Below are 131799 nucleotides of genomic sequence, written 5' to 3' on the forward strand. Positions count from 1 at the left end.
GAAGAAAAATGTTCCTATCTATTTTTTGTCTGTCTGCCTTTCTGTGTTTGTGGCATGTACTATCTGTTACATGATAAACAGCCCCCCCAAAATTGTACAAATCTGATTAAATACAGCCCCAATTCACTTAAACAAGTGTGCCAAAATGAAATTATGACTTGCTAAAGAGGAAGTGTTCATCTCTATTTATATTTAAATAAAAATGTAGCAGTTTTTTTCATTCTTAGTAATTACTTGTCCTGGTTTGTGTTCTTTTACACTGTGAGGTTCCCATCCCAACCTGAGGCCTGATTTGACCCAATTAGCACACTAACACACAGAGAGGAAGAACAGGAAAACACTGTTTGGACTCAGATTTAAGGTTCTGCAGGTTTCTATGTCTAATCCTAAATCGGTCTAATGCAAGTCTGTGGTACCAAGTGATTAATAGGATTGTGTGTCGAGCTGTTAAGGCTTGATTGTATAAATCACTGGACGATGAAGGCCTTCTCTTCTTTTGGCTGTATGTTTCAGGAAAGCCGTGATGACAGCAGACTTAATATTGAGTGTATTCTGATCTTGAGTACATTTGGAGTGATCACTCATAATAACAGCAACAGTCCAGTGATGATGGTTTCAGCACTGGACAGTTCCAGCTACAGGTGCAGAGTTTTTCTAGGACAGGATGGAGCTCACGGGTTCCTTCACGTACATATGCATTCTCTGTTTGTTGCTTACTCCTGTGATAATCCCGGTCAGCTCTTGACCTGGTAATACCCGCCTGGATCAAGTCACGCGACAGGATGCAACCACAATCTGGGCATTGCAGGATTTGCTCCATGGATGAAGTACCAGCCGTGGGATTAAAAGATCCACATCTCCAGTCAGTGACAACAGATCAGACTGAAACTGGGACACAGGACCCAACATGTGCAAACTCAGAAATAAGACTTTCTCCCACATAAAAGGTGTTTAGCCTCTGCACAGCATTTTTCAGTATGGCACCTTATTGACAGTCATTTTTGTAATGCCATCATGGAAAGAAGCAGGTGGTTGAGAGAAATAAGGCCGGAGTGTGCAGGGCTGCTGCCTACCTGGAGGTACTGAGCACGAACTTCTGCTGATGACGGGTCACACTTTTGGTCTTCTGTCCATCAAACAGTGATGCAGGTCTGTGTCGGTGTGCAGAGCTGTCAGTCTGTCTGCAGGCCACTCTGCAGGGGCTCCTCTTTTTAACGTGCACGCAAAGCTCCTCCTCCTCCTCCTCCTCCTCCTCCTCCTCCTCCCACTCGCCGCACAGCCCTGTGGATGGACGCGGGCGAGCTCGCGCGTGGCCGGCCCGTGGCTGTGGGGGTGTGTGGGGTGGTGTGAGGTCACACTGGGGCTCCGGGCCTTTGTTGGTTTGCGGGGGCGGCGGGCGCGCTGACTGCTGGGAGACGCGCTCAGCCTAACTGCGTGTGACAGCTTCAAGTTGCGTGTGAGCAGGTGTTCGCGGAGTTTAGCTGCTGATCACTGCCCCAGACAGAACAGAAGGCTTTCGGTTCGTTCTCCATATGCCTACCTGCGCGGAAGGTGCAAACAGCGCTAAGTCGTTTTCTTTAAAGTCGTTTCTTTGTCAGTGTTTTGCACTCGGCTTCTGATCGGCGATCGGTATGCAAAAAATAAAATAAAATAAATAAATTAATTGACATTAATTTTAGGGTAGGGGTGCGGGGCACAAATTTAAAACGAAAATGATTGTTTGAAACGTGTCTTTTTGAACTGTCTACTAATGCAGAAAAACTCCTAAAACTACAACTCAAACCCACCTGCACTTAAATTACAAGTTGCATAAAAAATTCCTCCAAAGTGTTTGCAGACACAGAGAACACAAACAAATATGATCTACATCACATGCAACAATGGTTATTTTGACATCTGTTGCAAGGTAACACCCCACAAGCACTGTGAAAATACAGATGCACTGCAGATAGCCACAACACAAGGGCAGTACCAGCACAAAAAAGAGGTTTCTTATTGAAACTTTGACTGGCAGCCCATTAAGTGCTTTGACATGCTGTATTAACTTGAATTCTATTATAGATCCTTATGATTTGATTGACAGCCATTCTCACTAGGGAGGGGGTTATTTTCAAAAAATGGAAATCTATAACATGTTTGCATGGAATATGGAATATACACGGAATAAACCATAGCAGGATAAATTTTGGGTCATTTGGTTCCAAAAAACCCATATGGACGGAGCCGTGACGAGTAATCGGGTTCAAAAAATCGCCAACCAATATCAACGAAAATGTCATATCTTGAGAACCGCTGCCACTAGAGACTTGAAATATTGGCTCCAAATGTGTGCTTGACTCCAAGTAGTTATATTCAGCATCTATAGTAACAATAAGCCTATCTGGTGTTTTTTAAGAGTAATTGACAAGACAACCCTATTTCAGTACATATGTTACAATCAATTGTAACAAACAAAAGTTTTATTCTTGAACATCAGTTGAGTATAATCATTACATGTAAAGATGACATGGCCACAATGAACTAATTATAAGCAACAGAGTGGTTTCTTACGTCAACAGCACATATACGACACAACGCGTACTTCAAATTTCTAAACGCTCCGTCCATATGGTGTTTTGGGAACCAAATGACCCAAAATTTATCCTGCTATGGTTTATTCCATGTATATTTTCATATTCCATGCAAACATTTATAGATTTCCACATTTTTTGAAATAACACCCCTCCCTAATCTCACAGATATTTTGTGATGCCTTCACGAAAAATGATTTAGTCTATTAGTTCATGACACCATAATGAAATGTAGGAGTAGATTTTTGTGATGAGATCAAAAGATCACAAACGGGTGGGGGGGGTTGTGGACCTGTCGTGTGTTTGGGTTATGGTTATTAGTGGAGCAGATATGCACAATATTTGAGGTGAATCTTGACTTTGATGATAAAAGCATGAAATTTGGCACACAGTTAGAGCATACCAACCAGATCATTTTTGGCTATAGTGGCATCGCAGAAGCGGCCATTTTCCAAAATGGCTGCCAATTGCTCAGGCTCTAGACTCACACTCTCACGAGCGCCACTAGCTTAGCTTATGGCAAACTAAAAATGGGCGCTCTCGTTTTGGCCAAATTTTTAGCCAGTTTCTCGGTTATTCGTGTCTCCTACGTGGCCGCAGCCGACGTGCTGATGAATGCCTGCGCAAAAAGTAGTTCCTGTGAGGATAAGAGTATATCTCAGCCTAAATTAATTCTAAAATTTACCAGTAATAAAATTATAAGATAACTGAAGTTTTAAGAGTGACCATAATAAATATATCAGAAACTTAAAGTTTAACGTTTACGAGCAACTTCACCTGGCTCAAGCACATTGTAAACATTGACACGATTGCAGTTTTGATGCGGAAGAGTTCAGAAAGGATAAATCGATTGGAATGGTTTGATGACCCGTTACAGTTGGTAATGAAAGACTTGGGTCTTAACTTCATCTTAAAGTCAGAACAAGTAGCTGCACTGAAAGAGATCTATCTGGGAAGAGACACATTCTGTGTTGTCGCCCAATTGAGAGCGCTGCTCTGAGCAGGGTGTGAAAGAAGTCAGGCGACCGCTCAATCGTGGGCGAGGCTATCCCACAAGTCCAAAATAGCAGAGATGTCGGTCCAATGAGAGCGGGCACTCTGAGCAGGGTGGCTCTAGACCTTCACGGTCTTGATTTCAGTGGCTAATCTACATATCAAGTCTGAGGAATGTCACGTATATACTATTTACAACATGCTAGCACTACCATAACAACCTATGGATAGCATTCAGGAATTAAATAAATGTAAAACCACTTGAAATATGCAATATTGGTGACTATTATACAGTCTGTGAGTACAACGTTTCATTAATTGCTGTTACAAGCAATTATCCAGTAGAGGGAGCTCTAAATATAGTCTGACCTGCAGGGCTTTTGGTCATCCACCGTTCTCTGCAGTAAGGACTTGTTGGAACAGATTTGACTGCTGCAAGAAATGTATAAGCAGTTTTTCTCAATACTCCAACAATGAACTGTTAAAGTTTTTTAATTGAATACATTCATACGAGCACTATGTTTATTAATCCTCATTATTAAGCAAGATAGCTAGCTAACATATTTGGCTAATATCAGCAAGCTAGCTGAGTAGCACAACATTTGTGAAGGGCTGTGAGTACATATGCACCATATTTCAAACTGATATGAAAATGTTATTTCATTGGTCAACAACATCGGTATTCAGTTGGTTTGGGTCTAATGCCTATATCAGTTTTTTGGACTAATCTGTATGTACATGTGTATGCTTTCAGCTGACCTTGACTGGCCTGTTTGCAGCTAAGGTGCCCTAGCTGATACTTGCACGACTTTGATCCGCGCACTTGCACGCACTTCGTGGACGATCCCACCCGCTGTGTCCCAGCTGGATGCTATGCTTGTACCACTGGACGCTGCGCTTTAGTATGCTGGATGCTGCTTATATAAAATAATTATTTCGTAGCAGATTAATACATTTTCTGTCAGAGCTGGCTGTTGAAAACACCTCTAATTGCTTCCGGAATCACAGAGGACTGTTGCAGCTGGATCTTTTTTTCTCTCCTCTCTCTCTCACTCTTGCCCACTCCATGAGGTGGAGAATGTATTGGAACCATCTAAAAGGTATTTGTAATAATTCTACACAGTGGCAGTAAACAAAAAAACCATAATATCACTCCCTGACTCATTATTTGGGGATATAAATAGTGCATTCCTCATCTTTAAAAATGTAGAATTAGGCAAGGGGATCAAGACCCTTGGTGGTCTAGATCCTGAGCTGCTAATAAAACAACAATGCATGGTGGCCATCTTGGAAAATGGCTGCCTCTGTGATACAGACAGCTGCCCAGTTGCGGATCACCTTTTTTAAAGTCCCGCTATATAGAGCCATAATGCAACTGAATGTCCTTTAATTGTGTATTGTTGTATTGGGTATTTGGATGTTATTTAGCTGAAAATGTCTGGGTGGAGTAGCGCTTCTACTTAAAGTGTGAAGCCACATTGTGTGTTGCGCAAACATTTGCCAGAAATGGATCACTTTTGCCTGTTCCAAATCACGACACTCTGCGTCACTTTGGACTACTTTTTCATGCAGTTGTTCACAAAGTGGTGATCCTCGCCCCATCTTTGCTTGTGAATGGCTGAGCCTTTTGGGGATGCTGCTTTTATACCCCAATCATGACACTCACCTGCTTCCAATTAACCTGTTCACATGTGGATAGTTTCCAACAGGTGTTCTTTGAGCATTCATCAACTTTCCCAGTCTTTGTTGCCCCTGTCCCAGCTTTTTTGAAATGTGTTGCAGGCATCCCTTTCACAAATGAGCAATATTGCACACAAACAATAAAGTTTATCAGTTTTGACATTAAATATCTTGTCTTTGTGGTGTATATAAAATGAATATAGGTTGCAGAGGATTTGTAATCATTGTATTATGCTTTTATTTACATTTCACACAATGTCCCAACTTCAATGGGAATTGGGGTTGTACTAGATGTCATATAAAAGAAATCATAAATCTTTTCCATTCATGCAATGGACCAAATACTTTGAATGGAAAATACCATTCAATTTGGCTGATGCCTCATTGAATGGTATGTTCCATCTTTCAATCTTACCATAGACAAAACTGAGTAAGTTGCTTATTTATATTATAATGACCAAGTGGTGTGTGTGTTGGTGTGTGTGTGTGTGTGTGTGTGTTGTGTGTGTGTGTGTGTGTGTGTGTGTGTGTGTGTGTTGTGTGTGTGTGTGTTGTGTGTGTGTGTGTGTGGTGTGTGTGTGTGTGTGTGTGTGTGTGTGTGTGAGTATGGCTTCTATCACATAAAATTCGAGGAGAGCTGACCATTTGCTGTTTGGTATGCTTATGTATTTTAGGTCAAGGATGAACACTGCAAAAATAGAGAGTTGATAGGACTAATATTTTTAATATTTAGCTAACCACTAAACAATGGATGTTGTGTTGCAATGCACCAAGGGAGTTTGGGGTTTACATGTTGTATTGTGGTTCATGTTAGTTTAACAGTGTTGTTAGTGTTATTGATTTATTGTGATTTTGTAGTTCAATTGGTTTAGTCACTTTAGTTCATTTATATTGCTGTTACCATGAGTGAGTTTCATTCTCATGTTGCTGACACCATGAGTGAAATGTGTATTGTGTTTGATCTCCACCCTGTTTGGTGTCTAAAAGTAGAAGCACCAACATGACTAAAGACAAACAGACGTGCGTGCAACTTTGATCAGGGACAAACAGAGCATAGCTGACATTTGCAGTTTGGTGTGCTTCTGTATTTTGGGTGGATGAATGCCACCAAAACGGAATGCTGGTAGGACTAAAAGTTTGGAGAAGCTATGAATATTAGTTAACATTGCTAATTAAATTTTGGACTTACCCCGCCTTTCCAGCAGGGAGCAGTAAATCATCTTTATAAGTGCCTTGTAATTGTAATATGTTAACAATGAATGGATGACACAAGAAGTGAAAATGCTTATTTCCATTGTGGGGCCATTTAAAAAATCAAATGGCAAAATAGAAGTAATAATAAAAATAAAATAATACAAGTGGTATATGATAACAACAACAACCTACAATTTATGAACCAACAATTTATGAATACATTAAGACAAAAAAATGAATATTAAAAATTATATAATTAACAGGAAATATAAGGGTTGAGTTCCTCTTCTAAAAATTGTTGAGGGTTGAGATTCTAAAACCATTCTGGACTGACATGCCATTCCAACACATTGCTTAATTTATTACCACCCTTGAAAAATGTCACCTACCTATTTTATAAACTCTACCCAATCTAGAACCCATGGATCCCTGTGGACAACACGCTAGTTTACTTTATTGATGAATTTCCTCTATGTTAGGTACTATATGTTCACATTTTAGTATTTTATTTGCAATGCACTGAACATGCCTGTATATAGAGGGGGTTCAGGGGGTTCAACCGAACCCCCCCGAGAATTCTGAGTTTTTCCTGCTGATTTTTTTCTGATCTGGATATCAACGTTATGTATTTTCTTTTCATTGATAATAAGCAACAAGCACTAACTGTTACACAGCTATTATCACACACCCTCAAGATTCAATTTCCTCTGCCAGAGTAATGCCTTAAGTGATGAAAGGGGAAACTGCTAGATAAACTTTTCCCATGGGGGTTGAGAATTTTTGCTCCCTGGTCCCTATCCTCCTCTGATATCAAACAGATTAGTAGGCTTGTAAATACCCATGTAGACACACAATTACACTTGTCTGGTTTGTAAAAACATGTTTGTATGTATAAGCTGAGAAATAAAGGGAGCTTCTCCTTCCTGTTGCAAATACTGTAAAGGTGCAAATATTCGCGTGGGATTTATTATGCGAATTTCACGAGTTAAACAAGGTCGCCAAATTAAATACCGCTATTTTAATACATAACGTACATATACGTACATATTCATAATGTAAACGTGAATATTAATACCGCCAAATACGAGTTCTGTTAGAAAACTATCCAACCTTTTTATTTTTTGCAAAAACTATATGGATTTGAATCATGTGCACTTGCATCAGCCAAGCTTGAACCTTTGTGCGCATGCGTGAGTTTTTTCACGCCTGTCGGTTGCGTCATTCGCAACCGACAGGCAGGTATAAAGTTTGCATTAATGTTATCTTGGTTCTTCCTGGGTGGTTCTTATGGCAACTGATCCAATCCCAAGCAAGGACTATTTGTATATAAAAATGTATTTCCTAAAATGATACATTTTGGGTTTCAAATGAAATTTATGTAGCTTTTTACCCCTTGAAATTCTCAAAAAGCTTCTGCTTCGGGGGGCTTTGCCCCCTGAGCCCCCCACGAAGGCATTGCCCCTCGGCCCCACCAGGGGCTCTGCGGCCCACTGGACCCCCAACTCAAGAATTTGAACCCCCCCCCTTTCACATTCCTATATACGGCCCTGCTGAAGTCAGTTTAGGTCATCTGGGTAGATACCTCTTTTTGTGTTGTTCATATATCCGTTGTCTTGTGAAGCATGTGTAATTTTGAGGGCATTGTGTGAATTTGCTGCAGACACATTTTTACTGTAAATGTGCCGGACGTTGTATTTGTTTGTGTTCCGTGTGTCTTCAAGAGTTTTTTCAATTTGAAAGACGGTTTTTGATGTAACTACTTGTTGATTTGACACAGGTGGTTTTTATATTTGTGTTGTCTGCATTTGTTCGTGTTGTCTTAGCTTCGATGTGCAGTGGCCTGTATAGACCATTGCAGTACAGTGGTCAATACAGGACAGAACATTTCAAAATAAAGACAACGCTAGCAAAAACATAGTAGAGAAGCTTGAATCTTCGACTGGACTGGGTTGCTTGATGTGAGGACGTTTCGCTTCAAATCGCAGAAGCTTCCTCAGCTAAAATTCTTGCTCTGGTAGTCTGACTTCTGTCTTGACTCTTGTAGAGAAGAATAAACCAGAAGCCAACAAAAGCTGGAGTTTTTAACCTAACCAGACCCCTCCTACCGAGAGGCCGACTGCTATAGGCTAGTGACTAAACAATAGCTCTAATTAGCACCTATTGTGCTGTAGTTAGCACTCTCCTAATGATGGGATGGAAGCCTCCATGTACAGACTGGCCACAATGGGGGATAGCGGAGACCCCATCACACAACCATGGATCTGCCTGTAGTAATTCCCCCTAAACAGGAAATACGTGGTGTTAAGACAGATCTACAAGAGTTGGCAGATGTAGCAAAAACATAAACAATTTATGAATACAAAAAACACCTGTATCATCTCAGAATCAGGAAAGTGCATCAAAACACTGGAAAAAATAAGCCAACTTGTAAACACAGAGAATACAAACACAAACAACAGCATTACAGTTCAACTTGATAACATGTCTACTGCAAATTACCACATCAAACACACACCAACAAACAACGACTTTCACAACACAATGAAAATACTAACGACAATTTCTGACTCAAACTCTGTCCCATAGATCTGAGGACAACTGCATCATTTGACTTTGTTACATTCTCAGGATACATTTCAACAATATGCAGCCTGCACACATTAAATTCATTTTTATATCATGATATGTTGTTTTTATTATAGATAATATTTTAAATTTTTGATTAAAAATGCTTTTGGATCCCCTAGGAAGAGTTAGAGGACTTGGCTGAAGATAGGGATGTGTGGGATGAACTGCTTGTTCGGCTGCCACTGTGACCCGGTGTTGCCGACTGAACGGTCCCTACTAAAAATCGGTCTGCCCTGCCTTCACTGTGCATGCATCATTAGCCGCGGTTCACCGATTATCACCTTTCTGCTTCAAACTGCACTCCAGTCGTCATCAATCTCAGCGACAGATTTTCTGAAGCTTTTGTACAACAATCATTTCCACATAAATTCAGCATTATTTCATCATAAAAGATGGAGGAAGCGATCAGCTGCTAGCTGTTGTGTTCACTGTGCATCAGTCATTTCAAAGCGTCACCAAGTACTGCCTTGTTTCTGCTTAAAACTGACTTTAGAATGGTTTAAGAGGTTTGACCTTGTCATCTGATGGTTAATAATCCCATTAATCCATTTGATTGCTTTGGGTGAAAAGACTAAGAGCTCCAAAATGAAGCATGCGCAGTGGAGGCAGGATGGACCAATTTTTAGTGGCACTGGACACAGAGAATCTGCAGGAAATGAATGAATGGATGCTTTAAAAAAAAAAAAACTACTTTTCTTATTTTCAAATTTGTAACTGCATTTATATAGCACTTTTCCATCTGGTGCAGATGAGCAATCTCAACAGGATTTTCCTCAGTTTGTGGAACACATAGTTTGGTCTGACCCTGTTCAAATGAAGCCATTATGTGGTGTTACACCAGGGAGGAAAGCCACAAATAATGTTCACTGAAGTTTGTGAAAAATCCATGCTGAGTGTTTCACCACTGAATGAGACAGAAAATGACAGTGATTTATCAACAGAAACCCTCGTGTCCTACAGGGAGGTGTCACAGTGATGTGTCTTTTTCCCACTTCAGTCCCAGATTGACTCTCTGACCCACTCCTTCTCACGGTCGGTCTCTGCTCTTCCTATTCCACACCTGCACACAGAAGTGGGAATAACAGAGTTGAGCCTTTTCATCCCCAGAGTGGAACTAATATGGGAATATAAAACTGAAGTCTGGTGTCCCTACTGCATACTCTACTTCAGAGATCACAATAAAACACTCTGAGCTGAGTAAGTTGCAGACAGCCTATATTATTACAGTTTCTGCATTTTATCTTTTATTTTTCAGTTTGATCTAATGTTATTGTCCTGCTTTCACATGTAGTGCTGAAGTGTAAACAGTAGTGAAAGTCCCTGAGTACTGACCACGCATGATGACTTCCTGCATGCAGATGGTCTTCTCTCTAACTGACTGTGGCTCAGATGCTCATCTATTCTCCACTGCCCACTCAACATGTTGTCATTGCTCAGAGGACACCTTTGCATGTTTGTCAGACAAGAATTTACTTATTAGAATAAATGAAGGGCAAATTCAACTTCACTGCATACGCAAACACATGACCTTCCCCTGAATCCCCAGTGCTGGGGGGAAGGGGATGGGAGGGCGCTTTGTCCATCTGTCATAGTGGAAGTCCTAAGAGAGATGCAGAAAAGCACAGAATAATGTGTGTGTGTGTGTGTGTGTGTGTGTGTGTGTGTGTGTGTGTGTGTGTGTGTGTGTGTGTGTGTGTGTGTGTGTGTGTGTGTGTGTGTGTGTGTGTGTGTGTGTGTGTGTAACAGTCAAACATTTCCCCCTGCATCATCAGTAGTACTGAATATACATATATACTGATTATACATAAATTGAAGACCACTCCATAGTGCACATATCTCTGCCAAGGCTCAACATTCCCATTAAAGTTAACAAAATCCAAACTCTTAGTCCATGCTAATGAACCACCCGTGACTGAAAATATATATTTTCCATGCATCTAGCAGGGCTTGTATGCAAAAAACAAAAACAAACAAATCAAAACCTGAGTGAGTGAGTCACTGCATGTATCTGCATTCTTTCAAACACATAACTCCAAAACTAAAAATGCCAGCATCTTGTCAATTACCACACCACATTTTACTATGTAAGAAATGATGTGATTAACTTTTGATCAATATAGGTATTGGGCAACATTTTCAAATATTGATTGACAGATTTTAAAAGCAAACCTGACTGGCTGGCTTGCACTTACAATCCTAGGCAACCAATCTTTGATCTGCCCTTGTGACTGCCTGCCAAATGCGCTCAAACATCTGCTGCTAGCCTGGTGTATACTAGAGCCCAACCAATATGAATTTTTTGAGGCCGATGCCAATAACGATATATGGATGAAAAAAATGCCAATAATCAATAAATCGGCTGACTTGCCGATAGCCGATAAATCAGCTGATATTTTTTTTTTTAATGAATAAAATGTTCTTTTTTGGACCCTTAACAAAAAAGGTATGAGCTAAAAGCTGAAGCTTTGTCCTCATATTGATTAACTTTATAACAGAGAAGAGTTTTCAAGTTCACTCCTGAAAACGATCTTTGCCTCTTTGCCATATCATGTGAGGTAAATCTGCCCTACGATTGGATTTTTTGGAAAACCATGTGACGGAGAACCAATTCCGATTGGACACTCACATTGCGCACACATCTTCTATGAGGAGTACCAAGATGGCCGACGTTGGATCGAAAGTCTGCGGAGTTAATTTTTGCCAGCAAAAAAGTAAGCTTCTATCTCATATCATTAAAAAGGTATTTACAATTTAGTAAAGCTTGGTCCCAGCCATTGTATACGATGGTGTTGGCCCCAGAGGGTTAATGGCAAATGGCAGTAATTCTCAGAACCCTTCCGGACGACCAGTGAATCTGAATGTTTCAACCTCTTAGCAGTAAACTAATGTTTTTCATGATAGAAAGGTCTACACAATGTGGGCTTAATAAAAAGTGTGACCAACGCACTGAAGCACATTTGACACATTACTACATAAACTGAATTAATCAAACTGAGTTGAACTGAAATGGGAGAAATGTGGGGTGAATGTAATCGCAAAGTTATTACAAATAACATCCTTATAAACGTACTTGTATGCTTTTGTCAGCCGATCAGTGCAGTGTGACGGCGAACTACGGGGGCCGGTGATGAACACATTTAAGCAGGGGTGTAAGCAGCTCTCAGATGAATGGCGTCAGAGCTCCATTTACTGGAAAAACGGTGCAAGGACATTTTACATTGCTGACACAAACATTATTTCAGTAACTGTTCTGTTTATGAGAAATTATCGGCGCTCTATCGGCAGAATTTCGGCCGATAGTGAGTACTTTGAAAAGGGCTTATATCGGCCTGCCGATATATCGGTTGGGCTCTAGTGCATACCTGACTGCCAACTAAACATGCTCATGTTACTTAATGACCCTGTAGTTCCAAAGAAAAAAGATGCATAATCCGTACAGCTGATAGGTGTGCATATTACTTGTCTCCACCTGATCCAGACCGTTACCACTGACCTTTGATTGTAATCAGAGAGCTTAGATCCTGTTTGCTGATATTTGATCTTGATCAGTTATCTGTAATCATGTTCATGATCTTTAATTGTGTCTGCTCAAATTAGATCCTGATTGATCATTGCTTTGATCTTCTAATCAATATCTGATCAGCAAAAATGATCAAAGTCTGGATCTGTCTGTTGATCCAAATTCTTAACAAAATTTGAGTTTTTCCTTGTGTGTACACGCTGAGCACAAGAATGAATATTGGCAGTATTTCTGTGCAGGCTATGCTGGGGTTTTTTTTTACAAAGCTTTTGGTGCAGTTGACCAGGATGCTACCTGGGACATTCTGAGAATTCATGGGATCCCCAAGATGTTGCTGAACATCATAATTCCTATAGGGAGGCAATGTGAGTGTTGTGCAGAAACACTGACTTTTCCCCAGTGAATATTGGCCTCCATCAGCGAAGTTTTTTGGTTCCTAGACTGTTCAGTGCTTTCACAGACTTGATATTGAGAAGGGATGTGCAAACCAGCATCGTAGGAGCCTTTGCTGACTGGGAAAGGTTTACTAACAATGGCTTTGTAGACAATGCTGTGTTCTATGCAGAAACGGTTTCACTTGACAAGCTGAGTGAAGAATCAGCGTGCATGGGTTTGCATTGATTCTAGATCATGATTAAGATCCAAGCTTACAGTGATTTCTTGGAGTCAGCCAACTGAAGTGTATCTGTATGTGGTGAAACTGTTGAATGTGGAGAGACATTCATTTACAGTATCTTAGCAGTGACATTCATGTCTCTGAGTTCTTGGCCTTTAAGATCAAGAAATGCCTGGTTAGAATTTATGGAGTCATGAGGTCAATAAACAGAGGTGTTTGGCAATACCGATACCTTTCCAGGAGAATGAAGGTCCAAATCTTCTGGGTCCTGGTACTACCTGTCCTACTGTGGGGTTGCAAGACTTTGATGCTAACCATTGAACTAAAAGGACGATTAGATTACATTAGATTAGATGTCTTTGGTACTGGGTCTCTTTGCGGGATCCTTGGGTACCAATGGAATGACTTTGTGTCAAGGGAATAGTTACTTTGGGAGACAAAGGTAAGTTTAATTTGCATTATCAAGGAATGTTGTCTATGACATTTTGGCCATGGGGGAGTTTCTCTTGGTATGATCCAGCACACATGGGTCTCATTGATGAAGACCCCACTGGCTGGAGGCCAAAAGGATGTTTATGTTTCACGTGGATGCAGCATATAGAGGGACCGGTTGTCTGCCTGAATGCTTGATATCAGGGATTAGGGTAGTTTCGTTGTGTGATGATGCACCAATGTGCACTAGCAGTGCATGCTCCAAGACCTGAACTGACCGTTCTTGGCCTGTGCCCTGCCATCAAGTTTCATTAAGAATGGGTTTGTTGGGTTTTGCAAAATCTTGCTGACAAATAATAACTTTAAAAGATGCTGACAATCATCTAGCTATTTTGAATGACTACTAGCTACCAAGACTACTCCTGCACATCTGTGTATCCACTATAATAACAGAGATGGCAACACAATCATCAGATTGCTCAGAAAACCTGTAAAAAACTAAATTTACCTCCAGAGAATGAACGTTACTCTGAATTTCATGCTCTGCCATCAATTTTACAAATGGCCGGCCTCTAAATCAAAGTTGAACCTCCCTCGGGCCAGGGCTTGGCCTGAGGGAACCAGAGGTGATGCTGACCATGTGTCCTCCGACTCACCACATCATTGATGGACCAAGCTACAGGGTAAAGCCCCCCCACCCCACATATGCATCAACCCCAAAACCCCCTTAACTCTTCCCTAAACCCTCGGTTCACCCCCTGTTGTGAGTGCTCATTGGCTGACCGCCTTCAGGCGTCCCTTTTCCACGGGCCCATTGTCTGGGCTCATAAGCAGCTTTGTTTCTGGATGTGCAGCTGGGCTAGCCCGCGCAGCCATTAGCCACAACACGCTAAAGGGAGAGCGCGATAATATAATTACAAAACAAAAGTCAGGTGGCTCACGAGATCTGCCAGGAGAAGCCCATTCGGGGGGAGATGCAAGGACACGCTGGCGGGTGGCCAGCTATAATTCGATTATGAAGTTGTGTGAGTGACAAAAGAAACAATTGAATCTTTTTCCCCTTTTATTTGCCCCACTGTGATTAAATTTGATTCCATTGGGGCTTTTAAAAAGAGGGCAGTGTGAAAAGAGAGAAGATTTACTCTTCTAATTTCTAGAGCTTCAGAAAATGTAATATGGGCTGACAAAGCAGTAAGAGAAATCCTTCCCCGAGTTTATTGTCATTTTGTCTGAGCCGTTTGACTGCACGTGAGGCCCCGATGATCCGATGATTCACTGAAGGCCGTAGTTTTCCTGCAGTAGTTTTATGTTCTTGTTTTGCATGAATGCTCACAGACTGGTGGACAATGGGATCAGTGGCAGATCCATCTCCTGTAATTCTTTCTTTAAACAGGGCTGCAAGTGTGTCCCCCTGTTGTGTCGGCAGACCAGGATTTATCCTGTTAGTCACCCTGGATGAGTGAAAGAGTAAAAGCAACCCCCATCCCAGCTGGACACATGACACACACATGGACTCGCATGCACGGCTTCATGGGCAGCTGATAAGAACAGGTTTAGCTGGTGGCTACTGTTTGGAGCAGGTCAAGCAGAACAGGATCTGTTCATATCTTTTTGTTCATCTCGCAAAAGACTGGATTTTCGTTTTTTGTTTTGCTCTTTTCATAAGACAATAAGCAATTGTGTCGTACGCGCCCATGCTGTTACGACTGATGGCTGGTATCAGTATTGTGCCCACTCGGGTGTGTAAACGACCAATTTTTTTGGCCCCATTAGGCACAGTTTGATCGTGCCCTTGGGACAGAGACACATTCTCATGGTCTGTGAGGGACTCCTCAGTCTTTCCTGCAGAACAGTCAAGTGTCCTTTTTTAAGTTTTTTTGTTGTTGTTGTTGTTGATATTGGGGGTTTTTTGTTTGTTTTTTTGTTTGGTTTTTTTTGGCAGTATCTTGGATTGGGAAACTTCCAAAGCATTTCATAAAGGGAGCAAAATGACAAATATCTTTTTCTGTTCATCCTCTTTCTTGATTGTCCTCCAGAATTGACTATTGGAATGAATTGTTTTCTGGTTTGCCACATAAGAGGACAAGATGTCTGCAGATGATTGACATAAAGTCTGATCAAATTATGCGTTGAATTTGGAGATTTGTTCATATTACCTCACTGCTGATTTCTCTCCAGTGGCTGCCTGTTCAACTGTCTGAGAAGCTCCTGTAGCATGACTGCTCAGAATTCAAGAGTTGAAGGAGCAGCAAACTTCCTTCATGGACAAGTGCTGAGCAGTGGACTGCACTGCTGCACTGCTGGCATTTGTCAGCTCACCTGCTGATGTAAGTGGGCTAGAATGACCAGGGATTGACTAATCACCATTTTATGGATGAACTACTGGGTATTGAGATGAGTGTCAACACTGACGGAATTGGGGAGTGTAGATGGGGGTAGGATGAACTCATGATGCATCATGTCTTTTTGGGATTTTGCTGCATCGGGATGTGCACAGTCTTTCTTGCAACATTTATTGGAGCTTGTGTGCCAGATGGCAACATCGTATTGGGAGGGCTTAAATATATCAAGTTTGGGGTTAGAACTTGGAAATGAGCTATTCAATGACTGATCTAGCAGCAGTACAATCATCAACTTACTAATGCAGTCTGTTTTACTGGAGGTGAGGGGAGGTGATGGTCTAGTGGTTAAGCAGTGGGCTTGAGACCAGAGGATCCTCGGTTCAAATCCCAGCCTGACTGGAAAATCACTAAGGGCCCTTGGACAAGGTCCTTAATCCGCTAGTTGCTCACAGTGTGTAGTGAGTACCTTCTATGGCAGCACCCTCACAATGGGGGTAAATGTGAAGCATTATTTTTAAAGCGCTTTGATCGTCTGATGCAGATGGAAATGCGCTATATAAATGCAGTCCATTTACCATTTTACTGGGACTCTAATATTCTCCTGGTTGTCTTTTCATGCATCTGTGATTTGTGAGCACTGGAGTTCATACGATTGGCGAGCTACATCCATTGCCACTGCATGTTTATAAGGCCCAGTACTATGCTTTTGTTCTTTTTTGTTAGTATGACTGTAGCAGATGGTCACCCCACTGAGTCTGGTCTGCTTCAGGTTCTTTTTTGTAATAAAAAAAATGGTGAAGAAGTTTTTCCTTACAGCTGTCGCCAGTGTGCTTGCACATGAGGTGGGTAAGGTCTTGACCTTCATGGTGTGTGTCACATTGAGAGAACTTATGCTGTTGTTGTTTTTGTTATGCTGCATAAATAAATTGAATTGTAAAATTTTAACTGAAATATGTGCCAGCTCATGCCCTGTGGGTAAAAGGAGTTTGGCCTGCTGTGTGTACAAAATATAAAAATAAAAAAGGACAGCAGGTCACAGGGCATTTTCAGTCTGTGCACCAACATTATGGAGTAGTTTATCAAATGCTCAGTTGAAATTTATAAAACTAGACTTAAAATATTTCTGTTCTTGATGGTCTACAATCCAAGATGGTTGGTACCATTTTAAATCCATAATGTTTGAAAACTGTTTTTAATGTAATTTTTATTGCTTACATTTTGATTGATTTGATTTGGTCAACGTTTTGTTGTATTTTTTCTGTACTATAATAATAAAAAATCACTTTATTGTGACAGGTTACATGGAATAAGCAGACAACATACCTTTTCAAATTGTTTAATATAACCGGTAATTTGTGGATTTGCAGCACGGAATTCAACACAATTTTCTCAGTTGGGAACAGTACAGGAGCTTGATCTTGAACATTTTAAAAATGAAAAACACCTCTCCTGAGATAAGTGCCTCTGTTAGGAAAATTATTTCAAAGCATTTATGTCATTAGTGTAATGAAATAATGAAAGATGGACAGGCTGGGCTGTAAGCAGCTTATTATTAAGCAGATGGCAACTTCAGCTCCTGGGGGGTAGCAGGAAAGGCAGAACCAATGAATTTCTTGCCATCGCCATAGAAAGATTTATCCCAGGTGTAAGTTTGGATTACAAGCTCCTGTCCTCCCAGGCTGAGACGACACCTGACAATGAGGGGAAATCTCAGTCAGAAAAGACCCACACCCAAAAATTTCCACAATCCCAGTAATGTTAAAATATTGTTAGGTATCAGTTCCCCGAGTGTTCAAATCACCTTTGGTGAAAACTTCATGTGCAACAAATCCTTGAGTGAACATTTAGTTTGGTAACACTTTCAGTCAGGGTACATACATTTATCTATGTAAACTGCAGTAATAAGCATTAACTAACAGTGTACAAACCACAGTCGTCTTAATTCACTGTTGAAAAGCAAATTTCACAATGAAAAACAAATAGGAATTTTCAGCCAAAGTTGGGTAAATGGTAACTATATAGAGATGAAATAAAATAATTCACTATTTGTAATTATGAAATACAAAATGAAAGACCTGCTAATAACTACACTATGCAATGCAATTTTACAGTTCAAAAAAAAATGCTGATTTCATTTGGAGCTCTACTGTGTCCCATCGATATCCATCTATTTCCTTTTCAGCAACTTGTGGGAAAACTGATTAATCTCACATGATGTAATTGGCAGAGGTGAGTAGAGCACCCAGAGAGAACCGCATCAATAGAAACACAGCTGGACATACACTACACAATCTTGCAATATTGCAGGATCATATAGTAATTGCTATGGGATTGTGTAAGTTTAGAAGTTAGGACCACACTGTAGGAGTTTCAACATAATCAAAATTTCTGCAACATAACCGATGGTCTAGTTCCTGTAGGACATTATGTACAACATGGTGTCATATACAAGCAATTACTAGTAGTGTGGCAAAGACTACAATCGGTCCAATGAATAAATAATTCTCGAATAAAGAATTTGTGTGAGGTGGAGATGTTTCAGTTGTTTGAACCCCAAAATGGGGGTAGCCAAAAAGAAGAAGAAGAAAAAAAAAGAGAGACAGCTGTGCACCTTGGAAGGATCTGACTTCCAAGGTGGATGGCTTATACCCCATCACACTTAGCACGAATGATCCTGAATGCCACACGAATGAGGATTTAACCCACATTCAGGCAAATTTGAGGTGTATTCGAAATCCTTGTACAGCATTTGTACAGCAGTCGGCACAGTCGTGCGTCCAGAGCACATGCACTGTACACATCATGGTGCACTTGTGGTAGAAAACATATTGAATGTTGGTGAAAGTGCAATCGTTCAGGAATCTGGCTGCAGTCATAATATTCTTACAATCCCAGTTCCAATGAAGTTGGGACGTTGTGTGAAATGTAAATAAAAACAATGTAATGATTTGTAAATCCTCTTCAACCTATATTCAATTAAATACACTACAAAGACAAGATGTTTAATGTTCAAACTGAAAACTTTATTGTTGTGTGCAAATATTTGCTCATTTTGAAATGGATGCCTGCAACACATTAAAAAAAAAAGCTGGGACAGGGGCAACAAAAGACTGGGAAAGTTGATGAATGCTCAAAGAACACCTGCTTGGAACATTCCACAGGTGAAGAGGTTAATTGGAAACAGGCGAGTGTCATGATTGGGTATAAAAGGAGCATCCCCAAAAGGCTCAGCCGTTCACAAACAAAGATGGGGGTGAGGATCACCACTTTGTGAGCAACTGGTGAAAAAATAGTCCAACAATTTAAGAACAATGTTTCTCAGCATTCAATTACAAGGAATTTAGGATTCCATCATCTACAGTCCATAATATAATCAGAAGATTCAGAGAATCTGGAGAACTTTCTACACGTAAGCAGCAAGGCCAAAAACCAACATTGAATGACCTTTGATCCCTCAGGTGGCACTGCATTAAAAACCAACATCAATGTGTAAAGGATCTTACTGCATGGGCTCAGGAACACTTCAGAAAACCATTGTCAGTTAACACAGTTCGTCGCTACATCTACAAGTGCAAGTTAAAACTCTGCCATACAAAGCGAAAGCCATATATCAACAACATCCAGAAACGCTGCCACCTTCTCTGGGCCCAAGCTCATTTGAAATGGACAGACACAAAGTGGAAAAGTGTGCTGTGGTCTGATGAGTCCACATTTCAAATTGTTTTTGGAAATCATGGATGTCGTGTCCTCTGGACAAAAGAGGAAAAAGACCATCCAGATTGTTACCAGCGCAAAGTTCAAAAGCCAGCATCTGTGATGGTATGGGGGTGTGTTAGTGCCCATGGCATGGGCACTAACACATCTGTGATGGCACCATCAATGCTGAAAGGTACATCCAGGTTTTGGAGCAAGACATGCTGCCATCCAAGCAACGTCTTTTTCAGGGACATCCCTGCTTATTTCAGCAAGACAATGCCAAGCCACATTCTGCACGTGTTACAACAGTGTGGCTGTGAAGTAAAAGAGTGCGGGTACTAGACTGGCCTGCCTGCAGTCCAGACCTGTCGCCCATTGAAAATATGTGGTGCATTATGAAGCACCAAATATGACAACAGAGACCCCGGACTGTTGAACAACTGAAGTCGTACATCAAGCAAGAATGGGAAAGAATTTCACCTACAAAGCTTCAACAAAGAGAGAGACAGAGCACAGTCCTGCACTCTGAATGTGAGTGAATCAGTCGAGGCAGCATTGGCTCACGTTCTGGGTATTCGCACGGCATTCGTGTACGGCTGGCCGATTATTTGTCCCTCCCAATTGCGTCTCGAATTTTGGCTTTTTTTGCCCATTCAGGCTGATTCAGCTTTGTTCGTGCTCATTCATGCTCAGTGTGACGGGACCCTTAGGGTGTCCAGGTCTGACACAGATGTAACATTGTAATGTGTACACTGTTATTCTGCGGTTCTTCTGCAATATGCTGTCGCATCACACTGATGCATTATATCATCATGTTATGGGCAACTTAAGGCTGTTAAAACAAATATAAAAAACAAAACCCCGTCTTTTAACTATAAGATGGACTTACTGTTTCCCAGGTCGAGTGATGTAGCACAGGCTGTATATGGCAAAGTCAAACTCAGGGCTGCAACCAATAACTGCAGAGCCAACTTGCTTGAAGAAACCGTCCCACATGAACTGCATCCCCATAACATCGGGGTAGGTAGTCCACTGAGAGAAAGAAAGCTTGAATGAAGGTGGTTCTGACCATGACAACACATATCGAGATGGGCTGTTCATGGTCTTACGGGGCCGTTAAAGCTGTGGCTGTAGTAGTTCAACAGGCCCTTTTTCTCAAGAAGATAGAACTGGATCCAGTTGTGAAAACCGGAGACTTTCCCTCTCTTTATCTCTCCTATGACACAATATTTATTTTTTAATAAGCACATATACACAAATACCATACAGACCTATCAGCTGTACAGACCATGCACATTTTTTCTCTTTGTAATTCAGGCTGGTTAAGTAATCTGGATGTATGTAGCTAGCAGCTAATCTGGTTTGATTGGTATTGACCATCCTTATCACTGATCAGGTTTGTATATCATGTGGCATTTTGTACTAATATGCACTTGTCATAACCAGCCATCATGAGCCACCATTGTACTTCATTTCCATTTGTTTGCACTTGCTTATTGTTTGTCTAATTGCTTGTTTGTGTATTTGTTTGAGCAACAGCGAGGCTTCCTGTTTGACCCTACTGTTGCAGCATGCCTATTTTCCACAGATAACATCACATCAGTTTTTAGCATTGACGTGGTATGAGTATAACATGACATTTTGTTCGGAAATATTAAGCTGTTGCACCTGTCATAACCAGGTATCATGATCTAATATCCAATGTTTCCAAATCTAGGACAAGACTGGTAGGAAGCAGCTTGTGCATCCATAACAAGAAGCATTCATAATAGATGCTTTTAAAATCTGTCATTCAATATTTGAACATTACTCTATACCTATATTGGTCAAAAGATCATCACATCATCTTTTCCATAATGAAATATGGCACAGTAAATAACAAGATGCTAACATTCTTAGCTTTGGAGTTATTGTGTCTGAAAGAATGTGGATATACTCAATGACTCACTGAGATTAGTGGCATATACAAGGTCTGTGAGAAAAGTATCCGACCTTATTATTTTTTTAAAAAAACCATATGGATTTGAATCACGTGTGATTACATCAGCCAAGCTTGAACCCTCGTGGGCATGCAAGAGTTTTTTCACGTCTGTCGGTGACGTCATTCGCCTGTGAGCACGCCTTGTGGAAGGAGTGGTCCAGCCCCCTCGTCGGAATTCCTTTGTCTGAGAAGTTGCTGAGAGACTGGCGCTGTGCTTGATCAAAATTTTTTCAAAAACTGTGAGGCACATCCGAGTGGAGACCATTCGAGAAATTCAGCTAGTTTTCAGTGAAAATTTTAACAGCTGATGAGAGATTTTGGATTGTTTCTATCGCTGTAAGGACTTCCCACGGAGCGGGACATCGCGCAGCGCTCTGAGGCGACGTTGTCATCCTGTTTCAAGCTGAAAACCTCCAAATTTAAGCCTCTGTTGACCCAGGACGTCGTGAGAGAACAGAGAACTTTCAGAAGAGGTCGGAATCAGCAGTTTATCCGGACATTCCACTGTTAAAGGAAATTTTTTTAATGAAAGACGTGCGGACGGATTGGCGCGTCAGGCTCGCAGCCGGTGCGGCACGCCCGCCATAGGAAAAACACCTCCGTTGGAAGCCTTAAGGACAAGTTGGAACATGCCCTGCTGTTAAACAATTTCTCAGATACTCACTCAACTGAAAGCCACCAAAAGCCGCCTAGATTTTACAAATGGTTATCAACACGGAGGTGTTTTTCCTGTGGCAGGCGCGACGCGCCAATCCGTCCGCACGTCTTTCATTAAAAAAATCTCCTTTAACAGTGGAATGTCCGGATAAACTGCTGATCCCGCGTTCTTCTGAAAGTTCTCTGTTCTCTCACGACGTCCTGGGTCAACAGAGGCTTAAATTTGGAGGTTTTCAGCTTGAAACAGGATGACGACGTCGCCTCGGAGCACTGCGCGACGTCCCGCTCCGTGGGAAGTCCTTATAGCGATAGAAACAATCCAAAATCTCTCATCAGCCGTTAAAATTTACACCGAAAACCAGCTGAATTTCTCGAATGGTGTCCACTCGGATGTGCCTCACAGTTTTGGAAAAAATTTTGATCAAGCACAGTGCCAGTCTCTCAGCAACTTCTCAGACAATGAAAATCCGATGAGGGGGCTGGACCACTCCTCCCACAAGGCGTGGTCACAGGCGAATGACGTCACCGACAAGCGTGAAAAAACTCACGCATGCGCACGAGGGTTCAAGCTTGGCTGATGCAATCACACGTGATTCAAATCCATGTAGTTTTTAAAAAAAATAAAACTGTCAGTTTCTTTTCTCATAGACCTCGTAGGTCATGCTAGGCTCACGGAACAAATAAATAAATTAAAAATCCAAGACATCAATGTTACTTTAAAGTTGTCTGTTCTGTCAAACCTGCAAAAATGTGTTCAAAGCCACTGGAATCCATTTTATTATTGTAGCGGGAGTACAGACCAAACCACATCATCCTCAGGTCTTCAAGGAACTCTTCCTCTGATGCATAGATGCCTTAAAATCACATCAGCTTGAGTTACAGACAATAAAACCAGTTATTAACTTTTGTCCTTGTGAGCATGTTGAACCTGTGTGACGTGGATGATTACAAATGGTGACCTTTGGTGTAGAGGAAGGCAAACAGCTCTCTGCCCAGCTCAGTGTTGGACATGGTCTCCTTTACGAAGACCTCTTGCTCGGCCAGCTGCTGAGGACTGAAGTCTTCAGTCTGTCCAGTCATCCTCTGGTAGTTGTCCAGCACGGCCAGGAAAGCAACATAGGTGGGTCTGGAGAATAGAGCATCATCCAGGTAGCGGAACAAGCTGGAAACACAAACACAGACAGACAAATGAGACACAACCTGAAGCTTATACAAGGGAGCTGGTTAGTGAGGAGAAGACACATGATGCTCCTGATTTTGTCTTCCTACGGCCTAGGGGAGTGATCCGTCTGGGAGCTCGTCTCAGAGTTGGGTACTAGAGTCTGAGGGTCGATGATCAACTCTGAGGCTGAAGCTTTGTTTGAATCCAGAACGTACAGAGTTTCAGAGAGAGCCTTGATCTCAGCGTCAGTGATGGTGCCCACACCGCCGTCACCTGTGCAACATCAGAAACACACAAACACACTGATCAATTTACTTTTGACTTTTAATGTAGCTCTTCAACCTACAGTAGCATTACACAAAGCAGGGCGTGCTTTCAATACGCTATGAACAACAGTGACACCAACTGGTCACACACTGGAGACACACAAGTCTGTTTCTAAAGGACAATGAAAAGATTATGACAATGTTACAATGAATAATTTGTAATTCTAAATTTCTAATAAATTTTGAAGTCATCTCTTCAGGTTTGTGGCTGCTGTTTCAGTGCACCATGTGAACGCGACCAGGTGGGATTTAAATAGAGCAGCACCAACTTAAATACTGGAGATAAGAACAAGATAAACTAAGGTTCAAACACACACACACACACACACACACACACACACACACACACACACACACACACACACACACACACACACACACACACACACACACACACACACACACACACACACACACACACACACACACACACACACAGCATTCTGAAACCATCTCCAGTTTGTAATAAATCCATTTCTGACTACTAAAAAGTACTTCATTTGATATTCTAAAGGTCAAGGTGCTCAAAAGTCAAATCCACTCACTCAAACTGTCATATTTGGATCTGTCTTTTTTTTTTTGCAGTTTTTTTTTCTTTACGCAAACACAAACAGTTGCAACACCCCACTAAAGGCTGAGTCTTACAAAGGTCTTTGTAGTCGCTGCAGCAGTTGTTGTATTGTGTGCACTTTGAGTTGCAATGACACTTGTTCTGGGAATTGTAACTCTCTCCGCATCGGCCTTTACAAGATGTGGATCCCTCTAAAAGAAAGACATGTTACAGTGGAGCGGTGTGTTTTTAAAGCTGACCAAAGCTGCCCATCGCTCAGTCTCTTACCTTTACATAACTCAGTGTAGTCGGAGCAGCAGTCTTTGTAACGCTCACAAGACAGGTTACACTGACACGAGTAATTACTGTCTGTTCCATAACCACAGCGGCCCTGACACGAGTCCAGGCTGTCTGCCAACAAACACACAAATACATGCACATTCTAAGTTTTAGATTTCTGCGAGATGAGTTGGTTTGCTATAAGAGAAGATATCGTACTGCTGTATCCCTGGCAGATCAGGGTCATCCAAAGTGCAAAGACCAGTGTGACCTTCATCATGGGTTATGCTGTAATCTGGAAACAAGGCAGACTTACTGTTTCCAGGATCTCCCTTTTATAGCAGCGTTCACTGGGCTGGTCCACAAGCAACACAAGCCAGCCCACCAACACATTTCAACTCCATTTCATCTCAGTCAAACACTTTGTAGGATGTGACATTTTATTATAAACTATTAAGAAATGGGTGTTAAATTTTCATATTTGCTTTTGTTAAATGAAAGGTGACCACAAATGTGCAGACTTTAAAGAATAATGTGAACACAGTGTGTTTTAACAGATCAAAATCAGATAATCATGGTGCAAAATTAAAATATAACATAACCTCGGCCGTATGAGCATAAAAATAGGAAACAGAATGGGACCTTTTGACCTCTTAAAATAAGTCAAGGTTAGCCATAATTGAACTTGTCTAAGGTCTGTGTCCAAAGAATGTTCCCTGTGAATTTGAAGACCCTGGCAGTAATAGGACTGGATGTATGCTGAGCACAGACAGAGGAACGGATGCAAGGCCTTTGCAATACCCGATGGCCATATTTTGGCCTCGGATAAAAATAAAATGCTGCTTTCAACTACAGCAAAAATGTTTAATTTATCTAAACATTCATTTCTATTAAAACTGAAATAAAGCCTGCAGCATTTATGATTACAAAGTCCAACACAAACTAATTAGATCGTCTTGCAGCCTCTGAGGAAGACTGATCTCTCCCGACAGAGCACCAGATGCTGTATTTCACATGGTTTATGCAATTCGGGAGGCCCTAAAATAGCTCACCTGCTCCTGTGCCCCTGGTTATTCTGAAGTCACATGTTCACTATGGAATCATAAAAACATCAAAAGCCACATGAATTACATCCTTTTTAAAATCATGAACAGCAGTTACCAAACACACACAAACATGACAATTAATTAAGTCATTTTGATGCAGGAGGATTTCAAACATGCAATATGGAAACATGATTATTTTTGTCTTCTGAAGTGATAGAAACATGAATTAAAGGCAATTTGTTATGCTAGTTAAATGACACAAATGGCATGAATAGTGACACTAAGAACACTGAAAAAGTTGCAAAAACATAAAAGCTAGAAGCACTCAGAGAGTGCAAACCTCTGCCAAGGCCATGGGGTTACTGACGCCATAATATCTACACGCCGTGGAATCATTGAACCTAAAAAAGTCTAACAATGATGTTTGCTCAGTAGTAAAAAAAAAGTTTAATCTGCTGTGACTGGATAGCATGTATCCTTAGTGCTTGGCATCACAGTTTATTGCAACTTGCACCTTTCCCAGAAGCTACTGTCATCTGAGCACTAATATTGATATTGCATGTGCTTATAGACAAAAACAAATAAGACACAAAATTCAATGTATTATTCAACTAAACTGCAAATATATGAATTTTTTAACATTCATGAAACACTTCTCTAAATAAGGCCATAGGGTCACTGACCCTAAAGAGATTCCCTCCTTGGCACAGTGATCTATTCAACAATTCAGTGTTACAACCAAAACTATCATACATACACTTTTCTTTCCTTTATATTTGACATCCTTGACCATGAAAACATACCACTAGAACTTGGAATCACTTTTATGTCTTTATTAGTTCAAAAGTTATTGTATAAAAACGATTTTTCGGTAATGGCGGTTTTCTTAAGGATCTAGTGCCATAACATTTGAAGCTACATCAAATCTGATGACACCTTACTGAATCAGTACAGATTCAGCTACAATTTGGTGTTAGTTGTGCATCTCTAGCTTCATTTGTCACCTCACACTGACACATTTTCTATTTTCCCTATATTTTTGCATATTCTGGATCACCAGATCCGGAATCCGGATCCAATCATCACCAAACTTTGTTGTTTGATAGAACATTTGACTATGTTACACCCTAATTTTTTTCAAGCCTTTCTGCCTTGTTTTTGTGGAGTTAGAAACTAGAATGTCAAAATTCCCCCATCCCGCAATGGTGAAGAATCCTTTAAAAAATTCCTGGATCCGGATCGTGATCCGGATCACCACTAAAATTTAATCACTTGTTCCACTTGTCATTTCCAACCACTCCACAAAATTTCATCAAACTCCGTTCAATACTTTTTGAGTTATCCTGCTGACAAACAGACAAACACACAGACAGACAAACAAACAAACATGACCGAAAACATAACCTCCTTGGCGGAGGTAAAAAACCCTGAATTTAGTAACTTAAATTTACTCAAACTATAAGCATAACATCCAAATAAGGTTTTAGAGAAAACTAAAAAATTTATTGCAGTCAGTTGCCTTGAGTTTTTCATACTGTTTAATAAAACCTTGGAAAGTGAGAGGATGCCTGAGGAGTGAAGAAGAAGTGTGCTTCTTCCAACTTTTAAGAACAAGGGTTGATGTGCAGAGCTGCAGTAACTACAGAGGTATTAAGTTGATCAGCCGCAGCATGAAGTTATGGGGAAGAGTAATTGAAGCTAGGCTTAGAAAAGTGAGCAGAAATGTGGTTACAGGCCAAGAAAGAGCACTACAGATGCAATGTTTGCTCTGAGAGTGCTGACGGAGAAGCATAGATAAGGCCAGAAGGCATTGCATTGTGTGTTTGTGGATTTAGAGAAAGGTTCCAAGAGAAGATTTGTGGTATTGTATTGCGAAGTCTGGAGTGGCAGAGAAGTTGTGAGGGTGGTGCAGGATATGTACAAAGACAATGTGACAGCTATGAGATGCACAGTATGAATGACTGACAGATTCATTCAAGGTGTAGGATTACATCAAGGATCAGCTCTGAGTCCTTTCTTGCTCATAGTGGTGATGGACGAGATCAGACAGGACACTCCATGGTCTATGATGTTTGCAGATGACATTGTGATCTGTAGTGAAAGTAGAGAGCAGGTTGTGACGAGCCTGGAGACATAGAGAAATGCTCTGGAGAGAAAGGGATTGAAAGTCAGTCAGAGCAAGACTGAGTACATGTGTGTGACTGAGAGGGAGTCCAGTGAAATACAAGAAGTAGAGGTGGTTCGGGTAGATAAGTTTAAATACTTGGCATCAACTGTCCAAAGTCATGGAGTGTGTGGTAGAAGTGAAGAAGAGAGTGCAGACAGGGTGGAGTGGGTGGAGAAAGGTGGCAGGAATGACTTGTGACGTTGGTGAATGAAGAATATCTGCAATCCCCTGGAAGAGTTATCAGACTTGGTCAAGGAAAGGGAAGCTGCCACCGTGACTTGGACGCAGATAAGCGGCGGAAAATGAATGAAAGAATGAATATCTGCAAGAGTGAAGGGAAACGTTTACAAGACAAGAGTGATACCAGCCATGTTGTAAGGACAGGAGGCAGAGCTGGAGGTGGCAGAACTGAAGATGCTGTGATTTTCTCTGGGAGTAGATGGAAAGGATTTGGAATGAATATATCTTTTGGACAGCACAGGTAGGACTCTTAGGGGACAAAGTCAGAGAGGTGAGATTGAGATGGACATGTGCAGAAGAGAGACCCAGGGTACATCGGGAGAAGGATGCTGAGGATGGAGACACCAGGCAGCAAGAGAAGAGGGAGGCCAAAGAGGAGGTTGCAGGTGGGAGGACATGCAGGTGGTTGGAGTAACAGAGGAAGAGCCAGAGGACATGATGGACAGGCTTTTTAAATGAATTATTTAGTTACTTTGAAATACTGGATAAATAAATAAATATTATCTGAGCAAACCAAGCTTTCGTTATTTAAATAGAAATGCCTCACCAAAACCATCGTTATAAAGCAATATTCACACATCTGGGACCAAGAGCATTATTTGTTTTTTCAATACTAACTGGAGTTTTATTTTTTTTTGTTCGTGTTGTTTTAACATTGGAGACAAGGGCGTTTTGCTGTTGTAGTTTAGTTTAGTTTAGTTTAGGGATCTGCAGAAATTTTTTTAATGTTACTCTCCTCCCTGCGTACAGAGGGCGCTACGCACCAGTATAACGACTTCAGACAAATAAGTTAAATCCAACTCGGCTTCCGTACACAGCGTGGCTTTTAATGACATTGTTTTACGAAAGACGTGATTTTGATACATTTTGAAGATGTTATTCAGCTCTTTATCCAGAATAATTACAAGAGAAGCCTTAAAGGTGAGCGTATTAAGCTTTATTTGGCTTTTTATTTAAACACTCAGTTCCTTGAGCCAGGCGAGCTGTTAGCTCGATACGTCGGTGCAGTCTGTGGTAGCTACTTTGTGAACTGTCTTTTGATTTGTGTGTCCTCAGGTTAGAAGTGGTCGGTATGTTCAGTCCTTGCACACAGGGTGTCAGCTCCTGGCTGCTGATAAATCCCTCCTGATTAAACTGCGCAAAAGAACCGGTTACACCTTCATTAACTGCAAGAAAGCGCTGGAGAAGTTTGATAATGACGTGACACAGGTATCTTATCTCATCAACAGCTTTAATGGGCAAAAAGTGATATGGCGCTAATGTGTCAGCACTCCATCCTTTTCCAGATCTGCTCCAAATTTTAGTTCCTAATCTGTCATGAGAGATGTACTTTAAATCCAAGTGTCACAAAAAGTTAATCTCACCATGTGAAAGACAAACATCTGCAGCTGCAAGATCAGCTGCAGTAAGAAATCCCATCCAATTCACAATCAAAGCCAGGATTTCAATGGATAATATTTCTGTGTCTGTCTGTCTGTCTGTCTGTTTGTTTGTTTGTTTGTTTGTTTGTTTGTTTGTTTGTTTGTTTGTTTCCCTCAACAGAGGCTCAAATGTAGACCTGGAATGTTATATGCATGCTACAACTCCTGGAGGTACATATCTGTAACCAGCGCTGGTCCATACTCTGTGGAGAACATTTACATGGACAGTGGCAGATGTTCCAGATACTCATCTACACTCGACAAAAATATAAACACAACACTTTTGGTTTTTCTCCCATTTTGTATGAGATGAACTCAAAGATCTAAAACTTTTTCCACATACACAATATCACAATTTCCCTCAAATATTGTTCACAAACCAGTCTAAATCTGTCATAGTGAGCACTTCTCCTTAGCTGAGATAATCCATCCCACCTCACAGGTGTGCCATATCAAGATGCTGATTAGACACCATGATTAGTGCACAGGTGTGCCTTAGACTGCCCACAATAAAAGGCCACTCTGAAAGGTGCAGTTTTGTTTTATTGGGGGGATACCAGTCAGTATCTGGTGTGACCACCATTTGCCTCATGCAGTGCAACACATCTCCTTTGCATAGAGTTGATCAGGTTGTCAATTGTGGCCTGTGGAATGTTGGTCCACTCCTCTTCAATGGCTGTGCGAAGTTGCTGTCTGCCATCTGCCCTGAACAGTGTGAACCGGGATTCATCCGTGAACAGAACACCTCTCCAGTGTGCTAAACGCCAGCGAATGTGAGCATTTGCCCACTCAAGTCGGTTACGACGACGAACTGGAGTCAGGTCGAGACCCCGATGAGGATGACGAGCATGCAGATGAGCTTCCCTGAGACGGTTTCTGACAGTTTGTGCAGAAATTCTTTGGTTATGCAAACCGATTGTTTCAGCAGCTGTCCGAGTGGCTGGTCTCAGATGATCTTGGAGATGAACATGCTGGATGTGGAGGTCCTGGGCTGGTGTGGTTACACGTGGTCTGCGGTTGTGAGGCTGGTTGGATGTACTGCCATATTCTTTGAAACGCCTTTGGAGATGGCTTATGGTAGAGAAATGAACATTCAGTACACGAGCAACAGCTCTGGTTGACATTCCTGCTGTCAGCATGCCAATTGCACGCTCCCTCAAATCTTGCAACATCTGTGGCATTGTGCTGTGTGATAAAACTGCACCTTTCAGAGTGGCCTTTTATTGTGGGCAGTCTAAGGCACACCTGTGCACTAATCATGGTGTCTAATCAGCATCTTGGTATGGCACACCTGTGAGGTGGGATGGATTATCTCAGCAAAGGAGAAGTGCTCACTATCACAGATTTAGACTGGTTTGTGAATAATATTTGAGGGAAATGGTGATATTGTGTATGTGGAAAAAGGTTTAGATCTTTGAGTTCATCTCATACAAAATGGGAGCAAAACCAAAAGTGTTGCGTTTATATTTTTGTTGAGTGTATATGAGTCACTAGAGCACTTGGCAAAATTCTGTAGTACCCGTATTAATGATAAATATCCACCAGATATACATATGGACCTTGGAACATTACAACGACCATTCAATCGAAGATGACAAGTTTGACTGTGAGCGTTTCTGTGTAGTGGACAGCTTCTCACGCTGGACCAATCTCCACCCTCCAGAGACCACTGGTGCTCTTCAGTGGTTTCTTCATGTCCAGGGATGAGGATTGAAACAGCCCCCCCCCCCCCCCCCCCATTCATTATTTGTGTTTTCTTCAATGGAGGGCAGCTGCAGAGTTAACGATAATACGAACATCCATGTTTTTTTTAGTTTTTTTTTTTTTACTTACTTGCTTTATTTTTTGCTGGAACAAACACTTCCTGTAGCATTAGAACGCCACTGATTTTCACTTTGCTGTGCCTGGCTAATGTGCTTTGTGCCTTTATTTTTTCATGTTTGTTTACCGTTAGTTTGTCATCATGGAGGAGCACGACAGTTTCAGGAATACGACAGTCCCAAACATCTTAGCAGCATCATTTAGGGGTGGACCATCACCTCCAAGGGGAGGTGATGGTCTAGTGGTTAAGGTGTTGAGCTTGAGACCAGAAGATCCTGGGTTCAAATCCCCGCCTGACTGGAAAATCACTAAGGGCCCTTGGGCAAGGTCTTTAATCTCCTATTGCTCCCGGTGTGTAGTGAGCGCCTTGTATGGCAGCACCCTGACATCGGGGTGAATGTGAGGCATAATTGTAAAGCGCTTTGAGCATCTGATGCAGATGGAAAAGCGCTATATAAATGCAGTCCATTTACCCTTTAACAAATAAAAGTAATTTCTAATTAAAATCCATTCAACTCCCTTGTTTTTTCCAACATACAAACTCAACTCAATAGTAAAATGACAATCTTACAACCAACAACTGGCTCCTCAAATCTGACAGGGACCGGTTCTGCTTGTGCCTGTACGGGTGGCTCTTGCTTGGGCTCCGAACCAGTGAAAAGCACCACAGACTCTCCCGTGTGATCACGAGCGGTGTGCCGGCGTTTTTTCCTTTAGGGCAATCAAAAGCTGAGCAGCAGCATTATTTCCTCAAGAGGGTTTGGTGGCTGTGTGGCAGCATTTCTTCCTGTCTGCTGGAAAGAATGATCGCTCCATCGGTGGTTTAAGTAGGGAGAATTGTATTGCAATGCTGTGTATTAGACTCCTATAGGATGCAGAAACAAACAAATCTTTTCTCATGTCAAGATGGTGAGACATTTTACAGTGGCAGTGGCTGGAGTGTTCATTTTGCACCCACCCCCCGAGATAGATAGGTAGATAGACAAAAATACACACACACACACACACAAAGGGAGTTTTCTACAGGCTACAGGGCCATTTTCATTCTCTGGTGCAGTTTAATTTTGTGCCCAGGAAAACATTATTTATACACAGGTGATGTGAGTGCTGTGTGCAGTGGAGGATTTCTTGCAAACAAAGCAATTGTCAAAGGTGAGTAGAGCACTGAGAGGCTTGATTGCTAATAGTGTCTTTTTATGACTGAGGTAAAAAGGTGAGCTCATCCTATGAGACACCTGTGACTTACATTATGTAGCTGAGCAGGTATATAAAATGACTTTAAGTACACACGCTATATGTAGGTATATTGCACCAGGTTGCATGTTGGGTCAAAATTATAAAATCTATAAGGGGTTCCTGTTACATTGAAATTTGTGCAAAAAGGGAAATTTGTATACAGGATGATTTTCACATAAATAGGTGATCCATTAGCCGTCAGTAAATGTGGTGGCCAAGAGAAGGAAATTGCACAGTGCATTGTTGCCTAGATGGAAATTTGTACACCTTTTAGAAATATTGTAAAAATTGCTGTTTTGACATTGCACGACTTTCTGTTAGAACCCTGCCTGTACTGCAACTGTAAAAGTTAGCTGAAATGAAACTCAACAAGCTGTATTGATACACACTAACCTCCTAAGCCTTGCTCTTGAATAATAACACTTTTGGGTGTTTAATTGGCCATCTTTGTAATGCTGGTTTTTCTGTACTTTGTGTGGTACAGGATGACTTTGATATCGGCTTACAAATGCTGTTTACCTTGAAGAGGATTCTGTAAGATTGATGTGACTTAACAAAATTTCAGGCCGCGTCGTGGCTGCATGAGCAGGCCCAGAAGGAGGGCTGGACTAAAGTCAGCAAGCTGGAGGGTCGAGAGGCCAAAGAGGGTCTGATCGGTCTGTTTGTGGAAGACAGAGATGCTGTTATGGTGGAGGTAAGGTCTTCATGTCATTTCATCTGCTCTCTCTCTGTTTTGCTGGGTGTAGCTCTTATGATTGTGCTTTACAGATGGCCATTACTGTAGTTGACACTCAGCAGTATTTCTTGTCTGATGCTGCAGGTAAACTGTGAAACAGACTTTGTTGCTCGCAATGAGAAGTTCCAGCAGCTGGTTAAGGATGTGGTATATTCCACTTTGGCTCATCACCGGAGTCAAACCCAAAACCAAGAAGGATATGTAAAGGTAAAAATACACACTGTCCTCCTCTGTACCCCTTCATCATGAAACTGTATAACTGGGGATACTAAATGCAAAACATGCACTGTGCACAATTTCTCCAATCACAGCCAGAGAGGTCTGTATCTTCTTCTGGGTTGTCTTGGTGGCATTGCTCACTGCTTTTCTTCTTGCACAGTCACTCAGTTTTTGAGAACTGTCTGCTCCACACAGATTTACCATAGTTTGTCATACTGTTTGTATTTCTTCATAATTGATGTAAATAAAGCCCAAGACATATTCAGTGACTTGGAAATGTTCATGTATCCATCCCCTGACTTGTCTGAAGAAAACAGCCTGTAAAACTGATTATTTACAGATATTATACGTGGCCCATTACTTATGCACCCCGTCATCTTGGCTTTTATATTTTGAATTAATTTATATCAAGTTGTAGAGATTTGCTTTCAGTTTGAGTTTAAGAAGGATCATTTTAGACTTTTTATTTTATTTTCACTTGTTTGTATTTTGTTGTATTTGAAATGGTGTAAACAAATTAAAATGCATGAAATACCAAGGGGCCACATACTGGTCTTTGGAGATGAATTCTAACAACACTAAATTTGGCCTGTATAAAATACCTGTTTACATTTTATCCTATTATACAAGGACATATTTTAACAGGGTACAGCAGGTACACATTGTACAGTGTGCGACCATATGGGAATACGATTTGATATCTGCATCTTTAAGAAGTGGAGAAAATTATTTTTATGAATTGAAAGCTTGGTTTCAGTCAAAGCATGATTTTCCAGCAGACAGTCTGACTCTACCTGCATACGACTTCCAGACTGGTGGGGAAAATAAACATTTCCAACACTACACTATGCATCAGCCCAGTTCTTTGGCTGAACTTTGACTTTGCTAAAATACTTTTGTTTGCAGTCTGTCCTGAATGATGGTGAGTTAGGTCAACTCAGTGTGGGGGAAGGAGCCTCACTCGCAGACCAGGTGGCCCTCACAATAGGTTGGTATGAAAATTGTGCACATGTACACGCAAAAGCATACATATAGTTAATTTGTCTATTCCAGAGTACTGAAGAGGAGAATTCGGCCGATAGTCGAACCTCGGATTCAGGAGGAGCAGTGTGGTTTTCATCCTGGTCGCGGCACACTGGATCAGCTCTACACACTCCATCGGGTGCTCGAGGGTTCATGGGAGTTCGCCCAACCAGTCCACATGTGCTTTGTGGATCTGGAGAAGGCTTTTGACCATGTCCCTCAGGGCACCCTGTGGTGGGTGCTCCGGGAGTACGGGGTCCGGGGTCCTTTGCTAAGGGGTATCCGGTCCCTGTATGACCGCAGCAGGAGCTTGGTTCGCATTGTCGGTAGTAAGTCAAACCTGTTTCCAGTGCATGTTGGCCTCCGCCAGGGCTGCCCTTTGTCACCGGTTCTGTTCATTACCTTTATGGACAGAATTTCTAGGCGCAGCCAGGGTGTAGAGAGGGTCTGGTTTGGGAACCACAGAATCTCATCTCTGCTGTTTGCGGCCGATGTGGTTCTGTTGGCTTCGTCAAATCAGAACCTTCAGCGTGCACTGGGGCAGTTTGCAGCCGAGTGTGAAGCGCCCGGGATGAAAATCAGCACCTCCAAGTCCGAGGCCATGGTTCTCGACCAGAAAAAGGTGCTTTGCCCTCTTCAGGTCGGTGGAGTGTCCTTGCCTCAAGTGGAGGAGTTTAAGTATCTCGGGGTCTTGCTCACAAGCGAGGGACGGATGGAGCGTGAGATTGACAGATGGATTGGTGCAGCATCTGCAGTGATGCGGTCGCTGTATCGGACCGTCGTGGTGAAGAGAGAGCTGAGCAGCTCTCGATTTACCGATCGATCTATATTCCAACCCTCACCTATGTTCATGAGATTTGGTTCATGACCGAAAGAACGAGATTGCAAGTACAAGCGACCGAGATGAGTTTCCTCCACAGGGTGGCTGGGCGCTCCCTTAGAGATAGGGTGAGGAGCTCAGTCACTCGGGAGGAGCTCAGAGTCGAGCCGCTGCTCCTCCACATCAAAAGAAGCCAGCTGAGGTGGCTCGGGCATCTTTTCCGGATGCTCCCTGGACGCCTCGCTGGAGAGGTGTTCCAGGCACGTCCCATTGGGAGGAGGCCCCGGGAAAGACCCAGGACACGCTGGAGGGACTACATCTCTCGGCTGGCTTGGGAACGTCTCGGGGTTACCCCCGAGGAGCTGGGGGAGGTGTGTGTGGATTGGGAGGTCTGGGCAGTTTTGCTTGAGGTGCTGCCCCCGCGACCCGACTCCAGGTAAAGCGGAAGAAAATGGATGGATGGATGATTACTATGTATTTTCATATTCCATTTGATTATTTATGAATGTAATCCTTCACTTATAGAAAACCACCTGAATAGATCCACATGGACTGAACTGCTGTCTGGTTACGAGTGTTTTTGTTTTGTTTTTTGTTAATGCATTATACTACTACATTTCAAAATTACCTGTGTCTGTTGAACTATGCTCACTTGTGCAGGAACATAATCACTTCATTAAAAACTTGCAAACAGCCAGTCTGAGGTTAATATAGCTTGTACACTGAATAATTGAAGCACAACTTAAAATTGAAATGGCTTGATCGGAATAAACTGATATTTTCAAGAAATATCTCATGTTTGGTTATGATTAGGCTTTAGAAAAGCCAAGGTATGTGCCTTGGGAAATCCAGTTAATTAATAGATAAATGAGTCCATTCCTGTCAGTTTAACACTCTCTCTCACTCATCTTCAACAGCTTACTCCAAATAAAGGTCATGGGGGGGCTGAACGCTATTCCAGCAGTCATAGGGCGTGAGGCAGGGTACACCCTGGATAGGACGCCATTCTGTCATAGGGCTACACATAGACAAACAAACACATTCACACCCGCACACACAACTAAGGACAATTTTTAAAGTTTCCAGTTCACCTAACCTGCATGTCTTTGGATGTGGGAAGAAGCCGAAGCACCCGGAGGGAACCCATGCAAACACGGGGTGAACATGCAAACTACACAGAAAGGCCGCAGGTGGGAATCAATCCCATGGCCTCCTTGCTGTAAGGCAGCAGTGCTAACCACTAAGGCAATGTGCTGCCCCAGTTTAACACAAGAACTCAAAAACAATAACTGATTTCGTCTTTTCAAATTTGAAAAGCTACTTTGTTTTGCTTATGTGATATCCCCGATACCTGTTTGCCACCTGCTCGACTTATCTGGGCTTGTTGCAGTGAATAATCTTACAGTATATCTGGAAAGGATTCGCAGTGCTTTTACAACATTTTGTTATGTTACAGACTTATTCCAAGATTGGTTAAATTCATGTTTTCCCCAGTACCCCATAAAGACGATGTGAAAATTTTTACATTTTTGCAAATTTATTACAAACAATAATAAAAACAAAAAAATAATTTGTACATAAGTATTCACAGCCTTTACCGTGAAGCTCAAAATTGAGCTCAGGTGCATCCTGTTTCCACTGATAATCACTGAACATCTGAGATGTTTCTACAGCTTAATTGGAGTCCACCTGGGGTAAATTCATTTGATTGGATATGATTTGCAAAGGCACACACCTGTCTACATATAGGGTCTCACAGTTGACAATGCATGCAAGAGCACAAACTAAGCATGAAGTCAAAGGAATTGTATGTAGACCTCTGAGACAGGATTGTCTCAAGGCAAAAATCTGGTGAAGGGTACAGAAACATTTCTGCTGCTTTGTAGGTCTTGATGAGCATAGTGGCCTCCATCATCTGTAAATGGAAGAAGTTTGGATCCACCAGGACTCTTCCTAGAGCTGTCCGCCCGTCTAAACTGAGTGATCAGGGGGAAGGGCCTTAGACAGGGAGGTGACCAAGAACCCGATGGTCACTCTGTCAGAGCTCGAGCATTCCGTTGTGATCAGAGGAGAACCTTTGAGAAGGACAACTATCTCTGCAGCAATCAAGCCAGACAGAAGCCACTCCTTAATAAAAGACACATGGCAGCCTGGAGTTTGGCAAAAGGCACCTGAGGGACTCTCAGACCATGAGAAACAAAATTCTCAGGTCTGATGAGACAAAGATTGAATGCTCACGTGAATGCCAGGTGTCATGTTTGGAGGAAACCAGGCACCATCCCTGCAGTGAAGCATGGTGCTGTCAGCATCATGCTGTGGGGATGTTTTTCAGCAGCAGGAACTGGGAGACTAGTCAGGATTGAGGGAAAGATGAATGCAGCAATGTACAGAGACATCCTGGATGAAAACCTACTCCAGAGCATTCTTGACCTTAGACTGGGGTGACAGTTCATCTTTCAGCAGGACAATGACCCTAAGCACACAGCCAAGATATCAAAGGAGCGCCTTCAAGACAACTCTGTGAATGTCCTTGAGTGGTCCAGCTAGAGCCCAGACCTGAATCTGATTGAACATCTCTGGAGAGATCTGAAAATGGCTGTGCATAGATGCTCCCCATCCATCGTGATGGAGCTTGAGAGGTGCTGCAAAGAGGAATGGGTAAAACTGCCCAAAGATAGGTGCGCCAAGCTTGTGGTATCATATTCAAGAAGACTTGAGGTTGTAATTGTTACAAAAGGTGCATCAACAAAGTATTGATGAAAGGGTGTGAATAATTATGTACATGTGAATGAATTTATTTATTTGGCACACAAATGAACAACAATAAAGACAATAAGGAAACATAAAAACAACATATGCTCAACAAAAATATAAACGCAACACTTTTGGTTTTGCTCCCATTTTGTATGAGATTAACTCAATGATCTAAAACTTTTTCCACATATACAATACCACCATTTCCCTCAAATACTGTGCACAAACCAGTCTAAATCTGTGATAGTGAGCACTTCTCCTTTGCTGAGATAATCCATCCCACCTCACAGGTGTGCCATATCAAGATGCTGATTAGACACCATGATTAGTGCACAGGTGTGCCTTAGAATGCCCACAATAAAAGGCCAGAAGAAGAAGTCGGTTTCAGCATTTTATCCGGATATTCCACTGTTAAAGGAGATTTTTTTAATGAAAGACGTGCGGACGGGTCGCTCCGCCACAGGAAAAACACCTCTGTTGGAAGAAGGACAAGTTGGAACATGTCCAGCTGTTAAACAATTTCTCATATACTCACTCCACTGAAAGCCATCAAAAGCCGCCTGGATTTTACAAATGGTTATCAACACGGAGGTGTTTTTCCTGTGCCGCCGCACCGCGCCGGCTGCGTCCCGACGCGCGGACCCGTCCGCACGTCTTTCATTAAAAAAATCTCCTTTAACAGTGGAATATCCGGATAAAATGCTGAAACCGACTTCTTCTGAAACTTCTCTGTTCTCTCACGACGTCCTGGATCAATAGAGCCTGAAATGTGGACGTTTTCAGCTTGAAACAGGCTGATGACGCCGCCTGAGAGCGCTGAGCGACGTCTCGCACCGTGGGAAGTCCTTAAAGCGACAGTATCGCCTCAAAATCTCTCATCAGCCGTTAAAATTTTCACTGAAAACCAGCTTAATTTTTTGAGCCGTGTCCACTTCGATGTGTCTCACAGGTTTACAAAAAAATTTGATCAAACAAAGCGCCAGTCTCTCAGCAACTTCTCAGACAAAGGAATTCCGACGAGGGGCTGGACGACTCCTCCCACAAGGAGTGCTCACAGGCGAATGACGTCACCGACAGGCATGGAAAAACTCACGCATGCGCACGAGGGTTCAAGCATGACTGACGTAAAAACATATGAATGAAATCCATATAGTTTTTGAAAAAAATAAAAAGGACCTATACTTTATGGACAGACCTCGTATATACAATCTGACTCCATTCACATTTGTAAAAAAGGTATGCATTTTAATAATTATGTTGAGGCAGGTTTAACAGCGAGAGAGAGAGTGAGTGAAGTAGTAAAAAAAAAAAAAAGGAAAAGAAAAACTGTTAGGTGTTAGTCTCCATGAGTTCAAACATGATGTGAAAAGGGGGAAAAATACCAACAGATTTTTCATACGTTTTGTGTCTACCATAGTGCCCTCAATCAAAGCGCAGTGTGTTTTCTGCAGCAGACGTTAAGACAGGTTGAAGAGTACAATGTGAGGTCAATGACACATCATTCAGATGGTGGGGAAAAAAGACATATTTTCAATAAAAATTATGTTGTGGCAGGTTTAACAATCATCATAGCAAGAAGTCTAACAATGGCTCATGTTAAATGGTGTGTCTAAGACACACCATTTAACATGAGCCCTTCATTCATGACATGGATATCCGAGTGGTATATAAGCTCCAAAATGAGATCACTTGTAAATGGATATTGGTGTATTTGAAGCACTGAGCAGCAACTAAGAAGTGAGAAGATTGATGATTGTGAATACATGTAGTAGCAATAATAATTTGGTTTATGTCATGATGCATGGAGAGAATTTGAACATACTACATGTAACAAAGTTGGGCTTGTAACTTAAAATGATTTAACTGCTTCAATTAACTGGATAAGACGGGCTTTAAAATACACTTTTGTTTTTTTTGTTTAAAAAATAAATTTAATGAGTTTTCAGAGGCAATAAACATACATAAAAACATAACACATTAAGACACACACACACGACAATGAAGTCGGCTTCCATCCCACATGACTGACTTTATTTTCCCAAATTTTTTGTCTGTTGGGATCTGAAGGAAATCTGTACATCTTGAACCCCTTATGTCTATTTGTGCATCCGAATGCACAACAACCTGGCATTTTCACCGAAAAAATAAACTCGCTATACAAGCAGATAGCTTATGGGCCATGAGTCACATGACTGTTTTCTTCCTGCTTGTCATGTCACTACTCGGATGATTCTTCCCCTGCGTGCCCCTCCCCTTTTCACTTCTCACTGCTTCTGTGCACCTTCTCAGCAAGCTGCAGGGGGCGCCAATTCTCCACACAGCAGTATGACGCATTATAGAAAACTGCTTTGCAGAGCAGATTTTTTTTTGTTTTTGTAAGTGCTTGTGCCGCCCTCAGTGTGTCATGAAAAAATGCTTCTCCGGCGGCTCCCCGGTTTGTCCATACTAAAAACCACGTCTGACTGTGAATACTTTCCAGATGCATTGTATTGATGGAAATTGGGAGAAGGGGTGCTTGAATTTCTGTGTGGTTTGTTTTTCATTTCCAAAGCCTCAGTCTGGTGGCCACCAAGGCTGCCCCTGCTTCGTACTTGGATACAGTCCATTTTGTCGTTCTGTTCTTTTAAAAGAAGAACATTAAGACCGAACCAAAAATAAATCACAAAATGACATTTGACATTTGCTAAACAGCTTTTGACATTATACATTTGGTGTTTCGCAGTTGTGAATCTCGCGCCATCTGGTGGTCCGTGACTCACGCGAGAGGTCAGTTTCAGCAGAGTTCAGGAGCTCAGCACTCATAGTGTAAAAACATCTCGTGAAGTGTGGACAACAAGACATCGGGTCACAGCAGAAGTCCATCACAGGTGCTGCACCTTCTCTAGATAATCTTCTAAACTTGGGAGACCATATCATTATCATAATCACCTGTGAACATACTAAATTAACGCCATCCACATCCTTGCGTTGAGACAGCTGAACTCCGCTGGCACCGCGATGCATTCTGGGAAGCGCAGGTAGAGCCGCCAGAGGCATTATGGGAAACGCTGAAACATCGAATAATACTACACATTTACACTTTTATGCTTGGATTCCTGAAAAACAATGTGAAGAATAAAATGTTAAGTATCGGTTACCCCCTCCACCCCCACTTCACACTGTTGATCAAAGTAAAATTGTCCTGTGTTCCACCCAGGGCGCCTTGGTGAGAACATGATGCTGAAGCGGGCGGTGATGGTCGGAGTTCCTGCTGAGTGGCACATTGGCTCTTATGTACACAATGCCATGAGTGGACACAGTGATGTGGCCATGGGGCGGTACGGCGGTCTGGTCATCTTTCAGAGCAGTCTGGATGGACAACAGGAGACTTTAGGTCGAAAACTGGCACAGCACATAGTGGGAGAGGCCCCTGTGTCCCTGGGCAGCAAAGACGACCTGCCGTGTGGCGACAGTGAGACCCGTTTGCTGCCTCAGACATTCCTGTCAGATCCCAGTAGAACTGTGGCCCAGTTCCTCACAGAGAACCAAGCTCAAGTCCTGGATTTCGTACGATTTGAGTGTGGTGAGACAGGCTGTGGTGGAACAGAATGAAGATCTGGACAGAATTTACTCACGATAGTCATGATTTGTCATGTCCTTCTATTTCTAAGGAATAGGAAATCGGAAAGAATCAACAGGCCTCCGTACCAGCACACTGTTGGTGTGTGATGAAATGGACATCCTAATACATTGTGTTTGTCTGAATTTTGTCATAATTATATTTCATAGGCTGTAAAGTCTATTGAAGGTCATTATTGACACTTGTGGAAAGATGTGCTGAAATGCGCCCCCCCCCCGAGCACATATTGCTTCAAATGTTTTCTGTATCCAGAATATGTATCAGATCAAATTCAAAATAAAATCCTTTTCTGGAACATTACCCATCTGGTCACCAAATGTCATCATGTCTTCTTTTGCTGTGTGCCTTAGTAGAACATATTTCAGATCACCTCCAAAATTGATCCACTTTTCTTTTGGAATATTACACTGGTCAAAAAACCAAACAAAATTCTTGCATGGACTTTGAGAGCCGAGAGGGTAATTTTGGGGTGCTGAATCTGAATCTGAGCTCATATTTATTTTATTGCATCGCGTTTTTTTTTTTTTTTAAATCCATGTTCTACACTCAACAAAAATATAAACGCAACACTTTTGGTTTTGCTCCCATTTTGTATGAGATGAACTCAAAGATCTAAAACTTTTTCCACATACACAATATCACCATTTCCCTCAAATATTGTTCACAAACCAGTCTAAATCTGTGATAGTGAGCACTTCTCCTTTGCTGAGATAATCCATCCCACCTCACAGGTGTGCCATATCAAGATGCTGATTAGACACCATGATTAGTGCACAGGTGTGCCTTAGACTGCCCACAATAAAAGGCCACTCTGAAAGGTGCAGTTTTGTTTTATTGGGGGGGGGGGGGGGATACCAGTCAGTGACCACCATTTGCCTCATGCAGTGCAACACATCTCCTTCGCATAGAGTTGATCAGGTTGTCAATTGTGGCCTGTGGAATGTTGGTCCACTCCTCTTCAATGGCTGTGCGAAGTTGCTGGATATTGGCAGGAACTGGTACACGCTGTCGTATACGCCTGTCCAGAGCATCCCAAACATGCTCAATGGGTGACATGTCCGGTGAGTATGCCGGCCATGCAAGAACTGGGACATTTTCAGCTTCCAAGAATTGTGTACAGATCCTTGCAACATGGGGCCATGCATTATCCTGCTGCAACATGAGGTGATGTTCTTGGATGTATGGCACAACAATGGGCCTCAGGATCTTGTCACAGTATCTCTATGCATTCAAAATGCCATCAATAAAATGCACCTGTGTTCTTCGTCCATAACAGACGCCTGCCCATACCATAACCCCACCGCCACCATGGGCCACTCGATCCACAGCATTGACATCAGAAAACCGCTCACCCACACGACGCCACATACGCTGTCTGCCATCTGCCCTGAACAGTGTGAACCGGGATTCATCCGTGAAGAGAACACCTCTCCAACGTGCCAAACGCCAGCGAATGTGAGCATTTGCCCACTCAAGTCGGTTATGACGACAAATTGGAGTCAGGTCGAGACCCCGATGAGGACGACGAGCATGCAGATGAGCTTCCCTGAGACGGTTTCTGACAGTTTGTGCAGAAATTCTTTGGTTATGCAAACCCATTGTTTCAGCAGCTGTCCGAGTGGGTGGTCTCAGACGATCTTGGAGGTGAACATGCTGGATGTGGAGGTCCTGGGCTGGTGTGGTTACACGTGGTCTGCGGTTGTGAGGCTGGTTGGATGTACTGCCAAATTCTCTGAAACGCCTTTGGAGACGGCTTATGGTAGAGAAATGAACATTCAATATACGAGCAACAGCTCTGGTTGACATTCCTGCTGTCAGCATGCCAATTGCACGCTCCCTCAAATCTTGCGACATCTGTGGCATTGTGCTGTGTGATAAAACTGCACCTTTCAGAGTGGCCTTTTATTGTGGGCAGTCTAAGGCACACCTGTGCACTAATCATGGTGTCTAATCAGCATCTTGATATGGCACACCTGTGAGGTGGGATGGATTATCTCAGCAAAGGAGAAGTGCTCACTATCACAGATTTAGACTGGTTTATGAACAATATTTGAGGGAAATGGTGATATTGTGTATGTGGAAAAAGTTTTAGATCTTTGAGTTCATCTCATACAAAATGGGAGTAAAACCAAAAGTGTTGAGTGTATATTGACGCAAAAGTTACTCATGAGTTTGACATCACTAATCATGCACAAAAGCAGCTTCAAAAGCATACTTTTTAAACCAGGTTCATGAAATGTAAACAAGAGCTGTAATATACGAGAAATGTTTTCATATCTCAAAAATGCAATGTGATTCTGATTTAGTGCCCCAAATTACCCAAAATCCATTGGAAAAACTTCATGCAAGAAAAATCGTGTCTACCAATAGTTTTACTGAAATCTGTTTATTACTGTTTGAGTTATCCTGCTAACAGACAACACTGATGAAAATATCACCTCCTTAGAGAGGTAAAGAAAACAAATGGTGAGCCCTGCTCCTGGAGAGAACCTGCAAGTTTTTTTTAAGTGCTGACTTTTCAGATCTTCCATAATTAGCAGAACCTGGTTTTCCTTGATTGGGTGCTCATGCCTGACTGAAGTAATTAGCTGTGGGGGAAGTTGGCAGGACTGGACTGGTGCCAAAATTGGAAATGTTGACACCTACAGGCAAATATGAGAAAAAGTTGGCAAATGGTGTCAGTTTGGGTGTGCTGATTTCAAATCTGTCATTTGCCAAACTGTATCTGTCCTCTGGTGACCTTAAGAGGTCATCAAACTTTGTACCGGTTGATCCCACTAGAAATCCCACTTTGCGCATGAATTATCAATCTGAGCTCATTCAAAATCTACAAAATTGTCCAGTTTTCTAGAATTGCATATTTTGAATTCTAATTACCAACTTTCCAGGATGTACTTGCCCTGTGGTGACCTTGAGAGGGCTGACCTTTCAGATTGCTGCGTTAAACTTTAATATGTGGTTGTGACAGTAAAATATATTTTTATTTTGAAAGTATTTAAATATCACACAATTTTAGTATCATGTATTTCAAGCATGCAATCTAAATATCATTTCATCATTTTAGAACCCTATTTGACCCGTGGTGACCTTGAGAGGTCATCCAGCTGAAGCTCATGTCGCAGTTGACTACATTACATTTATGCTGCCTTGTTTCTAAATACAGATGCATGGCAACTACATGCATTGAAGCTTATTTTTCTTGCATGTACAGTTACCTCTTATGCAATGAGTTGTACACTGACATGTAACCAAACTGACAAGCCTTTGTGATACAGAAGGTATTGAGGTCAGTACTGGCACCAGTGCACCACTCTGTTTTCCATCCCATGGTCTGTGGTGGAGGCAGCACAGGTTGCTGTTGGTCTGCTTGGTTCCACACAGATTCTTGGTAATGTGCTCTCTGTATGTGAAACGACAGGGCATCATGTGTTGGTGGTCAGGTTTTCAGTAAATGTGTCTGAGCAAAGAGTGTTACCCGTGCTCTGTTTGACGAAATGCAGTCAGCCTTAAAGAATTTGCAGATGAATGCCTCTGCACCTGCACAGGTGTGGTCACTGAGATTCCCTTTGCCAAGGTAGGTTGTAACATTCCTTGTATAGTTTAAAGCAGGATTTCTTGCTGTGACCAGCTAGAAATGATGTGTTGTCACAACCTGTGATAGCATGAAATGCTAAGTACACTGTGTACATCATCTCCAAGACTTGCTGCTAGTGCATGAATGGGGATGTATTTCAGTTTCTTTGCTGTTCCCGTTTTCATCCAAACCTTCTTGAGTGAGTGATGCAACAACAATTTGAGTATGAGATATACAATGCTATATATTATAACCACCAGCTATTCACTGTATAAAGTACATATAAACAAAACCTAACTACCAATGTATGTATTCACATATGTACAGTACCGGACAGAATACCCACATTACTACAGCAGAATGAAAATCACACCCATTTTAACTAGTTCATTGCTTATTTATATTGTGAAAGACTTATGTTTATATATACATACAATGATATATATCACACATATATATCACATATATTACACACCAGCTATTTACTTCACAAACTACTAACAAAGGCTTAATAGTAGTATGCTTATTTACATATGAAAAAATTATTGTTAAAAAAATTATACGATGTGAAAGTTGACGCGGGCACTTTTAGATGCCACCCGGCTGGTCTAGATAGGGTTAATAGTCTTACCTGCAGGACTGATTTTGTAATCAGTCAAGCTCACAAAAGGTCAGGTAAAGTATTTTTCATAGACATATTTAAAACAAGATATTATCTAAGTGTGACAGACATTTTGAAAAATTATTAGAAACATTTTAATTGATAATGAAAAAGGTCTCAGTGTGAACTCGAATTAAAGTTCAGCGGAGCAATCTGAAAGGTCAGTGACCCCTCAAGTTCAAGCACATCCTGGAAAGTCGGTGATTAGAATTCAGAATATTCAAATCTAGAAAACTGGACAATTTTGTAAGCATTTTGTGGATTTTGAATGAGCTCAAATTGATAATTCATGCACAAAGTGGGATTTTTAGTTGGGTCAACAGTAATTGTTTAACTTTAAAAAAGCAAAACAAAAAAAAACTACTGGTGAAGCATTAGCGCTCATTGATTTGCAGTCACACTGACTCCCTTAGCAAGTGTGTGAAACAGTAATAGCTGATAATTCTCGGCGTCTCGGAAATGACTCGAAAGCTAATAAAAATGGCACATTTGGAAAAAAAAATACTTAAAAAAAAAATCAATGCGGCAGCAGCACTGTAGCAGTTGCAGAGGTATGTGCTGATTGGCTGTTGCCATTGCGCCAGTGTGACATCATCAGTATATACCGAATCCGCTAAGTACATCATCTGGCGGAGGAGGCGGGGCCCAGCCAGACTGCATCATCTGTGTGAGGAGAAGAAATCCTTTACATCATTAGGATTTATCTTCGCCTGCTTTTTCTGTCATTATTGGTCACCAAACGCAGACATGGTGAGAAAATTTGCAGACACCATGTCGTATGATACCGCAGTAGTGAATTTGGACGAAACCTTTACTAAAAAAGTTGCACGTTTGCCTGGTTAGCATTGTAGCATGGCCTGTAAGATGTTTGTAGCTAGGTGTTAGCATGTATTTGCTACTAAACTGCTCGGAAGTATGTGGAAATCACACTGTTTTATTTCAATAATGTTTTTGTTTTTTGAATTAACGTTTCTTCATCCAGTCTGACTTCACTGAGGACCAGATCATGGGTGAGTATTTTTTTTCTGTTTAGCTAAAGGGGGTTTCAAGGATAAAGTTAATGTGTTCTTTCGGCTGCTCCTGTTAGGGGTGACCACAGCAGATCAGTTATTTCCATTTCACCCTGTCCTCTGAGTCTTCCTCTAACATCAACCACCTGCATGTCCTCTCTCAGCACATCCATAACCCTCCTCTTTGGACTCTGGTGGTTCCATCCTTAGCATCCTTCTCTCTATATACTCTGGGTCCTTCCTCTGTACATGTCAAACCATCTCAGTCTCTGACTTTGTCTCCAAACCATCCTACCTGTGCTGTCCCTCTATGCTTCTTCCTAATCCTGTCCATCAATCATCATGCTCAAAGAAGTTCCCAGCGTCTTCAACTCTGCCACCTCCAACTCTGCCTCATGTCTTTTTGTTAACACAACCGCCTCTAAAGCCATATTCACATTAGCTACAAGCAACAGAAACAAAACAGTGACTTGCCATTCATTTTCAATCAGAGTGGGCATTTTACCATGACATTCGCTCTGCTGCCAGCTAGGTGGGGCCAAAATAGACTTGAAGTCTGTTTTATGCAGATACCTCGCCGCACGGCAACTGCCAATCCTAATTATTTGTGTAAAGAAAACGGTGCATGATGTCAGGTAGTTGGTTGATTGAACAGAATAATCCAAGGTGGTGGAATACACTCTGCTTCTGTCTAAATCTAATGTATCTCTTATACTTTGTAAACGTTAGCAGGAAATAAACACTTTTAAATCTAAAAATGCTGTTTTTGTAACCAGATAACACCTCTGAGCTGATTTACAAGACATCTTACATAGATGTAGCGGACACGCCCCAGGAACGGCCATGAAGTGACAAAGACAACTGTATATTGCCATCATTTGTAGCTACTCTCAGATCTGTCACAAATCTGTTGAACCAGGAAAAACATCATTGACATTAGTCTTCTTCATAAGGCTTGTGGCAGTACAGCACAAAACAATGTAAGAAGCTATAACTAAACAAATACAAAGCTATAAAAACCTTTTAAAAATCCCCAAGGATGAAAAGGTAAGAACTGACTGCCACTAACTATTTTGATAATTGTAATTAATAACTGAATTTCAAATGTATCTGCTCCTTTTTGTTAATGGGAAATTTTTGAGTTTGAGGTGGCTGCTCTGATGATTTCTCAATCTGGTCTCTGAACTTCATCATAAAAACATCAGTCCATCATTATGAAAGTAGTCCATAGTTGCAACCTTAGTAAAAAGGGCATAAATCTTTTAGTGACATGAAATGGTTGGGATAGAAGCAGCATGGTGCGTCAGTGGTTAGCACTCTTGCCTCACAGCAAGAAGTTCTAGGGTTCAGTTCCACCCATGTCCTTTCTGTGTGGAGTTTTGCATGTACTCTGGGCAGTACAGTTTCCCTCCACTGTCAAAAACGTCGACATTAGTTTGTGCTTTTTCTGCCCTTGACCAAACCAGCATCTCTACATTTGGAGTTGGTCCTCGAGTGCTGGACTGTGGCTGCACACTGCTCCCCGTGGTTGGACTGTGTCTACAGAAACCACACTATTTAAGGCTTTTGTCCTAAATATTAGTGTAAAGAAAAGTGTTTGAAAGGGCCACAGCAAATTGATGTAAAGAAGCAAATCTTTACACTGATATTAAAAAAAATCCCATGGTAATTCAGAGTAAATTCACTCTGGCCTTTCTGCTTTATGTATTTGGGCACAAAAATCACCCAAGAAATTCAGATCTAGTCTCAAGTTTCCCATGTTCCCTCTGGCAAACTAGCTGAAGTTTCCTGTCTTCTCTATAAGAAAATCCTTCTCTGTTCTGCTCCATGACGTTATATGACTGATGCAGCAAACAAAAGCTGCATTATGCACAGTTTCTCCAGTTGGAGATTGTCTTTTTGGCTTCCCTCTGTTGTTTCTTTCTTGCACAGTTACTCAGTTTTTGAGAACTGCCTACTCTAGACAGCTTTACCATACTGTTTGTATTTCTTAATGATTGAGGTAAGTGAAGACCAAGACAGTGGACAAAAACACATTCAGCTGACCAATTCTTTAACTTGTATGAAGAAAACTAGGTGTAAAAGTCATAATTTGTATTAAAAATAAGTTTGTCCAGTCACTTATGGGCTCTGAAAAGGAGTCACTATGTACACAGGTGTCTTATTCCTAAATGGTTTTGTTCAGTTTATTGAATTAAAGCTGAAACTCTTGCTCCATACACATTTTGAGTTGTACTCTATGGTGGCGTACACGTAAAATAAAAAGTCATTGTCCAAATTCTTACAGGCTTGCCTGTTGTTGACACCAGCTGTTTGTTGGATGATTTCAACATAAATTCATGTCTTAAACATAAATTCATGTCTTAAAAAAGTTGATGTTTTGAAGCACTTGTTTGATCCAATAGTCTGTACAAGCGGCCGAAATGGGCTTCCTCAGGAGGGTGGCTGGTGTCTCCCTTGTAGAGATAGGGTGATGGCAGATTTGGAATCTGTGGATGTTTTTGCCCTAGAAAACATCTTCAGATAATTTTCAGTGACCTACTTTGATGAAATGCATATGAAAAAAAGCAGTGCTCAGTGATAGTGTATTGAATGTCATACATGGAAGCTGGGCGAAAACACCATCTGGCGGAAATTGGTGGTATATCACAGATCGGCGGTTCTAATTAACTGCAAAATGTGGGCAATTAAGGGGATTTGTGAAAGAGACATGATGTGCATCCATAACTACAGAGGGTATGGGAAGATCGAGAGCGTAGAGATGCTGTGAGGTGAGCAGATCAAGAGAACATTGAGGACAAAAAATGGGACCTCCACACTTAGTATATAGACATAAATAGCCATATAATAAATTATTAACCTCGCTTGCTTGGTCTGTACAGGGAAATATCAGACCGAGGTGTTTAGTACAGACAGAGCATAGCGAGGTCCATGTGAAAAACACTCTTGCTCAGTTAATAATCCATCCATCCATTCATTTTCTTCCGCTTTATCCGGAGTCGGGTCGCGGGGGCAGCAGCTCAAGCAAAGCCGCCCAGACCTCCTGATCTGGGGGAACCCCAAGGCATTCCCAAGCCAGCCGAGAGATGTAGCTCCTCACCCTATCTCTAAGGGAGCGCCCAGCCACCCTGCAGAGGAAACTCATCTCGGTCGCTTGTACTCGCCACTGTGGTTCCCAAACCAGACCCCCTCTACACCCTGGCTGCGCCTAGAAATTCTGTCCATAAAAATAATGAACAGAACCGGTGACAAAGGGCAGCCCTGGCGGAGGCCAACATGCACTGGAAACAGTTTTGACTTACTACCGGCAATGCGAACCAAGCTCCTGCTGCGGTCGTACAGGGACCAGATAGCCCTTAGCAAAGGACCCTGGACCCCGTACTCCCAGAGCACACCCCACAGGGTGCCCAGAGGGACACAGTCGAACGCCTTCTCCAGATCCACAAAACACATGTGGACTGGTTGGGCGAACTCCCATGAACCCTCGAGCACCTGATGGAGAAAGTAGAGCTGGTCCAGTGTGCCGCGACCAGAACGAAAACCACACTGCTCCTCCTGAATCCGAGGTTCGACCATCGGTCAAATTCTCCTCTCCAGTACTCTGGACTAGACCTTACCGGGGAGGCTGAGGAGTGTGATCCCCCTATAGTTGGAACACACCTCGGTGACTTCGGCCTGGGTAATGGATGAGTCCTTTATTATTATAATAAATGTGCAGTTTAAAGGCAAATAGAGAGTAATTAAAGCTGTAGCGCCTCACTTTTTTTTTAAAGATTTAAGACATAAAAAATGTTCCTGTCACCACTATAATTTTATTCCTTAGCATTTAAATTATAGATACATAATAGGATATTGCCAATATGATCAAAATTTGCACGGTGTGGAAACAATTGAGAATCTCCACAGCAGCACGTCTGAGTCTAACTCTATACCCAAAGTGATCAAAGGGAAAAATGTGATTATTAACCATCAGATGACAAAGTAAAACCTGTTAAATCATTCTAAAGTCCGTTTTAAGCAGAAACGAGGCGATAATTGGTCAATCTCTACTGACGCTCCAAAATGACATGCTGCTGCATTCTGATTGCTCCTCTGTCTTTTATGATGAAATGATGTTGAATTTAGTTGGAAATTATTATTGTACAAAAGCTTCAGATATCTGTCGCCAATATAGATGACTGGAGTGCAGTTTTAAGTAGAAACGAGGTGATAATCCGTGAATTGCTGCTGATACTCAGAAATGATGCATGTGCAGTTAAAGCAGGGTGGACTGATTGTCAAGGGGGGTTGTTCGGTCGGTGACACCGACTGACTGATTCTGCTCTTTTTCTCTCTGGCCTGATGGATGCCACAGTGGGACAGTGCTTCAAATTGACGTTAAAATTTTGGGACCTTTTTTTGGAATCAGATCTGTTTTGGACTTTGTTTTTGTTTTTTGCATGTTGTCTTTTATGTGTTTTTTTTTTTTTTTTTTGCAGCCAATTCTCTTACTATTAGAATGGTCTAAGCATTGGGTCACCCTTCTGAGACTTGCCTGGTTGAGGTTTCTTCTTCCAAAAAGAATGGGGGCAAAATACCAGTGGGAGTTTTTCGCTTACCATATATATATATATATAAAATGAATGTTTGAGTTCAGTGGAATTAATACAACCCCTGGCAAAAATTATGGAATCACCGTCTCGGAGGATGTTCATTCAGTTGTTTAATTTTTTAGAAAAAAAGCAGATCACAGACATGACAAAACTAAAGTCATTTCAAATGGCAACTTTCTGGCTTTAAGAAACACTATAAGAAATCAGGAAAAAAAATTGTGGCAGTCAGTAACGGTTACTTATTTAGACCAAGCAGAGGGAAAAAAAATATGGAATCATTCAATTCTGAGGAAAAAATTATGGAATCAGGAAAAACAAAAGAACGCTCCAACACATCACTAGTATTTTGTTGCACCACCTCTGGCTTTTATAACAGCTTGCAGTCTCTGAGGCATGGACTTAATGAGTGACAAACAGTACTCTTCATCAATCTGGCTCCACGTTTCTCTGATTGCTGTTGCCAGATCAGCTTTGCAGGTTGGAGCCTTGTCATGGACCATTTTCTTCAACTTCCACCAAAGATTTTCAATTGGATTAAGATCCGGACTATTTGAAGGCCATGACATTGACCCTATGTGTCTTTTTGCAAGGAATGTTTTCACAGTTTTTGCTCTATGGCAAGATGCATTATCATCTTGAGAAATGATTTCATCATCCCCAAACATCCTTTCAATTGATGGGATAAGACAAGTGTCCAAAATATCAACGTAAACTTGTGCATTTATTCATGATGTAATGACAGCCATCTCCCCAGTGCCTGACATGCAGCCCCATATCATCAATGACTGTGGAAATTTACATGTTCTCTTCAGGCAGTCATCTTTATAAATCTCACTGGAACGGCACCAAACAAAAGTTCCAGCATCATCACCTTGCCCAATGCAGATTTGAGATTCATCACTGAATATGACTTTCATCCAGTCATCCACAGTCCAAGATTGGTTTTCTTTAGCCCATTGTAACCTTGTTTTTTTCTGTTTAGGTGTTAATGATGGCTTTCGTTTAGCTTTTCTGTATGTAAATCCCATTTCCTTTAGGCGGTTTCTTACAGTTCGGTCACAGACGTTGACTCCAGTTTCCTCCCATTCGTTCCTCATTTGTTTTGTTGTGCATTTTCGATTTTTGAGACATATTGCTTTAAGTTTTCTGTCTTGACGCTTTGACGTCTTCCTTGGTCTACCAGTATGTTTGCCTTTAACAACCTTCCCATGTTGTTTGTATTTGGTCCAGAGTTTAGACACAGCTGACTGTGAACAACCAACATCTTTTGCAACATTGCGTGATGATTTACCCTCTTTTAAGAGTTTGATAATCCTCTCCTTTGTTTCACTTGACATCTCTCGTGTTGGAGCCATGATTCATGTCAGTCCACTTGGTGCAACAGCTCTCCAAGGTGTGATCACTCCTTTTTAGATGCAGACTAACGAGCAGATCTGATTTGATGCAGGTGTTAGTTTTGGGGATGAAAATTTACAGGGCGATTCCATAATTTATTCCTCAGAATTGAGTGAGTCCATATTTTTTTTTTCCCCTCTGCTTGGTCTAAAAAAGTAACCGTTACTGACTGCCACAATTATTTTTCCTGATTTCTTATAGTGTTTCTTAAAGACAGAAAGTTGCCATTTGAAATGACTTTAGTTTTGTGTCATGTCTGTGATCTGCTTTTTTCCTACAAAATTAAACAACTGAATGAACATCCTCCGAGGCCGGTGATTCCATAATGTTTGCCAGAGGTTGTATTTCATGAGGTGAAAGCTTTCACCGCATTACATATTCATTCCATTGAAAGAATGAAAAACATTCATTATTTGTTTTATATAACGGCTAAAATAGATTCTTGGAACTTATTTTATTAATTTTTAAACAGAAAAGAGACTTACATTTTAGTGCGTCACTGGTGCTTTGACGTCAACAGTCCAACATGAATTTTAAATAGGAGTCAAAAATTGTCAGTCAACTTGGAAAAACAGTTAGTTCAAAAATAATTCTGAGGATGTAGTCTATGATGCCATGCGCTGATGTGTACTTCCAAAAAAAGACCTTGTGTACTTCCTCAGTCCAGCGAAAAATCATGCCAGAAATTTGTGCAGGTTTTCATCCCAACAGCTCTTCAGGCGTCCAGACATCTTACAACGTAGTGAATTTGTTTTGTGTGTGTGTGTGTGTGTGTGTGTGTGTCAGCACCGTCAGTTACCTCCTTCAAATCGTTGCCCGTCAGCAAAACAAACTCCGCCATGTTTAGCTAAACCCTGCCTTGACGTGTGTGTGGGCAGGGTTTGCAGCGTGCAATGGTACAAAACGTCTGGAACCAATTTACACACTAAATGCAACACAACACAAATGGGAAGAAAAATCCATGTCATGTGACTTACAAAGCACCAATCAAATGACAAGGATACACTCAGCTGTTGTATTTTAGCTGATCGATTTATTTTTATATAACAAAGTTTATAAATGTGCAAAACATAAAGTTCAGATAGGGAGTCTGTGAAGGATTTTATGTTAGTAACAGGGTTCTACGAGTTAGGACCATTTTAGTGCCGGGTAAATTATGTGATTGCGGTTCATAGCTTAGCAGCCCTTGATGCTATAGGGGTTTTATACCACTAAAACAATATTGGCAAGCCCTATTTTAACTAATTTTGAGTGATTTTTAGACGCATTGAAACCAACAATAATAAACAAAAAATTACATTTATGTTGTAATATTTGTAAGATCACAGTTCTAAGTCTAAGTTAATACATTAAATAACATTGAAATGTTAAAAACACATTAATATTTAATGGACATAGCATTTACTCTCTTCTTCAAAAATGACATACAGTAGTTTTAATCCAGTGAAGCAGGCAGTTTTTCTGTCATCCTGTTTTGTCTTTTCATTTTGTGTGTGTTTTTTCAACATGTTTGAGTGGGATTGTATGACATTTCTTTCTAAACAATATAACACCTAATTTCTTTGTTTAAACGAGAGCTGAACCTGGACTGATTTGTCAGACCTGTTCTTTTCAATGAAAAACTTTGTGAATCAGTCTCACTTTCCTCTTTCACTGACGCTGTGCCCCTCCTCCTCTCCACCCTTCCTCCACCTCTCGCTGATCGCTCTCTGTCTGCTGTTTTTCAAACTTGGAGTTTTTTCTAAATACAAAGCCTTTCAACTGTAAAATAAACTGTACATTTCTGAATATATCATCACATACGGACACAGAAGGACCTCTGGATTAATGTTGGATTTTCATGGTGGGTTAATTTTTTTTATTTATTTTTCTGCAGTTCAGAGCGGAGCAGAGATGCTGTTTTCAGCTGCTGCCCTGCACAACTCTGTGGCCACCGAACGCGCTGACTATCTGATCTCTGCTGTTTGCGATTTGATATAAAGAAAATGGGAAATATACTTCTTATTACTTTAGTTGTTGGTTTAAAATGCCAAAACTATGACTCTGTAAACTTGAAATATGATCGAATTGGTACATTATCAGCAAGATTTGAGTTCATTTTTCAGAAATTCTGTGCTGGCTGGTACAGTCAGTTTGAACTCGAGAGCCGGGTGCAAATGTGCAGTACCAGGCAGGGCCATATACATATATATGTACACCTGGGGCAACTTGGGGATTAAGTGCTTACATAAAGGCACCTTAGGTTTTCTTGTCACCTCAGGTAATTGAACCTATGACCTTCGAGTCATGCATCTTCTTCTCTAAGATATATAAAATAAATAGGATGCAGTTGTCATTGATGTTGTACATGTCAGGTTTGTGTGTAAAATTAACATTTGTATTGTTACTGAATCTGAGTTATGCCTTTTGTATGTCTTAGAGTTTAAGGAGGCCTTCCTGTTGTTTGATCGGACAGGTGAGGGAAAGATCACCTACAGTCAATGTGGTGATGTTATGCGGGCTCTTGGCCAGAATCCTGTTAATGCTGAGGTGGTCAAGGTCCTGGGAAACCCCAAATTGGAAGGTACAGTACATCTGATATGCTTCATTGGATCACATTGGCATTATCACTTCTTGAGTTAATGTTTACGTTAAGTGTAACGGAGATACAGTGAACTCACTCACCTGAGAGATTTAAAATGTGTGGGACAGTTTGTCCGTGTTTAACCTTAGATGACACATCTTAAAAATGCAGTATATGCATTTAGCTTTGAAATCCTGACTGGTTCCGTCCCAAAAAACATCTTTATTTGATCTGAGGTCTTGTGTGAAATTGGACCGAAATCGATCAAAAGTGCAGAGAGCACAGCATCCACTTTTCAAAGTGTAATGTACTTGGGCATTTTAACAGGTCACTTTTAAGACCAATAAAACATCTGAACTAATTTTCAAAAAATTCCCTAGAATTAAGTATTTTCCTCTATATTAGCATGAGCTACGCCTCTGGCAGTGGCAGTGCTGATGATGGCAAGAAGTAATGTTCATTTGACCATTTTGTAGATGTGCTTTTATTTCCATGCAACCTCTGCACTTGGGCAAGATTTTTGTCTCATTGACCATTTTTCTAAAGTAAGCAGAAATCAACATTATGTAGTAAAGACGTTGATCTATGGTGGTGATTTGTTGTGGATCCAATAAATACTCCTGTACAGCTGTACTTGATTTTTAGTATTACATAAAATGAAGATAAGCTGACTAAATCATTTTAGAGAAGTTTGAAATGGTGAAAGCTGCACTCGTATGATCATCCACACCTAATGTACCTGCAGAGATGAACCACAAGATGCTGGATTTTGAACAGTTCCTGCCGATGCTTCAGGCTATCGCTAAGAACAAGGACCAGGCCTCCTTTGATGACATTGTAGAGGGTCTGCGTGTTTTTGACAAGGAGGGAAATGGCACAGTGATGGGTGCAGAGTTACGCCATGTCCTCACCACACTAGGTAAGATGCAGCAAAATCGTTAACTGATAATCAACCTGTGTCCATGCACTTTGTAACACTATAAACAGGGATGAAAAATGTCAGCTTTTGTGGCAGATTTCTGCTTTTTTCCCATCAGGCATCTTGTTGGGCAACAAGGGGCCCTTGAAGCAAAGCTGTTCGTTTTTTTATTTTGCATTCTCTTCATTTTCTTTTTTTTTCCCTACTAAAGCTTAAAGAGCATATGTCTAGAATATTTGTGCTAACGTATTAGCATGTCTATGGCATTTTCAGTGTTAAAGTTAGCATTAAGTTGTCACCTGTCAGCACCTTTGTGTATATTTGTGTTCAGTATAATAATTAATGACTCAGCATTTGAGGTAAAAGTCAAATGCATTACAAATTGTAATTTTTTTCATTTATTTTTATTTATATATTGTAGTTTTCACAGTGATCCTCACAGTAAACATCTCAAACTTACCTGGTGACTCCTGGATGTTTACTGTTTATTTATTTGAAAGTTTATTTTGAACATAACAAAAATAAGTGCAGAGTGATTTGTGATCCAGAACGTTTTGCTTTTTTTTTTTTTTTTTTTTTTTTTTTTTTAACACTGAAATGCTTCTTGATAACTTGTTTTTTCTATATTTGATGTGTGGTTTCCAACTGATTTTCTCATCTGTTATTGCCCCAAGAATTTATTTTCATTAACCCATTCAATTTACACCCCATCTATCTGTATTTGTACTTTCTCATTCATTCTGCAGTTCCCAAATAACATTAGTTTAGTTTTATTTAAGTTTAATGACATTTATTTTGGTCAAACTACATTTTCAATCTGTTCATTTATTCAGTGATTTCCTCCAGAACTATCTGCCAAGCTAGAAAGCTGGCACCCTAGGCCTACTACTACATCCTACTACTACTGCAGGAGTGATTTTTGAATGAGGATTTTTTTTTTCTCACCAAAATGGATGCTGCACTCACTGCAATTTGTCTGAAATAGCCCCAGATTGTGATTCAGAGCTTCCAGAATTCGTTTTTGTTTTTTGGGGTGGGGGTCAACTTTTTTGTTTCACCACTTTCATCCCTGTATAAATAAACACTGCTTGACATTATTGGATTGAAATTATATTGAAGTTCTCTTAAAAATTACTCTAGTGATGCTCTGTTGAATACCAAGGTGTCACGTTTTGACATGGTTTGTTAGCTGTGTCAAAAATGAGACTTGGTTGCCCCCCCCCCCAAAAAAAAATAAAAAAATAAAGCTACATAGAGATATGCTCAAGTGTGATAACCCTGACTGAGACTGACCAGGCCATGTTCTGTTGCTGTGGGTCTTGGTTCTGCCTGGGATCAAGGTGCACATGCAGTAAGTGGTGATATGTCAGATGAAGCCCATAGACATCAAATAATGCAGGGTCATTGCCTGAACCAAAAAGAAAAGGTAATTTACAGGAAGGACAGGTGTATTATTATTATTATTATTATTTTTTTAAAATTTTCATTTATATAGCGCCAAATCACAACAGAGTTGCCTCAAAGCGCTTCACACAGGTAAGGTCTAACCTTACCAACCCCCAGAGCAACAGTGGTAAGGGAAAAACTCCTTCTGAGGAAGAAACCTCAAGCAGACCAGACTCAAAAGGGTGACCCTCTGCTTGGGCCATGCTACAAACATAAATTACAGAACAATTCACAGACAAATATACAAGAAATGCTATTGGTGCACAGGACAGGAGGATCGCCAACATGAACACAGCTCCCATCTCTGGATGGAGCTGCACCTTAAACAGAGAGAAAAAACAGAATCAGGCATCAGAAAGACAAAAAAATACTGTATAATTTCCCAACAAGAAAAACAGAGAAATACTAAGGTGATTGCCAGCCACTAGCCCTAAACTTCACTAAAAGACCCAGAATTTAGGTAAAGTTGAGGCCGCGGCCCGCTCCAATGACTAATAATGAATTAAGAGTAAAAAGCGTGAAACAAAACTGTACCAGTATGCTAGCCATATGAAAGGGAAAGTAAGTGCATCTTAAGTCTGGACTTGAAAGTCTCCACAGAATCTGACTGTTTTATTGATGCAGGGAGATCATTCCAGAGAACAGGGGCACGATAAGAGAAAGCTCTGTGACCCGCAGACTTCTTATTCACCTTAGGGACACAAAGTAGTCCTGCACCCTGAGAACGTAAAGCCCGGGCCGGTATGTAAGGTTTAATTAGGTCAGCTAGGTAGGGAGGTGCCAGTCCATGAATAATTTTATAGGTTAGTAGCAGAAAAAGTCTGGCTGCAGCATTTTGAACCAATTGGAGAGCCCTAATGCTAGACTGCGGTAAACCAGAAAATAGAACTTTGCAGTAGTCCAATCTAGAAGAGATAAATGCATGGATCAGGGTCTCAGCATCAGCCATAGACAGGATGGGACGAATCTTCGCTATATTTCTCAGGTGGAAGAAAGCAGTTCTAGTAATATTTCTAATGTGGAGGCCAAAGGACAACGAAGGATCAAAAATTACCCCAAGGTTCCTCACTTTGTCAGTGTGATGTATGACACACGAGCCGAGGCTGAGCGTTAAGTGGTCAAATTGATGCCGATGTCTCACTGGACCAAGAACCATCATTTTAGTCTTATCAGAGTTTAAAAGTAGGAGGTTTCTAGACATCCAACTTCTCACTGCTGCAAGGCAATCTTCTAAGGATTTTATGTGAACGAGATTACCAGCAGTTATCGGCATGTATAACTATCATCTGCATAGCAGTGAAAGGCCGCAATATGTGCCCAAGGGGTGCTATATAATGGGAGAAAAGCAGGGGGCCTAAGACAGACCCCTGTGGAACCCCAAATTTCATGTCACTAAGGTTAGAGGTAGTGTTACTGTACAAAACACAGTGAGAACGACTGGTCAAGTATGATGTCAGCCATGCAAGGGCACTCCCAGTAATCCCAAAATGATTTTCCAGCCTATCAAGTAGAATATGATGATCCACTGTATCAAATGCAGCACTGAGATCTAACAGCAACAGAACCGTAGTGGTGTCCAAATCCATTGTAAGCAGAAGATCATTCACCACTTTAGTGAGTGCTGTCTCTGTGGAATGATATTTTCTAAAAGCAGACTGCAGTGGCTCAAAGAGATTATTCTCAGTAAGATAGTCTACGAGCTGCCGTGAAACCACTTTTTCCAGAATTTTAGAGAAAAATTATAGATTTGATATCGGCCGATAGTTTGTCAGTACACTAGGGTCAAGATTAGGTTTCTTAAGTAATGGTTTAATCACTGCAGATTTGAAACATTTAGGAACAGATCCAGACGTTAAAGAAAGATTAGGTGTAGCGCATCAACAGTTTATTTATATAGCATATAATCATAACATACATTACCTCAAACTACTGTACACCAGTAAGGTCTGGACCATACCCATCCCAAGAGCAAGCACGTTAAACATGACCACCTGCTTTGTCGAAGGGTCCAAAGACTATTGTTGTTTTTGAGAACCTTTCAAAGCTGGTTCATCTGAAATGACATTTAATTGCTTTTTTCTGTTGGTTATGTTTGTTCAAGAACAGCTAACATCTGGTTTAAATCCCAGCTTAAAGAACCCACTTTCAACCAGTGTTGGTGTAGAACAGTTTTAAACCAGGTTATTTTTAATTTGGCCAGGTTATATAAACATTGAATAATTTTGTCTTCCATTGTTTGCTGCCACCTAAAAGCAGTTCATAATAAAGCTGAACAGTATTTTTAAAAGTAGTTCAGCCATTTATAAAACAGATTAAAATAAATCAGAACCATTTCCAGACCAGTAAAACAGATATGGAGCAAATCCTTAGAGGAAAAGCTGGAACATGTTTGCATTTTCCTTGATAAATGACTTCAAACACTTGGCTGATTGTCAAAATATCTATTTTTCTGACAGTTGACTAAGCAATGAATTGTTTATCTGTAATGTTGTTACTAATTTTGTATATATGTTTACCAGGTGAGAAAATGACCGAAGAGGAGGTGGAGACACTCTTAGCAGGACACGAAGATGCCAACGGCTGCATCAACTATGAAGGTGAAATGGTGCATTATGTTGAAAGATGCAGTTAGTCATTCAAAAGCTAAACAACCAAGCAGTAAACTCTGATGGGCTCAGATAAAGCCAAACAGGAAGAAGAGAAAATTGCAGTTCCTTAACTTGCCCACTTGAGGCTAGCTCCAAAAGCGAGCAGGTTCCCCAGGTTTGAGAGCAGAAATAAACATGCTTGCAGCCTGGTACAAAAACAATTGTCTCTATACAGTAGTGTTCAGAATAATAGTAGTCCTGTGTGACTAAAAAGATTAATCCAGGTTCATGATATGCACACTCTTAAGGCTATGAAATTGGGCTATTAGTAAAAAAAAAGTAGAAAAGGGGGTGTTCATAATAATAGTAGTATCTGCTGTTGACGCTACAAACTCAAATCTATTATGTTCAAACTGCTTTTTTTTTTTAGCAATCCTGTGAATCACTAAACTAGTATTTAGTTGTATAACCACAGTTTTCCATGATTTCTTCACATCTGTGAGGCATTAATTTTGTTGGTTTGGAACCAAGATTTTGCTCGTTTACTAGTGTGCTTGGGGTCATTGTCTTGTTGAAACACCCATTTCAAGGGCATGTCCTCTTCAGCATAAGGCAACATGACCTCTTCAAGTATTTTGACATATCCAAACTGATCCATGATACCTGGTATGCGATATATACACTCAACAAAAATATAAACGCAACACTTTTGGTTTTGCTCCCATTTTGTATGAGATGAACTCAAAGATCTAAAACTTTTTCCACATACACAATATCACCATTTCCCTCAAATATTGTTCACAAACCAGTCTAAGTCTGTGATAGTGAGCACTTCTCCTTTGCTGAGATAATCTATCCCACCTCACAGGTGTGCCATATCATGATGCTAATTAGACACCATGATTGGTGCACAGGTGTGCCTTAGACTGCCCACAATAAAAGGCCACTCTGAAAGGTGCAGTTTTATCACACAGCACAATGCCACAGATGTCGCAAGATTTGAGGGAGCGTGCAATTGGCATGCTGACAACAGGAATGTCAACCAGAGCTGTTGCTCGTGTATTGAATGTTCATTTCTCTACCATAAGCTGTCTCCAAAGGCGTTTCAGAGAATTTGGCAGTACATCCAACCAGCCTCACAACCGCAGACCATGTGTAACCACACCAGCCCAGGACCTCCACATCCAGCATGTTCACCTCCAAGATCGTCTGAGACCAGCCACTCGGACAGCTGCTCAAACAATCGGTTTGCATAACCAAAGAATTTCTGCACAAACTGTCAGAAACCATCTCAGGGAAGCTCATCTGCATGTTCGTTGTCCTCATCGGGGTCTCGACCTGACTCCAGTTCGTCGTCGTAACCGACTTGAGTGGGCAAATGCTCACATTCGCTGGCGTTTGGCACATTGGAGAGGTGTTCTCTTCACAGATGAATCCCGGTTCACACTGTCCAGGGCAGATGGCAGACAGCGTGTGTGGCGTCATGTGGGTGAGCGGTTTTCTGATGTCAGTGTTGTGGATCGATTGGCCCTTGGTGGCGGTGGGGTTATGGTATGGGCAGGCGTCTGTTATGGACGAAGAACACAGGTGCATTTTATTGATGGCATTTTGAATGCACAGAGATACCGTAATGAGATCCTGAGGCCCATTGTTGTGCCATACATCCAAGAACATCACCTCATGTTGCAGCAGGATAATGCACGGCCCCATGATGCAAGGATCTGTACACAATTCTTGGAATCTGAAAATGTCCCAGTTCTTGCATGGCCGGCATACTCACCGGACATGTCACCCATTGAGCATGTTTGGGATGCTCTGGACCGGCGTATACGACAGCATCTACCAGTTCCTGCCAATATCCAGCAACTTTGCACAGCCATTGAAGAGGAGTGGACCAACATTCCACAGGCCACAATTGACAACCTGATCAACTCTATGCGAAGGAGATGTGTTGCACTGCATGAGGCAAATGGTGGTCACACCAGATACTGACTGGTATCCCCCCCAATAAAACAAAACTTCACCTTTCAGAGTGGCCTTTTATTGTGGACAGTCTAAGGCACACCTGTGCACTAATCATGGTGTCTAATCGGCATCTTGGTATGGCACACCTGTGAGGTGGGATGGATTATCTCAGCAAAGGAGAAGTGCTCACTATCACATTTAGACTGGTTTGTGAACAATATTTGAGGGAAATGGTGATATTGTGTATGTGGAAAAAGTTTTAGATCTTTGAGTTCATCTCATACAAAATGGGAGCAAAACCAAAAGTGTTGCGTTTATATTTTTGTTGAGTGTAGGTCCAACACCATAGTAGGAGAAACATGCCCATATCATGATGCTTGCACCACCATGCTTCACTGTCGTCACTGTGAACTGTGGCTTGAATTCAGAGTTTGGGGGTCGTCTCACAAACTGTCTGTGGCCCTTGGACCAAAAAAGAACAATTTTACTCTCATCAGTCCACAAAAGGCCAGTTGATGTGTTCTTTGGCAAATTGTAACCTCTTCTGCACGTCTTTTATTTAACAGAGGGACTTTGCGGGGGATTCTTGCAAATAAATTAGCTTCACACAAGCATCTTCTAAGTCAGACAGGGTTTGTCAGGTTTGTGTGTGTATGTATGTATATATAATAATAATAATTATTATTATTATTATTAAAAGTGTATGTACATATACAGTCTATTGTTCCAATCCAAAATCGTGGCATGACTCAGACACCACTGTCAGGAGGACTGAGAAAAAGCTCAGACTTCACTGCACATGGGCATCCTTGCTCCAGTGACAGCTGGGGGGGGAGGGTGTGTATGTTTAGACATAGAGTTGTATATAGCGAAGCTAGCAGGAGCAGGAGTTTGCGCAGACAAGGAGCATGCACTGTCATTACCACAGAGGGCAAAGAGCGGTGTTTGAATTGATCGTTTACCACACAGTTCAATGCTACAAGTGACAGTATGATCATACTGTCGTGTTTTCAGACAGATTTTAGTTGACCTTTTGTTTGGATTGGATTTTACTTAAATGCATGTTTGCGTTCGCTCTCATTAATCCCACAGTCAACTCCAGAGTGTGCAGTGAGCATTGTTTTGTACCAAGCTGGAAATTTCATGTCATTAGGATCTCGGGATAACAACATCATGAGGATTTATCTGTGAATTTATTTACATTGCATGATACACCGTGCTGTGTTTACCAGTGATCGAGTCGCGAGTGCATTTCCATGTCCATAGAAACATCGGGTGTTATGATCCCGAAGTCTGCCAGGAACTTTTTTTTGGTAGCCCTGATGTCAGATCTTCCTTTTGACAAATCTCAAACTTCATGTTTTTGATTTTTCTCTCCTTACAGAACTTGTCCGAATGGTATTGAATGGTTGAAGATTTCAGAAACAAATATCTGCATTGAAGTCTACCTTTGTTTTTTTGTTTTTTGTCGCCCTGTCCCAACTTTTTTCTTTTTTATGCTCAGTCTATGTATTTGTTTGATTTCAAAAGTGCCTTTCCTAGATCTGAGGAGACCTGTTCATTTCACTTCCAGACAATGTGAAGGTGCAATTTGATAGTAACCTTTTCTTCATATTTCTAATTGTTGTCTTGTTCATTAACTCATATCATTGTTGTCAGCATTTTGTGTGTTGTAAGATAATGTGCTATGTTCCATTAACAGTATTGAATAAAATTGTGGTTAGCAAATTAAAAATGATGAGGTTTTTATTCATTTGACTATGCTGTAATAGTAAACTACACTGGTCAGGCACAACATTGCAACCACAAACAGGTGAAGTGAATCATTATCTCCTTAACAATGGCACCTCATACTCCCTCAAAACACAAATTAGCTTCAAATTATGAATTAACCACAAACTATTAATTGCAAAATGTGAATACTGAAAAATATCTCCTGAAACATGAACGCACAGGTGTACCAGCCCAAACTCCCCACCTGCCACTGTCCCCAGAGCGGGGCTGGGTGCTTGACACCAGAAGCGAGAGCCTGCTTGGGGCTCGTCTCACCAGGTGTAGTGACCCCCTCCACCACTTTTTTTTTTTTTTTTTTGCGGAAATGCAGTTTGCGATCTAGATTTCCTGAAGTAATTGATCTGTAAACTGAAATTTGTAAAGTACTTAAAGAAAATGTATATCATGACTAATATAAACATTTTGCAAGAGCTGCATTCACTTTTTGTGGTTTATTCAGTTTGCAGCAAAATTATTAATGGTTCACGGATATTCATATTGGATATTGGATTGTGGAAATTTTCATTAATGGTTTGTGTATAATTCACGATTTGCAGCAGATTCATGTTTTAGGGGTCAAGAAAGTCAATTTTGTTTTTTTTCTCCTGTTATGTTGGAAGCAGGAAAAACAGTGACCCATGAAGAGTTGAGTGACTTTGAGAAGGGCCAAATGTCTACTGTCAGTGTGATGTAAATAATCAGATCAGCTCCTACAAACTATTGTAATATACACAAGATATCAATTGTACTTTGAGCTGATCATGGGTTAACCCACTAGTGAAGACTTGTAAACCCAGAGTGAAATTATCACAGCTGCGCACTCAGATGGGAACTTCGAAACAGTGCATCATTTATCTGGGTCTTGATGCCTCAGTGGAGAGCACTGAAAACTTTGACCCAGGTTCACTGCATTTTCTCTTCTCTTAACCAGCTTAGGCTCCTCTGAAATGACCAGTGTGAGTCCATACAGGCCAGTGGGCTGTACTGTGCTGCTTTTGCCTGAAGCCTTCAAAGGATGATGCTAAGAAGTGAGGACATCAGAGCGCAAATGATGTTGGGCCTAACGCGCGTGCGCCCCCCCCCCCCCCATTGTGATAGCTGGACAACTGGGCCAGAGCAACTGGAATTACAGCTCTTGTGGAATGAACCTAATCTCTAGTGGTCCGTACCTACCAAAAGTGTTCCAAGGAAGAAAAATCAAGAAAGGATTGACACTATTACTGGGGGCCTAGGCTTACTGATGTGCACAGAGATCGAAGGCTGGTCCATGTGGTCCAATCCAACAGAAGGATCTGCTGCTAATCTGTTGGTGCCAGATAGTCCAAAGTCTAGAAGTCCATGTCTCAGTAGATCAGAGCTAGTCTGGTGGCAAAAGGGGGACCTACGCAATGTTATGACTGATGGGTGTGTATTTTTATGCCTCATTTTAGACGTAAAATATAAAAATAACAGAGGCAACTTTATTCTTCGACAAAACTGAATTGATAAAGAATTTAGTGGACAGGGAATTAACTGAAGAAAGAAAAACATTGAATGGTACATCATTCCTTGCGGTGGCTCTTGATGTTGATTTTTGTATTTTAGAGCTACATGATAGTCTGACACTTCACAGTACAGAAATTGAAAAATCAAGAGAAATTTAACATTTTGGATTAAGCTTTTAATCATTTTGTCAAGGTGTCAGATGGCTGTTTAAAATTTAAATTTGTTTGGATCCAATTTCCCAAAACGATTTTAAATTTAACATGACTTTATTTCCTTCCACTTTGCTCTAAGATCTCAGTCATCCTGGTGCTGAAGGAAAAGGCCCAAATCTGCTGCCGGCTTGTTGGTAGAGGTCGAAGTGCTGCTCTGTTTTTATTTGTGGCTTGTGTGTATCTGACAGAATCAGGCCTTAAAACACAAAATAAACCAGTCGACACAGTGACCCCTCTTCTCATCTTTATCCCTCCGCTCCCATTACTTTTTAAGTAAAACCCAAAACCTGGACTTTTTTTTCTGTTCAGTACAAACTGTGGGTGTAACTATCAGCAGTGTGATATTGCCAGAGGGAATTGGTTCTTACATTTTTATCATGAAATTGCTATTTTCAGCTGAGTGGAGAAAAAAAAAAAACTATACAGAAACCAGACACATTTCATATCACAAAGTTCACACAATGTAGTAATAATACAGATAAAAGAAGTCTGTCTCACATCCATGGTGAGCTCTGCAATACTGACACAGTTGTAACGCTCCATCTGACTGGATGAGAACTCAGGACACTGACGCGGTTTGAGGATTGAAATCAGAACACAGGTCGTCATAATACTTCATCCTTACAGAATGGCACTGAAAGTTTGGACAAGATACTGATCTCGATGGCATGCATTCACGTATACACGCTCTCACACACATCCCGGACGGAACGGCTCCAACAGAGCTGGAGGACAGAGGTAAAGACAAAGTAAAAATACAAAAATCGATGAATAAAAAGTGAAGGTATTAAAAACACAATTCAGCATTTGTTTCTCAATTGGATAAACACGATTACAAAAAAAAAAGAGTAACTATAATTGTGAACGGGCAGATCTGTTGTCTCTGACTTCTCAAAAGCTCTTTAGTTTTGTTTTTTTTTCTTTTTTTGGGGGGGGGGTGTCCCCTCTTTCAGTCCATTCCTCACAGACCAGCAGCACTTTGAGTTGATCCAGTTTGGAAAAAGATGACGCTGCTCACTGATATTTTAAAAAGGGAGATTAATTACAAAGAGGCCATTCCAGGATGATGACCACTCTTATGTGGAACATCACGCTCTGTTCGTGCTGATGTTCGAGCAGTTTGTATCAGATTATTACAAGACAACAGAAAATCCAGTTCACAGCACATTTTCTTAAAGTCTAACCAGACGTTCTGAAAGCCACAGTGTGTATAATTTAGGAGTGTTTAGGGGACAGCATGGTGGCACAGTGGTTAGTACCACCCCAGTCCATTCTCCATGTAATGTAGAGTTATGTCAGGAGGGGCATCTGGCACAAAACCAAAATTAAGTGGATATGGTGTAGCAACCTCAAGTTAAAAAACAACTGAATTTGAAGGGGCTGACTATTAGCATAAAGGGAACATAGCTAACATAACCATCTGTGCATTAGTATGTCAACACCTGCAGCAACAAAGCAACATGTTTTCATAATCTTGAGCCAACATGGGAGCCAGCCACCTTATGGAAGCCGCCATGTTGATACAGTAGCCCAAAAGGGACATACTTCGCATTTTACAGTACGGCCAGAAGACTGGAAAAAAGAGAAGAAGAATCAGTGGTTGCTCCCTTATACACCATCTACTGGCTGCTACTGCAAGACAACAAATCTGAAAACCCTCATTTGTGAAATAGAGGACCATAAACATTGCTTATCACATGGGAGCAAGAGTCCTTGTTGACATATAAGTGAAAATGTGAAGGCAAAACCAAATCACGATCGGCAATGGCATGATAAAATCTACAACCTCACCACTAAGTGACACTAAATCATACACACTGTAGCTTCAATGGAATTGTCAAGGGCCTCTGATTTGTCTTTTATCTGGAGTAAAACAGTTTAAAACTTGCGACCATCAGGTCAGACCCTGTAGAATGACCACTGTCCACGTAACACAAAGAATATAGAAAGAGTAACATTCCCAGTAACGCTGAGTATGATAAAGTATTTAAGACAACAAAAGGACAATAAGTGCTAATGTTCATGTTCATGAATGCTTCAAGTCTTTGAATGAGACCTAGGGAAACATTAAAAGTGCAAATTTTATCACATTTTAGTTAGTACCAACAAACAGCAAACTGGAGAGCTTATGAGGCATCACGAGCTGTGATGTAAAAAAATAAGAATAAAAAATGCACCGATTTTTAAAACACTGAAAACACAAGATGAGTCTTTTCATCTTCACGACCACCTCTTAGGTTGCCAGATCTCTGCTGTTGCAGCTTACGCACCGAAATCTATATTCTTCAATTTTATTGATCAAATTCAATTTGAAGGGACTCATTTTTCATCAATAATGTTAAAGCTGGCTTGATTTAGATGCTTTCCTTTTTGTTCTCACATTAGCTGTCCTAGTTAAAAAAAAAATGAAAAAGTTAAACACGTTTTCTTCCTTCAGTTTCTGACTTCATTTCAGCCGATGAAGGTGGGATCCAAAGTGGTCAGAGTCATTCTGATTCCCAGCCAGTTATTTTTGAAAAGACTCACTGCGGAGGAGGAACTGGAGCTGAAGGGTGGAACGTTTCCCCGGGAAGGTGAGCATTGGCCTCTGCGAATGATAAAAAAAACAGTGAAAATTCTTTAATCAGAGCAGCCTGTTTCACTGGTTTGGTTTCTCATATATATATATGAGACAGAGTTGAGGACAAAATTCTTGGTCTGCGCCTCCATAGCCCATTCTTGTCCAGGGCTTTAGTGATTGTCTTCTTTGAGAATAGAATTCCAGACTTGGCTAAATCACTCACTAGTGTCTTGGCAGTTGTTCTGGGGTCTTTAGACACATCTCTCACTAGTTTTTCTTTCCAGAGTCTTTGAAATCTTTCATGGCTGTCTTTGAATTTCTTGTACTTCTCACTCTGAAACATTGTGACAACTTTGTATATCCTTCTCCTGCTCTGTGAGCATAAACATTTATTTTTCTAAAGTCTAAACTGATTTCTTTTGATGTTTTCTCAAGTGACAACTCAAACCCTTACTGAAGTTTTTGTGCTGTGTGTACAATGGAAGATAACCCTCAGCTTTAACTTGACTTTACAAGCTTTCAGCATTATAAAGCACAACATTGCACAACAGTGGTTTGAGCTATGGTTCAACAAAAAGGTCAGTTCTTAAGGGGACTAATAATTTTGAAGTTGGTAGATTTTGGTTTTTGTGAAATAACTTAGTTTCTGTGTGCAAAAATTATATAATTATCCAAAATGAAACTAGGATGTTTAGAAATAATGTGTTGAAAATTTGGCGCATAACTTACCTACAACTTATGTCCTGCATGTGTGGGACATATGAGTCATACGCTGGCATGTGTTGAAAATTTTCAGCATGCCCAAAATTTCTAGAAGTGCTCATTATAGTACGGTGTATATCAGCATGCTTCAGTGTTTCTGTGTAGGCTCTCAGTTGTCCAGGTGGTTTCCATAGTAGAGAAGCTTGAATCTTCGACTGGACTGGGTTTCTTGATCAGGACGCTTCAACACAGAGCCCTACAGGTGCTCACAACTGCAGAGGGAAGGGCTAAAGAACAACAACTTGTCCGGAAAGCCCTCACAGTATGTGGGTACCCACGATGGTCCCTGGACAAAGTGCAGAAGTCCCAGAGAACAAAGAGACCAGATAGACAGGAGACGGAGACAAGAAGAAGAGGAGTGTCTCTCCCTTATTTAGCAGGAGTAGGGGAAAAACTACAGAGGATCTTCAGACAGCACAAAATCCCAGATTACTTTAAACCGGTTAACACCTTGAGACAGAAATTAGTTCACCCTAAGGACAGGATCCCTAGTTACAAACAGAGCAATGTAGTGTATTCTATCAAATGTCAGGAAAACTGTAACGAACACTACATAGGTGAGACTAAGCAACCTTTACACAAAAGGCTATACCAGCACCGCAGAGAGGGCGCCAGTGGACCTCAGTCTGCAGTTCATCTCCACCTTAAAGACACTAACCACACGTTTGAGGACAAGGAAGTTAAAATATTAGCCAGAGAGAAGAAATGGTTTGAGAGAGGGGTCAAGGAGGCATTCTTTGTGAAACGTTTGAAACCCAGCCTTAACCGGGGAGGGGGTCTGAGACACGCTTTATCCCCTGTTTACAATGGGGTACTCAGGTCAAAGCAGTTTCAGTATTTTGTTCATGGTAATGAGTCATTCACGTCATCAGCAGAGTCGTCAAGGGAGCCATCAGGAGAGGGACAGCTGCCCTGTCATTAGGAGGGTGCTAACTAGAGCACAATAGGTGCTAATTAGAGCTATTGTTTAGTCACCAGCCTATAGCAGTCTGGCTCTCGGTAGGAGGGGTCTGGTTAGGTTTAAAACTCCAGCTTTTGTGACTTCTTGATTATTCTTCTCTACAAGAGTCAAGACAGAAGTCAGACCACCACAGCAAGAATTTTAGTTGAGGAAGCTTCTGCGATTTGAAGCGAAACGTCCTCGCGTCAAGCAACCCAGTCCAGTCGAAGATTCAAGCTTCTCTACCATGCTTCAGTGTATTTCAACATGCTCTTAACTTACCCATAAGATATTAGACGTATGCCAGCATTTTTTTAATATGGTCGGCATATGCTGGCTAAATCGTCAAGGTGTGACAGGGCCTTAAAAAAACACTTGGAAAAATTTTTAAGAAAACATTAAACTTCAGTTGTTTAAAGACAGGGAAAAGTACAGTATGTCGGATTGGTATCGCAGAGACCGAAAGTTCCAGTATAGGTACTATCATATCAGACAAGTGGAATCCCATCCGTACTTTTGCACAAAGAGGTACACCAGGGAGAGGTTTCCGAGTACTCATTTCACAAGAAAGTATTGTGGTACCTGAAAAAAGAACAGCTGAGCAGACCAACTCAAAGGTGTTACAAAAATTCTGCCTTTGTGAATCACTCATTTCTGTATATTTGATTGATTTTTCTTCTTTGTGCATTAAGGTTTATAGTCATAACTTAGAAAACTTGCATTTTGTGACTTGGGTGGATAGTCACCTGGTGACTTGTGTCTGTTTGGTGGAATGCAGTGAGGCAGCAGGCTGAGTCAGTTGCTCAGTGCAATCTGCACACATAGACCTGTGTAAAGTAACTGCAGAGATGATTACCGTGGAGTGCGGGAGCCGTGCTGGAGCCGGAGTGTCCTGTCGGAGCCTGGCCTGGGGGGCGGGGCGGTGAGGTGTGAGTGCCTGAAGGTGTTTGTGACTCGGGAGCTGGGGCAGAAGAAGCTGGAGGTGCCGGGCTGGGTGCAGGCTGAGGCGCTGTAGAGGCGGGGGCTTGCTGACCTGCTGCGAGACCTTGAGGCGATGGGCCTGAAGCAGCCTGGTTGGAATGAGGAGCCCCGGCCTGGCTGTGCTGCTGGTGCTGAATCTGCTGGAAATGCTGCTGGCGAGCCCTCATCTCGGCATATTTCAGCTGCTCCATGTGGAAAGACTGACGGTCAGCCAGCAGCTGCTGCCGCTGGTACTCCAACTACACACAGACACACAAATGTCACATGCATGTTCACAAAAATATGTACAAATATCATTCATTCACCTAGTACAAGAAGCACTGTATGTGCTGAGTCTACTACATACAGTAGTGTTTAGAATAATAGTAGTGCTATGTGACTAAAAAGATTAATTCAGGTTTTGAGTATATTTCTTATTGTTATATGGGAAACAAGGTACCAGTAGATTCTCACAAATCCAACAAGACCAAGCATTCATGATATGCACACTCTTAAGGCTATGAAATTGGGCTATAAGTAAAAAAGTAGAAAAGGGGGTGTTCACAATAATAGTAGTGTGGCATTCAGTCAGTGAGTTTGTCAATTTTGTGGAACAAACAGGTGTGAATCAGGTGTCCCCTACTTAAGGATGAAGCCAGCACTTATTGAACATGCTTTTCTCTTTGAAAGCCTGAGGAAAATGGGATGTTCAAAAGATTGTTCAGAAGAACAGGGTAGTCTGATTAAAAAGTTGATTGGAGAGGGGAAAACTTATACACAGGTGCAAAAAGTTATAGGATGTTCATCTACAATGAATATCCAATGCTTTAAAATGGACAAAAAACCAGAGACGCGTGGAAGAAAAGGGAAAACAACCATCAAAATGGATAGAAGAATAACCAGAATGGCAAAGGCTCACCCACTGATCAGCTCCAGGATGATCAAAGACAGTCTGGAGTTACCTGTAAGTGCTGTGACAGTTAGAAGACGCCTGTGTGAAGCTCATTTATTTGCAAGAATCCCCCTCAAAGTCCCTCTGTTAAATAAAAGACAATTTCACTGATACTTACTGGACTGGTAAGCATTGAAAGCCGAGACAGACATGTTCAAACTTGTCCTCTGATACGCCGAAACGGAGGTGTTCCTTTGTCTCGCTTCCAAAGCGAATCGGTCGTGACGCGCGAAGCCTCCGCGCGGCTTTCCATGACAAAATCTCTTGTTAAAAGTGAAATCTGCTGGAAAATGGCTGATGTCCAGCTCTTGTGATAACCAGAGAAAGAGCACACGACGGTCTCGTATCCACAGAGCCATCACCTCAGAAATGGTCCGGTGGCTTGTGCCGTGTCGTCGCAGCTCGGAGCGCGGCGCGCTGAGCATCCTTAAAGGGGTCCTTAAAGCTGTAGTAATAGTCCTTATTCTCTGTGAAGCCCGTACAATTTTCACCAAAAGCCAGATAAATTTTTCGAATGGTTTCCAGGTGCCAGTCTCTAACAGCTTCTGAAAAAATTCTGATGGAAAAAAACCCCAAATCATTCCGCCATTTCCAGACAATGAAAATCCGACGACTGGGCGGGACCACTCCTTCCACAAGGCGTGCTCACAGGCGAATGATGTCACAGATCAGGCGTGGAAAAACTCACGCATGCGCACAAGGGTTCAAGCTTGTCTGACGTGAAAACATATGAATCAAATCCATATAGTTAAAAAAAAATAAAAAGGTACGATACTTTATGGACAGACCTCGTATCTCAGTGACAGATATCTGAAGCTTTTGTACAACAATCATTTCCACATAAATTCAGCATTATTTCATCACAAAAGACGGTGGAGCGATCAGAGCACCACAGCTCAGATGTGCTGCTGCGCCTACGTCATTTCAGAGCGTCAGTAACAACTCACTGATTATTGGCTCGTTTTCTGCTTAAAACTGACTTTAGAATGATTTAAGACAGGGGTTTTCAAAGTGTGGGACAGTGAGCTCCCCTCAGAGAACAAATCAAATCAAATCAAATCAATTTAATTTATATAGCGCCAAATCACAACAAACAGTTGCCCCAAGGCGCTTCATATTGCAAGGCAAAGCCATACAATAATTACAGAAAAACCCCAACTGTCAAAACGACCCCCTGTGAGCAAGCACTTGGCGACAGTGGGAAGGAAAAACTCCCTTTTAACAGGAAGAAACCTCCAGCAGAACCAGGCTCAGGGAGGGGCAGTCTTCTGCTGGGACTGGTTGGGGCTGAGGGAGAGAACCAGGAGAAAGACATGCTGTGGAGGGGAGCAGAGATCAATCACTAATGATTAAATGCAGAGTGGTGCATACAGAGCAAAAAGAGAAAGAAACACTCAGTGCATCATGGGAACCCCCCAGCAGTCTAAGTCTATAGCAGCATAACTAAGGGATGGTTCAGGGTCACCTGATCCAGCCCTAACTATAAGCTTTAGCAAAAAGGAAAGTTTTAAGCCTAATCTTAAAAGTAGAGAGGGTGTCTGTCTCCCTGATCCGAATTGGGAGCTGGTTCCAGAGGAGAGGAGCCTGAAAGCTGAAGGCTCTGCCTCCCATTCTACTCTTACAAACCCTAGGAACTACAAGTAAGCCTGCAGTCTGAGAGCGAGGCGCTCTATTGGGGTGATATGGTACTATGAGGTCCCTAAGATAAGATGGGACCTGATTATTCAAAACCTTATAAGTAAGAAGAAGAATTTTAAATTCTATTCTAGAATTAACAGGAAGCCAATGAAGAGAGGCCAAAATGGGTGAGATATGCTCTCTCCTTCTAGTCCCTGTCAGTACTCTAGCTGCAGCATTTTGAATGAACTGAAGGCTTTTCAGGGAACTTTTAGGACAACCTGAAAATAATGAATTACAATAGTCCAGCCTAGAGGAAATAAATGCATGAATTAGTTTTTCAGCATCACTCTGAGACAAGACCTTTCTAATTTTAGAGATATTGCGCAAATGCAAAAAGGCAGTCCTACATATTTGTTTAATATGCGCACTGAATGACATATCCTGATCAAAAATGACTCCAAGATTTCTCACAGTATTACTAGAGGTCAGGGTAATGCCATCCAGAGTAAGGATCTGGTTAGACACCATGTTTCTAAGATTTGTGGGGCCAAGTACAATAACTTCAGTTTTATCTGAGTTTAAAAGCAGGAAATTAGAGGTCATCCATGTCTTTATGTCTGTAAGACAATCCTGCAGTTTAGCTAATTGGTGTGTGTCCTCTGGCTTCATGGATAGATAAAGCTGGGTATCATCTGCGTAACAATGAAAATTTAAGCAATGCTGTCTAATAATACTGCCTAAGGGAAGCATGTATAAAGTGAATAAAATTGGTCCTAGCACAGAACCTTGTGGAACTCCATAATTAACCTTAGTCTGTGAAGAAGATTCCCCATTTACATGAACAAATTGTAATCTATTAGATAAATATGATTCAAACCACCGCAGCACAGTGCCTTTAATACCTATGGCATGCTCTAATCTCTGTAATAAAATTTTAGGCTCAACAGTATCAAAAGCAGCACTGAGGTCTAACAGAACAAGCACAGAGATGAGTCCACTGTCTGAGGCCATAAGAAGATCATTTGTAACCTTCACTAATGCTGTTTCTGTACTATGATGAATTCTAAACCCTGACTGAAACTCTTCAAATAGACCATTCCTCTGCAGATGATCAGTTAGCTGTTTTACAACTACCCTTTCAAGAATTTCTGAGAGAAAAGGAAGGTTGGAGATTGGGCTAATTATTAGCTAAGATAGCTGGGTCAAGTGATGGCTTTTTAAGTAATGGTTTAATTACTGCCACCTTAAAAGCCTGTGGTACATAGCCAACTAATAAAGACAGATTGATCATATTTAAGATCGAAGCATTAATTAATGGTAGGGCTTCCTTGAGCAGCCTGGTAGGAATGGGGTCTAATAGACATGTTGATGGTTTGGAGGAAGTAACTAATGAAAATAACTCAGACAGAACAATCGGAGAGAAAGAGTCTAACCAAATACCGGCATCACTGAAAGCAGCCAAAGAGAACGATATGTCTTTGGGATGGTTATGAGTAATTTTTTCTCTAATAGTTAAAATTTTATTAGCAAAGAAAGTCATGAAGTCATTATTAATTAAAGTTAAAGGAATACTCGGCTCAACAGAGCTCTGACTCTTTGTCAGCCTGGCTACAGTGCTGAAAAGAAACCTGGGGTTGTTCTTATTTTCTTCAATTAGTGATGAGTAGTAAGATGTCCTAGCTTTACGGAGGGCTTTTTTATAGAGCAACAGACTCTTTTTCCAGGCTAAGTGAAGATCTTCTAAATTAGTGAGACGCCATTTCCTCTCCAACTTACGGGTTATCTGCTTTAAGCTGCGAGTTTGTGAGTTATACCACGGAGTCAGGCACTTCTGATTTAAGGCTCTCTTTTTCAGAGGAGCTACAGCATCCAAAGTTGTCCTCAATGAGGATATAAAACTATTGACGAGATAATCTATCTCACTCACAGAATTTAGGTAGCTACTCTGCCCTGTGTTGGTATATGGCATTGGAGAACATAAAGAAGGAATCATATCCTTAAACCTAGTTACAGCGCTTTCTGAAAGACTTCTACTGTAATGAAACTTATTCCCCACTGCTGGGTAGTCCATCAGAGTAAATGTAAAAGTTATTAAGAAATGATCAGACAGAAGGGGGTTTTCAGGGAATACTGTTAAGTCTTCAATTTCCATACCATAAGTCAGAACAAGATCTAAGGTATGATTAAAGTGGTGGGTGGACTCATTTACATTTTCAGCAAAGCCAATCGAGTCTAACAATAGATTAATTGCAGTGTTGAGACTGTCATTCTCAGCATCTGTGTGGATGTTAAAATCGCCCACTATAATTATCTTATCTGAGCTAAGCACTAAGTCAGACAAAAGGTCCGAAAATTCACAGAGAAACTCACAGTAACGACCAGGAGGACGATAGATAATAACAAATAAAACTGGTTTTTGGGACTTCCAATGAATAGCTGTTCCCCCCCAGCGACACACATACACATGATTTCAATATCTTTGTGTTTCTTTTTATTCTTTTACACGTTAAACGCATTTTAAAAGTATTTGTGTGTTTTTAAGGATCTGTCTATGCATTTACACATTTTACAGCCTTTGTAAACATTTTAAACATATTTTTAAAGAACTTTCTATTCTTTCACACATTTTACACCCTTTTCAAAAATTTTAAACGTGTTTTTAAAGAACTTTCTATTCTTAAATTTTTATCTTTTGTCATATTTTAAACATTGTTTTCTTAACATTTAAACATCTCTGTGTTTTTAAACATCTTTGGCATAACTAACACATTTTAACATAAATAATAAGGGATGGGTATTGATAAGATTTTATCTATCAATGCCATTATCGATTCTGCTTATCGATCCGATTCCTTAGCAATTCCTTTAACAATACCTCCTGTGAATTTTCTGTGTACTAAAAGTAGGCTTTACAGGTTTTCTATGTCAATAACATTTAAATGAGTCTGAAATTGTTCACTGGATCCTTGATCTCAGGACATAAATAGAAATACACAAAAGCATTTCCATTCAGACATTAATGGCACAAATCTAACTCCATACCTCTGAGCTGAACACAGGATGTCTCATTTTGGGAGGAAAAAATGTTTTAGTCTGTTGTCTGTGTTACAACATTTGGAAAGTGGTGTCATTTTATTTAAATGGTGATTCGCTTTGAAGTTATTAATTCTGAACGGACTCTAACTTGACTCGGCAGAGAGCCGCGCAGTTTTTGGAGCTGTGCGAACGGAACGGAGGACGATTCTCGTTTCTTACCTACAACAACACAAGAGTCCCAGTTAGTGACTTCATCTGCACAAAAGTGATTCACGATTGACATTTTTAAATGGCTTTGAGAGGATTTAAGAAGTGGAGTTGTCGGTTCTGAAAAGCAGCGAAGCAATGAACCAAAGAAGCAGCGGATCGGAGCACTACTTCATTGTTTTGAGCTTCAAAGTGGAGCCGTTACAGAAGCGGTTGATTACACACCCGCTGCAGGGTCTGTAATCAACGTAAAGAAATGATCATTTTCGCGATAAAACACCCTCAAAAACAATGGCCGCTCTGAAGGACCGATAAGGGATTCATTAAGCAAAAAGCTATTGATCGGTGCATCAAATCATTTCTTAATGATTCTCGAAAAGAACCGGTTCATGATACCCATCCTCGCACCTCCCCTGAAGAACTGTGGCGCCCCCCAGGAGGCGGGGGGGGGCTCACAGTTTGAAAACCACTGATTTAAGAGGTTTTAATTTGTCGTCTGATAGTTAATAATCACATTATTCCCTTTGGTCGCTTTGAGTGTCGAGAGTCAGACTCAGATGTGCTGCTGTGGTCCCAAATGACGCATGCGCAGTGAAGGCAGAGTGGACCGATTTTTAGAGGGGACCATTTGGTCTGCGACACTGGATTTAAGACAGGCCCTCATGTCCTTTTGTAAGGAGTCTTCATATGAATCCCGAATTCTCTCTGAAGTCAACTTCAGAGAGAATTCAATCAGCTTGTCTGCGGTCTTCCGATGCTAAATATCCTAGAATGTTTCACTCACTGCCTCCCGCTCTCTGTCCATGATGGTTTCGAGTTCTTCAAAGTGTCGCAGTTTAATCTCCAGCTTCTTCATTTGGGTCTCCACCAGCAGTGCCACCAAAGACTTGATTTTCCTCTCCTCCACTGCAGCCAGGTGCTTTGAAGACAGTGAAAGAGAAAATGAAGAAAAAGAGCACGATTTAAAAAAAAAAAAGAACAATGTAACAATGTGATAATTAACTTTACCTTTGCTTTGACAGCAGCAGCAGCTAGAGCGGATGCAGCCGCGGTTGCTAAGTTCCCCTCTCCCACATCACGTTCCACCTTAGCCTTCCTTTCTCCCTCGCTCTCTCCTTCTCTTTGCCCCTCCTCTGTTCCCTCTTTTCCGTCCTTCTCTTTCTCACTGTCGCCTACAGTCAGACACCACACTGTTAATTTATCACCTATATTATAGTGAGAGCGTTTTCCCTGTGTGTGACAGATGTGGACTTTCATACCCATTTCTGATTCTGCTTTGTCAGTTTCCCTCTCTCCTTCAACTTCTCTCCCTCTCTCTTCTTCCTTCTTCCCATTTTCTCCTTGTTTCACCTCTTCCTCTGTGGCTCCATCTTTGCTGTCCTGTGTGGGACATAAGCACGGCAGTGAACATTAAACCGCCACTATCCTAAACATTGACATGTTAAAAGAACAGATGTGTCACACCTTTGTCTCCCTCTTATCCTCACTTGATTGGCTGTCGCTTTTACTTTCATCACTGCTTTCATCTAAAACCAAGAGAAGACAAGATTATTCACTTTTTTCTCCATCTCTCCTCGTGTTTAATTTGGCTTGCAAATGGAGTTTTTTCTATCTCTTTTTTCTTTGTCTGCCTCTCATACTTGTGTGTGCACATATTACACATTGTGAATGTGTCCCTCGTACCAGGTCTCTCTCCTTCCTCCAGGCCCGTGCCTGCGATGCCGCTACCCTCCAGGCCATACAACGGATCCTGTCGGCCACTGACCCGCGCAGCCTCTTCCACGCGCCGTACATGGGCCTCAACAAGTGCTGCGGGAACCTCCTCTTTCATACGAGAAAACTCCTCTGAGAGCCAACAGGCATAAAGATGATTAGTGAGACTTGGTCATGACGAACGTCTATTACACTGTTCAGCACTGAATCAATCCAGAATACACAGTACTGACTGACAAATCACAAATTTAGCAGGATATCAGTTTTGTGTGGGTGCAACACTGGTACTAGTCTGTGGGACAAGCAGGTTTTCAGGACCATTAAGGTGCTCAAATAACACAATCCAGGATCGCTGTACTATGACATATACAAAAATGCATACTGGTCATCCCAGCATGGTAGCTATAGCTAAGTAGGGGTCAATGAAGGATTACACAGGGGTCAAAATAAAAAAAACAAAATCCTACAATCATATCGAAAAGTATCCCACAGTATTTTTCTGATCATAAAGAATCCAAAAATGTATTGTTTGGACTATCTATGTCTGAATGTCAAAGTTAAAAACAGCAGAAATAGTGACAATTTCAGTTTTGTGCTGGGGTCAGAAGTTAAAGTTGCTAATAAGAAACCATGTGTTGTGCTTAGTTGTCAAATTATAGGGTAACATATGACAGAGAATCCAACAGATATCAACCTGTTACCAGTCACCACTTCTGCTGTTTTTACCTCAGAACTTCATAACATTAAGTCATAGTCCAAACTATACCTTTTGGGAATCTTTATGCGACCACGCTGGGATGGCTACCATACATTTTTGTGTAGGTCACAGTATAATGAGGCTGGACTGTAAGTGTTGATTAGGTCCCTTAAGTGGTATTGATATGGTCAAAATTGGCTTTGGGCTCATGGACTATATAAATGATGCAGATGGTTCCAGATTAATACTGAACTTCCATACAGATGCTCAACCAGGATCAGAAACAGTGATGTCAGCACAGTGATAGCCATTCTGAGTAACAGAATTATTTAGTATGATTCACATAATTTACAATTTACAATTTACTGAATGAATGAATGAGAGAATGAATTTCTCTGGGTTCTGCTATGAAATAATGAACAAAAATCAAGCTTTTATAGAGCAAACAGGAATTTTGCATTTTATATGAATAAATGGTTAATTTAATGATATGAATAATCACATCATTATTTTAAACAAGGTACTCTGTGATAATGTTCAGTGTTCTGTAATTAGGAAGACAGGTGCATATTCAGGCATGAAACTGTTTCTGGTTGTTCAGAAGACACAACCAAAATGAGATAGTTCTCACCCAGAGCCGATTTGGCTGCAGCCGAGGCCACGCGAGGGTCGACAACAGAGGCGAGGAATGCCACGGTGCTCATGACGGGGTTTCCTGCTTGGCTGAAAGGTATTGGCTGATAGGCCAGTGGGCCCAAAGATGATGAGCTGTCCTCCAGGTAGGGGTCTTCGATGGGTAGTCGCAGGAAGTGCAGGATGCATTCATCCTGTGTACGGCTGCCCACGTGTTCTGACACCTTGTTCCAGTCGTCCTTGTACATCTCCAATCCCTTTCAAGTTTACACAAGGCATTATTATTCATAGTACATCTTTGTATTGGCACTCGTTACCTCATTTCTACCAATGCAATGCAAGTACTGGTGCCTGACTAATGTGGAGCTCAATGTTTTTAAACTGTAAAAACTCAACTTATCCAAGACCAATATACTATGTATCCTATCTCATTTTTCAATAACCTTAAAGTGGTCCGTTGTCATTGTCACATTGGCTTTCTGTGGCTCACTTCTACTCTCTACATAACCAGAACGTTAAACATTTATTGTCATACACGGACTCCGTGGGGGACTGTTATTACCTCAAGTAATAGTAGTGTTTCTTGTTCTGTCCATTCTCTCATGGAGCTTGCTGCACTCTTACTCTGCACACAAAACCATCACAATCACTATGTTAATAAGTAATACAAACAGGCATGTCACAGTAGTTACATTATTGACTTATATATATATATCTGCACTGAAGGTGAATGAACAGAAAAAGAAATCTGTTCTGTCATTTCTGATCACATTTCTGTGATCTTGTTTGTTCTCTTGTTGGAGTTTCACCGTGACTGAGACTCAGACAACTTTGGAACAGTAGTTAGTTTTAAGCCGAATTGAGGGGAGGGCAGGTTAACGTGAACAACTTGGTTTACTGTCTTTCTTTAAAAACAGTATCAAAGAAAAGTGACAACACATGTAATTTAAAGAATGAATAACTCTAAAACCCATGTGCCAAATGTCCAAGGTTTATATAAGTGAATTTTTTGTTAACAGAGTCCAAGAATCAATTTTATTTGTTTAGGTGGTGGGGTTTTATTTTATTTATGTTTTATATATTTAATATGTTTTAATGTTTTTTATACTATAGAATAACAAAGACAAAATATTCTTAAGATTGAAATGGTCTTTGAAATGGTGCACTTGAATTGTTACACTATTACATTATTACTACATCAGTGGCATTAAAATGGTCTTAAAATAGAAATATAGTCTGTGATTATTTCTGGAGCAATACAAGGACAGGACTAAAGGTGAAATCAGAAATCGCCCCCCCCCCAAAAAAAAAAAAATTACAGTCTGTTATTTGTCTAATTGGACTTTCACCTTAGTGGAGCCTGTCTTCTTGCTGTACATATCAGTGCGCAGACCAAAGTTTTGTAGGTCTGCTGGCTTCTCCTTCACTTTATCTGGGAAGGGTATCATCTGCTGAGCAGCAGGAGTCTGCAGATACACAGGCATTGAGAGAAAGACATTCAATTGCCCAAAGTGTGTGTGTGTGTGTGTGTGTGTGTGTGTGTGTGTGTGTGTGTGTGTGTGTGTGTGTGTGTGTGTGTGTGTGTGTGTGTGTGTGTTATATACCTGGGATGTCTTGGGTTGAAGGGGCACCAAACTGGATGGAGTATCTGCTAGAACATGAAAGTGAGATGTGGGCGGGGGGCCCATGGGTGTTGGCCGGCTCTCAGAGTCCACCTGGTAGTTGATGAGACCCCACTGCTCCAGGAAGGCATGGACCCTGCAGGAGACATGCATGTATTAAGGCACCAGTGCACATAAGACATAAGACAATAAAACAAACATACATTGTTACCTCTTCTTCAGCAACAGGTGGTGGCAAAAATACAAAATGCCAAACTAAACAAAACAGATACATAATTTAGAAAACACTATGGTTTGCAGTGGCAATGGCTATGATTTATTTAGGAAAGAATAAAGCTACAAAAACATATATTGTATGTTTTTCTGCTGTCAATATGCTGTAAATGTGCTGATATGTGCAGCTTGGCAAATCCACTTGAGGACGTTCATTTTTCAAATTCTTATTCATGCATTTATGATCAAGCTTATGCGCATGCAAATTTTTGATAACGCTGGTGCTAGCATACAACCACAGTTTTCCTCTAACATCAGAAGAAACACTGAATAAGCCCAATCAATTGGCCCCTCAAAGGTGACCTGACCTGTCATGTGACACTGTGACCCATCAAGGCCCGGGGGGGTGGGGGGATGATGACTAAAAATGTTAAAACACAATATTGTTTTTTGGACCCAACACAAAATCACAGGGAGAAAGTAAATCACTGCAACCTGAATCCTGAAATATAAGTTTACCCTGAAAACTAATTGTTTTTATGCTGGCAAGTTGGCTAATATCAGTTTTTTTAAAGCAACTACACAGACACAGTTACATATATGTCATATATAATCTATATGTGTTTTAAACCTTCCACACACCTCATGATCGCACACACATCTCCTGCCAGATTCCTGCGGCAGGCGGTGGAGGTCAGGTACTCCTGAGGGTTCAGACGGTAGGTGTCAATCATGAAGTTCCTGTATGCTAGATAACTGCAGAGAGATGCAGGTGGGCAGAGAACACAGAAATATTACAACTATTACAAGACCTAATGTATCAAAGTAGCTGTGACTCCTTTTTAATAGACTGATGTTGTGTTGTTTAGTGCATGTGCAAGAAGTACTACAGAAGTTGTTTGTGTGGAACGCCTTAGGGGAAAGCTTTAAAGTGAGCCATAGGACGTGTGCTCTGAGTAGATTACACAAACATGACGGAACTAATGAATAATACTGATGTGAAAATCAGAAAAATAAGGCAATACAAGGTTAATTAAGGTTAATTCATACAAGGCTATGAACGAGTACAGGTTTGGCGTAGAGTCCAGTTTCATCCCGGTGAATGATACAAGGAAAGGTGTACAGCATCATCATCAACGTGTCAGCAGACGATGTGTTTTAGATGAAATATGCACTTAACATGCTGTTTCATGCTGTTGTGAGGCAGCTGTGTTGTAAACAAATTTGCTAGGATTACTATAAGCGGTATTGTTTTGTTAGTCATAATTACAGTATTGCTGATTTTTTGCTGGATAAATACAACAAATTACTCAGTTCCATGCATTTTAGTGTAAGTTCAGGACAGTCTGAGTTGGAATGAGTGTAATTTTACTGTGAAATATTCTGGTATTGACACGTAAGTACCAAATTATTTAGCAATCATAATAAATGATGGAACTGAGGAAAGTTTTAAATATAAAGAATTCCTTCAAAAATATAGCTATAATACACAGGCAGCTGCTAAAAAAAATTAGGACAAAGTTTGTTTTCAAGGGTGGATTACACGCTTTGCCCCCAAGCTGCTAACAGAAGTAGGACTTCATGCTTATTCATTCGACATTTATGCACTGCTGAGCATGCACATTCATTTTGTGAAAAAGGTCTGCTAAATGTGTCACCAGGTTACATACTAATCATTTACTTACATCTCGGGGGTTTTGGATTTGTTCTTCCCATTGAAAAACTCTGGCAGGGCTCTGCGCTCAATAGCATGAACACTGCAGAGAAAATAATTATGACAGACAGCATAAAGACTCATGGCTGATTTATATATGAAACTCATTTTTGCCCTATCAGAGTCAAATCTACTCCTAGTCCATTCACCTACAACTGCACAATTTGAACACCACAATAAATCTTCAGATGACAACCACAATGGACTTGATCACAAACAAGTAGGAAACTGCCTACAGGGAGGACATCCAGATATGGTCTTCAAAGACAATGTCTTGACCCTCAACACTAAAAAGACAAAGGAAGTCATCACAGACTTAAGGAAAAAAGAGAACACACCACACTGGTCTTTATTTCCATGGAGTGATGGCTGAGTGAGTTGCCAGTTTTAAATACCTTGGAATCACATGTCAGAGGATCTGAGCTGCAGGATGAACAGAGCATGCCCAGTTAAGAAAGAACACCAGTACTACTTCTTCGTGAGGAAGAAGAGACGCTTACTCTTATGAAGCACCTTGGGGCACTGGATTGGGGAAATGAATAGTCCGTTGTTACACTGCTTGGTGCATGTGCACTGAGTACTCAGCAAGTTATTGTTGTAGAACGCCAGTGGGAGAAGTGCCTTTTAATGCAGGGATGCATCCTCGTGCAAATACACGTACTGATCATAGCTATCAATAACACTGCGACAAATGCCTGTGACTTGCCTAAACAAAGGTGGACAAAGTCCCTTAAACGTGTCCCAGATGTAACAATCAGAAAAATAAGACAATATTTAGTAGCTAACATTAGCGCCGTCAGCTGTAATCCTGTACGCACTGTGCACACATTTTTGTTATAGCTTTATTCGTACAAAAGATTCAGTATTACAACAGTAAAAGAAGCTTGTGTGAAACTCCATTTTATATTTGGTTCAAATGTGTGTCGCACCAATGATAGCTGTGTTTGGGAGGAAAGCCGTAAGAACAGCGGAATTTTCCATTAGGAAGCACTGCCAGGAATATTGTAGAACACTATAAAAATGCAACATTCCATTAATTCATCAAAAATATTAGAGTGCACTGCTCTAGTCATCATGAAAAGAAAACACCAACTCAATATTTTTCGAGATTTTGGAAACAGTAAAACACTGAAACCAGCTGAAACTTCTGGCCGGGAGCACAGTTTACTTTCGTTTTGAGGCCAGGTCTGCACTTTATAAACCAGCCTGTTAGGAGGCAAGCTGGATTGAGCCGCTTCATCCTGTTTTAGCAGTTTTTTGGATCGTGGGCGATCATAGTACAACAGCGCCGTGTGGAATAAAGCTGAGAGAACCGCTACTCATACATGTTTTGGATGAATAGGCAAGTCACGCCCCCCCCCATGCGGACAGCAGAGGTGGGAGCCCACTCAGTCACGTGAGATTTAGACACTACTGACCATGAGCACTAAAAATGTAACAACGGATTATTGATGATCCTGAGGTGCAATAAAACCTCTATACAAGTTTTACTGTTGCACATTAGAGTATCTTGATATGATGTTCTACAGTCTAATACTCCTGCTGCACTGGAGACCTCCAGCGAGTAGAGAAGACAGCTCAGTGAGAGTGATCCACTCGAGCAGGCTTCAGTGGTGGGCAGACAATATTAGAACACCATAGTCACTGACTGCTCACCACCTTTCCCTTTGGTACGCTGAAGGCCATGACGTATCGACCAACTATTTGAAAAACTGCTTCTTCCCTAAGGTTGTTGACAACCTCCTGAACCAATAACTACAATACAATACTGACTATGCAATACATTCCATATTTCATACCATATACCAATCATACCATATTATCCAGACAATAAGAAGCACTTTTATTTTTACTTCTTTAGCTGGTCTGCGATTTATATTTCTATCTGACTTACATAAAATACTACATTATCGTCTAGGCAACACAATGGTACGATCTACACATGTGGCATGCTTCTCCTGTGTACTGATCTGCAAGGGATACTGAAACTGCTGTAAAACAAGATCTGAATGAGGAGGATGTGCTGAGTCTTAGAGAACAAGTGACTAAATCATAAATATAAATAAAAATAAATATAAAAATAAAACAAATTGTGCTCTCACACTCTTGCATCAAGAAATGAAACAATCTTCATGCCCTCTTGAATAAAAAGAGTGAATAAAATTCATACTACTGCGCACTCGACTTGTTTGCGTTTTGTGGGGCAGTGGAAGAAACTAAGGAGGATGGTTAGGCTAAGGCAAGACTAAATTACTTTTAATGAGGTAAGCATGCACAGGTTTAGTTCATTCTTGACGTGTTTGTCTGTTCAGTGATAACATGAAGCAGTTTACTCTCAAGTTCTTTGTGCGTCGTGCAAAGTATTAATTAGCCCATTAGCTTCTGTTCGCTAATATGGTGTTTACATTATAAATAATTAATGCACTGTCTAAACTCATTTTGCTTCTTTCTGCATGAAGCATTAGCATGACATTTCAAAAACAAATGCAACTTAAAAACCAATATGACTTATATAATGTTTTTTCCTCTTCATGACACATTGTTGGACAGATGTGATTAATTCTCCAGTGCAACATACATATAGTGTACATATTTCCATACCTCTAAAATCAATTTTTTTTCTCAAAGCAAAGAATAATCTGATTTAAACAGTGTGCAAACAGACTATCAGTTTTTGTTTACCTGTTGTAGTCGAACCAGGCAGCATAGCTCGGTATGATAATGTGATGGGTTTGCTCAGTAACATTGTCCTCATGGAGGTCTGTGGTTTTCACTGGTTCACCCTTCACACTCGGAGAGCCTTCCTCCTCCTCCTGTGTAAACACACACATTCATATCCAGGCAAACTGTGTGCATAGTTGCATTTCCTTCCACTTTTGCATGCAATCTTACCTTTCCTGTGGTTTCCATTGACTCGTCCTCTTGTTCATCTGTTGAAATCACAAATGATGGGTCAGACAGGCAATATAAGTCAAATGAGCACAACACACAACTTTTTTTCAGTTGGTTTGAAAACACATTAAAAACAAATTGTCCTGACGCGCAGGTAAAAGGAGAACATGACAGAATACTGTGAAGTAACTGTTTATGGTGCTCAAATTGCTGCAGAATAAACCAGTATTCTAATCCAATTGCATTTGTTACGCAAATCTGATTGGTTAATCGTGTGAGATTTCAGACCATAAAATATCATGTTGATGGTGGCAAAATATTCAACCATTTCACATTTGATGTATTACTCTGCACCCTGACCGCGCGCCGGACCCGGCGCCACAAGGGGGCATTTGGGGGTGACACTCCCTCATGTCATCAACCTTGCCCCCTCGGATGTGAGAGTTATCAAAAATAAAAATAAAAAAGAAAGAAAAAGAAATACTGGAAAATACAGCGCCTCGCAGTTTCGCAGATTTTTTTAGTCCAATTTTTTTTTTTTTTTACAGCGCACTGTGCTCTGCGTCCTCATCAAGCAGGCCGGTGTTCTGTCGAGATGATGGGACACCTGTTGCAGCACCGCGAAGGGAGAGTACACGCATTGTGTTCTGCGTGTCTGTTTATAAGGATCTTCTCGCCCAGAAGAAAAAAGAGCGCCAACAACTACCCATAACTGTGTTCTTCACTCGGAAAAAGAGATCTGCAGCGAGGCCTTCAGCGGAGTGGCGCCACGACGAAGAGGCGCGAACTGTGAAATACTGGTCAGTCACTATTAATAATTTCTTATATGTCCAACCTCGTAGGTTGATCGTTAAAATTAAATTTGTTAGTTCTAAAAGCCATCATAATTATTTATAGGAAAACGTTCTATTTTTATTTCTCAAACAAATGTTTGGGCCTGAAAACAGGTTGGTCTTATTTTTCTACTAAGGTTTGAACTTTGAGAGTGTTTACACATGAGAGAAAAGTGAGAAAATGTTAATGCCTGTTTGAGAAAAGTGTATAAAGTGTGTAGTGAGGGGTTTTACAGCCTTAAAACGTCTATAATAATTGTAAAAAATAACGCTGTCTACTTTGCGGATTTCGCCTATTGCGGGCTATTTTTAGAATGTAACTCCCGCGATAAACGAGCGACCACTGTATATCTACATGAAAGGTTTATCTTTGACCCGTTGTGTGACTGTCATGCCCAATTGCGCTGTGTTTGCACTTGTGATGGAGGGCTGTATGTGGGGTTAATCTACTGTCTCGTGTCGTTTCTCAGATCAGTTGTTGGTTTGGTTTTGTGGTATGCAGGAGATCACTTGACCGAGGGTCTATACGTTCAAATAATAATTTAAAAAATACTGTCATCACTCTTTACTCTTACTCAGTCAGTCTCTTACAATGGTGTAGCCTAAATACACGAGTTCTCTAGGAGCGCACCCAATTCATTAAGCACGCTCAGAGGCACGTCCCCTCCGGTGCGCACTTTTTTTTTGTGGGGGGGGGGGGGGGCAACCCCCGCCCGCTGTGTTAAACTCATCGCCCCCTTAATATTTTTTTTCTGGCGCCGGACCTGCCGCACGCGTTGCTACGCAGATGTCAATGATAGCGCTATCAGCTGAGAGTAAAAGAAACTGGTAGAGCGACGATGATGCCGAAATTAGTGAATTTAAGCTACCATACGAAAATATTGATGTGGATTCTGACACAAGATTACTCAATGTAGTTGACGAGCTCACAGAATTTTTCAGTTTGGCATGAAGACGCTGTTGCTATGGTACGTTTTACCGAAAACACGGATCCAGGTTGAATTACTTACAGAAAAATAAACCGTGCAAACAATGGAATTAGATTAGAATGGGAATAACCCCCTTGTGCCTGATGATTTGCGGACATTAATGCTGGACTATACAAATTGAGTTTGCGAACGCATTTGTGACCATAAAATCCAGCATTAACATCCGCAAATCATCAGACACAACAGGGTTATTCCCTAATTACAAGATCATCATTGAAGGTGTTATGAAGTCTTTTTGTCACTAAATGTCCCATTAGCCCACATCTCAGGGCATAAACAAAGATTCCCTCCTCAGCCACTCCTCCCCAACCTGCCTTACTGCCCCTTCCCCCTCCACATCAGACAGAAGGAGTGGCAGTTGCTGCCTTTTAAGTAGTCTACCAGCTTTCAAAGTGGGGGAGGGGGGGCAGACATATGTGGATTCTATTCTAACCATATTCTTTGTCAGAAGATTTTTTTAGCCACATCTCTTGAGAAATTTCTGGAAAGTTGCTGCCCCCCCCCCGACTGTGCAAATCTGACAACCTATGCAGCGAGTAGTGAGTACTGCCATCTCTATATAAATGAGGGGAGAGACAATGGTTTCACAGGGTAGGACTCACATGCACTGACCATGCTCAAATGGAAATTAAACCTGCACATGCAGCTATATCAGGACTGGAAACAGGGAACAGAAAAGCACAGCGCACAGAGTTTTGCTTCATTCTCTGCACAGGACACCATTAAGCCACTAAGTCTTTACATAGAAAATACTTGCTGTGTGCTAAATGCCATTTAGCACATAAAAAGTGGAATTTGAAGTGCTGAATTCAGCACATATATTACAGAGAGTCCGTTGTATATGAAACTGAATAGCAAATGTCAATGTTCAGTGTTTCAGTGTTTCATGCCTTTCTGCATATATGTGCAATTGGTTACGTATAGAAATTGTCAGACCATTGAAAAATCCAACATTTAGAGCATACGCTGTGCTGTGGAGCAACTGGAAAAACAAATCTGATTTGGGTAGTGGGACACAAAAACTCTTATTGCCCCCTGGCAACAAAGAGTTTTAAGGAGCTCACCCATGTCTGTTCCTCCTTTGACTGGTGTTGAGTCACAGTCCTTCTTTGTGTTATCTAAAAATATTTAAAATAAAACTAACAATAAACTCTGTTCTAAACAGTTTACACATACAGTCTAAAAAGAGAACAAATTATGTTATTTTAAATGGTCACCCAAAGTAACTGTAGGAGTTATATTTGGTTATATATTCTTTGCACATAAGTCTGTACTGTGTACTTGTCTTAGCTGGATTGCCATCTTCGGTCGATGGAACCGGTGATGATTCATCCACATCCTTAGTAAGGTCTTCCTGTTCCTCTTCCCTCTGGCCTCGTTTAGATTTTGTATATGGGGTCGTGGGCCTGTTAGCAAAGGTAAGATTCTATGCTGCAAAATATCTTCAAAAGCAATTTTTTCCTCATTACACAACTAAAGGGAGCTACACAATATTCCATAACAATTATGAAGTGTGTTGTCACATATTATGCTGCATGGTCTCACAGACCCTTTTTTGGTGTTCTTTTTCTTGCTCTCTTGTGGTGGAGGGGTGGGCGACGGCGACGGTGAGCGCTTCCTCTTCTTGGCGCTGCCAGGCTTCTTGTCCCTACGCTCATCAGGCGTGATCACCTCATCGGTCAGTGTCTTTGCTGAGATCCTCTTTCTCTTTGGACAGCCCTCTCCTACTTCATAGTCCTCCTCATTCATCCACTCGTTGTACTGGTCAAGGTCTAAAATCCACTTGGCATGAACCTGTAAACAATGACCACAAACAACCCATATTGGATCATGTTTATCCAAAATGTTCACCAACATTTCAACTACGCAATGCTGTCAGGTGTTTTTCAAAACAGGTGAAACACCTAAGCCATAACACAAATAAGCAGAGCCAACAATCAGACCCCTCAAGTTATTATTATTAATCAGTTATTCAATGAATATCAGAAAATAATTAAACTAAAAACAGCCATTAGCATGTTGCAGAGCATGAAACACATTCACACATCACCTATCCAAAAATCCAAGAATTTATTTATATATATATATATATATATATATATATATATATATATATATATATATATATATATATATATATATATATATATATATATATATATATATGGCATCACATGTGCCTAAAATACTTATTTGCAGTAGTTACTGCATGTTACTGCTGCAAATAAGTATTTGCAGCAGTGTGATGTGCACAATTTTCAGTATTTTGACTAATACTACCAGTCATTTACGAGCCTAGATAAACTTTGTAATATTAAAAAAATCAGTCCGTTTTTGTTTATTAATATTTACTTGTACTTTTACTTTCAATACTTGAGTACATTTAGTTGTACGTTACTTGTCATACTTAAGTACAATAAATACTAGATACTTTAAGACTTTTACTTGAGTAGCATTTCAATCGGTGACTTGAACTTCTACCAAAGTCATTTTTTTAATAGGTATCTGTACTTTTACTTAAGTGTGATTTTCCGGTACTTTATACAACACTGGCAGTAACATACAAATAAATTATTTTAAAAAAAATCATACACTGTGATTTACAATTTTTTTTTTTTTTTTTTTTTAGATGATGTCTCTCACAGTGGACATGCACCTAAGATGAAAATTTCAGACCCCTCCATAATTTCTAAGTGGGAGAACTTGTAAAACCGCAGGGCCATCCTAATATGGAGGCAAAAAGCAGAAACCAAGAAAGGTATGAAGTCTGTCAGACTAATTGGATTTTACATGGTTGCAATAAAAACAAAAAAGTAAAAATTGACAGAAAACAAAAAATGTGCTGGACTTCACAACAGAACAATAAGTGAAATACCTTCCTGGGCTTCTCTGAGCTTGGAGGATCCTCCACACCGGCCTCAATCTCACTAGCTGCAATCCAGGTATCGTAACTACATGGGAGAAGGGACATTGCCAGTGTCACGTGCACATCAGAAATGCAGGTCACAAACAGAAGTTGCATGCGTGTATGTATTTACACCGAGCTGTTTCAACTACATTTGCATTGCATCTCTTGTTAATCTTTCCACATCATTTGTCTTTCATGATGACTTTTATTCCACGCACTGTGTCTTTTGTGGCCATTTTTTTTGGGTGATTTTTACAGGGCACATGTGTGCGTTTGTGTGTACTGGCGCATTTAGGCACATGTGATGCCAAACATATTATACTATGTAAACTTAAAAATATAAATATAGAAATACCAGCGTAGATACAGGCTGACCATCATCTTTTCTTTTGTTAAGTTATTTTTATAATACAGATCTTGTATTAAACCCACACAAAGCTCCATGTGGATTTAGTTGAGCAACGTTTGGAAAGTGAACAGCGGGAAGTGACTTCTTGTAACTGGACAGCAGTCATGTAACTTTATTCACTCACTAAAATGTTTATATTTTTCATGGCTATGACTTCTTACCCAATCACAGAAAATCCAGTAAATGTGTTAATCATTTAATGTTGCCAGTATGATGTAAAAATTACAGTTTTCTGTCTATCTTGGCTGCACACTGCCCATGTCCCGTGTGAAAAAATAGCTGCTGGATCTGTTCACCAGAGGGCGCTGCAGTTGTGACATGAGACATGCGTCTGGGACCATTCGCTGAGGCCAGCAGTGTGCACAGTGTAGTAATCTGTTAAAATGGATGTCTAAATGAAAATCAACATATAATACAGCCGCGACATGCGTGTTGCGTGTTTCAGGCCTCACTGTGTGTCGCTGTGCTTCAGCTCAGAACGTACCTGTCAGGAAAATAGCCCCAGTGGAGAAGAACTTGTTTATCTCTCTTCATCACAGGTCGCACCCACTCCTCTGAAGAAAAGTATTTTAGCACAAAGCTGCTCAATGCCATAAAAATTCGCAATGAACACTTCATGCTGTGAAATGTTTGAAACCTCACCTTCCTCCAAACTGTTGGGAATGGGTACAACAACGTGGGAGCTGGAGGTCTTATCTTCTGTAACGGAGCCCTGTACAAATGATTAACATATGCAAAAGAATTTTAACAATTTGTTTCAACGGGAACAACATGTAGATTGAACCTGCAACATTTTTATCTCTACGAAACAAAAAAACAGACAGGATGTTATTCAGAAGTGAGGGCTGTCTGTGAATGATTGGAAAATTAAAAGCCTTGAAGGAACTGTGTTTATCTACAAAGACCACCAATGTTAAAAAAAATGGTGTGCCGTGTTGGTGTCGCTGACCAAACGGTCCCCCCTAAAATTCAGTCCGCCCTGCCTTCACTGTGCATGCATCATTAGCTGCGGTTCACAGATTATCACCTCGTTTCTGCTTCGAACTGCACTCCAGTCATCATCTATCTCAGTGACAAATATCTGAAGCTTTTGTACAACAATCATTTCCACATAAATTCAGCATTATTTCATCATAAAAAGGGGAGGAAGCGATCAGAGCGCTGCGGCTACACGAGCTGCTAGCTGATGCGTTCACTGCGTGTCGGTCATTTCAAAGCGCCACCCAGTATCGCCTCGTTTCTTCTTAAAACTGACTTCGGAATGAGTTAAGAGGTTTTACCTTGTCATCTGATGGTTGCTAATCTCATTAATCCATTTGATTGCTTTGGGTGAATCCGATCCAATCCGATCCAATCCACTTTATTTATATTGTTATGTGTCGACACGGGTTGAGGAGCGGACCTGCGTGTGACGGAACCCAGCGCTAAAATAACCAGAAAGCGGTTCCAATAACAAAAACAATTTATTGAGTCACCCTCTGGTGCTAAACAAAGTGTAGAAACTAAAACAGCGTCATTCTGGTGGAATGAAGGCTGGCACGCTCTCCAGCGCCCAAAAGGATCGAAGCCCGGCGCTTCTGGACTCACTGTTACCGCCAAACACCCCCCAGGTTGACACGACAAACCGACTCTCTGTGAAGGATAGAAGAGGTGAGGTAAGTCAGCAGTTACAACCAATATCCTTCAAAAGACACACACCATCAGCAACACATTCAGGTCTGTACTTTAAGCTTTATGCAAATGAGCAGCTTCTCACAACAGGTGGAGGATCACTTGTCCGCACGCCACAGCAGTGAGAAGCGAGCTGCACAATTCTCATCACAATTCAAATCTACTGCGTAACAAAATACCAAGTTACTATCAACAAGTAGTCAAACAATTAATCACCTCTGATGTGTGCTGACAGCATGTGTCCCTCACCCTTCCTGCTTCACAGGCACGATGTGTCAAACCCAGGCGCGGTCCTCAGCGTCTCACAAACGAACATCACAAGGTCGAGTTCCCGGCAATTCTGCTTGAATCACACATGGCTTAAATGCAGAACGCCATCCAATTATCTGCTTCAGCTGAAAGTCTTTAAGGCTGCACGTGAGCACCATTCACAGGTGCTGCACATGATGTTGATGAGGGTGAAGGACTCTTCAGCCAGCACCTTCTCCACAGACAAATCAGTTTTCATACCACCTGGAGAGCAAAGAAAAGAAAAGAACACCAAAATGTCCAGCCACACCCCCCAACACACAACAGTACCCCCCCTTTAACGGGAAGCCTCCCGGCGACCGAACAGACCAGGCGCGAGAACAGCACCTCCCTCCGGGGTCCTCGTCAGGAAGCAGACAGCACAACAGGGCACCGCAGCTGGAAGGTCGGCTGGCATCAACAAAAACCCCAAAACAGTCCCTAGTATAATCCAACACACAAGAAAAAACATAAAACCCACCCAAAACCTCCCCAGGGGACCGTCCCATCCAACCCCGGGAAGAAAAGAAAAACTCCCAAACGCAAAAACCCAACACAGCCCCACAAACACAATACAAACATAAATGCATAAAAGAAAAATAACAAACAACCCCACCAGAACGGCCTGCAGAGCCCAACCCCCCCCCCAGAAGGCCTTTACCGCCGGTTCCAGGAGGAATAGCCAGAACCGGAATCCCACAAAGGTCCCCAGGTGTACATGGAGCAAACGGCGCCCCCCAGAGGACCGTACCATCAAACCCCAGGAGACACCCTCCCCACAACCCCGGAACCCCAGACCCGGCCACACCTGGCTAGTCGGCCCCACAAGCCAATTCCCCCCCAGAGGACCGTCCCATCAACCCTGGAGGTGGAACCCGGAAGGAAACAAAACAAAATCAAAGTCCAACCCCCGGAGGACTACCTGAAACAACCCCCGGGGGCAAATAAAACAACCGTAAACCCGAAAGACCCCAGGTCCCTCCCAGAGCCCCTCGGCGGCTCAATTTTGGCGAACGGCTCAAAACATTAAGCCGGGGAAGGGAACAGGAAAAACTAACCCAGCCCCAACCCCAAGGCGCAGCGGAAAACCGGAAATACGTCCGGTGCCCCAACTCGACCATACCCCAGCCTCTCGGGAGGGGTGGAACTACCGAAATGGCGAACGGCAACAGATCGGCCCACCCCTCCGACTGAGGTATGTTCCCGCTGCACCACACCCCGGCAACACCAATAACGAACGGTACAAAGGCTCACCGAGGCTGGAGTGGAACCAGGCCCTAACCAAACCAAGAAAAACGCCCCTAACACCCCCCCCCCCTAGGTGCAGAGGTCTTCTGAGAACGCTCAGCGTGACCAACCTGCACCACCCCACAACCCACAAGACGAACGGTCTTGGGGCAAGTGAGGTTGGGGTTAGGGATGTAGGGAAATAAAAAACAACAAAATAAAACGACCCAAAAACCCAAACAGAAAATACCTAAAAACACATAAAAATAACGATCAAGTGAGCCCAGACGGGCTTCTAACCGCCTAACGTTCACTCCACCAGACACGCCTCTGACTCCCCAAACAAATTATAACCCCTATTCAAAGAAAACAAAACATTAACCCATACAAGTTTTTCTTTTTTTTTTTCTTTTTTTTTGTGTGTGTGTTATTTTGCCTGTCCCAGAACACCTGGAGATACGTCACCATTATTTTTCTTGACGCTTATATGTCGGGGCAATACAGTGATCTCCGCTCGTCCGAGCTGCATGGGCTCGTCAGCAAGAGGAGCCAGAGGTCCCGTCGGAGGAGCCTCAGTGGGGCGAAGAAGAGGCGGCCCAGATCTGTGTCGGGGAAAGCCCCGAGACGAAAAAACCCGCTCTGATGGCCGCCCTCTCTCGCGTCCACGCTCCTTCATCCGATCATCTAGACGAATCACCAACGATATTAGCTCATCTAAATCGTTTGGCTCGTCACGGACTGCCAACTCGTCTTTTAATGACTCATTTAACCCATCTACAAACACTCCTCGTAAAGCTGCGGCATTCCAACCTGACTGAGCAGAAAAAATCCGGAAGTCCACGGAATACTCCGCCGCACTCCGCCTCCCCTGCCTGAGATTCAGCAACCGTTGGGCAACGGTATTCGTTTTCACCGGATGGTCAAAAACCAGTCGGAACTCCCGGGAGAAATCCTTAAAGGATCCTAACAATGGCGAGTTGTTACTCCACAACGCTGTGACCCAAGCTAAGGCGTCACCTCGGAGCAAATTTGTCACATATGAAACACGGCTCCCATCAGAAGAGAAGGAAGCCGGTCGCTGAGCAAAAACCAGAGAACATTGCATCAAAAACGAAGCACAGGCTTCAACGTCTCCCGCATAAGGCTCCGGATGACAAATAATCGGTTCGGACGCCGAATCTCTGGGTGACGGAGTTATCTGCACCGGTATCGATGGTGCCGCAGCTGGAGCAGCAGGAAGCGGAACGGCTTGCGCTGCAAGCTCCGTAACATGGGCGTCTGTTTGTTTAATTTGGTTTGCGAGAAGCTGTAATTGCTCCCATATTTTCTCCAAGTGTTCTTGAACTTTTTCTGCGAAAGGAACCGCCTCTGCCGCTGGGTCCATTATGAACTGGCCGGGAACTACTGTTATGTGTCGACGCGGGTTGAGGAGCGGACCTGCGTCTGACGGAACCCAGCGCTAAAATAACCAGAAAGCGGTTCCAATAACAAAAACAATTTATTGAGTCACCCTCTGGTGCTAAACAAAGTGTAGAAACTAAAACAGCGTCATTCTGGTGGAGTGAAGGCTGGCACGCTCTCCAGCGCCCAAAAGGATCGAAGCCCGGCGCTTCTGGACTCACTGTTACCGCCAAACACCCCCCAGGTAGACACGACAAACCGACTCTCTGTGAAGGATAGAAGAGGTGAGGTAAGTCAGCAGTTACAACCAATATCCTTCAAAAGACACACACCATCAGCAACACATTCAGGTCTGTACTTTAAGCTTTATGCAAATGAGCAGCTTCTCACAACAGGTGGAGGATCACTTGTCCGCACGCCACAGCAGTGAGAAGCGAGCTGCACAATTCTCATCACAATTCAAATCTACTGCGTAACAAAATACCAAGTTACTATCAACAAGTAGTCAAACAATTAATCACCTCTGATGTGTGCTGACAGCATGTGTCCCTCACCCTTCCTGCTTCACAGGCACGATGTGTCAAACCCAGGCGCGGTCCTCAGCGTCTCACAAACGAACATCACAAGGTCGAGTTCCCGGCAATTCTGCTTGAATCACACATGGCTTAAATGCAGAACGCCATCCAATTATCTGCTTCAGCTGAAAGTCTTTAAGGCTGCACGTGAGCACCATTCACAGGTGCTGCACATGATGTTGATGAGGGTGAAGGACTCTTCAGCCAGCACCTTCTCCACAGACAAATCAGTTTTCATACCACCTGGAGAGCAAAGAAAAGAAAAGAACACCAAAATGTCCAGCCACACCCCCCAACACACAACATATATAGCACATTTAACAACAAAGACGTTCCAAAGTGCTGTGCAAAGAATCACGATAGGTAAAACCCCAATAGTCAAGAAATAAATTAAAAATAAGTAAAATAACAATAAAAAATAAATAAAACATGCAAAGATAAAAAAAAAAACTAATAAAATCAACAGAAAAAATAAATACAGCATACAAAAGATAAAACCAATAAAATCAACCTAAATAAAAACAGAAACAATAAAACAGAGGACCACACAACTCACGCAGTGTTAAAAACCACAGAATAAAAGTGGGTCTTCAGACGAGACTTAAAACACTCCCCTGTGGGGGCTGTTTGGACGTGGAGGGGCAGAGCATTCCAGAGTCTGGGACCAGCCACAGAGAAAGCCCTGTCCCCCCTGGTTTTAAGTCTCGTCTTAGGCACCATGAGCTGGAAATGACCCTCAGACCTCAGAGCACGTGCCGGAGAGTAAGTTTGGAGGAGGTCAGTAATGTATTGAGGGGCCATTCCATTCAAAGCTTTAAAAACAAACATTAAAATTAACAGGAAGCCAGTGCAAAGATGCAAGAATTAGGGTTTAGTGATCACGCTTCCAGGCCCTTGTTAAAAGTTGTGGACGGGAAAGAGCTCATTGGCTGATGCTGAAATAAAGTGCATTACAGTAGTCCAGACGACTTGAAATAAAAGAGTGCACAAATTGTTCTAAAAGGTTAAAAGATAAAACGGTTTTACCTTTGATAAAAGACAGTTATGATAAAAGCACGATTTTAAAACACCATTAATTTGTTTATCAAGTTAAAAATCGCTGTCTCTGGTGACGCCAAGGCTAGTGACTTTGGGACATACAAAATCCTTGAGCGGTCCCAAGTCATTGAAAAAGCTGACTTGGGACCTCTCAAAAAACGAAATACTGTCTTCAAAGAGTGAAGACAGCCAGTCTCACAGGAGCTGCTGTGGTCGCAAATGACGCATGCGCAATGGAGGCAGGGTGGACCAATTTTTAGGGGGGACTGTTCGGTCTGCAACACCAGACCAAAGATTTTCATCAATGCTCCAAAACATCTTGTTCATTGGTTTTAGTAACTCTGCTAGCAAACTAACAAAAACAAACAAAAAACAAAACAAAGAAAAAACTGTTCTCGCTCTCTCTCTCACACACACACACACACACACACACACACACACACACACACACACACACACACACACACACACACACACACACACACACACACACACACACCTGGTGCCTTTTGATGATGTCCTTCAGCTTTCCCAGCAGTTTTGGTTCAATATCAGAGCTCAGGTAGATGACAGGTCTGCTCAGGCAGTTGTTCTGAAAAACATATTTGCAGCAGAAACCCAAAAGATGGCTGAATGGGACAGTGCAAGTTTATGTACATCACCATACCGTGAAGATTACAGCCATCAGCTAATCACCATCTGTTGTCCTTGTTAGATGTTCCACAGTATGTTTTTGATTACGGGACAAAACCGGAGTAGCCGGAGAAAACCCACACAGACACGAGAAGAACAAGCAAACTCCACACAGAGAGGGCAGGAAGCAATCCCACAACCTTCTCAGGTTATTCAAAGCTTTCACAAGGTAACTGCAACTGATGGAATGTGATTACTGTCAAATTTGCCGCTCAAAGCACATGGTTCTGACATTACACAAATATTACCATCAGGTCCACAAATACTTGGACAAAGTATTTGTTATTTTGTTTATCTTCTGTAGTATGATGGTCTTGACAGTAAACAAGGATGCAATTTATGAGGACAGTCTAAGATCTGTGCTGCTTTTTATACATGATGTAACCTCTGAAACAGGGTTGGCTTTGTTCTCATTTTGTTGTGGTGCCTGTGGTAGAAAAATGCAGTACAACAACAAGTCATCCTCTGAGCCACTCAACCCTGATCCTTTGGGAGCGCTATGTTGTACACTGTCCCCGCTGTACTGAAACCTGACTTCCCAAGTCCAGAAACCACTAACTCTTCACTCAGTGGATCCCATCCTTTTTTTTTTTCACTTGAACCTCCCTACTTCCCTCCCGTTCAGACTGGGGTTAGCAATCTGACCCGAATCCAAGTCAGATAGGTTTTTTTCTGAATATGAGTTGTGCAAATCGGATCTAAGCCAGACCTGAGCAGGATTTGCTGAGATCCGAATTGTTTGTTCTTGGCAAAATAAATAAATAAATAACTTTAACACATGCATCTTTAACGATACACCCTTTCTCTTTGTTTCATTGAAAGACTATAGCACCGCGCTAGTAGAACACAAAGGTCCGCCAACACTACTTTCCAAGTCCACAAATTTTTACCTTAGAAGAAAATTTCTAGGTCAAAGTCTTGTTAGAAATGGCTTTTCATTAGTTAAATTAAATATCAAATGGCAGGAGGACGTATTTAGTTCATGCACTTGAATCTAAATTTTTGTGGTGTTTGTTTTTTTTTCTTCAAATGTTCGGTTTCTGAATTCTTTTTCAGATAGTTTTTACAGAACATTGGTTATCTCTGCTATGCTTAATTTGTTATTGCTTTTTGCACTTCCAACTGATAACTGGAAGACAGACAAAGAGGCATAAAATTGGAACTTACATCCAACTTTGGTGGTGTACTGTAGGTAAATCCATAACAGAAAAATGAGAGTGATTGAGGCACTTTTGATTGAGATGTAATGCAAAATCTACACCAAATGAGCTTTTCAATATTAAATTCAAATCTCCACAAAATCCACAATCTGGATCAAATCCGGATCAAACTTTGTCAAGCAACAGTGAGTGCCAGTTTGCACCTCACTTTCAAATATTAGAGTGATTGGGGCATGTTTGATTAAAATATAATGTAAAATATACATTATTTCAAAGTTACATTTAAATGGCCAAAAAAATCTGCAATCTGGATCAGATGCAGATCAAACTTTGTCAGTTGATAAAGGATACCATCCTACACAACGCTGTCCATGATGAAAGAAATCTAATCTTTTTTGTCAGAGTTATGACCTTTTCAAAAATTTGTTCAATGTTAAAGATAGGGATTTTTCCAATATTCCAAGATTTTTCCTGACTTGAACCTTTGACGTATGACCTTGAAAACTGAATCAGTTCTCGCCTATCAGGATATGAATCTTCAGTAAAAACTTCATAATGTTATATAAAAAATTGTGGGCTCCAGGCTGTTCACAAACAAACAACCAAAAACAAACAAACAGGAGTGAAAATATAACATTCTGCAACTTCGTTGGCGAGGTAAAAACAGTAACCCTTCTAATTAGTTAATTAATTTTGTCCAATGAAGTTATTAATGTGCACTTATAATTTTGATCACCTTAGAGCATACAAAACCTCCCCCCAGGGAACTGGGGCCACAGGTTGGCAACCAGGGCTCTAAAGACACCTGACTGAACTAATGAGATGTGGTGACAGCAGAGACAGATGGAAAATGTTCCAGATTGGGACCCCTGCAGACCAGAGTTGATGACCACTGTTCAGAGCCCACAAGGGGGAAAAAAAAAGCTGTGATTATTGCAAAATTGTGGGAATATTCTAAGAGAATTTGCAGGAGCACGAACGTCACTCTCCATTTTGTCATTGCTCAAGTGTCAAACAGCATGCTGACTATGCAAATTGTGTTATGTTAAATAATCCTGTTATAGAAAAGGTATGAGGCAAACTTACCTGCACTAAGGACTTCTCAATGGTCATGAACATCTCAACATTCCGGTCCATCCTTGAAGGATTCTGGAAGTCAAACCTGCGCCTACCAGGAAATTAGACTGGAGTTACACACGAAACGGCAACATAACAAAAATCCAATTGACCACTACATTTATCTTCATTCATAATGTGTCCATGTTTTAGCCCCTGCCCTCCTCCTAAAAACATCAAGTCAACTAGAACGAAACTCTTACCATCCTTGGTCACTCTTGAACTTGTAGGCAGCAGCCAGGATGTGGCAGAGAGCCCCTCCTGCTTTGAAGTCCAGAAAACACTTCATCTAGAGCCAAAAAGAAAAAAAAAAAAAATCAGATTGCAGTTGACTCCAGGGACAAAAATGATTTATGTGTGTGGAAAAGGACAGATGAGCCATACAGGGAGCTTAGTGAGTGGAGGATTGCTGACATGTCGACCGAACACCTCCTCCTGGAACTGGAGAAGCTGGACCACCAGGCTGGACAAAGACTTATTGGTTGGGGGCTCGGCCTGGATGTACTGAGGGAACAAGAACAGAGCCAGTGCTGAGCCACAGAGACAAAGACACTGAACAACACCAGAGCTACTGCAGGCCCTTTGAAAAGTCACATCTCAGTTATAATCCCACCTGTGGAATTATTGGATCCAGATCACTTTGTGCAGATTGTTAAACCATTTGTTGAGGAGGTGTTTTTTTATCTCATATGTTAGGATTAGAAATAAGATGAGGTTTGGGTTAGGAGTTCATTTACATAAGTTTGTCTTTTTTCTGAAATGCATACAAAGTGTGGAATTCTGAGCAATACTTCTTTGTGCAATTCTGGAAGTCTTGTTCAGTGGCAGAGTTCCATTAAAGTTCATGTCCAATTCCTAATCCACATACTGCATGGAACAACATTCTTAAACAAATATATAAATGATAGCTGCAAGTAAATAATGATTAAAAAAGATGTCAACACACAATCATGTAATGTTGGGAATTTCAGCTCCTTGAAAAGACCAAGATCATGTCCTCTCAGTCATTTCTTTCATTATATTTTTTTTCCTTTCCTGCTCAAACACACCTGAAACTCCTGTATTTCTTCTATGTGAATGAGAGTGAAGCTTCAATATGTAGAAGAGTGAGTGCACAGAGCAGAGCCTGTTTGCTTTGTGCAGAGTCCGTCACATATTAAAACCGGTCAGCCTGGACGGTGAGTGAATGTTAAAGCCCTCCAGCATCAGGAGTTTGCAGGCTTACAAACTATGCTCCACTCAGGTGCAGCATCTTGTGTACGCCCACATTATTAACAAGTTACCTTAGTGTAACTTGCTCACTTTCTCCCTTATGCTCTATGTACTTCTGTCACAGAGTAACTGCTTGTGTAAGGGAGTGAGTGGACTGGATTTAAGGTAGGCAGCAACATTTTAGAACACTGGGCTCCTTAGCAAGAGTCATATCCTTTTGTTCATAAAAAACAGTGGTTGAAAAGAATCAGATTGTTCAGTCATGATACAACATGACCATCATGTTTATGCTCCTCCTGCTAATCTCAGAAAACATGTCAGCAGCAGCCCTCTCTCACAAAAGCAAATTGTGACTATTAGAAATGATCATTTTCATTATTGATCAATATGTCAATTACTTTTAAATTTAACCTTTATTTAACTGGGTTAGTCCCATTGAGATTGAAGTCTCTTTTACAAGGGATCTTGTCTTTGGTCTTTGGATGTGAGCGTTAGACTTAGCACCCAGAGGGAACCCACGCAAACACGAGGAGAACATGCAAACTCAACACAGGTCACAGATGGGAATCAAACCCATGACCTTATTGCTGTGAGACAACAGCGCTAACAAGGTCATGTCTTCCTATGCCATTTTGTGCAAACAATACAAATATTACAAACACTGAATTTACAGTGGTATAAAGGGAGAAACTAACAATTTTTTTATCCTTTAAAGGGGGAGGGGGGACTGACCATTTGGCAAAAAGCTCACTATCTACCAACTACTTATCTTAATAAAAGTCCTCCTCTTGAAGGACTGATTCATGGTATTCCTATCTTATATATATATATATATATATATATAATTTATTTTTTGACTGTCACCCACTAACGCCCGCGCACACACGGATCCGATTACAATCCATTTACGGGAGGGGCGTGGCTATCTCCAGTGTCCCTCAGTTATCCCAAAGTGACTTAATTACCGGTTCTGTTGTCATTTAGTAATATGGGGATTGGGTACAAACACACCACTCATCGCTTTTTGGTGCATTCGTAATGGAATAAAACGTGTTTTCACAGTAGTACGCGTAGAAAGCCGCAAACAGCGCAGTCGAAAGCGGCGCACAGCGCAGCACCAACATCTGGATCTGCGTTAGCCCATCAGCTAACTAGCTAGCTGCAGCTGGATGTATGAGTAGAAGCGCCCTGTGTGAAAACACGGGTCTTTCATTGTGTGCTGCTTCTGACACATTTAAAAGGGTTTTTAGCGCCATGTGCGGCTGCATCATGTGGCGCAGCCGTTTGCGCAGCATCCTTTTGTGACTCAAACAGCTGGACGTTCGCCTCCTCTTTGTCACTGCTCTGCCCGACCGCTTAGTCCTCACATTCCAGCCTGACAAAAACTAACTTTTAATCTTTATGGTTGCAAAACATGCGCTCGGTACCTTTTTATAATTCTTTCCCAGCCAGACGCGGACATTATCAAACTGCGAAACGGTGTCAGACGCTTCGAAATATTTTACATTCGGGCCGCCGTCTTTCTTCCGCACCGCCATTTTTGCCTGCAGACAACACTGGAAGTCGACGGCCGCCTCGCGGCCGAAGGAGGCATTACAGCTCCAATCACCAGACTTGTAATAACTCAGCATGTCCAGCAGGTGGCAGAGATATGTAGAAAATATTTTCTGCACACGCCTGTTGGGACCCAGCTGACACGTAGTGTAGAGTTCAGTGGCTGACACACGTATGCACATCATTTACAGTTGTGCTCAAAAGTTTACATACCCTGGCGGAATTTTAGTTTTTTTTTTGCCATTTTTCAGAGAATATGAATGATAACACAAAACTTTTTTTTCACTCACGGTTAGTGGTTGGGTGAAGCCATTTATTGTCAAACAACCAGGTTTACTCTTTTTTTCAGACACTCTTTTCTTCAGACAGCACAAAATCCCAGTTTACTTTAAACCAGTTAACACCTTGAGACAGAAATTAGTTCACCCTAAGGACAGGATCCCTAGTTACAAACAGAGCAATGTAGTGTATTCTACCAGATGTCAGGAAAACTGTAACGAACGCTACATCGGTGAGACTAAGCAACCTTTACACAAAAGGCTATACCAGCACCGCAGAGAGGGCGCCAGTGGATCTCAGTCTGCAGTTCATCTCCACCTTAAAGATACTAACCACATGTTTGAGGACAAGGAAGTTAAAATATTAGCCAGAGAGAAGAAATGGTTTGAGAGAGGGGTCAAGGAGGCATTCTTTGTGAAACGTTTGAAACCCAGCCTTAACCGAGGAGGGGGTCTGAGACACGCTTTATCCACTGTTTACAATGGGGTACTCAGGTCAAAGCAGTTTCAGTCTTTTGTTCATGGTAATGAGTCATTCACGTCATCAGCAGAGTCATCAAGGGAGCCATCAGGAGAGGGACAGCTGCCCTGTCATTAGGAGGGTGCTAACTAGAGCACAATAGGTGCTAATTAGAGCTATTGTTTAGTCACTAGCCTATAGCAGTCTGCCGCTCGGTAGGAGGGGTCTGGTTAGGTTTAAAAGTCCAGCTTTTGTGACTTCTTGATTATTCTTCTCTACAAGAGTCAAGACAGAAATCAGACCACCAGAGCAAGAATTTTAGCTGAGGAAGCTTCTGTGATTTGAAGCGAAACGTCCTCGCGTCAAGCAACCCAGTCCAGTCGAAGATTCAAGCTTCTCTACTCTTTTTAAATCATAATGACAACACAAACTACCCAAATGAACCTGATCAAAAGTTTACATACCCCTGTTCTTAATATTGTGTATTGCCTCCTTTAACATCAATGACAGCTTGGAGTCTTTTGTGGTGGTTGTGGACGAGGCTCTCTGATGGTAAAGCTGCCACTGAATATGTCTTGGACTTTCCATCCATCCATCCATCCATTTTCTTCCGCTTTATCCGGAGTCGGGTCAAGCAAAGCCGCCCAGACCTCCCGATCCACACACACCTCCCCCAGCTCCTCTGGGGGAACCCCAAGGTGTTCCCAAGCCAGCCGAGAGATGTAGTCCCTCCAGCATGTCCTGGGTCTTCCCCGGGGCCTCCTCCAAGTGGGACGTGCCCGGAACACCTCTCCAGCGAGGCGTCCAGGGGGCATCCGGAAAAGATGCCCGAGCCACCTCAACTGACTCCTTTCCACGTGGAGGAGCAGCGGCTCGACTCCGAGCTCCTGCCGAGTGACCGAGCTCCTCACCCTATCTCAGCCACCCTGCAGAGGAAACTCATCTCGGCCGCTTGTACTCGTGACTGTGGTTCCCAAACCAGACCCCCTCTACACCCTGGCTGCACCTAGAAATTCTGTCCATAAAAATAATGAACAGAACTGGTGACAAAGGGCAGCCCTGGTGGAGGCCAACGTGCACTGGAAACAGGTTTGACTTACTACCGGCAATGCGAACGAAGCTCCTGCTGCGGTCGTACAGGGACCGGATAGCCCTTAACAAAGGACCCTGGACCCCGTACTACCGGAGCATTCCCCACAGGGTGCCCCGAGGGACACGGTCGAACGCCTTCTCCAGATCCACAAAACACATGTGGACTGGTTGGGCAAACTCCCATGAACCCTCGAGCACCCGATGGAGCGTGTAGAGCTGGTCCAGTATGCCGCGACCAGGACAAAACCACACTGCTCCTCCTGAATCCGAGGTTTGACCATCGGTCGAATTCTCCTCTCCAGTACTCTGGAATAGACCTTACCGGGGAGGCTGAGGAGTGTGATCCCCCTATAGTTGGAACACACCCTCCGGTCCCCCTTCTTAAACAGAGGGACCACCACCCCGGTCTGCCAATCCAGAGGCACTGTCCCCGATCACCACGCGATGTTGCAGAGGCGTGTCAGCCAAGACAGCCCCACAACATCCAGAGACTTAAGGTACTCAGGACGGATTTCATCCACCCCAGGAGCCTTGCCACCGAGGAGCTTTCTAACCACCTCGGTGACTTCGGCCTGGGTAATGGATGAGTCCGCCTCTGAGTCCCAAGTCTCTGCTTCCTCTTCGGAAGACGTGACGATGGGATTGAGGAGATCCTCGAAGTACTCCTTCCACCGCCCGACAACATCCCCAGTCAGGGTCAACAGCTCCCCACTTGCACCGTAAACAGTGCTGGTGGAGAGCTGCTTCCGCCTCCTGAGGTGTCGGACGGTTTGCCAGAATCTCTTCGAGGCCGACCGATAGTCCTCCTCCATAGCCTCCCCGAACTCCTCCCAGACCCGAGTTTTTGCCTCTGCGACCACACTGGCTGTGGCAAGTTTGGCCTGCCGGTGCCTGTCAGCTGCCTCTGGGGTCCCACCTACCAACAAAGATAAGCAGGACTCCTTCTTCAGCTTGACGGCATCCCTTACTTCCGGTGTCCACCACCAGGTTCGGGGATTGCCGCCGTGACAGGCACCAGAGACCTTGCGACCACAGCTACGAGCAGCCGCATCGACAATGGAGGTGGAGAACATGGTCCACTCGGACTCCATGTCTCCAACCTCCCCCGGGATCTGGGAGAAGCTCTTCCGGAGGTGGGAGTTGAAGACCTCGCTGACAGAGGGTTCCGCCAGTCGTTCCCAGCAGACCCTCATGATATGTTTGGGCCTGCCAGGTCTGACCGGCTTCCTACCCTCCCAGCGGATCCAACTCACCACCAGGTGGTGATCAGTCGACAGCTCTGCCCCTCTCTTCACTCGAGTGTCCGAGACACGTGGCCGAAGGTCAGATGATACGACTACAAAGTCGATCATCGACCTCCGGCTCAGGGTGTCCTGGTGCCACGTGCACTTATGGACACCCTTGTGCTCGAACATGGTGTTCGTGATGGACAAACTGTGACTAGCACAGGTTCAGATCGGGGAGGCCGTGCTTCCCGATCACCCCCCTCCAGGTCTCATTGTCGTTGCCCACGTGGGCGTTGAAATCCCCCAGGAGAACAATGGAGTCCCCAGTCGGAGCGCTATCTAGTACCTCTCCCAGGGACTCCAGGAAGGTCGGGTACTCTGCACTGCTGCTCGGCCCATAGGCCAAGACAACGGTGAGAGACCTGTCCCTGACCCGAAGGCGTAGGGACACGACCCCCTCGTTCACTGGCGTGAACTCTAACACTTGGCGACTGAGCTGGGGAGCAATAAGCAATGCGGCCCCAGCTCTCCGCATCTCCCCGTGGGTGACGCCAGAAAAATGAAGCGTCCAGCCCCTCTCCAGGAGTTGGGTACCAGAGCCCAAGCTGTACGTGGAGGTGAGCCCGACTATCTCTAGTCAGTATCTCTCAACCTCCCGCACAAGCTCAGGCTCCTTCCCCTCTAGCAAGGTGACATTCCATGTCCCAACAGCCAGGGGCTGTGAGCATGGACTGGGCCGCCGGGCCACCCGCCCTCGACCGCCACCCAATCCTCTCTGCACCCAACCCCCATGGCCCCCTCTGCAGGTGGTGAACCCACAGGAGGGCGGGCCCACGTCACTCTTTCGGGCTGAGCCCGGCCGGGCCCCATGGGCTAAGGCCCGTCCACCAGGCGCTCGCGCGCAAGCCCCAACCCCAGGCCTGGCTCCAGGGTGGGACCCCAGCTCTGCCATACCGAGTGACGTCTTGGTCCTTGATCTTTTACTGGTCAGGAGGTTCTGAACTGCCCTTAGTCTGACCCGTCACCTAGGACCTGTTTGCCTTGGGAGACCATACAGGGAGCACAAAGCCCCCGACAACATAGCTCCTAGGATCATCCGGGTACGCAAACGATAAGGTGGCAGCTAGAGGGTCTTGGACTTTATTTACATTAATTAATGTCTTTGCAATTAATGCAGTTAATGTCTTGGACTTTATTTACATTAATTACAAAGAAATACAAACAGTATGGCACTTTATGGTAAATCTGCATGGAATAGACAATTCTCAAAACTGAGTGACTGTGCAAGAAGGAGAAGAGTGAGGAAAGCCACCAAGACACCCAGACAACCCAGAAGAAGTTATAGACTTACGTGGCTGTGACTGGAGAAATTATGCACAGTGCAAGATTTGCATTTTTTATCACCAGTTATCCATCTTCATGATGAAGTGGCACAGAGGAGGGCTTTCTTTAAAAAAAAAATACCTGAAAGTTGAGCTACAAACTGCCAGAAGGTACATCTGAGACGCAAGCCTGGATTTGTTCTGTTCTGGTGAAAGAAAATCCTTCTCTGCTCTACTCCACTATGAAGCTAAGAGTGGTGATGCACAACAGCCCCAAATGACCATGACCTTTTAAAAGATGACCACGCCCTTTTAAAAGATGACCACGCCCCCTTTTTTGTCCTGAGTGTTACTTCAAATACAACTGTATTTTCTAAAATGCAGCAGCTATAGATTTCCAAGGTATTCAAAATGTTCACAATGACCAGTACATGTTTGGGAGGGTCATAGAAAGTGTTAAATTTCTAATTTTGATATTTTAAGAGAAAACCACTAGAAAACATTAGGTCAAATGACCTACATACAGCCAGAATCACCACATATTTAGAAATTTAACTTTCTGGGCTATTGGCTGTTGGGAAATTTCCCTGATAGTCTTTAAAAACATTAAGATCTCTTAAATACTGCTGTATGCTAAAGAAACAAGTTTTGTTTTGTATTTTTCACTTTAAATCAATATTCCATTGATAACAGTATGACTGAAAATAAAATTTCATTATATTTGTTTGATATTTTAAGACAAAATGGCTAAAATAAGTGGGTCAACTTATTACTGTAGATTGAAACAAAATGAACATTTGCCAAATGTAATGAAACATCGTGAAACCAGAGGATCCTCGGTTCAAATCCCAGTCTGACCAGAAAATCACTAAGGGCCCTTGGGCAAGGCTCCCAGTGTGTAGAGCACCTTGTATGGCAGCACCCTCACACTGGAGTGAATGTGAGGCATTATTTGTAAAGCGCTTTGAGCGTCTGATGCAGTTGGAAAAGCGCTATATAAAAATGCAGTCCATTTACCATTTAGTTAAGTTGAAATAACTTATAAAAGCTCTATGCAAATTGATACATCACTTATTCTTGTTGAGACAGCGGTTAATTTTTTTTAGAGAGCAGGTAAATCACATTCAAACATTAAAGCGTAATTTGCACCGAGAGCCTGTGTCGCTGACTGAACAGTCCCCCCTAAAAATCGGTCCGCCTTTTGCATCTGCGCATGCATCATTAATCGCGGTTCACAGATTAAAACCTCATTCCTGCTTCAAACTGCACTCCAGTCATCATCTATCTCAGCGACAGATATCTGAAGCTTTTGTACAACAATCATTTCCACATAAATTCAGCATTATTTCATCATAAAAGGTGGCGGAAGCGATCAGAGCGCCATGGCTAAACGAGCTGCTAGCTAATGTGTTCACTGTACATCAGTCATTTCAAAGTGTCACGGAATTTTGCAGAGTTTCTGCTTTAAATGGCCTCATTTCTGCTTAAAACTGACTTTACATTTAGATGATTTAAGATTTTTTTACCTTGTCATCTGATGGTTAATAATCACATTAATACATTTGATTGCTTTGGGTGAAGAGACTCTGTCTTATGGCCCGGTCCCACTGGGGAGAGGATTAATTGCGCATGAATTGAGTATACAAATTTTGGGCGTTCGTTGTTGTCTGCAACAAAATTGGCCAAAAATGACAAATTTCTCAGTATGAATTATGACTATATTAATAATGTATAGCGAATATATAACAAACAATCAGGGATGTTCAGATTCAAATTCAGAGAACTTTATTGATCCCAGAGGGCAATTCGTTTGCAGCATTCCAGAACAGTTCTCGCATACACACAACATACTACCATCCATTTCAATTACAAGTGGAACTCTGGTGGAACAATAAAAGTTATACGACATTTAAAAAAAACCCAGTCCCCTTAGAGTTCATCAATTTAATAGCAGAAGGCACAAAGGAATTTGAGAAACGATTAGTTTTCTGAGCTGGAACATAAAACGACGCCCTGAAGGCATCAAGATGAATTCTGGAGTCAGAGGATGGAGCGGCTGAGCCAGGATGTATAACGCATGTATTGAGGAAATGGATCCGATGCATTGTGATTATCACAGAAGTATTATGGATGTATTGAGAATGCATTACGCACGTGTTGCGGAAACAACGGTTGTATTGAGCATGCGCAACCATCTGCATTGCGGTCATAAAAGAAGCGCACTCGGGCCACTATTCACACCAACACCACATGCGACATGTCTACATGATTGACATCAAAGAAGCAGGGGAGGAAGAGGCAGAAGGCTGCTGCTGATGCAGAAGAGAGGGCTCCATCTCCAACCCCACCTCCTCCAGCAACAGATAGGGCCAGGTCTCCCACCCCACCCCCTGAAGCTGCTGCTGTTGATGAGGTCCTGGAAGTCGTTCCTGGACTTGGACAAGTTGTTGTTGGACGGCAGCAACTCTCACACTACGTCTTTGGGGATCCATAACTACACCTGTACTTCTCCACAGCTGGACTGGCAATGACTGGCAAGTATGTTGATTTCTGCCACATTTATATAGTACTTTGGGTTTACGTGAAGTGTTTGTTATGCATTCACAAATTGTTCGCAAATCAGATGCAAAGCAGACGTAATACAAAGGCTTTATCTGTTGCCAATCTGTATGCATTCTCTAAAATTACTTTTAGTTTGTGATGTGGATGTGATTGGCACACTATATATCCATTTTACACACTGTCCCAGTCCGCTGCCAAGCCGCAATACCCCATCAGTTGTGGATATCAGTGGTTAACAGCAGATATACAGTGCATAGATTGAGTATGTATTGTGTATGTATTGAGTATGCATTGCGTATGTATTGAGTATATATTGCGCATGTAAGGCAGATGTCATCCGCAACCAAAATTTTGTGCAGCTCAAAAATCCTGGCAACATAAAAACGTGCCTCTGCGGATAATTGCGGACGTGTGCGGATGTCGGCCGGCTCATACAAGCATGATTCAAGAATATTGCGGTTGTTTAGCGAATATAAACCAATTTTGTGTGCAATTCATATGTAAATCTTCTGAAACGCCAGTGAGACCGGGCCTTTAGATGAGTGGAAGAGCTCCGAAATGACAATGTGCAGATGCAAAAGACAGACCGATTTTTAGGGGCAGACCGTTTGGTCTGTGACACCGGTTTCCCTGATGTAATCTTAGCTATTGACTGCACACATATTGCTATAAAGGCACCATCACATGATGAATTTGTGTTCGTGAATAGGAACCATTTTCATTCTATCAATGTTCAAATCATATGTGATGCGCAAATGTATTGGGTTGAGTTGGGAACAGGCGAGGGGCTGGCATGGTTCGTGATGGGTGGCTGCTTAGTAGGTATAGCCGATTTGTGTAATTGTCTGACGAAAACCAGCATGGGTACTTTTGGGCATGTGGTGCATTCAAATATGCTTTTGTTATTATTATTATTTTTTTCCTTGTTGGTGAAACTAGAGCTGCAGAGCTACTTAACAGTCTGATTGTCTCCCTATGTTCAGTATTTGTCAATAAATGCATGTGTAAAGCTATGAATGTCATACTGTCAGCAGCAGTGCACCTCATTTTTAAAACTTCAGTGTGTGCACTGTGCATGGAGCCCACAACATTTACAGCATCACACACACTTCCACTAACTTTTTTGAATTTCATGTTATTCCATCACAGCATAAGGTCATGGGTTCAATTCCCACCTGTGACCTTTCGGTGTGGAGTTTGCGTGTTCTCTCTGTGTTTGCGTGGGTTTCCTCCAGGTGCTTCAGCTTCCTCCCAATATTTTTCAAAAGGACATTTTTCTGTAAACACCAACACACAACAGACGTCACATTAACGTGTTTGTTTACATAATGAATGGCTGAACCAGTCAGTGTTTAGCAGAGGCACTTTTACCCAGAATCCTTTGCCTGTATTTGTTACAAAACCTCAGAATTAGTGCATTATTCAACATTAAAAGATATATGCTATATTTTAACTTTGTATAAATGACAGAATTGACATTAATGGAGTTATTCTATCGGTATTAATGTTATTTATAAATCAAAACCATAAGTCAGTATGACTTTATTTTTCAAGACCTCCGCCTGACCGGAACATGGAGATTGATAGAGAGCTGGCTTTATGGCTGCTCTCAGAGTGCCTCTGTACTGGGAGCTCTGTAGTAAACAAGAGCGTCCAGCAGGCGCAGAATGTTTAAAGAAAAAAGTGTAGTCTCATTGTTTGGGTATGTTGTGTTACTTTAAATATATTTAGTAGAAGCTATTGTGGCATTAAAACTTAAATTGTTGTAAATATACCAGAGACAATACTGTAAGTTATCCGTTATCTGTAACCTCCGATACATTTTTGGGTGGTTTATTGTTTTATCTTTATCGAAATAACTTTCAGTTATCTGTTATCGAAGTTAATTTTTTGGTTATCTGTGCCCACCACTGCCTTTACTACGATCTTCTCCTGTGATGTCTTATCCTTCTTATGTCTTATTACTTATTATATTATATATACCTTTTTCTTGAGCTGCTTGGGTGGGTAGGGAGAGTTCCCATGGGATAAAAAAGCTTTTTAACCTACCATCCCTGGTTCTCAAGACCAGGCACCTAAGTGGCTCTACTACTCTTTTCTACTCTCCTGTTTTACGCTTCCTTTTTAGATATTTCGATATACCTTTGTATACTGGTATAGTTCCACCTTAGAATTGGAATATAACATATAAGCTATACCTTACTGAATTTTCATGTAGCTACTTAACTTCCAGTTCTGTGCTTGGTGGTTTCATTACCCCGGCAGACTGGTTTAGGTTAAGTTTTGACACCTTTATTCATAACATAAATGTTGACACCACTAATGGAAGAGTAGGTAGAACTCAAAATAATTAGTGCAACTAGTTCACTCATTTTTTTAAGTTGAGGCAACTAAAAATTTTTACAGTGTATCTTGAATTGTGTGATTTGTGAACCTCTTGTTTGTTAAATAAACACTGATTTTTGGAACTCATCTTTTGTGTCCTAACTGTTCTGCATATTTGGGTTATACTTTTGATTAGTTCCTAGCACCAAATCCTTGATTTGACAGTTGATTGGGATGTACAAACAGAACATGCTTGGATCCGTGCTTACGCACACATTGATACATCTGGATACTTTTGTGTGTACAACAGTTTCTAGGTTTTAGCGTATGCCATGTTTCAGTCGGAAATCCATGTAAGTCTTTGTATATGAGGCCCCTGGGGCATAGAATAGTATACAAATAATTAATATTTATGAGTTCAGTGGTATGAATATTTCATGAGGTGAAAGAAAGAATATTCCATTCAACGAGGCGAAGCCGAGTTGAATAGTACATTCCAGCTTTCACCAAATTAAATATTTGTTCCACTGAAAGAATGACAAAAACATTCAATATTTGTTTTACATAAAGGCTAAAATAGATCCTTGTCATTTGAATATTTTATTAATTTATAAACACAACAGAAAAGGGACTTTATTTGGTGGTCCACTGGTGTTTTGATATAAACAGTCCAACATGAACTTTAAATTGGAGTCCAAAATTGTTCTCAGTCAACTTGGAAAAACAATTAGTCCGTGATGCCGTGCACTGACTTTGTGTACTTCCAAAAAACAAAACAAAACAAAAAACGAAGAATTCGTGTACTTCCTCAGTCCAGTGAAAAAATCCAGCTTTTCATCCTTACAGCTCTTCATGGCTCCAGATGGCTTACAGCACAGTGGATTTGTGTGTGTGTAGAAGAATTACTAGGTCAGTTAACTCCAATCATCGTCCGTCAGCAAAACAAACTCCACCATGTTTAGCTAAATGCTGCTCCCCCGGTAGTGTGAGTACGTGTGGTGGTTGGGGCTTGCAATAATAGATGTCAGCACCAAAATTGCACGCTAAAAAAAGAATTGCACGGTAAATGAAACACAGCAGCAAATAGTACGATTAATCCATGTCATGAGGCAATCAAATGACAAGGATCCACTCAGTTGTTATATAAAATAGAGTATGTACTGTAGTTGTCATTGCTATACACATGATTGTACATATACCGTGCAACAAGATAAGGTTTGCAGCTCTATTTAGATGTGTGATTGTGAGATAACCTGTGCTAATTTGTGAAAGTCCAGAGACAACAATGAAGAGAGTCTGTGTGGATGTGATTGGACGGGTATTCCTCAGACAGCCTAGGTTTGTATTTGTTCCTCTGTGTGCATCTATGTGTGTGTGTGTGTGAGAGAAACCTATTGATTATTTTAATCCTGCTATTTGTGAGTCTGTGATCCTCGCGGCTCAGTCTTCCACAGGGGGATTGCTAATGGGCCTGATCGCTCCCCTCCCCAGTTCTCTCTCTGTCCAATTAGCTGGATTTTGTGAGGACGAGGCACCGGGACTCACTGCTGAGATCCAACACCACCGACACCCCTCATCTACACCACATTCTGAAAAAAACCTCTTCACCCAGAATGCTATAACCTCTCACTGTTAATTAAAGATTCTTATTTTATTCTGGGAAGGTGAGAGCTCCCTTCAGCTCGCTGATTCATTTTCACAGGGCTACTGTGTTGGAAGATTTCTGATAATGAAAAATGTATATTCAGTTCCAATTCGAGGACACCTCAGTGACAGTCATGTAACAAGTCCACCTTCTCAACTCATGGTTTTCTGTCTGCTCAGGAGTTTGAACCTGCAACCTTTAGGTCACCATTTCCACATTATGTAAACATTTTACTGACACAGGAGCTTCAGCTTTCAGGCTGATTTTAATGACTCACTGGAATAAACTGTGGCATGTTTCAAGTTCACAGACTGACCAGTGCAGGTGCATTTTTTTTTTTTTGTTTGATAACCTTTAAAAAAATAAGCTGAAATCTTGATATACATTTTTTTTTCTTTGTTTATATATCATCACTAAAGACACTGTAAAGTTTGTTATTTTGTCTTCAACTGCATTTTCCTGAGGTTCAAATATAAATTAAAGTTGTGGAACAAATAATTTTGTATTATTTTGAATGATCCTAATGATTTTCTCTATTTGTATTACAAGTTGAACATTTGTTACGCTTTTTACTCATTTCACATTCTATATTGATCAGAATCTGTTGTATTTTCTTGGAACATTTTTTTATTATTCTAATTTTAAAATTATTCTGTATTCACAGCTCACTGCGGATTTTCACATTTTTTCAATTTCTTACCTTTTGAAGCAGATTTGACTTTTTCTACTTACCAATTTCTTTATATTGTCAGCTATTTTGCTTTCATGTCAAATAATTTTGTATCAGGATGAATTTATTTATATCTGTACATTTTTAATCATTTCCACATTTTCTGTGGTGGCTGGAGCTTCATCAGTAGAATGGGTTGCCCACTAATTAAAAGGCTGTTGGGTTTAAGTTTTTGCTGTGTTGAAATGTCCTTGAGCATGATACTGGACTCTCAGCCTGGGACCACAGTGCCACCTCTAATTTTAAAATTTTATTTTTAGTCATATGCAGGTGTGGTGGCCAAGTGGTTAGTGCACGTGGCCACCACAGCTGCATATGCTGTGGTGACCCTGAGTGGAAAAACAACGGAGCAGCTGAAGGGACTTAAACCGATTTTAATCAGATATTGCTAATTATATCAATTTGCTGTTGTCTGTTTGAGTGGTACATGAAATTAGTGGTAAAATTAATATTTCTGACTATTGATATTTACTATATCTGAGTAACTGGCTTAATGATTATGTGATGTTTATGCAAATATACTGAACTCCCAAAAACTGTTACTTCTGTTTGGCCCATGTCCTCTAAAAATGAATATATGTTGGGCTGCTGTGGGTGTGTTGGTCTAAAAATGAGGTGTGGCTGGGGGCAGATTGGCACACTTGTATATCTTCTACGAACAGGAAGCATTTGCACCTTTGACCGCCAAAAGCTCAGAGGGCAATAGTCAGCCATGCAAGTCGGTTTATAACACACACACACTCTGCCTGCACATATTGTCACCAGTCATCTGCAGCACTGTAATATTACAATGGTGTTGAATATGACGGCCCCCTATAGGAAATACAAACATATTTTATGAGTATCTGCCTGCCTCCCCCCTTCCGAGACAGGTGACGTTATATGAGCAAAATACATGACAAAAACAAATTGAAAATATCCATTAAATGGATTTAAATTAAACACACAAAAAACACATCACCTTGCTGCAGGTTTCAGGTCAGGAAGCTTTGGTAGCTGCTGTCTGCTGTGGGCTCTTGTAAAAATCTGGAAATGTAGTCATCTTAGTGTTGATTTAAAAACAAAACATGTCTGAAAGTCTTTTTTTGGACTGACTGTTAGCAGTGGTGGGCACAGCTAACTGAAAAGTTGACTTTGATAACATTAAACCACTAACTGAAAAGTTAACTTTTATAATGCTAAACCGATAAACCGCTAAAAAATTTAGCGGAAGTTAACGTAGTATTGACTCAGTACAGTCGGTTACTGATAAGCCAGTTTTGAGTTTAAGGGCCGCAGGGGCTGCTGCATTCAAAGGCGATCACAAACACAAAACGAACACACACACACACACACACACACACACACACACACACACACACACACACACACACACACACACACACACACACACACACACACACAAATAAAACCCCAAATACGGTCATCATCTTTATCAAAAGCAGTAATCATAGTAACCTATTCTCAAGGTCGCCCCTAACTTCACTTCGGCAAAGTGGCCAATCCGAAGGCGAAAATTTGTGCTTCCGTGACTGGCCGCTCGGTGAAAACACGCTCGGTCTGTATGTTGTTCTACTGAAATCAGACAGTGTTTTATTGTCTCTAACTTGCTTCTAACAGTCAGCTGACAGTTATTATTACCTGGAATGATGAGATTTATACACCAAGCTGACCTGAAATCAACCATTGTACATTAAATTGACTTGATTGACGAGTCATACGCGTTTGATAAGTAACCAAATTACATGTATTTGTATTGAGTTTGGCGATGTTTTCACAGAGAAAACCCGCCCCTTGAGGTTAAATGCCCGGGTGATCGACCTTGAGAATTAGAATAGGCTACAATATGGTCGTCTCTAAGCCGTTCGTTTGTGCAACATCTCTGGGGGCAACTTAATTTTTGATCGATAATATCAAAAATATTTTAAACTAACAGAAAATGTTTATCCCCAATCCAAATAAGTGCTCATGAAAGAGAAAAATATGAATATTTTGGATGACTTTTGCAACTGTAAATGTCACAGACCAGTCTATTCACGTGAGAAAAATAATCCAATCAGCAATATCGTATTTGATGGTCACGAAGTCAATGATGTAGTTTCAATAAATACACCAATCAACATCGCCGTACTATCACCATGCTACCACATTTCTGTAACATAAGTAAAGTAAGAAGGAAGGAGAAATCCCTTGCGAAGAAGTTAGCTGCACGGGGTAGGTGTTAAATATAATAAATAAAATAAAAACTTAGATAAGATTTATCGATATGCATGATCATTGATGTACCTTGTTATTGTACATGTTGTATATGCGACTTGATGTACATTGTTATTGTACATGTTGTATATGCATATTAAATCAGAATCGCCAAATCGGTCAGTCCTGTCAGTGTGCACTACTAATTGTAGCAATCTCAAGCTTTAAAAAAAGAAAATAATATCAATATATAGTCCTTGTAACACTAACATAAAACTCAAATCCCTATCTCTATTCATTCCAGTGGCAGTGCGAAGTTATGCCATATGGTCAATTTTGTACATTGTTTTGTAAATATTAAATTGTTGATTTAAAAAAAATAGTACCAACCACATCTGACATAAGTTACGTGGGTTTAGAAACAATGACCACTTCAAGTTACATTTCACTTGTTGGAACCTGGTGTTAGACTGAATTATTTTGTTGTTATTGTTATAAATAAGTGATGTGTGCTTGTGATTTCTACTAAGTTATTGCCATGGTATTTATTTTTATCATTCAGTAGACATGAATACTGTCTTCCCATTGGCTAAAAGCCATTTTAGAGCAAAGAACGATGAATTTACTCGTCTGATTTGGCGGCTATTTACTGGTATACATTATGTACATAATTTGACATCCAGCCAACTATCCCTTATTACTATTATTACTAGTATTTTTTTAATCGTATTTTATTTTACTTGTTATTGTCAAATTAAACTTGTCCACTTGAGGCCAGCAACAATCCCTCTCCCATATTACCTGTGCCATCACATGTAATGTAGACATGTATTTTAATTGAAATGCTAGATTCATGATGTACAATACATGTAAAACAATTACACACAAATTCTTATAGAAACTAGAAAATAATGGGCCCGGATGGGTAGCATGTTTATGCAGAAATGTTTTACATATACTGTAGAATCATGTTCTCCCTGGGATCTCCTTCAGTCCCATCCCTGGGGTTCTGGGTTGTCATACTGTTGCTTGGTACCTGTATAAACAGAAACGTCAAGTGGTAGTATGAAATAAGCAAAATAAAGATAAATGATGGTGAAATGTTTGCCTTTCCTCACGGAACATTAATTTGAACTCTTACCACTTGAGGTATATGATGCCCCCCCCCCCCCATCCTGAATTTGCATACAAGATGAGAAAGATTGTGGTAGAAAGAATGACAAAAGTACTTAATAACATAATATATACTTAGTGAACATTTCTGCAACATGAAATTGATAAGATGTGTATGTTTGTGTCTCAATTAGTTATTTACATTGCATTTTGATCAAATACACGTTACAAATGAATGAGATTCCCCCTCCCAGTAATTAAGAAATAAGAAAACAGTTTGAAATAACAAAGAACATTTTCCTATAACAAGTGTACATTAATGGCAAGGAAAGGCAAACATTTAACCATCATACAGTTGATGTACCATTCACTACCATGTATTTTCATCAAGTGCACGTTACACATTCATGTGCACCCTACCTACGTGGGGACAATGATATTTGTGATCAGGGACACATTATATATACTCAACAAAAATATAAACGCAACACTTTGGTTTTGCTCCCATTTTGTATGAGATTAACTCAACGACCTAAAACTTTTTCCACATACACAATATCACCATTTCCCTCAAATACTGTGCACAAACCAGTCTAAATCTGTGATAGTGAGCACTTCTCCTTTGCTGAGATAATCCATCCCACCTCACAGGTGTGCCATACCAAGATGCTGATTAGACACCATGATTAGTGCACAGGTGTGCCTTAGACTGCCCACAATAAAAGGCCACTCTGAAAGGTGCAGTTTTGTTTTATTGGGGGGGGGATGCCAGTCAGTATCTGGTGTGACCACCATTTGCCTCATGCAGTGCAACACATCTCCTTTGCATCATCCGTGAAGAGAACACCTCTCCAACGTGCCAAATGGCAGCAAATGTGAGCATTTGCCCACTCAAAATCGGTTACAACGACGAACTGGAGTCAGGTCAAGACCCCGATGAGGACGACGAGCATGCAGATGAGCTTCCCTGAGACAGTTTCTGACAGTTTGTGCAGAAATTCTTTGGTTATGCAAACCGATTGTTCCAGCAGCTGTCCGAGTGGCTGGTCTCAGACGATCTTGGAGGTGAACATGCTGGATGTGGCGGTCCTGGGCTGGTGTGGTTACACGTGGTCTGCGGTTGTGAGGCTGGTTGGATGTACTGCCAAATTCTCTGAAACGCCTTTGGAGACAGCTTATGGTAGAGAAATGAACATTCAATACACGAGCAACAGCTCTGGTTGACATTCCTGCTGTCAGCATGCCAATTGCACGCTCCCTCAAATCTTGCGACATCTGTGGCATTGTGCTGTGTGATAAAACTGCACCTTTCAGAGTGGCCTTTTATTGTGGGCAGTCTAAGGCACACCTGTGCACTAATCATGGTGTCTAATCAGCATCTTGATATGGCACACCTGTGAGGTGGGATGGATTATCTCAACAAAGGAGAAGTGCTCACTATCACAGATTCAGACTGGTTTGTGAACAATATTTGAGAGAAATGGTGATATTGTATATGTGGAAAAAGTTTTAGATCTTTGAGTTCATCTCATACAAAATGGGAGCAAAACCAAAAGTGTTGCGTTTATATTTTTGTTGAGTATACAAGAATAAACCAGTTTTGAGTGACCCCCCCCAACAAGGTGCTGCATGAAAATTGATTTCTGGGCATATATACGAGGTCTATTAGAAAGGAAACCGACCTTTTTATTTTTTTAAAAAACTATATGGATTTGAATCACGTGCAATTACATCAGACAAGCTTGAACCCTCGTGCGCATGCGTGAGTTTTTTCACGCCTGTCGGTTGCGTCATTCACCTGTGGGCAGGCTTTGAGTGAGCACTGGTCCACCCCCTCGTCGGAATTCCTTTGTCTGACTTCTTCTTGAGAGACTGGCGCTTTGCTTGATCAAAATTTTTTCAGAAACTGTGAGACACATCCAAGTGGACACCATTCGAGAAATTCAGATGGTTTTCGGTGAAAATTTTAATGGCTGATGAGAGATTATGGAGTGTTACTGTCGCTTTAAGGACTGCCCACGGAGCCGGACGGCGCGCCGTGCCCCGAGCCGCCGTCGTCAGCCTGTTTCAAGCTGAAAATTTCCAAATTTAAGCCTCTGTTGACCCAGGACGTCGTGAGAGAACAGAGAAGTTTCAGAAGAGCTCGGGATCAGCAGTTTATCCAGACATTCCACTGTTAAAGGAGATTTTGTAATGAAAGACGTGTGGACGGATTCGCGCGTCGGCACCCAGCCGCTCATGGCGCAGCGCCACAGCAAAACACCTCCGTGTTGATAACCATTTGTAAGATTCAGGCGGTTTTTGATGGCTTTCAGTCGAGTGAGTATCTGAGAAATTGTTTAACAGCTGGGCATGTTCAAACTTGTCATGTAATGCTTCCAACGGAGGTGTTTTGCTGTGGCGCCGCGCCATGAGCGGCTGGGTGCCGATGCGCAAATCCGTCTGCACGTCTTTCATTACAAAATCTCCTTTAACAGTGGAATGTCCAGATAAACTGCTGATCCCGAGCTCTTCTGAAACTTCTCTGTTCTCTCAGGATGTCCTGGGTCAACAGAGGCTTAAATTTCGAAGTTTTCTCGGGGCGTGGCGTGCCGTCCAGCTCCGTGGGCAGTCCTTAAAGCGACAGTAACACTCCATAATCTCTCATCAGCCATTAAAATTTTCACCGAAAACCATCTGAATTTCTTGAATGGTGTCCACTTGGATGCGTCTCACAGTTTCAGAAAAAATTTTGATCAAGCAAAGCGCTAGTCTCTCAGGAAGAAGTCAGACAAAGGAATTCCGATGAGGGGGTGGACCAGTGCTCACTCAAAGCCTGCCCACAGGCGAATGATGCAACCGACAGGCATGAAAAAAGTCACGCATGCGCACGAGGGTTCAAGCTTGTCTGACGCAATCACACGTGATTCAAATCCATATAGTTTTTGAAAAAATAAAAAGGTCGGTTTCTTTTCTAATAGACTTCGTATAACACGTTCTATGGCCTAAAATGAGCTACAGCTCACCCATATTGCATTCACTAACACAAAACAAATGCATGAAAAATAAATAAATGAAAATACTGACTTTTGAGCTGCTTACATACCGTTTTGTCTGCAGTCTAACTTCTAGTCTTCTTACTAGTGCTTGTGTGCTTTGCCCTGTGAACTGGAAGTGTTACCTAGCTCTCTGCGTTCATATTAGAGGTGGGCGGATCGATCCTAATATCGATACCAACGCTGGTATTGATATTGAACAATCCTCGTGTAAAAAGATCAATACTCAAGCTTTTTTTCTCTCCCGCACACACTGACTGCTGCGCACACAGATTCAGATTCTGTAAGAGCAGTGCTGTGCAGTGTCACACAACACAGAGCAGTGCACCCTTGTATTGTGGTTTGTCAGCCCTCTACCTCAGGAGATTTTAAGTTGTGTTGAGTGATATTTTTTTAAACAAAAATGTTGAGTGTGATAAGTATTTTGTTGTCACGTACAATGTTTGGTGAAATTCTATCCTAGGTCTTTTGGATCCTTTGGATCTATGAAGCTTAAATATGAAAAAGTATTGGTATCGATATTGGCGATACTGGGTTCTAGTTCATACACAGGAACTAACATGTATGATTTTAGGGTTTACAAACATTTTTGACCATTAAAACCACTCACTTTTTCAGCAAAAAAAAAAAAAAAGCGGAAAAGCTAATCCACTAATGAAAACATTAGCTTCTCTAATTAGCTGTTTAGTGTAACTGTGCCCACCACTGACTGTTAGACACAAACATTTAATAAAACAATATGCACATCACACTGCACAGTGATAACCTGTAGCAAGTGTTACAGCCAGTTCAATTACATTGTAATTTTATTTTAGTTGTCTTTCAAGGCAGAGAAAAATGTTATTGATATCATACATGACATATACACACAACTCAGCCTGTAAAGTACAGTGACACCAATGAATCCATAGCGCTCGTGAAGAAAAACAAGAGATAAAAGTGCGCAAGGCAGGAGGAAGCATGGCGTAAAGGTTATAAAAGCCACTAGGAAGGAATGTTTGTGTATATAATATACAGAGCTGGGATATTATTTCAATCGCGGCACAATGGATTGATCACATCCCAATCTCATCATGCTGTCAGGGTCTGCATCAGTCATCGGGTCGGAAAGACATTAATGAACATTTCTGCCACACGTATCAACAAACTGACTAGACTTACAACTATAGTAGATGTACTTAGAGGCATTTATATTGTACCCACCTCTAGGTGTATAGGTCATATTTAAAGCTACAGTTTGTAGGATATATTGTAATCTAGACGTTGCAGATTACATCATGCTGTCTGTGGTCACAATTTTGGTTTTTCTGATATGTAAGAAATATATATGATCCTTCATTTCACAAAAACGAAGGTCCTCAAACTTGTTAGACTGAACTAGGAACCAGTAGACAGAGTATAGGGGAGCAACGAGTGATTCCTCTTCTTTTCCATAAGTCTTCTGGCCAACCTTCAAAATGCAGAGTCAATATGTCCTTTATGGGCTACTGTATCAACAAGGTAGTGCAACATGTGGGCTTATTCTATGCTTATGAAAAACAGTGATTTGTTGTTGCAGGTAACTGAGATGGTTATGACTGCTGTAATTCCATTTATACTAATAAACACCCCTAAATCCTGCACACTGTAGCTTTAACCTTTATGTTGACACAGAAATTTGGTTACATTGACATATTTCTAATTACACTTGAAAATTATGACAATGTGACATGCTCCTGGTATTGGTCCCCACTATGTTATCATACTGTTAATTAACTGTAATTTTTGCTGTTTATTTACAACAGTGTCAGATGTGTCATTACAAAGAGTCATAGTCTTCAGATTTTACTTTGTTTCACATGGAACAGCTTGTTACTAAGAGCTAAGATTCAACAAAGAGGAAACTCCGATGAAACACCTTATACATGTTGAAAAATATCATGTAAGGCACAGAAAGCCAGGAGGCATGATATGTGGGAGATAAATATGAGTAAGATGAAAATGCTCACCTGCATTTCAAAAGAAGAAATACAGGTATATTCACTGTCAAATCAGAAATCAGTATACAGGAATATGGGAGCTGACTGAGGAGTGAAGGAGGCACGGCAGCAGCAGAGGCAGCTTCAGCTCATTAGCAGGACACGATGAGGTTCTAATAAATTCTGGCCCAGGGAAAATCTCAACACTAAACCTCAGTATTGATGTAGTGTGTGTATTAAGGAGCTATTCCAGACAGCATGGCATGGAGCACACTGTGTACGCACAACACACACACACACGTCGACAGCGTTGGCTATATTATTAACTGTGATCAATATATTCATGACTTTTCTCGTTTGGTGTTTATGGTCACACTGAAAATCCATCTGACCGTGAACGCAAGAAGCCACAACCACACACAAACTCAGATTTAGACTCGACACTTTCACTGTGGAAATTCATGTCCAATTCAAACAGACTGAGCAAAGTGAGCATCAGTAATTATTTTAAATATGTAAAATAAACTTGGCTGGCTTGTGAAGATTAGTCTAATTTATACATGGAATAGAAATGATTCTGTTTTCTGTGAACTTCAAAATGTCAAGTATCCAGCACTCATTTATGGAATTGTGTCACACCAGTGCAACTTTTGAAAACATTTTTGGGATGGGTGCAGCTTGGGGTCTTTCTTGAGGACACTTTGACATACACAAACCTGCTCTTCCACCTGTACTTTTGTCATCAAACAGTAATGGTTTTTTTTTTCCTCAAATAAAACATCCTTGATTCTGTGCAGAATGGTTCCATTTTTTAGGACATTACTTTATAATACTATATTAAGTTGACACTAATTCATGAGGTCTCAATATGGTCATCCTAAAGACTGTTCAGTGCTCACCTAGACCCACCAAATGCTTGGATGCATGCTGTTGTGTGGGCTGCCAGAAGAGGAGGTACTGCTGGCCCACCACCAGAGGGCGCCCTGCCTGAAGTGCGGGCTTCAGGCACGAGAGGGCGCTGCCGCCACGGACACAGCCGGGGGTGACAGCTGTCACTCATTATCTCTTGACAGCTGTCACCCATCTACTCTACATCATCTCACTCCATAAAGACCAGACGTCATCTCCACCTCGTTGCCGAGATATCGTACTTCTATGGAGGTAATTTTCTCTGCTGAACTAATACATTAAGAAATAATCTGAGCTCTTTTTGCAGCCGTTTTCCTGTGGTGTTTTCTTATCTGCTGGATTGGCGTTTGGTGTGATTAGCGACGGCTTCGCCTCACACCCCAACCAGATAAGTGGTTAAACAGGAGCTGCACGAGTGTGTGATTTGAGGTGGAGGTGGCATTCCCACCGTTGTTGTTACGGGGTGTACACACACCCACACTTGACTGTCTTTGCTCTTCGCCAGCAATACCAGATCCGACAGTCGGGGACGGTGATCACCTGGGAATTCGGGACTTGGCGGCTCCAGTATTCACCAGGTTTCGGTGGCGGCGGAAATCGTGTGGTTCCGGCTCTTCTCGGGACAGACGTCTTCTATCCTCGATCCTGCCCACACGTCACCATTGTGGATTGACTGTTATCAGATACTGAGATTGTTTGTATATTTGTTGTGCACCTTCACAACATTAAATTGTTACTTTTTGGCTCATCTATTGACCGTTCATTTGCGCCCCCTGTTGTGGGTCCGTGTCACTACACTTTCACAACAGGATATCTCGGCCAGCGTCATGGATCCCGAGGGGCGTCACCCATCTGTTGGACAGCCAATGGAAGAGCAGGGTGCTCGGTGAGTTGCAGCAAATCCTCACCGCCTTTACCGCTCGGCTGGATTTGATGTCCGAGCAAAACGTCATCCTTAATCGCAGGATGGAGGCTCTCACCGCACAGGTGGAAGCATGCGATCAGAGCGCTGCTGCGGCTCCTCCTCCTGCCGACCCGGTGCCGGATATTAACATTCCACTGGTCGTTCAACAAACCCCCCCACCATCCCCTGAAGCATACATAAGTCCCCCAGAGCCGTACGGGGTTTGTGTGGAGACGTGCGCGGACTTTCTGATGCAGTGTTCGCTCATCTTTGCACAACAACCCGTGATGTACGCGTCTGACGCCAGCAAGGTGGCTTATGTTATTAACTTGCTTCGGGGTAAGGCACGCGCCTGGGCTACGGCGCTCTGGGAACAGAACTCACGGTTGTTATCAGCATACACTGGGTTCGTGGGGGAGTTCAGAACAGTGTTTGATCACCCTAACAGAGAAGAGACCGCTTCAACAGTGCTGCTGTCAATGCGACAGGGGCGCCGGTGCGCAGCCGAATATGCAGTCGACTTCCGCATCGCGGCTGCGAGGTCCGGCTGGAATAACGTTGCGCTCCGCGCCGCCTTCATAAACGGACTGTCATCGGTCCTGAAGGAGCATCTGGTAGCTAAGGAAGAACCGTGGGATTTAGATGGGCTTATCGATCTCGTTATACGGTTAGACAATCGGTTGGAGGAACGCCGTCGGGAGCGAGGCGAAGGACGTGGCCGGATACGCGCCGTCCCTTTCCCTTCCGGGTTCGAAAAGGGGCCGCCCTCCCCACGCTCCACAGCCGCAGCGCTCCGTGGGGCAACAGCTCCCCCTGCTGACGTTGTTAGGGAGACGCACAGGGCCAAAATGAGGAGGCTGGTCCGCGGGGAGTGTTTTCTCTGCAGCTCAAAGGAGCACATACAGAAAAACTGCCCCAAACGGCCACAACAACAACAACCGCCCTTAGAGACTGGGCTAAGGGGGGGGGTCAAAACATTCACGTGGGACACACACAGATTGCCACACGACTCCCAGTTACAATCCTGAGCGGGGATTTAACCCTTCAAGCCCCAGCACTGGTGGACACGGGGTCAGAAGGGAATTTGCTAGACAGCAGATGGGCAAGGGAGGTAGGGCTCCCTCTGGTGGCGCTTCCTTCGCCATTGCAGGTGCGGGCACTAGATGGCACCCTCCTCCCTTTAATCACACACAAGACACAACCAGTAACTCTGGTGGTGTCTGGAAACCATCGGGAGGAGATTGAGTTTTTTGTAACTCCTTCTACCTCCCGCGTGATTTTGGGCTTCCCATGGATGTTGAAGCACAATCCCCGGATTGATTGGCCGTCTGGGGTGGTGGTTCAGTGGAGCGAAACGTGCCATCGGGTGTGTTTAGGATCCTCGGTTCCTCCCGGTTTACATGCTAAGGAGGAGGTCAAAGCTCCTCCCAATCTGACGGCAGTGCCGGTTGAGTACCACGATCTTGCTGACGTCTTCAGCAAGGATCTGGCACTCACCCTTCCACCGCACCATCCGTACGATTGTGCCATTGATTTGGTTCCAGGCGCTGAGTTCCTGTCCAGCAGGCTGTACAACCTCTCACGACCTGAGCGCGAATCAATGGAGACCTACATCAGGGACTCCTTAGCTGCCGGGCTGATCCGGAACTCCACCTCCCCGATGGGTGCAGGTTTCTTTTTTGTGGGCAAGAAAGATGGCGGACTCCGTCCATGCATTAATTACAGGGGGCTGAATGAGATTACGGTTCGCAACCGATACCCGTTGCCATTGTTGGATTCCGTGTTCACCCCCCTGCATGGAGCCAAAATCTTTACTAAGCTGGATCTTAGAAATGCGTATCACCTGGTTCGGATCCGGAAGGGAGACGAATGGAAGACGGCATTTAACACCCCGTTAGGTCACTTTGAGTACCTGGTCATGCCGTTCGGCCTCACCAATGCCCCCGCAACGTTCCAAGCCTTGGTTAACGACGTCTTGTTGGACTTCCTGCACCGATTCGTCTTCGTATATCTGGACGATATTCTCATCTTTTCTCCGGATCCTGAGACCCATGTCCAGCATGTACGTCAGGTCCTGCAGCGGTTATTAGAGAACCGACTGTTTGTGAAGGGCGAGAAGTGCGAGTTTCACCGCACGTCTTTGTCCTTCCTGGGGTTTATCATCTCCTCTAACTCCGTCGCCCCTGATCCGGCCAAGGCTGTGGCGGTGAGAGATTGGCCCCAACCAACAAGCCGTAGGAAGCTGCAACAGTTCCTCGGCTTCGCTAATTTCTATAGGAGGTTCATTAAGGGCTACAGTCAGGTAGTTAGCCCCCTGACAGCCCTGACCTCTCCAAAAGTCCCCTTCACCTGGTCGGATCGGTGCGAAGCCGCGTTCAAGGAGTTGAAACGACGGTTCTCTACTGCGCCAGTTTTAGTGCAGCCCGACCCTAGCCGCCAGTTCGTGGTTGAAGTGGACGCCTCTGACTCAGGGATAGGAGCCGTGCTATCCCAGAGCGGAGAGACCGATAAGGTTCTTCACCCGTGTGCCTACTTTTTTCGCAGGTTGACCCCGGCTGAACGGAACTATGACGTCGGCAATCGAGAACTCCTTGCGGTGAAAGAGGCTCTTGAGGAGTGGAGACACCTGTTGGAGGGAGCGTCTGTGCCATTCACGGTTTTCACTGACCATCGGAACCTGGAGTATATCAGGACCGCCAAGCAGCTGAACCCCAGGCAAGCCCGCTGGTCACTGTTCTTCGGGCGGTTTGACTTCCGGATCACCTATCGCCCCGGGACCAAGAACCAGAGGTCGGATGCCTTGTCCCGGGTACACGAAGAGGAGGTCAAAACTGCACTGTCAGATCCACCGGAGCCCATCCTGCCTGAGTCCACTATCGTGGCCACCCTCACCTGGGACGTGGAGAAGATCATCCGGGAGGCCCTGGCACGGAGCCCGGACCCCGGAACTGGTCTGAAGAACCGTCTGTACGTCCCACCAGAGGCCAGAGCTGCAGTCTTGGACTTCTGTCATGGTTCCAAGCTCTCCTGTCATCCAGGGGTGCGAAGGACCGTGGCAGTTGTCCGGCAGCGCTTCTGGTGGGCGTCTATGGAGGCCGACGTCCGGGAGTACATCCAGGCCTTCACCACCTGTGCCAGGGGCAAGGCAGACCACAAAAAGTCCCAAGGACTTCTCCAGCCGCTTCCTGTGCCTCATCGCCCCTGGTCCCATATCGGCCTGGATTTCATCACGGGCCTCCCGCCGTCCCAGGGCAACACCACCATCTTCACGATAGTGGACCGATTCTCCAAGGCGGCCCACTTCGTGGCCCTCCCGAAGCTCCCAACAGCCCAGGAGACTGCAGACCTCCTGGTCCACCACGTTGTCCATCTGCATGGGATACCCACCGACATCGTCTCTGATCGTGGTCCCCAGTTCTCCTCACACGTCTGGAGGAGCTTCTGCCGGGAACTGGGGGCCACTGTGAGCCTCTCGTCCGGGTATCACCCGCAGACCAATGGACAGGCAGAACGGGCCAATCAGGAATTGGAGCAAGCCCTCCGCTGTGTGACGCCTGCACACCCGACGGCCTGGAATGAACATCTGGCCTGGATTGAGTATGCGCATAACAGCCAGGTGTCCTCTGCCACCGGCCTCTCCCCATTTGAGGTGTGTTTGGGGTATCAGCCCCCGTTGTTTCCCGTGGTGGAGGGAGAGGTCGGTGTGCCCTCGGTCCAGGCCCACCTGCGGAAGTGCCGTCGGGTGTGGCGCTCCGTCCGTTCTGCCTTGTTGAAGGCCCGGACGAGGGCGAAGACCCATGCAGACCGCCGGCGATCCCCAGCCCCTGCTTACCAGCCCGGGCAGGAGGTGTGGCTATCCACGAAGGACATCCCCCTCCAGGTGGACTCCTCGAAACTCAAGGACAGATATATCGGACCATACAAGATCCTCAAAGTCCTCAGTCCTGCCGCAGTGAAGCTCCAACTCCCGGCTTCACTGCGGATCCACCCGGTCTTTCATGTTTCAAGGATCAAACCTCACCACACCTCACCCCTCTGTGCTCCCGGACCGGCGCCGCCTCCTGCTCGGATCATCGACGGGGAGCCGGCTTGGACGGTGCGCCGGCTCCTGGACGTCCGTCGGATGGGCCGGGGGTTCCAGTATTTGTTGGACTGGGAGGGGTATGGACCCGAAGAACGCTCCTGGGTGAAGAGGAGCTTCATCCTGGATCCGGCCCTCCTGGCCGACTTCTACCACCGTCACCCGAACAAGCCTGGTCGGGCGCCAGGAGGCGCCCGTTGAGGGGGGGCTCCTGTTGTGTGGGCCGCCAGAAGAGGAGGTACTGCTGGCCCACCACCAGAGGGCGCCCTGCCTGAAGTGCGGGCTTCAGGCACGAGAGGGCGCTGCCGCCACGGACACAGCCGGGGGTGACAACTGTCACTCATTATCTCTTGACAGCTGTCACCCATCTACTCTACATCATCTCACTCCATAAAGACCAGACGTCATCTCCACCTCGTTACCGAGATATCGTACTTCTATGGAGGTAATTTTCTCTGGTGAACTAATACATTAAGAAATAATCTGAGCTCTTTTTGCAGCCGTTTTCCTGTGGTGTTTTCTTATCTGCTGGATTGGCGTTTGGTGTGAATAGCGACGGCTTCGCCTCACACCCCAACCAGATAAGTGGTTAAACAGGAGCTGCACGAGTGTGTGATTTGAGGTGGAGGTGGCATTCCCACCGTTGTTGTTACGGGGTGTACACACACCCACACTTGACTGTCTTTGCTCTTTGCCAGCAGTACCAGATCCGACAGTCGGGGATGGTGATCACCTGGGAATTCGGGACTTGGCGGCTCCAGTATTCACCAGGTTCGGTGGCGGCGGAAATCGTGTGGTTCCGGCTCTTCTCGGGACAGACGTCTTCTATCCTCGAGCCTGCCCACATGTCACCATTGTGGATTGACTGTTATCAGATACTGAGATTGTTTGTATATTCGTTGTGCACCTTCACAACATTAAATTGTTACTTTTTGGCTCATCTATTGACCGTTCATTTGCGCCCCCTGTTGTGGGTCCGTGTCACTACACTTTCACAACACATGCAAACCCCCCATTCAGCAGGCAGTTGTCTCATTGTTGTGGACCTTAGTGGCTGGAGAAGGCAGATAGACAGCTTGAGAGGTGGGGACGGACTGTTGTCTGCTTGGGCGGTTGTCTTCCAAAGCCCATCTTGTTTTATTTAATCTAATGCAGCCACTCTGTGCACACCTGATCATATGAAACCTCAGAGATTAGGTAGAGTAGGTTCTGACAAGCATCAGGGGGGTATCTGGTGCAACTATTGTTCCAAACCTCTATGTGGGTGACTGGTGTTTACCAGATCCACTGTGGCAACTGGGGGCAACCAAAAACAAAAATAAATAAATGATATTAATATTAATAATAATAATAATAATCTTAAAGCTACAGTGTGGAGGATATAGTGTAATCTAGTGGTGACAGTGGAAATTAAAGTTGTTCCATCACTGGTCAAGATGTTGTCTCCGTTCACGTTTTTGTTTCGTTAGCACCAGGGATTCATGCTCTCTTGCCTTCTCTTGTGATAAGTAGAGCCCGACCGATATGGATTTTTTAAAGCCGATGCCGATAACGATATTTGGATGAAAAAAATGCCGATAATCGATAAATCGGTTGAGTTGCCGATAGCCGATAAATCAGCCAATATTATTTTTTTTAAATGAATAAAATGTTCTTTTGTAGACCCTTAGCAAAAAAGGTATGAGCTAAAAGCTGAAGCTTTGTCCTTATATTGATTAACTTTATAACAGAGAAGAATTTTCAAGTTCAAAACCTTTGTGAAATTAGCAAATACATATCCTTAAAAAGAGTTGTGAAATACAACTGATCTTGTACCTCTTGTTGCTGCAACTTAGGTATAGGTTCAGGATAAGGATATACATCCTTATAAACTTATTTGAATGCTTTTGTCAGCCGATCAGTGCAGTGTGATGGGGAACTACGGGCGCCGGTGATGAACACATTTAAGCAGGGGTGTAAGCAGCTCTCAGTTGAATGGAGTCAGAGCTCCATCTACTGGACAAATGGTGCAAGGACATTTTACATTGCCGACACATTATTTCAGTAACTGTTCTGTTTATGAGAAATTAACGGCGTTCTATCGGCAAAATTTCGGCCGATAGTGAATCATTTGAAAAGGGCTTATATCGGCCGATAATATCGGCCAGCTGATATATCGGTCAGGCTCTAGTGATAAGCAATATGTACGATCCTCCATCTCACAAAAATGAGGGTTCTCAAATTTGTTAGCCTGTACTAGCAACCGGTGGACAACATATAGGGGAGGAAATACTGATTCCTCTTTTTCTGATTAAGTCTTTTGGCCGTGCTACAAAATGTGAAACATGAAGTAAGTATGTCTCTTCTGGGCTGCCGTATCAATATGGTGTTCAAACATGTAGGGGGTCATATGCATGAAGGCCTCATTTTAAGATCATAAAAATACATTCATTCATTGTCATATGTGCTAACCTATGC

The 131799-nt window shown here is 42.2% G+C and overlaps 4 protein-coding genes and 1 long non-coding RNA gene across 8 annotated transcripts; 3 read left to right on the forward strand and 2 right to left on the reverse strand.

Annotated features, from left to right (window-relative positions):
- Positions 1-17297: 17297 nt before the first annotated feature.
- endou (endonuclease, polyU-specific) lies at positions 17298-24934 on the reverse strand. Of its 2 annotated transcripts, XM_034167682.1 has the most exons (9): positions 24846-24934; positions 24636-24758; positions 24433-24559; positions 23579-23744; positions 23269-23471; positions 23050-23163; positions 20781-20887; positions 20561-20703; positions 17298-17666 (listed from the first exon to the last, which is right to left on the reverse strand). In XM_034167682.1, the coding sequence occupies exons 2-9, from the start codon at positions 24723-24725 to the stop codon at positions 17528-17530; spliced, it is 1089 nt and encodes a 362-aa protein (XP_034023573.1). In that variant the 5' UTR covers positions 24726-24758; positions 24846-24934; the 3' UTR covers positions 17298-17527. The 2 variants fall into 2 exon arrangements, with proteins under 2 accessions (XP_034023573.1, XP_034023574.1); XM_034167683.1 differs by lacking the exon at positions 24433-24559 and having other exon boundaries at positions 24846-24931.
- Positions 24935-28862: 3928 nt separating this feature from the next.
- On the forward strand, positions 28863-41950 carry tsfm (Ts translation elongation factor, mitochondrial). Its single transcript, XM_034166693.1, has 6 exons — positions 28863-29000; positions 29136-29288; positions 33123-33251; positions 33378-33500; positions 34419-34500; positions 41306-41950. Exons 1-6 carry the CDS (start codon positions 28953-28955, stop codon positions 41698-41700), a joined length of 930 nt encoding a protein of 309 aa, XP_034022584.1. The 5' UTR covers positions 28863-28952; the 3' UTR covers positions 41701-41950.
- Positions 41951-46584: 4634 nt separating this feature from the next.
- On the forward strand, positions 46585-64176 carry myl6 (myosin, light chain 6, alkali, smooth muscle and non-muscle). The gene is made up of 6 exons (XM_034166694.1): positions 46585-46713; positions 46946-46973; positions 55380-55523; positions 56269-56442; positions 60408-60485; positions 63826-64176. Exons 1-6 carry the CDS (start codon positions 46711-46713, stop codon positions 63852-63854), a joined length of 456 nt encoding a protein of 151 aa, XP_034022585.1. The 5' UTR covers positions 46585-46710; the 3' UTR covers positions 63855-64176.
- LOC117507012 lies at positions 51402-55373 on the forward strand. The gene is made up of 3 exons (XR_004559601.1): positions 51402-51417; positions 54050-54052; positions 54289-55373. It is a non-coding gene; the product is annotated as an uncharacterized LOC117507012 (long non-coding RNA).
- Positions 64177-66051: 1875 nt separating the features above from the next.
- smarcc2 (SWI/SNF related, matrix associated, actin dependent regulator of chromatin, subfamily c, member 2) lies at positions 66052-103509 on the reverse strand. Of its 3 annotated transcripts, none has more exons than XM_034166697.1 (26): positions 103380-103509; positions 101125-101244; positions 100944-101029; positions 100711-100786; positions 98271-98363; positions 92214-92283; positions 92056-92125; positions 91130-91205; positions 89804-90048; positions 89536-89660; positions 89319-89372; positions 86433-86470; positions 86223-86353; positions 83512-83583; positions 82469-82582; positions 81596-81749; positions 81341-81457; positions 80554-80616; positions 79990-80248; positions 78632-78793; positions 78413-78474; positions 78208-78328; positions 77957-78120; positions 77733-77867; positions 71030-71393; positions 66052-68498 (listed from the first exon to the last, which is right to left on the reverse strand). In XM_034166697.1, the coding sequence occupies exons 1-26, from the start codon at positions 103488-103490 to the stop codon at positions 68434-68436; spliced, it is 3147 nt and encodes a 1048-aa protein (XP_034022588.1). In that variant the 5' UTR covers positions 103491-103509; the 3' UTR covers positions 66052-68433. The 3 variants fall into 3 exon arrangements, with proteins under 3 accessions (XP_034022588.1, XP_034022587.1, XP_034022586.1); XM_034166696.1 differs by having other exon boundaries at positions 100711-100792; XM_034166695.1 differs by having other exon boundaries at positions 81341-81749; positions 100711-100792.
- Positions 103510-131799: the final 28290 nt, after the last annotated feature.

The sequence above is a fragment of the Thalassophryne amazonica genome, chromosome 3 (assembly GCF_902500255.1).
Source record: "Thalassophryne amazonica chromosome 3, fThaAma1.1, whole genome shotgun sequence".
Classification (NCBI taxonomy): Eukaryota; Metazoa; Chordata; class Actinopteri; order Batrachoidiformes; family Batrachoididae; genus Thalassophryne; species Thalassophryne amazonica.

What these genes read in the sequence shown, in the direction of transcription:
- endou (XM_034167682.1), bottom strand. Translation starts at nt 24,725, where the DNA reads ATGGAACAGACAGTAATTACTCGTGTCAGTGTAACCTGTCTTGTGAGC. An exon ending in AAAGACCTTTGTAAGACTCA is followed by an intron (nt 23,745 to 24,432) that starts GCCTTTAGTGGG and finishes GATGTTGCACAG; the next exon opens with GTGACGGCGGTGTGGGCACC. An exon ending in CTTTGAACACATTTTTGCAG is followed by an intron (nt 20,888 to 23,049) that starts GTTTGACAGAAC and finishes ATTGTGTCATAG; the next exon opens with GAGAGATAAAGAGAGGGAAA.
- tsfm (XM_034166693.1), top strand. Translation starts at nt 28,953, where the DNA reads ATGTTATTCAGCTCTTTATCCAGAATAATTACAAGAGAAGCCTTAAAG. An exon ending in TTACAAGAGAAGCCTTAAAG is followed by an intron (nt 29,001 to 29,135) that starts GTGAGCGTATTA and finishes GTGTGTCCTCAG; the next exon opens with GTTAGAAGTGGTCGGTATGT. An exon ending in CCAGGTGGCCCTCACAATAG is followed by an intron (nt 34,501 to 41,305) that starts GTTGGTATGAAA and finishes TGTTCCACCCAG; the next exon opens with GGCGCCTTGGTGAGAACATG.
- myl6 (XM_034166694.1), top strand. An exon ending in CACTGAGGACCAGATCATGG is followed by an intron (nt 46,974 to 55,379) that starts GTGAGTATTTTT and finishes TGTATGTCTTAG; the next exon opens with AGTTTAAGGAGGCCTTCCTG. An exon ending in GGGAAACCCCAAATTGGAAG is followed by an intron (nt 55,524 to 56,268) that starts GTACAGTACATC and finishes ATGTACCTGCAG; the next exon opens with AGATGAACCACAAGATGCTG.
- smarcc2 (XM_034166695.1), bottom strand. Translation starts at nt 103,490, where the DNA reads ATGGCGGTGCGGAAGAAAGACGGCGGCCCGAATGTAAAATATTTCGAA. An exon ending in AAAAAGAACACCAAAAAAGG is followed by an intron (nt 89,661 to 89,803) that starts GTCTGTGAGACC and finishes CTTTGCTAACAG; the next exon opens with GCCCACGACCCCATATACAA. An exon ending in GGAGGAAGGAGAGAGACCTG is followed by an intron (nt 78,475 to 78,631) that starts GTACGAGGGACA and finishes TCTTGGTTTTAG; the next exon opens with ATGAAAGCAGTGATGAAAGT.